General features: G+C 37.2%; 1 protein-coding gene across 1 annotated transcript; it reads right to left on the bottom strand.

Annotated features, from left to right (window-relative positions):
* Positions 1–23,079: 23,079 nt before the first annotated feature.
* On the bottom strand, positions 23,080–82,068 carry LAMC1 (laminin subunit gamma 1). Its single transcript, XM_044674900.1, has 28 exons — positions 82,065–82,068; positions 81,495–81,799; positions 79,178–79,308; positions 73,324–73,490; positions 64,946–65,134; positions 63,903–64,020; positions 61,926–62,024; positions 61,701–61,837; positions 61,274–61,396; positions 60,989–61,178; positions 59,664–59,776; positions 57,985–58,206; positions 57,682–57,870; positions 51,716–51,961; positions 50,507–50,660; positions 49,698–49,840; positions 48,636–48,814; positions 48,225–48,381; positions 42,900–43,105; positions 41,248–41,327; positions 39,254–39,391; positions 36,765–36,909; positions 35,151–35,300; positions 34,835–34,949; positions 34,108–34,307; positions 33,059–33,217; positions 28,232–28,331; positions 23,080–26,220 (listed from the first exon to the last, which is right to left on the bottom strand). Exons 1-28 carry the CDS (start codon positions 82,066–82,068, stop codon positions 25,964–25,966), a joined length of 4,416 nt encoding a protein of 1,471 aa, XP_044530835.1. The 3' UTR covers positions 23,080–25,963.
* Between the last annotated feature and the right edge of the window lie 54,045 nt (positions 82,069–136,113).

Here is a 136,113-nt window from a genome sequence, read left to right as displayed (position 1 = left end):
ATATTTATAAGTATATAAATATATATAAATATAATTTATTTATAATACTATATTTATAACATACTATTACTATATTACTATTTTACTATTATTACTACATTATATTATCATATATTACATTATTATTAGTGTTGCATATTATATTATCATTATATCATAAAACATATGTTTTCGAATTCTTCATGGAACCTCAGAGTTGGAAGAGATTTCAGAAGGTGTCTGACTTGAACTCATACCTGTCCCGGAATCTCTTTGAGAGAACCCCAAACAAGTGATCATAAAGGACATGACAAGTAGCCCTCTTATGAAAGGGGATAATTTGCTACTGAGGTGACCCATTTTCTTTTGGGATAACGAAAACCGTAATGGAATGTTTCTCTCTACAAAATCTAAATATTTCTTTCTGCAATAAGCACCCATTTCTTCTGGTTCTATCCTCCGGGGCCACAAAGAAGCTTCATTTAATTAAAGATTGCCATCCTATCTGAAGCAGGGTGAGGATGGGGAGGCACAGGGCTCAGAATCAAGAAAATTCATCCTCGTGAGTTCAAATCCAGCCTGCGATACTTATTACGTGACCCTACGCAAGTCATTGAACTCTGATTGCCTCCGTTCTTCATCTGCAAAAATCAGCTGGAGAAAGAAATGCAAACCACTCCAGTCCCTCTGCCAAGAAAACCCCAAATGGGGTCAAAAAGAGTCGGGCATGACCCAACAACAAAATCATGTCTCCACCGAGTCTTCTCTTCTCCAGGCTAAATAAGTCCCACCTCAGATGCTGATAAGCTCTGTGACCTTGGGCAAGCCCCTTGATTTCTTGGTTTCCATATCCACAAAATAAATGATAAAAACACCAGCTAGGGTTGTTGCAGAGAATCAAATAGAATAACCCATGTAAACCATTCTGCAAGCCTCAGACCGCTATTTAAACACGAGCTATTATTAACTTTATCCTCACATGATACCCAGTCCTCTCCCTATCATAATCACCCTTTTCTGGATACATCCCAGTTTGTCAGAGACTTTTTAAAAATGTGTTGTACAGAACTGAAAATAGCGTTCTCTGTGTGATCTGCTCAGGGCAGAGTACAGTGTGTCTAGCCTCCCCTTTTTCAGGCACAAAGCTTTTATTAATGCACCCAAGATAGCATCAGATATTTTGGCTGCTGTATCCCCACTGTTGACTCCTATTGCGATGACAGTACACCAAAGCCCCATATCTTTTTCCACAGGGACTTTTGTCTAGCTGTGCTATCTTAGACTTAAAAATCTGATTTTTTTTTAAACCTGAGTCAAAGTTTATATTTAAATTTCATCTAGGCTGGCCTCTCATTCTAGACATTTTTTTTTTCCTAAACCTCACTCTGTCATTCAACATTACTTATCCTCCCCAATTCCATCTACAAGGATCTTTTTCTATGTATTCATCCAAGTCGCTAATAAAAAGGCTGAGGAGCGCACAGGTCCCAAGAAGGAATGCTCTATTAGAATCTTCCTTCCAAAGTGGCATCAAATCATCAATGAAGACTCTTTGGATCCAGCCAACCAAGCACTTCTGCATCTATCTAACTTTACTATCAATTATTTAACCCATGTCTCTCGTCCTAGAGGATTTCATGAGATTCTAGAAAATGTTTTGGTGAATCCTAGGTGTGCCACGTCTACAGCACGTCCCTGCTTAAAAAGGAAATAGGTCATGCCTGGAGTTCTACAACATATCTAATTAAGGCTTCATTCCTATGATTGGGGGCGGAAAAAAAATCTCCTTTTAAATAGCTCTCTTTTAAGACACTCCAGAGTTTCTTTGGCTATGTGTTGATTGACTATATTCTTGATGAAGTCATGCTCACATTTCATGATCATTGCTTCCCTTTCTAAATAGCTCCAGGATCAAATATAAAATCCTCCATTTGGTATTCAAAGCCCTTCATAAACTGGCTCTCCCCTACCTTTCCAGCCTTCTTACACCTTTCCTCTACTTTATTATCCTCTATACACTATTTTCTATTTTATTATCCTCTATACACTATTTCCTATTTTATTATCCTTTATAAACTATTTCCTATTTTATTATCCTCTATACCCTATTTCCTATTTTATTATCTATACACTATTTCCCTCCATGTATTCTGCAATCCAGGTGACACTGACCTCCTTGAAACATGAAACCCTCCATCTCCCAATTCTGGGTATTTTCACTGACTGTTCCCCAAAGCTTCTTTCTTTCCTCATCTCCATCTCCTGTCTTCCCAGGCTTCCTTCAGATTCCACTTAAAATCCCACCTTCTGCCAGGGGTCTTTTCCAATCCCCTTCAGGTAGGACCATTGCTCTATTGATTATCTCCAATTTTTCCCATATATATTTGTTTTTCTGCAGTTGTTTGCATGTTATGTGCCCAAAATATGTATGCCTAACACAGAGAGGACACTTGAATGTTCATTGACTGACCACTCACAAACCATCTTTTTAATTATAATTTCACAAAGAACAGAAATCTAGTTCACTGGCCTAAACTTTAAAGACTCCACCTTTTTCCCTATTTTGAAAATTAAGATATTTGCCCTTCTTCACTCCCTGAAACCTCTACCTTTCTCCAAAAATCATTCATGGTGAGTCAGCAATCATATCTGCCAGCTTTTCTGTACCCCATAATCCAATTCATCAGAGTTTTCTGTCCCACAAGGGAACTAAATGTTCTTATAGTCTGTCCTTTGCCTCCCATCTTAGAATCAATATTGTGTATTATTTCTAAGACAGAAGAGTGGTAAGGACTAAGCAGTGGGAATTAAGCGAGTGACTTGCCCAAGATCACACAACTAGGAAGTATCTGAGGCCATATTTGAGCCAAGGAACCTCCAGTCTCCAGGACTGACTCATTTTCCCCTGAGGCACCTAGGTGTCCCTCTCCTTTAATCCTTCTTTTTTTTTAAACTTTACCTTATCTTAGAATCAATATGGTGTATTGGTTCCAAGGCAGAAGAGCAGTGAGGTCTTAGGTAATTGGATTTGCCCAGGGTCACACAGCTAACCTTCTCCTTTACTCCTTTTTCACCAGTTTGGTTCTTTTCTCTCCTGACCAAAAATCGTTCTCTTTAGAAAAGACAACAGTTAAACAGGCTGTTCTCGGATGAAGAAATCAAAGCTATAAAAATGTTCTAAATTCCTCTTAATTAAAGTAATGCAAATTAAAACAACTCTGAGGTAGCAACCCACAACTATCAGATTGGTCAATATGACAGTAAAGGAAAATGATTAATGTTGAAGGGGATGTGGCAAAATTGAGACATTAATGCATTGCTGGTGTTGTGAATTGATCCAACCATTCTGGAAGACAATTTGGAACTATGCCCAAAGGGCTATAAGAGAATGCCTACCCTTAGACCCAGTAATACCACTACTAGATCTATATCCCAAAGAGATTTTTTAAATGGGAAAGGACCTGCTTGAACAAAAATATTTATAGCTGCTCTCTTTGTGGTGGTAAAGAATTAGAAGCTAAAGGGATGTCCCTCAATTTGGGAATGGTTGAACAAATTGTGGAGCAGTGATGGGATACCATTGTGTCTTAATAATGATGAACATGATGATTTCAGAAAGAGCTAGAAAGATCCATGTGAACTGATGCAGAGTGAAATCAGCAGAACCAGAAGAACATTGTACATAGTAACTGCAATATTGTGGAACGATCAAATGTGATAGACTTTGCTACTAACAGCAATACAATGATCCAGACAATTCTGAGGGACTTATGAAAAAGAATGTTATCCACCTCCAGAGAAAGAACTGTAGGAGTAAGAATGCAGATGGAAGCATATGATCTATCACTTGTTTACTTGGGTTTATATTTTGAGGTTTTGGTTTTATAAGATTATTTACTTACAAAAATTAATACTATGGAAACACATTTTGCATGATAATATAAATATAACTCAGCTTAAATTGCTTGCCAGCTATGGGAGGGGGAAAGGAAGAAGGGAGGGAAACAATTTGGATATAAAACTTTGGAAAACATGTGGAAATTTGTTATGAAATCAAAACATTTTTTAAAAAGACAGAACGAAAATGACTATTCATCTTTCTCACAGTAATCTCTTATCATTACATTTCCCTCTAGCAAAGGTCCTCTTCTTCTGTGATATACGTGTTGCCTTAAACATAACTGAGCAAACTGTGGGGTGTCTCCTAAAGAGGGAAATTTAAAAGATTTTTCTCTATTCATAGAAGAGATGCCTTAATCAGATGTGTTGTAAAACTCCACTGAGGAAAGAAGCGTGAACTTATTTTTTTATTATATTTTTATTTTTATTTTGAATATTTTCCCATAGTTACATATTTCATGTTCTTTCCCTCTCTCCAAACCCCCCTAACCCTCCTTAGCCAACGGGCAATTCCACTGGGTTTTACATGTATCATTGATCAAGACCTAATTCCATATTTTTGATAGTTGAACTAGAATTATCGTTTAGTGTCTACATCCCCAATAATATCCCCATCAGCCCATGTGTTCAAGCAGTTGTTTTTCCTCTGTGTTTCTCCTCCCACAGAAAAACAGTGAACTTATTGCAATTAGAAGGGCCAGATTCTGGTCCTGCCTCCATTGTCAAATATGTGAACTTTTAAAATCCTAATTCATGTGGAACTTAGTTTCCTCATCTGTAAAAATTAAATTAGGATTAGAAGCAGTGTGATATAGTATGGTATGGGGTACACTGCCCCTGGAGTTGGGGATCTGGGTTCAGATCTCTACTCTGATACAATATTTGCATGATCATAGGGAAATCACTTAGTCTCCTGGGGTTTCAGTTTCCTCATCTGTAAAATGAGGGTATTGGACTTTAAGGTCCCTTTCAATTCTCATCCTATGATCTCACATTGTGAGAACAAGATGTCCTATAAATAAATGATTTCTAAGCTTCCTTCTAGATTGATATTTTTTTAATCTTATGTCGTCTCATACTAGACTTTGTTTTTGTGATTTTTTTTTTTTTATATTTAGCTAGGATGGTTTGGATAGAACATGATTTGACCTGCATGGTATCTGATTTCCAAGAGTCTGTAATGCTATAATGAGATTTGCCATGTTTGCCATAATGTTCCCAAATCCAAATGCCATGAAAATCCCAAGGAAGCAGTCTAATGGCCAGAGCATTGGAAAGAATCCTGATCTGGGAGTCGGGAAACTTGGGTCCAGCTCTGACATTCCCTAGCTGGGTGACTGGCCAGATTATTTAACCTCTCCAGGCTTCTGTTTCTTCCTCTACAAAATAGAAAGACTAAATATAAGATGATAAATGCCTTCTCTTCTTGAATGCGGAGCACACTGAATCATGGGAAACACGAGTGTCACATAAGCTATTAGCATGGTCCTCCGTGAATATTTACCCAGTTCTCATCTCCGGCATGGCACGCCACTAGATTGATTTCTCCTTCAGCTTTGCAAGCTCTCCACAACCTGGCCCCAACCTCTTTTTGTTCAGCCTCAGTGGATATTTATTACACTTTTCCCCACCCTCAACAATCCAGGGAAACTGGCTCCATGTCCCACCCGTGAGTCTTTGAATGCGTCGTTCCACATGATTGGAAAGCACTCCCTCTATGCCTCGTCTTTCCTTTAAGTCAAATTCAAACACCATCTTAAGCGTGAAGCTCTTTCCTGGTTCTCTTCCCAATCTCTAGTGTCCTTCCTCCCAAACGACCTTGTATTTAATTATTTTGAAAGTTGGTCTCTAATTGCTTTGTATTTATGAAGACCATCTTTACATGCAGATGTCGGAGATTCCCAAAAGTCTTGGTATAGTTTAAGCTATTATTATTCTATTTTATTTACATATATAATATATAATGAAATATTAAAGCTAGTAAAACTTAAACTGAAAGAACTAGGTGGCACAGTGGATAGAGTACCGGATCTGGAGGTAGGAGGATCAAATCTGACCTCGGATACTTCCTAGCAGCTGGGTGACCCTGGGGAAGTCACTTAAACCCCCTGGGACTCAGTTTCCCCAAATCCAAAATGATTTTTTTTCTCATCGGTATCCCCAGCATTCAGCGTAGTGCCTGGGACGAGGTAGGAACTTAATAGATGTTTATTGGCTTTTGATTGATGGTTCGCGGAGGTCCCTTCTGGCACTGGATCTAGTTATTTCCCCAGGATGTAAGTGGGAAGAGAGAGGAATCCGCCGCTCCAGGGCTCCCTCTCCAGACCCAGCTAAAGTCGGATTCCCCAAGCCTGGGGCTACATTCCTCGCAGCCACGCCCGCTGACGCCAGGCAGGTGAGCCAACCGAGCAGGTTTGCCCGGCTAGACTGGGGATGAGGTGTCGGAGGAAGGAAGGAGTCATGTCTGCCTTGCCTCAGCACATGCCCAGGGGACCAGCATCTGGCCGGCTGCTGCGCTCCTGCCTCCTTCCCAACAGCTGTGGGGACCAATGGAAGGGTCTCTTTCAGAGAGCCTTCAGCCTTCCGTGATGCTGCATGGGGTCTGGAAAGAATGCTTGCTGCCGGCGCTGGGCATCCCAAGGGCTCTGTGTGAAGGAACCCCCTCCTCTGCTTAGTTGTGTGACTTGGGGGTGAGTCACTTCATTTCTAAGCTTGTCTCCTCATCTGGAAAATGGGATAATCGCTCCCATAAGTCCTACTTCCTAGAGTTTTACATGAGTTTCAGATGAGCTTTAGGTAAAGCCAACTGGCCATCTTTGGAGTCCGGATCAGCTTCAAGGGAAAAGAATTTAAGGGACAACGTGGATAGGAGCTGGGAATGCCTGGGTTCCAATTCCATCCCTGATTTCTCCTCTAGGGACTGCCAAGGGCTGCGAGGTGGGGGGGGGGGAGGAGGACGGGACCCTGAGAAGTTGGCATTTGCTCTTCTCTACTTCCATCCATTCAAGATGCCACTGGCTGCACTTCGTCCCCCATCCTTGTTAGGGACTTCTAATAAAATCCCAATTTCCTCCAACCATTTAATATCAAGTAGCTTTTAAAAAGAGATATATAATAACAGTAGGTAGTATTTCTATAGTGCCCACTATGTGCCAGGCATTGTGCTAAATGCTTTGTAAATATTATCTCATAATATATGTATAACCCAATGGAATTGCTTGTCAAATCTAGGAGGGGGAAGGGAAGAGGAGAGGGAGACAACAAGAATCCTGTAAACATAGGGGGGAAATTTTTTAATGGAAAAAAAATTTTTTTCAAATAAATAAATGTTATCTTATTTGATCTCACAATATCCCTGAGAGGTAAGTGTTATTATTATCCTCATTTATCATTGAGGAAATGGAGACAAATGGAGGTTAAGCAATTTGCCCAGGATCATATAACTAAGAAGTGACTGAGGCTGATTTGAACTCAGATCTTCTTGACTCCAGGATCAGTGTTCTATCTACTGAGTCACCTAGCAGCCTCAAAGATAAAAGATGAAGGGGGGCAGCTAGGTGGCTCAAGAGATTAAGAACCAGGTCCAAAGGTGAGAGATTCCTGAATTCAAATCTGGCCTCAAGATGTGTGATCCTGGACCAGTCACAACCCTCATTGCCTAGACCTTACTGTTGTTCTGCCTTGGAACCATTATCAATTACATATTGATTATGTTTTGAACAGTATTAATTCTAAGATGAAAGGTAAGGGTTTAAAAAAAAAAGATGGAGCAAAAACGATGATAATAGACAAGTATAATACCTAAGGGGTAGCCCTACCTCAGACTGGGGTTAGGGCAAAGGAGACTCCAAATGAGTGAGTCCTTCCACTGGCCTGGAAGCCTAAAGGTCACACTCAAATATTGCTCCTGGCTCTGTAGGGCATTCATGGCCTGGATTTCCCAGGACAGAAGGAAAAGAGAGGAAAAGCAAAAAAAGCAAGGCAAGATGAGGCAGCTACCAGATGCCCTGAGTCACTGAGTTCCCCCAGATAGGAATGAAGCAAAGAGATGGCTAACGTTGACTCACTCAGGCCCTTTGGAAGAGGCCAACAGTTCTAGCCATGCAGCCAGTTGAAAGAGGGTCCTCTCAAGTCCCCCAGAACAGCTTACAGAATACCTGTGCTTACTCAGTATCCTCTCTAAGGTGCTTCCCTTCTATAGGGCATCCCCAGTCTTATTGCAGTGTTAATTTCTACTAGCTTGCCCATGATCGTGATTCTACTGCAAATCCAGCACCTTCGTGGGGAGACATTGTACCAGCCAAGCAAGATGCCCATGTGCCAGCCCCCCATCACACACACCAACAGTGTGCCCCCGGGCAAGTCATGCCTTCTCAATGAGCTGGGCAACTCTCTCTGAGGATATGTGGCTGAGAAGGTCATAACCTGCACCGTGGCTGGGTGATCGCTCCTTCACTCCCTGACTTCAAAGGGGTCATGGAGCTTGGAATGACTTCCATCATTCATTTGATGTTTGCCTTCTGGGGCCAGGCTAATAACCACTTTTTCTAGCTGACCCAAAAGGTGATCGTCCCCTCTCTTCCCATTTAACTCCCTTCCCACCAAATATTTATTGCCCAAAGACAATTGTGGAGAATGAGCCAATCTATTGGGTCTGGTGGGGTAAAAGTGTAGTAATAAAAAATGTTTTGGGGGGCAGCTAGGGAACACAGTTGATAGAGTGTCAGGCCTGAGTCAGAAGGACCTGGGTTCACATCTGGCCTCAGACACTTCCTACCTGTGTGACTCAGAGCGAGTCATTGAACCCCGTTGCCTAGCCCTTGCTGCTCTTCTGTCTTAGAATTGATATTAAGACAAAAGGTAATGGTTTAAAAGAAAATGTTTTGACAGCCATGTAAGGAACTTTTTCCGGTACCAAATGAGTGGGGCTGTGGAACAGACTTACCAAAGATCTAAAATGCTTTTGATTAGCCCAAAGGAGTTGACTGAGCAGCTGCAGAAAAGAAAAACGACACTCTCTTTAAGAAAGAAGCCCCAGAAAGAAATGGCATTGGCACCTTGGTAGAGAAAAAGCAAATGGCGGCTACAGGGAGAGAAAAGCGGAATGGAAGCTGGGGAGTTAGGGTGGGGAAGCCAAAAATAAAAGGCAGAGAAGCATCATCATTTGAAGGGATACTGAGCTAGGAATGATGGTCAGAGCAACATGGAACCCTGGAACCATAATTTATATAGTGGCAATTCCTACAATGGAAATTTGTGAGAATTTTACTCTTGTTCATCCGGGCAATCAAACCTTACTAATTTTGCTATTCTGTCCTCATTTTTAAAAGCTTTGATATTTGTTTCATGGTACAGAATATTCTATAGGGGGACTTGAACTATATTTCAATAACTCTAGTCACCCAAAACATTTCACATTGAACTTGAGGTGGCGAGGGCTTTGAGAGTTAAGTAGGATCCATCCTAAATTGGTTTTGCAAAACCTTATTAAAGAGCAGGACTTACATCTTCTCTTCTACCCTTCAAAGCACCAAATGCGATTATTAATTAATAAAGATTTATTAATAACTTACTATGTGTCAGGCACTGTATTAAGCACTGAGATATATAAGAAGGCAAAACACAATCCCTACCCTCAAGGAACTCACAATCCAATGGAATAGTACAATTATGGTATGCTCTCTACCAAGACTAAATAACTAATGATGACAATAAAATAAAACGAATGGAGTGACTCTCTTACAGCTCTTCTACCCATCTTTCCTAACCATAATGGACTATCTTGGGAACAGTCCTTAATCAAAAAGAGAAATGTTTCATCCTAGGAAGTTTAATTTAATTCTTATTGCTTAATATCAATGCTTGCTCTAAAACACTTCAGTTATTCTAGTATTTTGCACAATTCTGATAAGTTGATTAAACTTAGTAGTGTCTTTTCAACTAAATGTCCTCAGAGTTAAACATCTTTCTCCATGGTTGGGAAGTTCCTTGTTATTGCTGGATACTAACATCCCCATAAGAGGAAATGGGGAAAAAAGTATTATTTCCATTCAGGCACATCCGTCAAACAAACCTGGTTACAGGGTTAATAAAAGAGAACCCCTATCTTACTGACATCCAGAAGAAAAAAATATGGCTGGTTGCTTTGTCCTCTGTCACCTCCAGGAGCAACATAGGTCCCAAGGTGGGTGTCTCAGCCTTTTCTGAGGGAAAGGCTGAATGAATTACTCTCCAGAGGAGATCACAGGAGCCTGATATAGATCTAGGGCTTGAAAAGACTTTAGAAGCCATCAAGTTCCATACTGTTACTTTATATGCACACCCTGGAAGCTCTGAGGAAGCTGATCCAACTTCCCTTTCACTGATGAATCAGGACCCCAGATTGAGGCTGGCTACAACTCCCCATCAGGGTTTTAGGGGTGCCTCTGAAAGGCAATGTAGTGGTTTTCTCAAATTCTTTTTTTATTTTAATTTTTTTAACCAAGTACATGTGATAACAAATTTCTATACATGTTTTCCTAAGTTATATGATCAAACTTCTCTCTCCTTCCCTTCCCTTCTCTCCCCCTTCCAGTGTTGCCAGGCAATTCGATCTGGGTTATAGGTTTCTTCAAATTCCGTTGGCTCAACTTTATACTGTATATTGTTTTCCAAGATCATTAAGAATAATGTAATCAATCAGCCTTGAGGAGTTTTCAGAAAGGTACACTTAACTAAGGTTAGCCATTAAGAACAATTGATACAAGATCTCCCCCCAAAAATATGTGAAACTCTTTCCCACCAGTATATATAGAATATATAGAAGAAAAGTGGACTCAAGCTTAGAAAACACTGACATCAAAGGAACAACATTGCTCTTGACTACTAGAAGTTTTTTTCTCCCATTTGTGAGGTACTCAGGGAGTTCCCCTTAGGTTTAGTGTCCCTTTGTAGCTCCCAAAGCAGACATCTGTCATCTGCTGCTGTCCTGGAGAAATTAGCCAGGAGACTGATGAGAAGGAAAAGTCCAGAATCCTCTGGGTCCTTCAAAGCTGGGCCTTCTGGCTAAAGATTAGAATGGGGAGAAGAGAAAGAAACCTGGCCAAGTTCAAAGCTAATGCCTTTCCTCTCCCCTCGGGGGATTCTTTCTCAGAGGATTCAGCAAGAACTCCAGCTCACTCACTCCATGTTATGGAAATCAATCTCTTCTCAAGTTGATTGATAATTTAATCATTTATTGATGATCCCTGGAGTGTGTCCAAGTTTCCTCATAATTCTTTGGCATTTAGACTAAGGCCCATGAGTAATTTATTTAATCCCCCCCCCAAATGATTGGAAAAGTTTATTCATTTTTCTCATGTAATTCTAAATTAAAATCCAGAAAAGTTGCACCAGCAACTTAGAGATCCACCAACATTGCATCGACAATGTACTTGTACATTTATTATTCTTATGTTTGTTTTTTTTAATTCCCTTTTACAAGATACAAAAATCTCAGGGTTCTTATTCTTTTTTCTTTTTCTTTTTTTAAACTTTTGTCTTTATTTTATTCCAGTAACAAATCTACACAAAAGTTTTCCAAGGTTACATGATTCATATTGTCTCTGTTCCTTCTCCCATAGTTGACAAGCGATTCCACTGGGTTTTTATACGTATTATCCTATGAGTAATTTATTGAAAAAGTTCTTATCTGTTTATAGTAGTAAGGCTAAAATGAAAAGGTTTTTTTTATACTCACTCTTATATACAAGTGAGGAAACTGAGGCACAGAGATAGCAGGTGACTTGCCCAAAGTCACATAGCTAGTCAGTGTCTAATTGGCATCTTATCCAAGAAAAATATTAATACCATACTCTCTTCTAGATACCTTGGTTAGAAACAACTTAATTAACTTAACATAATACTAAACCCAAGAGTAGCAAGCCTAGAAAGAAATGTCCAGACTGGCATAGTCCTCCCATCCCATTAAACATCTCTCTAATCCAAGACAATTTGAGGTAACATTTATAGGAATCTTTTTATTTTTTAAAATTTTTTATTGATTTTTTTTATTTATTTGATTTATTGATTATTGATTTTTCCATGCTTCCATGATTCGTGTTCTTTCCCTTCCCTCCTCCAACCCCCTCCCATAGCCAACACGCAATTCCACTGGGTTTTACATGTGTCATTGATCAAGACCTATTTCCATATTATTGATATTTGCACTAGGGTGATCGTTTAGAGTCTCATTTGTAGGAATCTTGAGCAAGGAAAATGCCGTAACATGTTAAAAAAATTATTTTGGATTAACATACATAACAAGAATCACTAATAATTCCTTCTTTGACGACTGCCCTCAAGCGGGTTGCAAGGCTCTCCTCCCTTTGATCAATATCTCAGTCTTTTCATAATAACATTACCAGGCATTTCCTTCCAATTGGAAAAGAGGGCACTTCCTCCACTTGAGTGGGTCACAAGCCAATTGCTTCAGGGGCTGGATTATAAAGGATCTTAATAGATTTAAGGTTTGCTTTTTGCCTTGAAACCATTCCTCTAAAAAAAACCCTTCACTAACTCACCTCCAGGGACAAATCTGGAAAGGGGTTTTAAGTCAAAGAAAGACAGAGTTATTTCTTAACATTAATATTTCTTAATATTAAATGAGATTAGGTTTTTAATATGTGAACCCAGGTCTTCCCAGCCAGGATATTATGCTGCCTCTCAAGATAAGAGAAGGAGAGCAATATTAGCTCCTTAAATAAGTTTGTTATTTTTTAAAAAACCTTTACCTTCCATCTTAACATCAATAATGTGTATTGGTTCCAAGGCAAAAAAAAAAAAAGCATTAAGGGAGAAGCATTGGGGGTTAAGTGACTTGTCCAGGATCATATAGTTATGTTTAAGGTCAAATTTGAACCCAGAGGGGCAGCTGGGTGGCTCAGTGGATTGAAAGGCAGGCCTAGAGACAGGAGGTCCTAGGTTCAAATCTGGCCTCAGACACTTCCCAGCTGTGTGATCCTGGGCAAGTCACTTGACCCCCATTGCCTACCCTTACCACTCTTCTGCCTTGGAGCCAATACACAGTATTGACTCCAAGATGGAAGGTAAGGGTTTAAAAGAAATTGTTTTTTTTGAAACCAGGACCTCCCATCCCTAGACCTGGCTCTCTATCTACTAAGGGATCTAGCTTACCCCTCAAATAGGTATTCCTATTTTCTCACTCCCCTCACCCCAAAAAAAGCTAATGAAAAAGAAAGCCATATAGCTTTATTCATAGGTCACTGAGTTTTCTGCATGAAGGGCTCTAGAAGTAATCAATGGCACAAAAGGACTATGCCATTAACTACTACATGGGGGAGTTAGGGAGGCAACCACTTAGAAAATTAGGTTGACATTTTGGTGGGCTCCCACAGAAGTCTGAATGAAAGGCCACCGTTTTCCATCATTTCAAAAGGTCTTGGACTTGGGGAGATAGTCCTAAATGTGGTCACATCCAAATTTTGCTCCTAAAACTCTGAGGAGTCTGCCAGACCCTTGTTCTTTGCAGAGCAGAAGTTGGGCTTTCTAAGTTCGACCTAAGGAGAACCCTGAATTCCTCCTTTATCTGCCTCCCTAAAATTGGGATCCTAGAATAGCATTCCTGGAAAGCAACAGAAGCAAAAAACAGTATCAGGGAGGATGGAGTGTTCCCTATCGGAATGGCAAGGGGGAAAAGTGCTAAGAAAAAAAAGAGAAAGGAAATAGAGGGTGATCCCTATTAGGAACTTTTGAGTTTTCTGGCAAAAGACTGCAAGCTGGAAGACTCTGACCCAGAGGGAGAAGAGAAGGAAGATCTTTAAGTGTTTTAAAGATATGGGATAGGTACAAGGTTCTTCCCACAGAGGATGGACCTGGGCTTTCCAGAGAAGGAATAGATTCTCGTGCCCCACAGGAAAATAAGGGTGATTTTAAAGATGGTGGCTAGACTGGGACAGCTAAGTGGTATGGTGGATAGAGCACCAGGCTTGGAGCCCTGAAGATGTGGGTTCAAATGTAGCCTCAGAGACTTCCTAGCTGAGTGACACTGGACAAGTCACTTACCCCCAATTGCCTAGTCCTTACTTCATTTGCCTTGGAACCAATATTTAGTATTGATATTAAGAAAGAAGGTAAGGGTTTAAAATAAGAAAGAGAAACATTACAGAAGGACACAATTTCTCCACCTAGACACTGGGGTAGGGGACCCAATAGGTGACTATCAGTTAACATGCAGAGGATGGGGAAGGGTTGATAGTTTTCATGGATCACCTCCTTGTTGGTTATTCACCAGTCAGATATGTCTTGGGATGTCCAAGGGAGAGGATGAGTAATGAGCTTCCAAAATTGTATTTATAGATCTGCACAAGGGGACTTCCATGACTTTGATTAAAGGCCATTCATTTATTGGTTATTTCTAGCTTGATCAATAAATGGATTTTCTTACCCAGAAGCCAGTCTCTCAGAATTTTTAAATGTCAGAGTTCAAAGTTCAATTCAGTGACTTATACCTTGCAAAATCTGCCCTGTTCTATTTTGAGGGAGCTGGAGGAGAAAGAACCAAGATATTTGTCATTCTCTAAATTTTTGATATCTCTCTTGATGTCCAGTCTGTCTGTCTGCCTTTCTTTCTTTTTCTTAAATCCTCACCTTCCATCCTAGAATCAATACTGTGTATTGATTCCAAGGCAGAAGAATAGTAAGAGCTAGGCAACAATGACTTGCTCAGGGCTATACAGCTAGGAAATGTCTGAGGCCATATTTTTTTTTAATTTTAATTTTTTAGAAAAATTTTTTCCATGGTTACATGATTCATTTTCCTGCTCTCTTCCCCCCCCCCCCACACCTAACCCCCCAGTAGTCGACACACATTTCCACTGGTCTCTTCATGTGTCATCGATCAAGACCTATTTCCATATTATTGATAATTGTTCTAGGGTGGTCATTAAGAGTCTACATCCAAATCGTGTTGAGGCCATATTTGAACCCAGGTCCTCTCATCTCTAGTCCTAGCTCTCGATCCACCGAATCACCCAGCTGTCCCTTACAGCCGTTCGAAGATAACTGACAAATGAAAACGTAGATTTATCACTTGTTTACTTGGGTATATGATTTGAGGTTTTGGTTTTATAAGATCATTTTCTTATAAAAATGAATAATATGGAAAAATGTTTTGAGTGATAATACATGTATAACCCAGTGGAATAGCTTGTTGACTCCAAGAAGGGGGTGGGAAGAGGGGAGGGAGACTACAGGAATCTTTATATAACTTTGGGAAATTTATGTGTAAATTTGTTATTGGAATAAAATAAAGATAAAATCAAAGATAATTGACAATGATTCACTAATCTCATTAGTCAGTTCCTGGGCCAGGTGATTTGAATTCATCAAGGACTACTAGGTTCTGCCTTATCTTTATCAACTCCCTATTGGCCACTTTGTTCTGACCTTTCCAGTCTAAATATTCTCTGTGTAGCATAGAAAAGATAAAAATAAAAACTGAGCAGCCCTTCCATTCATAGTTACTGACATTCTATCCTCTCTGAGCAGTGGTCCTATCTCTTCTTTGATCCCCCTTTCTCCAAAAGGCTTTTAAAAAACTAAGCCAACTTGCCCCCAATTTAATACTTGGCTTTCCTCACTGATCTTATTTTATTTTCAGTTTTAGCACTCCTTTTAGGACCTGGCCTGTCTTTCTGACCAACTCCAGTTATCTTCTAATATCTCATACTCCTCATCAATAGATGGAGAAGATAAACCCTTCTTCACTGGAGTGCTGCAGGGATCAGATAAGGGACAAGACAGCAAAAGCACTTTAAAAAGTTATATATAAACTTAAGACATCTTTAGAGTGTTATATGCCCCCTTCCTGAAGTCTGTTAGAACAAGTAATCAAAGCAAGAAAAACTCATGGCTCAGCCATTTAGTGTACCACATTAAAAAAGAGATAGCCCTAAATTGGAGTCCCTACAGAGAAGCAGATTTGATCTCTGGGAAAGGTCTGATCCTCTGGAATCAGACTAGAGGAAAAATCCAGGGAACAGACTGTCTGGGGATCAAGTCTGAGCCATTCAAAATCTGCAAGTTGCAGCATAACCCTCTCTGATCACGTTAACATGTAATCACCAAAATCATAGACGTGGTCCCAATACTTTATCTTGTCCAGCTGGCTCAGCAAACCTGAAACTTGTAATCGGCACCAGAACAGCCCACCACCTCCACTCAAGTAAGGGTTAGTGATTACCCAAACATACCAACCTACAGACAACTGGAACCAGGACATAAAAAATTCAGAATACTCAGAACATTAAAAAAAAAATAGTAGCTGAGGACAGTTAGGTGACTCAATGGATTGAGAACCAGGACTAGAGACAAGAAATCTGGGTTCAAATCTAGCCCCAGATTTAAAAACTAAGCCAACTTACCCTATTTTAATGTTTGGCTTTCCTCACTAGTCTCAGTTTATTTTTAGCTTTAGCATTCCTTTTAAGACCTGGCCTGTCTTTCTAATCAACCCCTGTTATCTTCTAATATCTCATACTCCTTATCAGTAAATGGAGGCTAGAAACCCTTCTTCACTGGGTTGTTGCAGGAATCAGATAAGAGACAATAAGCAAACAGATCCCCCAAACCAATTCTGAAAGAAGCTACCAAGGAACCAGAAGCTTGGAACAATGATTCCTTCAACACAGCTATAGACTCCAACTTGAACAGTTTTTTTAAACAAACAAAAAAAGCCAAGAAAATAGGAATAAAAAAATAATCTCTACATAGAAAGTTATTTTAGTGACAGGGAATCTCAAACTCAGCAGAAGATAACAAAGTCAATGTTGTTGCATCCCAAAGTGCCTCCAAGAAAAATATTAATTGCTCTCAAGCTCAAAAAAGGATTTTTAAAATCATATGAAAGGTTAAAAAAATTGGGAAAAGAAATGAGAGTGATACAGAAAAATCATGGAAAAAAGAGTCAATAGCTTGGTAAAAGAAAGCCCAAAATATACTGAAGGAAATTAATACCTTAAAAAGCCAATTGGTAAAAGGAGGACAAAAATCCAATGAAGAGAACTCCTTAAAAAACAGAGTTGGCCAAATGGGAAAAGACATACAAAAATGCATTGAAGAGAAAAACTCCATAAAAGATAAAAATGGGTCTATGGCAAAAGAGATACAAAAATTCATTGAGGATAAGAACTCTACAAAGTAGAATTGGCCAGATGGAAAAGGAGATTCAAAAGCTCACTCAAGAAAATCATGTCTTAAAAATTAGAATTGGACAAGTGGAAATTAAGGGCTCCATGAGGTATTAAGAAACAAAGTAAAAAAAAAATGCAAAAATAGAAGAAAATGTGAAGAAAAACATCTGACCTGGAAAATAAATCCAAGAGAGATAATTTAAATATTATTGGACTACCGGAAAGCCATGATCAAGAAAAGATATTAGACATCACCTTTCACGAAATTATCAAAGAAAACTGCCCTGATATTCTAGAACCAGTGGACAAAATAGCAATTGAAAGAATCCACCAATCACCTCCTGAGAGAAATCCCAAAAGGATAACTCACAGAAATAGTATGGCTAAATTTTAGAACTCTCAGATCAAGGAGAAAATATTGCAAACAGCTAAAAAGAAACAATTCAAATATCATGGAGCCACAGTCAGGATAACACAAGATGGGCAGCTTCTACATTAAAGGATTAGAGGGCCTGGAATATGAAACTCAAGAGGGCAGAGGAGCTTGGACTTCAACCAAGAATTATTTCCCCAACAAAACGGGGGGGGGGGTGGGAAGTGAGGGAGGGGAATGGCTTTTGATGAAATAAAGGATTTTCACATATTTCTGATGAAAAGACCAAGAGCTGAATAGTAAATCTGATTCTCAAACACAAGACTCAAGAGAATCATAAAAAAGGTAAACAGGAAAGAGAAATCCAAAGACTTTCAATAAGGTTAAACTGTGTACATCCCTACAAGAATAGATAATTCCTGTAATGCCAAAGAACTTTGTCATTATTAGGGCAGTTAGAAGGAATATACACAGACAGAGGGCAAGGGTGTGAGTTGAACATGATGGGATGATATAAAAAATTAAATTAAGGCATGATAAAGAGGAATGAAGTAGGAGGAAGGAGAAGGAAAAAATAGAATAGGGCAAATTATGGCACATAAAAAAGTGTGAAAGAGCTTTTAGAATGGAAGGGAAGATGGGGGAAGCATGTGAACCTTACTCTCATCAGTATTGGCTCAACAAGGGAAGAACTTGCACAATAACTAGGTATAGGAAGCTAGCTTACCCTACAGGAAAATAGGAGGGGAAGAGGATGAGCAAATAGGGGAGGGGGGCTGATAGAGAAGAGGGCAAATTCAGGGAGATTAGAAACTAAGAGAGGTAAATAGGATGGAAAGTAACACATAGTAATTGTAATTGCAAAAAAATTTATATAGGTCTCTAATAAAGGACTCATTTCTCAAATACATAGAGGAATGAGTTGAATATATAAGAATACAAGTCATTCCCCAATTAATAAATGGTCAATGGATATGAATAGGCAATTCTCAAAATAATGAAAGCTCTCTTTAGTCAAGAAAAAAAAATTGCCCTAAATCACTATTATTTAGAGAAATGCAAATTAAAATAACTCTAAGGTACTTATCAAATGGTTATTATTATTATTTTTTTTAATTTTTTTTTAATTTTAAACCCTTAACTTCTGTGTATTGACTTATAGGTAGAAGAGTGGTAAGGGTAGGCAATGGGGGTCAAGTGACTTGCCCAGGGTCACACAGCTGGGAAGTGTCTGAGGCCAGATTTGAACCTAGGACCTCCTGTCTCTAGGCCTGGCTCTCAATCCACTGAGCTACCCAGCTGCCCCCTCAAATGGTTATTATGACCGAAAGGGAAAATGACAAAACTTGAGGGAATGTAGGAAATTTGAGACACAAACGCATTGTTGGGGGTTGTGAACTGAGTCACTTTTACCAAAGAGCAATTTGGACCTAGTCCAAAGGACTACAAAAGAGTATGCACTCTTTGACCCAGCAATACCATTTGTATCTCAAAGAGATTTTTAAAAAGGGGGAGGGGGGAGGGTCTATATGAACAAAAATATTTACACCAGCTCTTTTTTGGGGGTAGGGGGTGCCCTTCAATTAGGGAATGACTGAGAAATTAATAATATATGATTGTAATGGAATACTATTGTTCTATAAGAAATGACAAGCAGAAGGAGCTCAGAAAAACCTGGAACTAAAACACAGTGAAATAAGCAGAACCAGAACATTGTGCAAAGTGATAGGAATACTGTAAAATGAGCAAATGTAAGTTATTCTCAGCAATACAATGATCCAAAACTATTCCAAAGGACTCATGATAAAAATGCCATCTGCTTCCAGAGAAACAGCACTGCCTTAATCCAGATCAAAGCAAACTTTTTTTCACTTTCTTCCTTAATTTTTTTTCCATTTGAGTTCCTTGCTCCAAAAGGATTAATATGAGGAAATGCTTTACATGATTGCACATGTAAAATCTATAGGAGATTGCTTATCCTCTTCACAGGAGTGGGGATAGGAGGCAGGAAGAGAATTTAAGAATCAATTTTCTTTGAAAAATGCTGGAAACTGTTTTTACATGTAACTGGGGGCGGGGGGGGGGGATAAAATTAAAAACCTCAACAACAAAAAGAACTTGAGCACAGATTGAAATAGTGATTGGGAAATGTTTGACAAAATAAAAACACAATACCCTGGATCATGTTAATTTGGGTTTTCTAAGTCAAATGCAGCTCACAGGGATCTGTTTCTATTTGGATTTGACATCACTGGTATAGAGGATAGAGGGCTTGTCTTGGTCAGGAAGTCGTGGCAGAGGTCCCATCTCTAATATATAAAAGCTGGTAATTATGGGCATGTCACTTAACCAGTCATTGCTTCTAGGTAAATTCTAAGGCTTTGAGTTAAGAGATAAGGAGATATTCTCAATTGGTAGAGGGAATTTCTACCCCAGGAAGTCCTGTGATCACAGATGCATATTGCCACCCATTGTTCTCCTCCATTTTATGCCATTTGTCTGTCCTTTATAATGTGTCTGGGTGAATATCAATTAGTGAATGAGAATGCCTTTGGACAAATTCACTACAGTGGGGTTTTGCCCAATGTGCTGGCAGAACTCTTTGCTTTCTCTTGACATCATAAAGACGTCTAGAGTATCTGGGCTGTCCTAGAGTCCTCCTTAGGGTTATGCTTGTCTAGAGGTTACTAAATGGGCTATTCACATCCACCGAACACTTCTCCACTGCCTTCTGAGTGACACTCACTTTGAATCCTTTGAAGACTAGTGTTGCATGACTCATAGCCATACCCCACACACATTTCCCTTCTTGCTTGTTACCTAAACTTTGGGCATTTGTGTATGGATATTTGGATATTTGAGAGGTTCCTAATGGATGATGAGATTCTTGAGATGCTCCTGCGGGCAGATGATAGGGGGGTGGTCTTAGTTGGCACTCCTGCTTCCAGTTTCTTCCCTTTTCTAAATCATTCTTCATGAATTAAAAAAAAATGGGTTTTCCTAAGGTACAGATCTGGCCAAATTGCATCACTGCCCAAAAACCTTTGGTAGTTTCCTATTGCATGTAGGACTGGAGATGGTAATTGCCTGAAATAGGCTGATAGCCGTGTATCAGTAGACCGATGGATTTGAGAGGTTGCCGTGGAGGTAGGATTGACAAGACCTGGAAAATGCTTGCATATTTAGGGTGAGGGGAGAGGTATCCTGTGAAAGGATGCGACAGAAGAGAAAGACCAGACAGAAGAGAAAGAGCCCAGAACTGGAACCATGAAATGGAAGTTGTGAAGAGTCCAATTTAGGATTGTTTGAAAGCTTCCAATCAGACCTATCCCAAAGTTGAATTGTCTGCCTTAGGAGACAATGGGTTCCCCCTTCTCAAGTCTTTTACTACTTGGTTACTTGGGAGGCATTTGAATCCAGGATTCTTTTTTTGGGTATGGGTTGGACCAGATGGCCACTTTTCGGCTATAAAATGCTATAATTCTGTGAACCAGCTCTGCCGGAGTACTTGCTGCCCCTAAGTTCTTGCTGTTCATACCTACACCTGAGGATAAACTTTTGGGGCATGGCATTTAAGAGATGGCCAAAGACAGTAAGGACTTCAGCCTGCAGATCAGAGCTGTAAGGCCAGGAAGAGAGAAGACAGTTGTACACACACAGACTGAGACCTATGGAAAGAAGCCTGCACAGCCCCATCCATACTCCCTCAAGAGAGGCACGCCCATTAAGAAACCATGTGCATCATGGAAATAGGAAGACCAAGGGGTGATCTCTGTGCCCTTCTTGTATCGCACACAACTTTGTATTAAAATTCTCATCATATCATTTATTATGCTTATCTATTTGTGTCCAATCCCTTTACTTGACTATAAGTTAGGTACCATGTTTTTATATTTCCCCGAGCACGGAGCTCTGGACACAGGAGGTGCTTAAGAAATGTCTCCTGTGCAATTGAAAAAATTAACCTTTTATATGATACTGGAATAGAGAGATTATGATGCAGCCAACCTCAAAGAAACCCCTAATCCCTGAAAGAAGGCAATCAAAGTTTAAAAGTACTACTGTCACAACATAAAAACGGAAAACAAGTAAGGGCATTTAAATCACTTTTTGGAAACCAAAAGGTCAAAGTACATTTAGGAAGAACCTATGGAATACAGGTAATTAACTTATGTCCTTTAACACTCTGAAGAAAATTCCACTTTTTTGGTTTCTTCACCAGTTATCTCTGAACTTCTAGATCTTGCAAGTTTGGACAGACTGAAGTCACTCAGTTGGTCATTCAGATTTTTTTTTTAATATCCTATAAAGACTCCTATTACTTGGTCTCTTTGGGTTAAGATCAAGGGTTGAGACTTACTGCTTTTTATAGAAGCTACCAGTGAATCTGGAAGATCTGGAAACTTGAGTCTCAGATCCCACCACTACAAAGCCCCAAATCTGTGTGTTCTTTGGATCCACTCTGACCAACCATGACGTAACTATTGGAGACATGTAGGGACATATTGTGGGCATCTTCTCATGGAAATTTCCTCCACGAAAGCTTTAGAGGGCACTAGTCACCCATCTACTGACATATGCCCTTTCAGCTCAGGGTGTTAGAACTTGTTTCTTCCAAAAGAGAGATACACTAGCCAGTTATGCTATCCTAACGTGATAGCTGGGAATCCTATCCTTGCATACAGACAGAATTTGTGACAAATGGATTTCCCCATCGCCAAAATCTTCATCGTTGGAAGACGTACACTGCTTTATTATAGTGGATAGAGTACTCACCTCGGAATCAGGAGACTTGGGTTTGAAATCTACCTGTGACACTTCCTAGATGTGTCATCTATGGGCAAGGTAAATTCTTTGAGCCTCTGTTTTCTCTTCCATAAAATGGGGATAACTCCCATATTTACCTTAACATTTTGTGGTGAGAATCAAATGAGATATAACACAGTGATCCCTCACCTATCATAGGAGTTATGTCCGAGAGACCCCTGCAATAGGTGAAAATCTGCAAAGTAACGGCATTATATTTATTATTTATATATATATTTTAAGGCCCATTCTCCTATAAACCTTTTCCACACTCTTATTAACCTACAGTCACTAAGTCAATCAGCGCCCAAGATACAGAACACAGCACTATGATTGGTCACCTTTCATTCCAGCAGCATAAGTGTAATACTGTGATACAGAATCTTGTGTGTGTGTGTGTGTGTGTGTGTGTGTGTGTGTGTGTGTGTGTGATTAATGACTTGGCCAGGGTCATACACGAGGGCCATATTGGTGAACTTATGGCACATGTGCTGGAGGGGCTGCTCCCGTGCTCCTCTCCACACGTACCTGAGGGCATTTCTCACATCACTCACCCTTCTGCCCAGTAGCCCAATGGGAGAGCTTCTTCCCTCCCATCTGAGGTAAGGTAGGGGCTTCACATGCAGTGTGAGGGTTGCAGTTTGGGCACGTGGTCTCTAAAAGGTCTGCTATCATTGCACTAGGAAATGTCCAAGGTCAAATTTGAACTTAAGGCCTTCTGCTTTTTGACCTGGCTTTCAATCCATCTGGCTGCCCCCTCTCTACCACTTAAAAAAAAATTTCTACTCCTCCTATAAGAAAGTTTCTCCCTTCTTTCTGTAAAAGCATATTCAGATACCACCACCAAGTATATGAGGGGTTACAAATATTCAGACTTTATTATAAATAAAAATACTGTTTTATACATAAAAAAAACGCCAAGTGTTGCATTTTGTTCACCTCCCCAGACAGCAAGACTGCAGAGATTAAGGCAAGAAGCTATAGTGAAGGCACATAAAAAAGGCCACAGTCAAGATTAAAAAGGAGCAAATTCCAGGCAAAGAACAGCCGTGTTCATACATTCTCTGTGATAGCCACATTGTCAAAGTCGTTACACAAAGAACAGATAGCTCTACAATGTAATAATGGCTGTAATGCAGGAGTGTAATTGAAGAACTTTCTTATAAAGAATCTTTATTTAAAAAATAAAATTCTGCTTAAAATTTAAAAAAAAAAAAACACACCACCACAGAGTTGAGAGAAGGGAAAACAGAAAGGCAACAGTCTTTGACCTTGGCCCAAGACAAGCTGGTGTGCACCTGATATTGAGGGATGAGAGGAAATCTATGCTGGCAGATTCTTTTGTCTTTTCCTGCAGCCTTGACCAGGAGATGAGAGTTAGGATATGACCACCTTACTACACAAGCTGGTCAGGAAATACTGACGTGAAAACTTGGCGTAAAAAAGGAACTGGTTTTCTGGTAGCAAGAGAGGCCTGGGGAAATACAGAGGTGTCAAAGGGCAGAGGAATGCCAAGTCATAGAATTTTTGGTAAACTCTAGCATGCCCTAGGGGATAGCAAAGGGAGAGGCATATGCAAAGGCTAAGTATCCTCCCCCATGTACCCTCCTATAGCACTGTCCCTGATGCCTTATGGAAGTCTATAATGAAGCTCTCACATTTCACGTACATCCACTCAGGGATGACATCCAGGAAATACACTACTACCTGGACCCATAATGGTGCTGCAGACCCCTAGAGTAGCACCCCCTAATGCCACTACACACAAGTCAATCTAGCATTGCTATTATATAACAGACATGAGGGACTTTACAGTCTGTGGGAATAATTGTTCAGGATAACCTGGTGCTGGATCTGGGAGTGGGAGGGAAAGGATGTCTCAGGGGTTCTTTTCTCTATGGGAACTGCATGTTCAGATAAACAATTAACTACTACTTCTATAGACTACAAATACTGCAAACACAAGGCAATGGGTACAAAGGAGGGCAATGGAAGAGAAACCTAATCCAGAGGAATTATAAACAGAAGAAACAGTAAGAGGCTTGAGAAAAGTGTGATGCAAATTGTTGTGGTGGTTAAAAGGAAATATGGAGGGAAGAGGAGAACAGACACTGTCATTCTGGAAACAGGACCCAGTATATTTACATAAATTTCTTAATCTATAATCATGATAAACGAAACAAACAAAAACAAAAACATTCACACAAAAATATAAATTTGAAATAATTAATAGCACCAGTGTGTCAGATAATAGTTTCTTCCCCGCTACGCAAAGTACAAAGTTGCATAGTGTTAAAGGCTATATATGAATCTCAAAGGCAGGGAGTGGGGGTGTAAGAGGAGAGCCATTGTACTGTGATCTATGGAGAAAAACCACAGGGTTGAGGATAAAAAGTTGAAAAGCCTACTAGGAAACTCCATGTTAAAGGCTTTCCTTCAACACAAAAGAGTTTTCAATAGGTTAGAATTATGAGGTGGAGGTTTCTAGATGAAGTGGCAGCTGTGTGACATACTGAGTGCAACTGAGAAGCCACCAAACTTTAAACACAAACAGGGTATTTTGGTGTGATTTTAGACAGTGGGAACACTGGAAAAAGATGGGACTAAAGGGTTTAGCATTTTATCTCTCTCCAGGAGAGGGCAAGGGAACTTGACAATTTTATCCTTTTGTAAGAAGAAATGTGAACATTTTTTTTTAAAAAACCAAGCTCTTAATGACCAATTATTCTGCTTGATAATTCAACCCTAGCTCCAAAACTATTACATATTCCAAAAAATTAAGTACTAATTTAATTATTTTTCTTTCTTTAAAAAAAAAAAGACTTTAGTGGTTATGTCATTCTTACCTAAAATCTCTCTGTATTAACTCTACATACAGGGATCCAGGTCTTTTGGTGAATGCAAAACAGATCCTTTTTTTTGCAAGCTGCCAGCCCAATGAATTAGCTGACTGACAAAGATTTGTGAAATCTTTTGCTTTTCAGGCCATGAGTGATTTTTGACAAAAACTTTCAACCCACTTCTTCTGTCCTATGGCCTAGTATACAACATTATAAATAATAGCATCTTTTTTTATCAGCAGGTGGCTCAGTGTATTGCACTCAGAACAGATGGTAAAACATTTGGTAGACTGCTACCAAAATTCTAACTGGACACTACTTTTGGCACAGGGATGTTTATTTTCTTTACAATTCTGCTGAACAAGGGGGCAGGGCTCCAGAGAATCATTTCTTTCTCTAGAGATGAGGCTATTCCAGCCTTCCCATTGCTACTTTAGTAGCCACTCTATTTCCTTCATTAAAAAAAAAAAATGAAGAGATCTGACTAGGACCGAAGAGGTTCTTTTAGGTGGCAATAAGAGAAGCAAGAGTGGATGCTTTCTGTGCCTTGTTATATATACAATGATATATATACAGTTGCATTTATACCACTGTACTGTATTCCAGGACACTTTGTGTCCTTGTGCAAATCAAAAGGAAGAGTGTAGGTAAGGCAGGGTATTTTGGGTGGAAGAGAGAGACTTTATAAAAGAAAACCCATTGATGCCCAAAGATAGAAGTTTAATTTGCTTCTCTTTGAACTTTGCAACTTTTCCTGGTTCATAAAGAATAGTGACTGAGAGCAGCGGAGAGTTGGGGTCTGAAGAAAGTCATCTGTGTGTGAAGGTGCTCCACAGCCTCACCATCACTCCACCAGTCATTGCAGGAAGGCCAACTCCCACCCTGCTGACATGCCTTTAGGGTTTCTCAATGGAAGGGGTGTTGAAGCAACCAGATGGCAAACTCTTCTTAATGTCTTCAAGGTTGCGAATGTCTTTTAAAATTTCCTCAATATCTCTGTTGTAGTCCCCAATGGCAGCTTCTTGCTTCTTGGCTTCATTTTCTAGATCAGATACTTTCCTGTCTAGATCACTGACCTTCATCTCATCTTTGGCTCTGTTCAGGGTGCCCTCAATCTCATTCAGCTTGTTCAGGTCTACAGTGTCCAGCTGCCCTAAAGTAAGTAAGTACGGAGACAAAGAAGTCAGTTTGAGGAAAAGACTTAGATGATACAACAAACCTCCTGTAGCTTTTAGCAAATGGAGCGCAGCAGCTTTAACTAGGCAGAAGGAGCCCTACAGAATGTGACTTCTAGATTAGTGATACAGTACATGGGATATAAACAATGCATGCAAAGTATAAACACTTTTTTCCTCATTCCAGCTGGACTGATTCATAACACACAAACTAACAGTGGGGTTTTTATATGGTTTTGTTTGAGAAAACATATTCACTTCTGTTTTCTGTAAAATATTCTCTCAAAACAAATTAACAAGCATTTATGAAGTGCTTACCATATGCCAGATATACTAATAAGACAACAATAAGCAAAAAACGGCTCTAATTTGGGGATAAATGTTCTGGACTTCAAACTCTACTTGTGGATTTCCATGGTCATTTAATTTTCACAGTGGAAGGCCAGCTATATAATATGTAGTCTGTTGTGACTACCTTCAGTCTTCCCCATTCCCAAAAGATTTACTCAAGGCAAAGCAGACCAGTTCTTGGGATTATAGTGTTTTGGGAGAAATAGAAGTAAAAGGAGAAACTAAAGAGTTACCACCCTAAAAATGCTGGTACATTTAGGTTTAATTTTAAATCTAGGAGGGGAGACTTTTGACAGGTCAGTCTTCCATAATAAGCTTAGACAGAGAGTTTAAGAGATGTTCTTAATATTAGCGAAGCAGTGAAAACATACTATCATGGAACAGCTATCTTTCTTGCTGGCAAACTAATGACTGCAACAGTCTGAGACAGACTTGAAACACCCCCTAATTTAAGAAAATAGAAGATAAGAAATTAAGAGATGACAGAAGCTTATAAAACTCTCCTTGCTGTAGGGCTCTATGATTGGTACAACTGTTTTGTAATGACATAGTTTGGTAATTTAATCATTGAATGCACTTAGACAGAGTCAAAAAAAAAACTGCCTCAGAATGAAGCTTATTCTGTCTCAAACAAGTATTAAAAATATTTCAGGATATTTAAGTTTTCCTGAAAGCTCAACTTTCTTTTCCTTTCACCATCTATTTTATTTTCTTCATATAAATGTGTGTGTGAGCACAAAGAGGGATTGTGGACAAGGACGCAAGGTCTAGGACCTTTCTGAAGAGATCTTTTGATTGTAACCTTTCCTCTTAAACAGATCATTCTATCTATGGCACTGACATCATCCACCTGGTAGGATAATCTGAGAAAAATCTCTTTATTTTAATATAGACTTATTATTGACCAAACTTCTTCTTTTACAAATAAGAAAACCAAGACCTACAGAGATTAGGAGCATACAAATAATTTGTGGTCACTCTGAAACAAGAACCTGGTCTTCTGACTCTCATCCTAGGGCTCTTTTCACTATACCAGAATTGTTGCAATGGCTTGAATGAGGAGAAGAAAACACTAACAATGTGAACCATGTGCTCTTTAATATTAAGAGGTTTTAATATATTAATATTAAATGCCAAGTAAGCATTTAATAAAATGCTAGATTAATAAAGTAGCAATATGGCAAGACATTTCCTAAAGGAAACAAGTTCTCTTTACAATGATTGCTATGTACTCCTAACCTTCAAAGAAAGGGTCTTAGATGCCTAACACTCATGACAGGAGGCAGTTTAAAGAAAAAAAGTGAAAACATTGTATAAATAATTTAGTGAATTGTTTTAGGGTAACTGCTGATCAGATAGGACTAATCATAAAATCTGCCTTGTGAAGAAAAACACCCAGATTCACTACCCCAGTGTTGGCGATCCTTTAAGAGATGGCATGTCCAAAATGCACCTACAAGACGCCTGTGAGCTCCCCAAATTACCCCAGATAGCGGAGGGAAAGATGGAGGGAGGAAGGAAGTGCTCACACTGGGCTGCTAGACAGAGGGGCAGTGGAGAGGGGGAGGGGAGCAGCCCCAACATGGCCCTATCCTAGATGCTATACAGTGTTTGAAATGGTCACGCTTGTGTACATACCAAGTTGTTCCAAGAGGTCATTGATAATAGTGAGAAGGCTACTAACAGAGTTCTTCGCCTTTCTTGCATTAATCTCTGCTTCCTGAGCAGCCTGTGAAGCCTATAGGAAAAAAGTATATGAATTATATTGATATAATAACAACAACAGGCTTTAATCTCCTTCCTTTTTCTTTTCTCAATATGTAGAAAGATCTTTCTGATTTTTTTTAAATGAACAAGCATTTATTAAGCATTTAGTAAGTGTCAGTCATTGTGCTAAGTAATAAAGATATAAAGAGAAGCAAAGACAATCAATACCCTCAAGGAATTTACTTTCTAATGGTAGAGGATTCTGTAATCCTGGACCTGAAAAGTCCTTCCCTTATTACTTTCTGATTTGTTCTCTTTACCAACTAACAAAATTCAAATTTCTCCCTTCTAGGAGATGGCTTCTTTCTAAATCTTTCAGTAAAGAGGTTTGAATCATTAAAATCTATCCCACAGAATACTGCTAAATATGGAGACACCCTCTGAAGTTACCTTTTAAAGATTAAGTCTAGGCCTATCTGTCACCACTTTCAAGAAATCAAGGTATTTGTAGCTCATGGTGTGGGGGGCAGCAAAGAGAGTAAGAGAGCAGTGCTCCTTTATTCTAAAAACATGATAAGATCTATAAGGAACAAATTTTTTTCATCTTCTATGGGAAAACAACTTTTTAGACAAAGGATTATCACAGAAGTCATAGTTGCTAAAAAGCCATATTGTGCTAATCCTAAGTATTTTCATACCAAAATCTCTTCACTCCACCCTGCTAAAGAAAATAAAATCATTTGTAACAATATTGTTCAAATTCAGAATAAGCCCAAAGGTAAAATTAATAGGGAAAATTCCATGACACTTGAATAAATATAATGTATCTGAGTCACAGGAAACTGATCAAAACGGAAGCCATTAAATATTAGAAAACAGATGGTTTCACTGATCCAAATAAATCTAGCAAACACAGAAATAAGTGATTCTGAAATACCTGGCATGAGCTAATGTTTCAAACTACACTTTTTAGAGTTATGGTTGAAATTTTTATCCCCTATCACTTTTTCAGGGTTCCTAATGTTCATCAGAGAACATGGCAGATGGTTGTATAACAGAGTAAAATTCTATTATTTTCAATTTAGGATTGCTACAAGAAAATATCCAGAATAAGGGATTTACAAAGAAATAGTTTTACCCCTCTTTACACTTTCAGCAGCTGTCCTACATCAGCATGTTCTCTTCTCTTCATCAAACTGAAGAGAATTTTTTGAGGCTTTAAAAAAATTTATTTTACTATTGAATCTAAAGCTCTATTTATGTTTTCTGTCACCCTTATGATAAACCCTAAGCTCAAAGAGTCAATAATGTTTTTCAATGGTTCATTCATTTTTGGAATGTTTATGTCTGTTCCCAATCTCTTAATCTTGAAAACTACTAAGTTTAATTAAATGTGGGAAGGGAACTCTTTAACTTCTAATTGGTAAATGAAAACATAAAGAACTTGAAACAAAGCTAGTAAGATAGATGTCAAGATTGAAGACAGTAAAACTTCTGAAACCAAGAATGAGATTACAATGTAATTAGGAAATATTTAATAAAATAAATGAAAACACAACAGATAATATTATTTTGATTTTTTAAGTCAATAAGTAGCCTGCATGGATCCATTTCTATTTGAGTTTGACTCTACTGTTCTATACTGTCACTAATTCTAATCCTTTGAGGCGTAATATTTTAGGCTAAATTATTTTTCAGACTTTTCCAGTTCATTAAGTCCTTAATATTAACTGAAAAGACTATGTAAATTATTTAGCTACCCCTCTATTGAGTACTTTGCCACTGAAAAACCACTTTGCAAAATTACCATCAGATCAATGCTCCTGTATACCTGAATAAATATCTGAAGATATTGAGCACTCTAGCAGCAGACTTTTTCTAGAGGCAATCTTTTCTGCACTTTCATCATCCATGTGGGAAAAACTCCATGTCAGCTTTAATTTTCAAAATTCAAATTTTTAAGGTTTAGTTCCCTGTATGATATGTCTTGCGTATTATAAGTAAAATTTAGATATTTAAGAAACAACTATGTATTTAAAGAGGTATTTCTGAAAATCCTTTTGACTTTCAAAAGCACTGTTTGTTCACTAAGAGAGAAAGCACCTGACCTGCTGAGTTTATTCAATTATTCTCAATTTCTCATTACCAAAGCCCTTCAACATTCTTTGCCAACAAAAATCTTGGTGTTTTGTTCTGAGCTTTTATGTCTAAGGTAGATCTAATTCAAATACTCAAACGGATGTTGTCTTGTCAGTTTAAATGCTGACTCTAAAGTCCTTTATAATTTCTCAAGATCTTTTTAGACTCTCTGTCTGTTATCCAATATATGGGGCTATTCCTCCTCCCAGTTTTATATTACTTATGATTTTGATAAGTATACCATCTATAACTTTATTGAAGTAATTTGGCAGATTAGAAGAGAACCAGTGTATTTCACTAAAAAACCTCTCTCAGGGTTGGCAATCAATCAATATTTAAACATTTATTAAGCACCAGGAACGGAGGACACAAATACAAAGAAAGAAATAATTCCTAGCCACAAGGAGCTAACATTCTAAGAAAAAAACAAATCTAAAAGAATAAATATAAGGGTTTAGGGATAGAGAGCATAAGGAATTATTAAGAGAATAAGGAAAAAGCTTATGGAGAAGACGGTGATTTCTATGAAGTAAAAGTGGATAGCCAACACAGAGCAAGGGGATGGAGAATTGTGAGAAACAGAGAAAGGGTCATTTTAGCTGGATTGCACAACTGCAGAATAGGGTGGGCTTGTTCATAATAGATAAAAAAAAGGCAAGGATAGACTGGGAGCTAGGATGTGAAGGGCTTTCAAAACTAGACAAAGGAGCTTATATTTAATCATAGAGACAATAGGTCAGATCTACATAATTCAGGAAAATCATTTTGGCAGCTGTGTGGAGAAAAGATTTAGAGGGAGAAGAGACCCAAAACAGAGAAATAAATGAGGAGGCAGCTGCAGCAATGGAAGCAAGTTCTGTTGATGGCCTAAACTAAAATGTGAAGGAAAGTGAAGAAGGGGTCCAAAAAGATGGGAGATAGAAAAGGCAAGGCATGCTTGGCTATGTGCGGTGACAATGGGCCATTACTTGAGTACTTAATTCTGTGAAAAGTGGTTCACCTATCTATGAATGGGATTATGAAATGTGGATTTTCTACATAAGGATAAAAGGTAAGACTTTGTTCAAATGCCTCAAGGATGACCTAGATACACTAGGATCTCCATATTTTCTTAATCTAGTAATTGAGATATAACATTTTTAATGGGCTTACACACTGATTCCTAATGATCATGGTTTCCATAAGAACCCCAAACATCCCTTTAACAATCCAATCAAGACATCTGCCCAAGATTTAATACTCAAGCTCAATGGTCTAGTAAAGGTCCTCAGAAGCCCCTTTTCACAACCCTCTGATTTCACAGATGAAAAAACACTGCCTCAGAGGAGATAAGAAATACCCCCAAAGTCCCCAGGAACAGAGCCCGGATTCAGGGCATCTGCTTCAAACTCCCCTAGATGAACATGCTACTTCCTAGCACCTTCCTTACTCCTCTGAAAGAGACAAAGGAAAACAAATAAAACATAGGGAAAAATCCATAAGAAATATTTTCTTTGTGATTACATCCAAACCACTGGGTTTTTATCAGGCCCCTACAGGCTCCTTGGAGAACTGCTCTCTTGCTCTGGGCCAATACTCAGAATTGCAAACACCAACACCACCCACCACACAGGGTAATTATTTCTCAACAAACCCTGAATATATATACTTAAAGCAGCAGCCTAGGCAAACAGCAAGGTCTGTCCAACTTACTCTCTCTTCAGAAGGGCTAGAGAAATCTAGAGAATATTTCTAGATTTAAGGTCTTTTCTATGTCTGTACTCCTTAACACTCAAGTTTTTTAAAAAGCTATTTTCCTCATGTAATTTAAATGTTTTTCTCTACCATCGACCCAAACTTTATATATGTATATATATTTTTATGCAGTCTACACTTTAAGACACATATTGCAAAAAGAGAATCCAACAGAATTTCTCCTTGAGACAATACATCTTTCTATGGAAAATACCAGAACATAAGGAGAGCTGGTTTGTTTTAACTTTTCTAGTGTTTTCTTTAAATTTTATTAACAGGTACAATACTTTCTTATTCTAGCTAACTAATTCCCACACGAAAATGTCCTTCTTCTAAGTAGTAGGGAAGGTCTTTTGAGATTCCTCAAAGTGAGTATTTTAAAATATACATTTATATTTGGATTATTTTATTATCTAGGTTTACATATTTGCCTCTTTGATCTTGAATTACAATAAAGTCCTTCAAAATTATAAACCTTGGCTTTAAATTTCTTTTCTGTCCTTTCCCAAGCTTCATATATATGACTTTATTTACATCATATTATGAACTATTTTCCATAGTTGTGGGAAATAATATTTATGATGAAGTAGTTCATTTTCAAAAAATGTCAAATCTGTGGCAATTCTTCACCCTGGGAAGCAGCACTAGCTGGGGGAAGGGTAGAGGGGAGGTGGTTTGCACACGTTGGTATGGTATTAACTATTGGGCTATATAAAGCTATGCATCTTTGCACCACAAATATCTGCCAGAAAGTGTTGAGACTATCCTGTTCTTTGAGTCAGTGCTTGAAGAATGGAAGCCTGGGATGCACTTGGACTTTCCTGCTGAGCATTCTACTTCTCATGGGGTGATCAGGTACAAAGAAAGACACCAAAAATCACTCACCATTCCTGCCATCATCATATCTTGGTCGGCATCATCTTGCTTTTTCTTCAGTTCCTTTTCTGCTTCTTGTAACTGTTTCAACATTTCATCCACCTCTTTATCCAAACTTGTAACCTCTGCAAAAGTTCTTTCTGCCTCTGCTTTGGTACTGGTAGCATTCTAGGAGTAACACAGAAATATTACACTTTTTTTGGTTCTGTTCTAAGACATTTTCTTGCTTCTATTCTTCATGAAATAATTAAAATGTCTAATTCTCAAAAAAATTTTAAACTATAACCTACTATATTATCTTTCACTGATATTCTGGAAACTAGTAATGACCTTGGAAGCAGAACATAACCCTTATTTATGTTTTGATACCTGCGGCAATGCCAATAACCAAGTGTCAATCTCTGGATAATTTATCCTTATGATAAGTTTATCTTAACCCTATCATCTAGGTATTACAAAAACTAAGGACCTGAATATTCAAAGAGCCTAGAGTAACAATCAAATAATAAAGGCTATAGAACAGCAGAATAAGTCACAATCTTACCATTTCTATTTAACTAGATGAAGAAACAAACCCTCAAGTAAGAATTATATAAAAGCTAGAAAAACAAGCTTTTACAATGATTTTCAAGAGTGGAAATAAGTTCCAGGTCAAAGAAACGTCAATATAAAGAAACCTCTTCACAGTTATGCCCTCGACCCCTTCAGCCTAGACAACTGTATTTCCTAAAATAGTACCTTGTTAAATACAGTACTAACTCAATAGAAAAATGATAATAGCTGGCATTTATAGATTACTTTAAAAGGCTTTAAAAGCACTTTGTAAATATTATCTCATTTTATTCTCATAACAACCCTGGGAGGTAGGTGCTATTACTACAGATGAGCAAATTAAGGTAGTCAGAGATTAAGTGACTTGCTCTGGGTCTCACGGGTAAAGAAACTATTTTATTAGAACTAAAGATAAAAGGTCATGTGATTTTTTATTACTGAGGAAGCAAAAAGGAATTGAATAGAAGACTAAAAATCCCTTTGTTTGGACATGCCAAAATACACACCTTCTGGACAGACCCAGCAATCTTTTCTGCTTCATGGGCCTTGGTTTTAGCTTCAGTGGCATCTGCAGCCGCATTTCCCAGGGCCAGTTGTGCTTCTCGTGTCTTTTCATTGGCCTCAGCAATTGTCTGGTTGATGGCAGGGATCTTCTTTAGGGCCTCCTCTGCTGCTGTCTTGTTATCATTTACTCGTCTATCAAAATCTAAATGGCATTTATTAGTTACTGACAATCAGGAGACACTGTAGCAAGATTCCACAGAACTTTGCAAGACAAATTCCATAAAGCCAAGAAAATAAAGGATAAACAAGATAAACAAAGCCTGAATTGACAAGAAGCTTAGGAAAAGAGCAAAAGATGATGGGCATGTTGAAGAGTAGCTAACCACCTGACTGTATTTCTTCCTTCTGCAGTGAATATTTTTTAACTTTTGCATTTTCATATCTAAGAAAGGCAGTGAATGATACTGTAACCTAGAACTGCAAATAACTTTTAGCAAAGGGCACAAGGCCTCAGTAATTCCTCAGCACAGGAAATCAGTAATTTTGTTAGTTTTACAATCTTATGTCCTCAGGATTGAGGATGAGGGGAAAACTGATGTTTAGCAGAAGAAATTAAAAATGGCAGTTTTCATTTATCATTACATGTCCAACTTTAAGACACATGAAGACAAGTGTGATGCAACAAAGGAAGATGACAAATCTCTCTGTCCCAATGGTTTTCTCTGATACCTTTCAAGTTGTTGAGAATGTCATTGGCTTCTTGTAATGTATTCTTCCCCTTTTTAGCAGCTTCCTCAGCAAGAGCTTTGGCAGCATCAGCTCGGGCCAAGAGTTGGTCTGCAGTCTACAAACACATAATAGAGCAGTGACTGACTCTCAAACAAAACCTTCTATTCTCATCACTGAGGCCCATCACAAGTGTAGTACCTGTGGCCATTCAACAACAGCAATCTATCAATTAGCATTCCCACTCCCACATTTTTGTTGGCTCACATTACAGAGGTGGCCCAATTGTTCAGTCATGTAATTCATGCAATGGTCTCACCTGTTGCTCTGTCTTTCCTTTTTCCAGGAGGTCCTTCACTTCAAGCTCCTTGCCTTTCATGTCTTCCCGGAGGTCCTCATAGTCCCTCAGCTTCTTGTCCATCATTTGGTCCAGTGCCTCTGCTTCCTTCTTTATCTTATTAGCCTCGTTCTTCAAAAAACAAATAAAAATGATCAAGTAATTCTAAAAAAGCAATGAAATTTCTGAAGAATATAGTTCTGAAGTCTCTAAGGCTCACAGTGCAAACTCACAGATAATGAATGGGTCATGATCTGTAAGCCAGGATGTGATGAAGTCATTTTAGTGGCAAAATTGAGTGCCTTAAAAATGCCAAACAAATCTTTGTGAGGCAATAAGTTCCACCTTTGATAACACAAACATGTTCTGTGTATTTGTGTGCACATGCATTTGTGATGCCAGCAAAGTAATAGGCAGACTGAAGAAAACTCAGTCCTACAGACCTGGAGAACCTGTTGGGAATTAGGAGAGTACAGAGATGATATCAAGTACCATCTGGTTCCATCCTTTTAATCCAAGACATCTTAGTATGATTCTTTTATTCAAATTCTCCTTAGAAATAGCAGAGAGCGCCGATACTACTGTTGCTTATTTCAATTAAATCTAATATATTAAAATACAGATTTTCATTTATACTCTTCAACACAATAGTACTTCTAATACATGGCACTGGGCTAGAGAGCTAGAGATAAAAAGAAAAATGGCCTACTCTCACAAAACTTGTACTTTACTGGAGAGTGGTGGTGGGATATGACATGTACAAAGGGGTAAAATATGTGAAAAAGCAAAAAAGAGATAGACAAAGAGCCTTTTGAGGGAGGAAGAAAACAATTTTAGCCAAGGATAGTGTAGAGGGAGGGGGGTCCTGAGCTAAAGCCTTAAAGACAGATAAATACTATACACATCCCTAAATTTAGGAGAGAGAAGTAGGTCAGAGAGTTGTCAGAGCATCCAAGATGAGGAAGCAGGCTAGAAGAATTTAAGTGACTTTGTCCAGAGTCTACTAAATGTCTGAGAGGCTCTGAACTCAATTTTACCTGAATCTAAATCCTCTATATATGCCTAGCTTAGAGGATGCTAATGGCTCAAAAAGAAATAGGGGAAGTTTAGGGGGAAGACAGGCTTGGTTCTGGACATGTTGCAGTGAAGTACAGGCAGGATATCCTGGATGGGCACATCAAGCAAGAGGTTGGAGATTCAGAGGGGCCATTTGCTTGGATAAAGGCTTGTGCTTTTGTAAAAACTTGTGCTATAGTATTAAATGGCTTTTTATTGTTTAATAATTATTAAATTATTTTAAATATAACTGCTACATTTGAAAAACAATTTAGTTTTTTAAATGATTTCAATTCAGCAAACATTATTTTGTTCAACAAACAGTGTGCACCAAGGCATCGTAGGCATGAATAACTTTCCAAGATCAGAGAAAGTGCAGCAATGAGGCACACTTGCGAGAATAACTGGGCTGGGGCACTGTGAGTGTGATGAGGAAGAGCTGGAACAGGACAAGGAGATCTCTTCTCCAGGCACTCTGAGAGGGCCCTAGCACCAGATGGCCCATGTGTACACAGGGCAGGTCTGTGTGTGACTCCATACCTCAAGGGCCACAGAATCCACGGGAGTCAGCTGGGCCACACTGGCATAAATCTCAACGGCCTTGTCACCAGCTCGTTTTGCCTCTTCATGCACTCGGGTGGCCTGTTTCTCCAGATCTCGGGACAGGTTCTTGGCTTGTTCATATCTAAGGAACAGAAGATAAGACTGAACTAATAACAGATGTACACCCCATGAGCACTCATGAGCTATCATCTCCCCTGCCGTGAGGGTCAGAGCAAGAGGGGGGCTGGGGACTTCTTTAAAGAAGGGGAGGGGGAGCACGGGCTTGCCTTTTACTAGGAGTGGGGAGGGGGAAAGATAAACACCCGTGGGGATAGAGAATAGACACAGGATCCCCCTGGGAGAGGAAACTTTCAGGTGAGGGAATTTCCTCTTCCAAAGCCAAGAAGTAGCTTCTTTGCTTAGACACTGGATGGATGAGGGGGGTCAGGAAAGGCTGTGCACAGAGGAACAGGAAGCTGGGGGGTTCACACAGAACACAGGCTTGGAGAGGGGCTGAGGTGAAGTCAGAGTGGAAATGGCTTTCAGGGCCAGATGCAGGAGCTTGTATTTTGGCCCAGTTTGTATTTGGCCACTGAAGCTTCTTGAACAGGACAGGACTGTAAAGGATATGAGGAGAACAGACTGGAGAGATACAGGTTTCAGGGAGAGCAAGGATGAGACCACTGCAATAACCCAGGGGGAATGTCGGGGTGATGTTGGTTTCAGTGGGAAAAAAAAGCATGTAGGTGAAAGCTCCATGGAGCTGCCATCCACAAGGGCTGTGTAACGCTCAGAAATGGGGATGAGTGACAAAGAGTGGGTGATGATGCTTAGGTTTACACCTGGATGACTGTGAGGGATGGGGGGGGTTCAGGTTGGGTGACCTGAAAAGAAATAGGGAAGTTAGGAGGAAGAAGGGTTTGGGGGGAAAGATAGTAGTAGCTAGCATTTATTTACTGCTTTAAAATCTACAAAGCAATTTACATATCATCCCCTCAGATCCTTACAACCCAGGAGGTAGGTGCTACTATTACCCACTTTATAGATGAAACTGAACCTAACGCCTAGGGGCACAAGAATTACTAAGTGTCTAGAGCAGGAGTCCAATACACTGCCACGCCTAACTGTTTAGTAATAGGAAAGAGAACAAGTTTTATTTCAGACATGTCAAGTTTGAGAAACCTGTGGGATATACTGAAAGAAGAATTTAAAGCATGAATAAGAGACTAGGAAAAGAAGAGTAAAAATAATAAATTATAGGTAACATTTTAGCCCTATTTTCTTTTGTGTAACCATACAGTTAATATTAATGGAACTGAAACAAATTTCAATCTTTGTCAAAGCATTTCCACCATTTCTATTGTTCTCAAAAGGTTCCTACCACATGCAAAGCAATGTGACAGGAGTTGGGATACAAAGACAAAAGAAAATTTGGTCCCACCCCCCAAAATAGCTGCCATTCTACTGGCAGGATATAGCATAGCAAGATGCCAGTGAAATGCTAAAATTTGGTAACAATCAACTTCTTCTTTCAAGCATCAGTTTCTGCAGTCCATTAGCATGTTTTCTTCTTGCCTTCATACCTACCCACAGTTATCTCATGTTTTCTCCTCCTTATTTAACAGCTTAAATATTTTTATTATTCTTTTATCTATAATTCCTTTTCTTTTTTTTTTTTTTAAACCCTGACCTTCCATCTTAGAATCAATACTAAGTATTGTTTCCAAGGCAAAAAAAAAGTGGTAAGAGCTAGGCAATGGGGGTTAAGTGACTTGTCCAGGGTCACACAGCCAGAAAGTCTATGAGACCAAATTTGAACCCAAGACACCTCCACTTTCTAGGGCTAGTTCTCCTAGCTGCCCCCCTGCAATTCCAATAAGTCATCAAGTACACTCAAAAGCTTAACTTAACTTAACTCTGCTTCCCTGATCAAATTCCTATAGGACAGTGATGGCAAACCTTTTGGAATTTTTAGGGACCCTATGCCATGCCCCGCCCAACCACTCTCCCTCAGGCTGGGTGCTTGTGCNTAGGGACCCTATGCCATGCCCCGCCCAACCACTCTCCCTCAGGCTGGGTGCTTGTGCTCCAACTTCCCATTGTGAACCATGCCCTGTCCCACCCACCCTTGTGTTCGGGGCAGGGCCTGGGGCAGGTCCAGTGCCCCATACCCTCCCCTTGTGTTCAGTTCAGGGGGTGGGGCCAGGCTTCTGGCCCTGCAATGGTAAAAGGAGGCTGGAGTGCCCCAACCCCTGTGTTCAGAGGCAGGGTCAGACTCCCAGGCAGCCAAGTCAGGGGCCTACACATGCCCACAGAGAGATCTCTGGGTGCCTTTTTTGGCATGCATGTCATAAGTTCACCATTACTGCTATAGGGTATTTCAAATGAGTAAGTAAAAGCTTTTCTTGCACATACCCCCTAGTACACCAGAATGTCATTTTTTGTTGCACAGTCACCAAGAGCAAGCACTTTTTACATTGACTCACTTCCTATTAAGTTCTTCAATCTCATTTGCTGTTTGATTCTCTCCAGCCAAAGTCCTCAAGAGCAGATTATAGGCTTCAGTTGATGTATCGTTGGCTGTCTTGGCTACTCGCACAATGTCATCAGCCTCTTTTTTATGCCTAGGTTAGAAAAAGAACAAGTAATATGAACCAGAAGCTGCCATGAGAATTATTACATGAAAAATTATGCTTATCCCAGATATGTAAAACATTTCAATTAAACTACAGAGAAGTGTTGGGCAGAGTTCACAATGAAAAGAATCTATTGTATTAGATCAAAAATTTGGATTAATTATCATTCTATTTTAAAACTCTTCAAGACAGATGTTAATATTTGTCAAGCTAAGACAATCCTGCCTCCAATACTAGTATATTAATAAAAGATTCACAAATGAATAGCATAGACATTCTTCCCAATCATCAGCAACTTCAGATTAAAAGACAGCATGGGGGGCAGCTAGGTGGCTCAGTGGATTGAGATCCAGGCCCCAAAACGGGAGGTCCTGGGTTCAGATACGGCTTCAGACACTTCTTAGCTGTGTGACCCTGGGCAAGTCACTTGACCCCATTGTCTAGCCCTTACCACTCTTTTGCCTTAGAACTAATATACAGTATTGCTTCTAAGACAGAAGGTAAGGGTTTAAAAATAAAATAAAATAAATAAAAGACAGCATGATTGAAGTGCTTGTCAGTTATCTCTATTGCTGCCCCAGCAAATCAAGACAGACCAAATTCATGATCTAGATGGTCATGAAATAAGGAAATAAGAAAAGGTCAAAAATATTCTACTGTTTAGGGGGCAGGGGAGGATCACACACTGTGATATTAACTATATCTGTCAAAGTAAGACAAATTATTATAGGAAAGAGTCAAATTTTTTAAATTATTTATGCATTACATAATTTTGCACCATTCTTAGCAATAGAATCATCCTTAATGTTCAAAAATAGTCACTGAATTCAGCAAAACTCCAGAAATACTTTTAAAGATCTGTCTAATTTGGAATTTGTGATAACATGGGCATATTTAACTCCTTTGAGTACTTATGTTGGGTGAAATTATTTTCTTAGAAAATTATCAATATACATAGACATAGACAAAAGATTATATACAGGAGAGGGGAGCTAGGTGGCTCAGTGAATTGAGAACAAAGCCTAGAGATGGGAAGTCCTGCATTCAAATCTTGCCTCAGACACTGCCTAGCTTTGTGACCCTATGCAAGTCACTTAAACCTCACTACCTAACCTTTATTTACTACTCTTCTGCCTTGGCAATGCACAGTATTGAATCTAAGATGGAAGGTAAGGGTTTAAAAAAAAAAAAAAGAACATATAGGGGTAGGTGTTTAAATTACTTGAGATAAGCTATATTCAAATGTTCGAAATTAATTCAGAAGCACCAAATTATAATTAAAACAAATTATATTTCATTCTCATCTAGTCATAAAAGCAACTCTCCAAAACCCCAACTATATATTACTTTGTTAGCCATATTAAAAATTATGTTCCCCGTTTATATTTTTTTCAGAAAGCAACTCAGAATTATTTGAATGAGCAGGAGTTTTCCAATGTTAATCTTTTTATATCTTCAATAGATACATGAACAGAAATTCACTAAACATTACATGCCACATAGCCAAAAACAAACATACACCAAAACTTGAAGTTTCTAAGTTTAGCCATGTTTAAATCAATATAAAAAGATGGAATGATCTAAATGTCTCAAAAAAATTTTTTTTCTCTCGACTAGGCCTCAGAACACTCTGAACTCCAAGACAGAGATTTTACAATGATTTTAACAAAGAAAAGGTGAGAGCAATAAAAATTAACTGATGACAACAGAAAAAAAAAGTTAGAAAAAAAGTGTAACTCACTAAAAGTTGGTTATGAGGAGGAAAAAAAAGCACAAATATGGGGAGGGATACAGGAAAACATGCCCAATCATAAACCTTGATAATACTTGAATCTAGAAATTACCGTTCAGCAAGTTTACGAGCCTCTTCTGCCAATAGAGTCATGTTGTTAGGATCACCAGTAGAATCTGGTTGGGTAATTGACTGAACATGAAATAAAACAAAAACAGAGAGAACTGAAAAGTGTTTGTGAATGCCAATGGTAAGGTTATAGTATTATTTAGCAATAGCTTCACTTATAAAGATGTATATTATTATATATTACTTACATATTAAATATTACTAATAACTTCAAGAAGATGACAAAATTGTTAAAGAGCTGAAAGAAACCTCAGAGACTACCCAAGCATGATTCCTTCCCATTACAACTCATTTTCAAAAAGTATTTATCCAGTCTCTGCGTGAACATAGCAAGCATACAAATATATAAAGTTTTCCCTCAAATTAAGTTAAAATTGCATCCCCTTAACTTCTATCCACTACTAGGCCCAAGTTCTCCTCTCTGGGTTCAAAAATAGTCCTTCAAATATTTGATGTTAGTGACAGAAGCTCTATTAAGTCTCTTCTCTAGGCTAAATATCTTTAGTAACTTTAGCTGTTCATCAGATGAAATGGTTTCCAGGCCCTTCAGCATCCTAATCATACTTCTCTAAACATATTCAATGTTCAATGTTCCTCTCAAAATGTCACAGCCTAAATTTAATAATCCATTTGTGATCTGACCAACACAGAATACAGTGAGATTAACATCTCTCTAAATTTCAACATTCTTTCAATTATTTTCTCCCTCCAAGGACCCTAGATCCAATTCCACCTATCCAGGTCCCAACAGAATCTCTCCTTTTCAACCCAAATAATCCTTAGGATTTACAATTAGTACAACCATAAAACCCTAAGGACCAGCAGGCTTTTCCAACTGCTCTATATATGTGGTGTTTTCCCTAATTCAAATATATGTGGTGTTTTCCCTAATTAGCATATGAAATCTTTGAGGGCAAAGACTGTTTTACTTTGACTACTTGTATCTACAGTGGTTATAAAACTCAGTGCTCAGCAAAGGGTCAGTGTTTAATAAATACCTTTCTATTCTATTCCAACTAGAAAGCCCAAGATGGCATTAACTTTGTCACTTTTTGACTCACACTGAGCATGCAGTCAGTTTTAAGACTGAAGTCTTCTTCAAATAAACTATTGCCTAAACAAGGCTTTTCTATACTATACTTCTGTGGTGGATATTTTCAAAACCCAAGTATCACTTCTATTTTCATAAAAGATCAACAGAATGCTAGGTTTCCCAGTAGCATGGAAATAAAAGCTAGTAAAACAAATATGAGGCTTATTTCTTGACAACTCTATGGGCAATGCTACTAAAGTTCTATTATCATTAAGAAAATGGCATCAAGGGAAGGCTATGAAGTACTCTAAGGAAAAAAATAATGGACTGAGAATAAAAATCTCAGGTCCAATTCTAAAATAACTTGCTGTGTTCTCAGACAAGTTTTTCTACTGTCTGATTCTCAGTTTTTGTGCCTGTAAGATGAAGGAATTGGGTTACATTTTCTCCAGGATCCACTTCAGCTCTCAAAGTCTAAAGTAATTTATTATAGAGATCTATAGATAGAAAGAAGAGTAAAAATAGTTGATGACTTCCCTCCCAGTAACAAAATATACTGCAGGTCACCATGGTGCACACCCAGTTCCAACAGTAACACTTACCACATTGGCAATGGCCACTTTCGCTTTCTCCAGCTCTCTGGAAGCAATCTCAATGAGCCTTTCTGTGCTCTCGACTCGTGTGCGAGCTTGCTCAGCTAAATTTCCCGTCTCTTCCACAGTGGTGCGGATATTGTGTAAGCGACTGATTTGGCTGGACAGGGTATTATTCACCTTCTGAAGACGAACCATCAGGTTTTGGTCTACATCTACAAATGAATTTGGGAGAGGAAATCTATCATTTATTTGAGGCTGGTAGAAATCATTTAAATTAAAACATAGGGCTAGTGGTTTTATTTCAGGAGATACAACTTACTTAATTTTTCAAAGTGAACATGGTCTTCCTCTACCCTTTCTTATTTTCAAGTCTATTCTAAGCTACCACTGCTGCCATAAACATGAACATAATATATTAATTAAATGTATCATCAGTCCCTAAAATATATATTTCAAGATTACATAATTTTATCTTGGCAAATCACACATTTTAAAATCAAATATTAAAATTTTCTTTTTCACTTTTGATTACTGAAAATCTTTTCCTTTATGAAATGGCGCTTTAAGGGGAAAAATGGTTTTGTCCATTCACTTCTGACTTTATAATTGAACACTTCAACTGAACTCTATCCTCTATCCTTCAGTCTCTTTTCCAATTATCCCCACTCACCCTCCCCTTCTCATATTGCAACTGTCAATTACTACCCCACTATCCACCCAGTAATACTACTAGAGTAAGTTATATAACTTACTAAGTGGATCCACTACGAATTTATGCTACCTAATCTCCAATGCTACATGGCATTCTTTTTTTATTTTATTTTTCTATTTTTCTCCCTCTCCCTATCTCTCAGCATCCTACCACCACCCATTTGCATCTTTTACTTGACTAAGAAAATCAAGGTCATCTACTACCACCTACTTTAAATCAAATCCCCACTATTATCAAATTCCATTCTCTCCAGTTTTCAAGTCTTGTCAATTCTACCTCTCTAACAGCTTGCCTCATAACCTCTTACTAGGACTACTACTAGAGCTGCCTAACAGGTCTCCCTGTTTCCAGTCCTCCTCACTCTGATCCATTCTCCATAGAGCTCTCAAATTTATCTTTCTAAAGTACAGATCTGGGGGCAGCTGGGTAGCTCAGTAAATTGAGAGTCAGGCCTAGAGACGGGAGGTTGTAGGTTCAAATCCGGCCTCAGACACTTCCCAGCTGTGTGAACCTGGGCAAGTCACTTGACCCCCATTGCCCACCCTTACCACTCTTCCACTTAGGAGCCAATGCACAGAAGTTAAGGGTTTAAAAAAAAAAAAAGTACAGATCTAACCATATCTCTTTCCAAAAACTCTAGGGAGCTTCCTACCACTTGTAGGTTAATAACATCAATTCTTAAGTTTAGCCTTTAAAAGCTCTCCCCAATATGGCTAACACCAACCTTTCTAAATATTCCCTATTATTCATAACGCCTTCCTACAATCTATGTTCCAACTAAAGTGGCTTGCTAGTTTTCCCAACCTCTTGATACTCTCTTGTATTGTCTCTGTTCCTTGGCAGAAACCTCCCTACCCTCACCCCCAGTCTAAAATGCACTCACTTTTCGTTTCAGAATTCTCCACCTCTGACTCACTCCTCTCTCTTCTTATTCCTCCCTTTCCCCTATCCTTCTCTAAATCCCTTCAAATGAGAATTTGCATATTATATGTTCCTCAGTACATTTTGATTAAGGGCTGATTCATTTTTGTCTCATATCACTAGCACCTGGAACATAATAGCCATTTAATTAATTCAGTAGGTGGAAATCAATCAACCTGATATATATATTTTTAAATCTGGTGTCATAAAGATTCATACACTGAGTAAGACCCTATCAAATAGTGCAAATATTAACACATTCACATGAAATTTGGGTATACCAACAAATTAAGGCCAATAAAGTGAATTAAGTTACTGAGCTAACTGGTTACTTATAATAACTCTTTGCTCATTTCAGGTTTTCTACAATTTAGACACAGGCAAGAACAAAGATGAATAAAGATTTGGGAAACAAGACATCTGATAATTAAAAAACAACAAAATACCAAAATTTGGTCTTAAGGAAGAAAAAGCGATGGGTATTCACAACAGTTTGAGTACACGAATTTCTTAGCATTCTTCGAAACTGATGGAAAGGGAGTAAAGGTTTTGATTGAGATGCTCACTTTTGAAATTATTAGTTATGCCACCAGACATTAGTACGGATTAGCAAAAAGTTGGGATATTTCCTTATCCTGAAATAAACTTTAGGAAGCTTCCTACTGCTTGTAGAATAATACACAAAATGTTTGGTTTAGCATTTAGAGCCCTACACAATATGTAACATCTATCTTTCTAAATATTTCATATTATTCCCCTTCCCATAATCTATGTTCCAGCTTATATGACCTACTAGCTTTTCCCCTCAATTCAATATATTCTCTTGTATTGTAGCTATCCTATCATGCTGGGGCAGTTCTTCAAAGAAAGTAAAGTCTGGAAAGCAGGGTAGAAGAAATATTTCAAGTTTTTTTCAGGTCTTAACATTTTATTTCTGAGGCTTAATCACTCTATATAGTAGTGTCTGTTCATATTCTTAGGGTAGATGAAAGTATAAAATACACTTTCAATCTTAAAAGACAAAATAATTGCTTTAATTTTGTGATTTCCACTTGAGCCTAAGCAAAAAACAGTAAGGCAGGGCTTTACCCACTTAATATTGGGAAGCCTTACCATCAGCCACTCTGTGACCTAACTGCTGGTGGCAGTTTAGGATGTCCATTATCCCAGAGGTTTGATGGGAAGGAGGTGGAATGCTGCTGCTTCCAAGTACTGTCCCTCAAAAACCTCCCAGCTTCTCTACAATCGACAAAATGACTTAGACAAGAGTAAAATGTATAGATCCCTGTATTATAAACAGGTGAATATAGGTTATAGAGAAGTATAGGCTATTAAAGGAATGATAACATATTCTTCTTCCAAGACTCTTAAAAAGTGATGTTTGAATCAGGTTAATGATGGAAAGGTCTATACTGATACCACAAATGGGTACACCATTAGCTGTTAAGGGCAACCTGCTGTTAAGTAAAATATTTTTCTTAAATAAGAGAATCATAGATCTTTAAGTGAAATAGACAGTATTTGTTTAAAATTTCTTCTATATTTAAGTCATAAAATTAATAACAAACATACAACAAAATAAAAAAACTAGAGTTAAACTAGGCCACTATTAGTTTTTTCAAGTTTCTAAAAATGAATCTCACAAAACAGTTTCTGGGCATTTGTACAAAAAGCAAACAAACTGGCCAAAATCAATAATAAAATTCTCTTACCAGAAATGTTTTATCTACTCCTAACTTCCCTATGAATTCAGTCACTGGGCTCAGCTTAAAGTCCAGGAGAATAGCTGAGCTTTGTACTGGGTCCAATAGGTTTCTAAGAAATCTTTACAGCATACCACTATCTTCTACCTAGATATCCCTTGCTTGTCCCCAGTTTTTCTAACCAACATCCTTCCCCACCAATCTACAAAGAAATCCTAAATCTATGATTGCAAACGAATGGCATGAAAAGCAGGACTGGGGGTGGGGTGCCACTCCCTTCCCCCTCTCCACCACACTTGCCCACCCCTCTGCCCAGCAGCCCAATGGAAGCATTTACTCCCTCCCCTGAGCAGAGTGCTCAGCCCATTCTCTCCCTTTCTCCCTCCCTGTCTAGAGTGGAAGGGTTGGGAGGGGAAGGACAGACATGATAGGGCACAGCACACAGCCTCTAAAAGGTTCACCGTCATTGTCCTAGATGCTTTGCTTTCAGGGAAAAAGATAATCCCTCTAAGGAAAAAGTGGAACACCTCAAGGATGCAAATTATTCCTAATAATGACAATGATGAAAATCCCTTACGAGTGCTTCTTTACATTTTACAGAGTATTTTTACACCTGCCATCTCATTTGGCTCTCACTACAACCCTGTGAAATACGTAGGCAGATACCATAGTGCCTTGGATTTTTACCTTTAAATATAACTTTCATTTCAGTGCCTTTAACTCTTCAGATTTATCCTTCTAGAGATGTGCTAGAGATGTGCATGTCAAAATGGACGAGCATTGACAATTTATAGAATGTAAATGACTGGAAAACTGAAAAAAAAATCTGTTTTACCTCTGTTTCCTCCTTGCCAGTATAGGGCCTTGGAACAAAATAAACAGTGAATTCCTTTATCTCTTTATCCTATAAGTTTTCATGGGGAGGAATTACATCCAACTTCTGTTACAACACCCAAAGAACCTCATATCAGGTAGTGGGCACTTGTGAGTTGCCCCATAAGTTCCTTATTATTAGGAATCATTTTGCACATTTTGATATATAGGACTCTCCCCCACCAAATGAGAAGAGGCTCACTAACAACAGCTCCTCTCAGCAAAGAGGAGACCAGGGGAACAGATGACCCAGAAGATATTCCCAGGCTAAACATTCGCAAATGGAAAAGGAAAATAGAATGAGGAAACAGCTTTTAACCTCACTCATCAGGCTCTTTTGTTTTGTTCAAATGACAAGCTCAAGCCTCTAGCTGAGGCACCCCAGCAGGATGACAAAACTAGCTGACAAGCATTTGAGGCCCTCCCTGCAGGAAAGAAGCACAGTTACAGCATTGTGGCAGTGCTGGACAAGTGTTGGGTAAGCCCAAGGGGTGCTGGGAAGCTGAGAACCAGCCATGACAGACCCAGAATAGCCAACAAGGAGAGTGGAGACATCCCACAGAATTGGGGGGAGAAAGGATCAAACTGAATCCTTCCATTCTGACCTCGCTTTCTAGCTTTATTACGCCTTACTCCTCTTTCCCTCTCTCCATCCAGTCATACCAGGTTTCTCTCTATTCTTCACACAGGATTCCATCTCCTCTCCCTATGCCTTTGGTACAGTTGTCCCTTGGACTTAGAAAGCACTCCTTCCTTAAAGCCAACTCAAAGAATCTCTATTCCCTTTAAGGCACTCCTGCACCATTACCCTTCCAAATTCCCCCAATGGCCTCCCATTCTAACAACCTTCTATTTGAATTTATCTAAATATCTTTATAGATGCACATATTATCTCCAATAGTAGAATGAAAACTCTAAGTAAGATTATTTCATTCTTTGGGTTTATATCCCCAGTGTCTCTAGCACAGAGGAGATGCTTAATAAACATCTGCCAATGAACCCAAGTTAAAAATTTTTAAATTTACTACTGCACTTATGAAATTCATAATATATCATATTAGCCTTAAGCAATAAGTAAATTAATCAATTGGCCAGTCCAATGGAGCCACCAGTAACACCTACCTTTGATGTCCTGGGCCTCACTCAGTAGGTCCATAACATCTCTCTCTGCAGCCTTCAGTCTGTCTTCAAAGGCTTGATCCGTGACTGTTTCATCTCCAGTTCCGAGGTTTGCTATAAGGTTTTCTAACTCCTGGAGTTTCATGCGATGCTCAGCAACCTCAACAGATTGAAGGAAAAAAATGAGGGCACAAGTGAAATGCCTTCTCAGGCATCCTCCTAGAGATATTCCTTAAGACAGTCTCTCCCTAGTGCTTGCTGTCTCCTTGGCAGGTGTACGATGAAAAAAAAAATGACATGCAAACTATATACAGCTACTGGCCCATCTTGCAGAAAGCAGTATGCAAAGAGAGTTAAAATGTTTTTCTACCATTAAACAGTAAAAGTTGTAAGAAGGCACTGCTAAAGACTTACTTTATCTTTCACTAGTCTGTAGCATGCAGGACACTCCTGGCAGCCAGGCCAAGATCGATTATAGAAATAGTTTTCTTCACACTGGTCACAACGATTTCCCACAAAACCCTCCTTGCATTCACAGCGGCCATCATCTTTGCACTGGAGGGAAAGCGAACCCTCAGGGTGACAATCACATGCTGCAGAGCAAACGGAGAAAGACTCAATCAAAGCAGGAATAGGGCAGGAAGAAGAGAAGAGGCTCTCTCTGAACAGAACTCTGCTTATCAAAAAAAGCCTGCACCATCATTCTTAGTAGGCACTGCCTCTAAGAGACCTACTTATCAGATTTAGAGTGAGAACATCTGCCCGGCAGGTAGCACAGAAACTGAGAACAAAAACAATGTTTGAGTGCACTGGGCACCCCATAAGGTACAGTAAGCGGCGTATCAGCAGGAAGAAAGTCATTCCATTAAATGCTCTGGGGCATTTCACCTTGCAGAGACACCTCCATCCTCACAATTCCTGTTTTCAATGTTTCCTTACTAAGTAGTTGAGAAACTCAAATGAAGATGGAGTTATGGTATAATTTATGATATGTTTACTAATATTATTCCCTGTCTGGGTCAGTAAGAGATGTAACATTCCAGAAGAGAACTACAAGAATTTAGAAAGCATCTTGTAACATGGTTCCAAGGACTTGTTTATGTCAAGGGAAGAAAGATTATTATAATTAGACCTGCCCCACAAAAGCAACCGGAATGAGAAACTGCTGTAAATAAATCGACAGAGTCCTATAAATAGCCTGTCTAAAAAGAGGTGATCAATGAAAAGTTTAATTTATTAGATAAAAAGTAAAAGCAACCAACTGCAGATAATAATGCGGGAAATGGAAGAAAGAAAAAAAATCATTATATAGTAAATGTTTTTAACTCTCTTGACTTCTAAGAACAGGAAATATAATCATCTACCCAGGGAAGACTTTACAGGTAAAGTCTTGTGTTGGTAAGGCAATTAGCAACAAAGAATAACAAGATAGCAACAAGTAACAGGATAGTTAAAATTGGACTACTGATCCCTTACGTTTGCAGCCTTCAGGTCCAAAGCCAAAGTGGTTGGGTTCGCACTGTTCACAGCGTTGACCTGTGATGCCTGGCTGACATTCACACTGGCCAGTGCGGATATCACACTGGCCATTGGTGGAACCTAGGGCATGACAATTACATCTAAAAAAGAAAGATAAAATACATCATTTTGTTTTAGACAGAAGAAAAAGACTGAATAAAGTTTTCTAAGCATACAAAAGAATTGTCCTTTTCTACTAGGAGAGGACAAATACTACTGACTGGGAATCAAATTCTCTTGGGTAAAAAGGGTGACAAATATTAATGAGTTCTATGCAGAATTTCTTTTTAAACCCTAACATAAACTTTAACCTTTACCCCATCAAAATCACATGTGGATTTTCTTTTTCTTTCTTGATGTTAAGTATGGATCACTGAAAAAAGAAGGAATATTGCCAATCAATGATGCCTTGCACAAAGTGAAAGCTAAACAGACATTTATGGTTCCAATTCAATATAGTTTTAGTTCATTCACTTATAAACCATCACCTCCTAAACATAGGGGAAAATACTATAACTATGGGATAATGATAATAGTTAGCATTTGTAAAGCACTTTGCTTATGCCATATAATTTGACCCTCATAACAACCCTGTAAGGTAAGCACTATCCTTTATCCCCATTTTACAGCTGAAGAACCAAAGCTGAGAGATTAAATGATTTGTTCAAAGTCATGTAGCCAGTAAACTCAACTCTACTTGAATCCAAGTCCTGCACCTTAGTCACAGAACCTCCTGAGAATGCTAACAAGGTAAGGTTCACTATTACCTCTCACATCCTCGTCCACTTTGAAGATTATAGAATCCAGGATCACAGGCACTACAATCCCTCTCAGTGACATGAGGAAGGCACTCACACTGCCCAGTTACTTGATTACAGGTAGTCTGTTGACTCACAGTACCATAAGGATTACAATTACAAGCTAAGGGATAGAAAAATGAATGCAGATTAATTGAGGAAATGCTATTAGGAGGGGCTGTAGATAATCTCCTTTATATGAATGGAAAACTCATTCTCTGGTTATCCCCAAATAATCATTCTTCCCCCTGCCATTTTCTTGCCATATGACTTACTGCTATGAATATATCCACCACACCCCAAACCTAAATGCACCAAGATTTTGTTGGAACTATAATCAAATCATCATTGCCACTGTTACCAGAAAATGGGTGGACCAAATCCCTTAAAGTTCCACTCATCTCCTCTGTGGCTTCCCAAATGAAGACACTCCTTGCTCCCTGGGACACTACTCACTCCCTTTATATGTTGTCTTAAGAATGTGAGCTCCTTGAGGGTAAGGACACTACTGCTTTTTAAATTTGTACAAATTTGTATTTTGTATTTGTATGGATTATATAAATTATAAATTATGTATTATATAAAATATTAAATTTTATATGTGTATAAATTTCCTTCTTTCCTTCACAAATTTATCTTAAAGTCTACCAACACAGTCTGTGGACCAAGCAATCACAATACTTGAGAGACAGCAGGGGAGAAAGGAATAAGCATATATATATATACAGAGAGAGAAAGAGAGAGAGAGAGAGAGAGAGAGAGAGAGAGAGAGAGAGAGAGAGCGAGAGAGAGAGAGAGAGAGCGAGAGAGAGAGAGAGAGAGAGAGAGAGAGAGAGAGAGAGAGAGCGAGAGAGAGCGCTCATCCTATGTGCCAGGCACTCTGCCAAGCATTTTATAATTATTGTCTCATTTGATCACACAACAATCTTGGGAGATTAATTATTGTTATCACCCCCATTTTACAGCTGAAAAAACTGAAGCAGGGTTAAATGATGTGCCCAGAGTCACACAGCTAGTAAGTGTCTTAGGTGAAATCTGAATGCAGGTCTTTCTTGATTCTGGGCCTGAAGCTCTACCTACTGTATCACCCAACTCCAGAAAATGAATCAATTTAAAATGTATAATGATTTTATGTCCTTTCTTTATGAGGTCATCAGGCTCCAAATTGAAAACTATTACCTTTGCATTTGTCTACTGGGTTGGGGGCCAAGGGATTCCCAAAAAACCCATCTTTGCAGCGATCACAATAAAAGCCAGCAGTATTGTAGATGCACTTCAAGCATTCTCCAGTTAAGCGGTTGCAATTTCCAACTGCATTGGGATCAATGTTGTCACTGCACTGACAATGTCGACAAAGTCTTACAGGGCCATTTTCACCAAGGGGGTCTCCAAAATAGCCATCATCACAAAGTTCACATCTTTTACCTATAAAGGAAAGAAACCAATGTTGTGGGTTGGGGTGGGAGGTAAAAACAAGTTTGTCATTTTATAAAATTCTCAAGTTTCATGTGCCAAATGGCTATTAAATATTATGACCTAGTTATTAGGTGAAAGGAGCAAAGTCTGTACAAAGCTCACTAAATTCTATCGATTATGCTACTGATAATGAAAGAATTAACAACAATAGCCAGGGAGCATTTCTGCTTCTTCAGTAGGGATCACTTCTTCAGAGGAAAAAAAAGTATACTGTCTTAAGCTTTTATTCTAGAATGATGTTTTGGTTTTTTTTAAGACCATCTAGACCAGTGATGGCAAACCTATGGCATGGGTGCTAGATGGCATCGAGAGCACTCTCTCTGAGCATGCAGTCACCTGTGCCTCCCCGACCCCCGCCACACCTGATGACATTTTTTCATATCTGCCGTCCCTCTGCATAGCAGCCCAATGGGAGCTCATAGGGGGGAAGGTGGGCAGCTCACAGGTGGCAGAGCTTGGAGCAGAGCAGAGTGCTTGGGTCACTCCCCTCCCCCTCTCTATACTCACTGAGGACATTCCTCACTTTCCCCTACCCCTCCACCCAGCAGCCTAATGGGAATGTTTCCGCCCTCCCTTGTGTGGGGTAAGATGCACCCAGCACTTGATGTAGGGGAGGGGGCATGACACACCATGAGGGCGAGGGTCCTGTCACTCCATCTCTATAAGGTTCACCATCACTGATCTAAACCAGAGGTTTCCAAAGTAGAGCACACAAGATGTTTTACTATGATGAGGTAAAATAATAGAAATTGCATTTAAATTTTAAATTTAAAAAGTAATTAGATTTATTAAGCATTTACATCAAATAGAGGCAACACTTTCATTCCATTTGTCTGTCACCTAATCTTTAAGGTATGTGAAGTTATTAATAGCATCTTTACTCATTCATTCACTTTTAGCATATTGCAATGTATTACAGCTTGGGTATACCCAGCTAAGTGGAATTATAAGTCCTATTATCTAATGTTAAAGAGATTTTCTTAATCTCTCCCTCTGTCTCCTTAAGAGGCAGGAACAGACAGATTTCAAAGTAAGAGCAGTAGAGCTAAGAAGAGAACTTCAGGCTTCTGTGAGTTAGTTAGAGCTGAAGATTCTGTTACCTAGGAGACAAGATATATAAAGAAAGAGACAGTTGAGAGTTGGGGGACTTTTGCCTCTGGATCCCTAGAGAGCAGGAGGTCAGTCAGTCTGTCTTTGCCTCTGTGACTGATAGTTTTTTACTACTGCCAGTGGGAAAAACAAATTTAAAGAGTTCGTAGGTGGTAGATGTTTATTCATTAGCATAGGTAGGTAGATAGTTAATAAATTTCTAGGTAGGCAGTGTAGGTAGTTAGGCCTGGTATTTGCCAGGCAGAAGAACCTGTCCTCAAAGACAGTCAGAATGGAGTTTTTTAGAAATCTTAGTTAGGATTAGGAATTTAGGTATAGTCATAAGGTATTAATCTCTCTTTCCTCCTTTTTATTTTCTATATGTACTTCTTTTCAAATCAAACTAAGTCTTTTATCAAAGCACTCTCACTTTTGTCAAAATTCCTATCAAATTAACCCTTAACACTAATTTTAACTAAATTAACCTTCACAAATGGGGTGGGTGGTATAAAAAGATTCCTGCAAAGGAACCATGTATTACAAACAATATTAAAGATGGGCATGCAAGTGAATGAGAAAGTGGCAGAAGTCACAATACAAAAGACAATACTCTGTCTAGTCTCATTACAAGGCAAAAATAAATTTCTTTGGCTACTGTAATCAAGCATGATGTAATTAACTCACCATCAGTAAAGCTTGCCGGTCAAATGATCCACTTGGAAAATTACTGTTATTCTACCTTCATTTTAATTTTTTATTTTTATCAAGAAATTCTGTTATGACAAGGTAGTCTATTTCAGCCCTCAAATTCAAAGTAACCAGAATTTGAAATAGGGATTTATATCAGCTAGGATCAATAATGAACCTCTCAACTCTAGTATAAATTAGGCCTTCAGATATTAGGTAATGATAGTATGAAACCATCTTAATTAGTAAGGTATTTTAAAGTTAAACTTTTGTTGGTTGCCAAGAATATTGGTGCTACATAAAAATTCTCATATTTTCAAACTTCAATTTGAAAGTTGAATTTCCTGGTCTATTTCAATATATTCAAAAGAGTCTCACTGGGCAATGAAGCCATTTATTTAAAAAATGTAATACCTTCCATTTAATGGTACCTACAGAGAAGATGCAATTTTATTAGTGAAACTTAAACAAAAACTTCTGCCTAACTGGTGGATGGGAAAGAAAAATGAGTATCATGACTGAGGATAATTAATGATACATATTATTTTGGGATTTATGTATCTTTAAAATATCTTTTTTACAGTTATGACATCCATTTTAAAATGAAGCTAAATTTTTGAGTAGCTCAACCTATCAAAAAGTGTTAAACTAAGATTTTGCAAAATTAAGGAAGCATAACTTGATCATGTTGCCCTCACTAAAATTATTAATAATACTGAAAATGTTTTTTACCATTAATAAAAATGAAATTTATTTTAAATTATTCTTTACTATACCTTTTAAACTTTTCAAATATTATTTCTAAATAAATACACACATAATTTTTTTATTGATGGGGTTCATGTTTAAAAATTTAAAACTTTCAAGAAAACTGATTTAGACCAGTCAGCAAATATCAATAATGTCCTGCTGCCTATTTTTATATGGCCCTGTGAGCTAGTAGTATGTGTCTAAGGAAAGTGTCCAAGGCCAGTTTTTAACCCAGGACCTCTGGTCTTCAAACCTGGCTCTCTATCCACTGACCTGCCCACCTGCCCAGTTTTTTATATTTGAAGTGAAAAAAAGTCAAAGAAGAATTATACTTCATAACATAAAAATTATGTAAAATTCACATTCCTGTGTCTATAAATACAGTTTTAGTGGCACAAAGGTACACTTTTGTTTGAACTACAGCATATGTTGTATGTGTGATATCTTCACACTGATGCTCAGCCACCTACAAACAGCACTGTCGAAATCATAACTGGATGACATTTGAGTACCATTCATATCATTGTACCAGGACATTATTACCAGTTCATAACCATCACATCAAAACAAAAAGAAAAAGGTAGGCCTTGAATGTTGCATGTTTAAGACACTGCTGAGTATGGATTATTTTGTTTTCAAATTAAATGGCAAAGCATGTGTATATTATCATGCAAATTGCACAATAGCTATGTTAAAAGAATACAATCTATCTTACCTAAGCATTCATCATATTCCCAATTCATAGGAAAGCAAGTCAAAAGTATTAGAAATTTTGAAATAGACTACCTTTTCATAACAGAATTTCTTGATAAAAATAAAAAATTAAAATGAAGATAGAATAAAAGTAATTTTCCAAGTGGATCATTTGACGGGCAAGCTTTACTGATGGTGAGTTAATTACATCACGCTTGATTACAGTAGCCAAAGAAATTTATTCAAAGAAAATAAGTTTGTTTTTTGCGCTCAGTTAAATCATGTTTGTTGATTGATATCAATTTTTGGCAGTATCTAAGTAAAAAGATTTTTTCAAAGATGAAACAGTTAATTTCATTATAGATCAACATTAACAGAAGGATATTTGCAAATAATTTTGATAATCAGGAACACTAACCTTGAACCTCAAATTAAGGAAAATATTATTCCCACCAAAAAAAGAACTCCATTCTCCTCATTAGCAGATCTGTATTGCAAATCTTTTAAGTACTGAATTACTATAATATTTTTAATTTGGCAATAAAAAACTTGCAGAAATTTCTTTTTCTTCTTGTTTTATAAGTCCATCCTTGACTTTGTCTATCTATTGGCCCACAAACACTAAAATATTTATTTGGATCTTTACTTAAATAAATAAGTAAATAAATAAAGGTTTACCAGCCTCTGAACTGGAATCCCCTCATTTTCCAGAAAAGGACACAAATGTGGAAGCAGTGATATAGTTCACCCCACACGAGTCACAGAATGAAAGAGATATCAAGAGCCATCATGTCCTGGTTGCCAGGCCAATCAACTCTCTCTTTTACCACACTCTTGTTCACTTTTCTCTCCCTTACTAGCTCAGGCAGGGCTTAAAGTTCTCTTTGCACCTTCAGGGCAGAGATAAAACTGAAGTCTCCAAAAGGGAGCAGGTAAAAGTAGGAGATGCCCTCACACCAGGGGAAAGAAAGAAGTTAAAAGGTCTGTACCTTATAGTCACCTTAGAATAATTCATTCTCAGGTTCTTATTCTCTTGCTAAATTACATAGTTTAGATTATAATTTGAATTTAAAATAACAGATTATGTTATAAGTGAGAATATTTAATTCTATTTTTAAGCCTATAGGTATATCCCATGCAATACCACAACCAAAACACCATATTCTATACTGTGAAATATAAATAGGGCTGAGTACAACTTTGTTCCATTTGATTAAGTAATAATGTTAATGTTCCCAGAGCCTTCTCATGAAGAATTCTTTGCCCATTCTGCCATGTAGTTACAGCTCCACGCTCCACAGCTTTCTGTTGCTACTTTTACTGGTTCTATGCTTTCAATGTTAACAGTGGCCTTTCCTCCCTCTTTAGCATGCAAGGAACCTCAGAGCCTTTCTTCCAGGCCACAAATGTGAAGGTGAGGAAGAAGCCTGCTCCTGCTGATACCTGACAAAGCATTTTTATTTCCCAAAATTATGATCAGAAATATTGCTAATTAGTAAGTTTATTCATTTTCTTGGACCTCCTAAATATAATAGTTCTATTACTGATAATCAATGGTCAAGTATTTAACCACATTGAGCATTAAGAATGAGTAAGATATTGTTGTATATTCTAAAGAATCGGCATATATATGCGCATATATATATACACGCACATGTTATATTCCTTATAGATTATTTTCTTAGCTAGATGTTACTAGATTAGATGAGCCTTCTTTAGGCAAAAGGATTGAAATCAGTTACTTAGGATTCCATATAAAGCTCCATTTAAAAAATATCATCTATAAATGTACTTTGGGATCATAAATTTCTGATATCTGAGAATGAACTGACAGGTAAAAAAGTAATTCCGTATTTGTATTCCTGCTTTTTTTTTTCACTGACTTTCCACATACAGTGAATAAGATTGTGTCAGGCACAAAAACAGCTTAAAGAGGAAATCAAAAGTCACATGTCTAAAAAAATTACCAGACAACTAATTCAGAGTCCAAAATCACCTGAAGAAATAAAGCAGATAATCACTGAAGTTCCACATTCATTCTAGCAATTAGAAACCTTAGATAAGAAAGGCTTAATTTTATGATAAAATTGAAAGATTGCATATGTGATTAATACCCTGACTGATAACTGAAGGTGGCCTTTCTACCTTGATATACCCAACATGAAGCTTAATGCAATGAGTCCTGATGTATTTTCAAAGTAAACAATTCCAGAGAAAGTGTCAAATATTTTCAATGCTACCACCAAACCTCAGTATAACCACAGAAACAATAATTAGGCCTTACTCTCTTCAAATGATTTGGCATTTACCTAACAGATCTAAAAATTACTATAATAACCACATCAGTTCAACTAAGATATCTGAAACAAAAAAAAAATTTCCAGATAAAACCATAAACAATGTTGTGAAGAAACAATCTCAGTGAAGGCATTTAAGAGATGCAGAATTACCAGTGGTGCCAGTAGGACAGTTGGTGCATACCACCTCCTTTGTCTTGGGCACAACAGCACAACTTGAGCCTCCTGGGCATGGACAAGGTTGACAATCGGAGGAAGTACCAGCTGTTGAATCTCCATAGTAGCCATCAATACACTTTTCACAATGTGGACCAGCTGTGTTATCTCTGCAGTTACAAACACCTATTTCGAGGCAGGAATAATAGATCCACATAGTAAATACAACTTCCCTCCTTTTCTCCTCCCTTAAATAATAGAAAATTCATACTTTGTAACTGCACCAGATCACATCCTTACCTGTTTCAGGATCACAGGTCTCACTATGTCCATTACAGGTACAAAGCACACAAGGACTGTAAGGTCCAAGACTAGGTGTTTCCCTTTTGTATCCTGAGACACAGCGTTCACAAAACTGCCCTCCATATCCCATAGGACAGGTGCAGGACTCGACCCAAACTGCAGGGATCCCAGGTCCACGCTGAGCACTTGCCAAAGTGACATCATCCAAATATCCAGCACCTATGTATATGTGTAGGAGAATAAATCAATGAACAAAGAGTCACTTCTGTGCTATAAGAAATAATAAGCAGGATTTCAGAAAAAGCTAAAAAGATCTATAAGAACTGATGCAGAGCAAAAAAAGCAGAAATTGGAGAACACTGTACACAGTAACAGCAATATTGTATGATAATTATATGTGAAAATTTGTCTACTCTCAGCAGTGTAATGATCTGGGACAATTGTGAAAGACTTATGATAGGGAATGCTATCCACCTTCAGGGAAAGAACTCTTGGATGTGGATCAAAGCAGACTATCTTCACATCAATGTATTTATGGTTATTTGGAGTTTGGGTTTTGTATGAGTGTGTTTTTACAACAACCACCAATACGGAGGGTGTGTTTTGCATGATAAGAAAAATATATTTTTTTAAAGTTGCTTCCATATAGTCTGTTTGAATAAAGAAGTTGTAGAGAACTAACTTCTTTACTAACAGATTAATTCAGTCAGTTGTGTGAGCTAACTTAGATTTTCATAACCTTTGTTTTTTGTTGTTTTTAAAACATTGCAATCATATTTTCCTCCAAGGGTTTATTATCTTTACAGATGAAAAGATTTTCATTTTTTTTTAAACCCTTGTACTTCGGTGTATTGTCTCATAGGTGGAAGATTGGTAAGGGTGGGCAATGGGGGTCAAGTGACTTGCCCAGGGTCACACAGCTGGGAAGTGGCTGAGGCCGGGTTTGAACCTAGGACCTCCTGTCTCTAGGCCTGACTCTCACTCCACTGAGCTACCCAGCTGCCCAAGATTTTCATTTTTAAAAAATCCAAACAACAAAAATAAAATACTGTAGTTTAAAAGTGAGCTTGCTTTTTTTGTCTTTGAAGTAAAAGTTTTCTTTGAATGTGATCTCAAAAGCAAGATGAGAGTTTTAGCTCCTCATTAGAAGGTGAGACCGCAGGTGATAAATTATTCTTGTCAAATCAACCAATTTAAGTCACAATTTCTAAGATATGGAAAATCTATAATGTTTGTAAGTAGAAGAAGTTCCTATACAAATTGTAGCAGATCTCCTGATATGAAAGGATCAAGTGAAAATGGACTTTTTTTTTCCTTGTGCAATATATACTTTTCTTGAATTCTGGACTTCAGTATTAAAAATAAGAATCTGTAAAGTAGAAATTTTGTCAAGGACCAAGTTAATGTTTACTTTTATGTTATCAGTAGTTGAAAAAGATTTGCTGAGCAAATGAAAAGATGCAAATAAAGCATAAAGGGAAAGATTTAACTACCTGCAAATAAAATATAAAATATTTTAAATATTTAAAAGTATTTCTTTTGGAACAGTGTTATTATGCAATAATGTGATCACTCTGAAGCAATAAGATTTATATACTACTTTAACTTGAAAGTTGTTTTAGATTCTACAAGCTGATTAATTCCCCTCAGGCCTTCCAAATTGTTTTATAACTTACTTCTCTCACTGTATGTCCCACGAATCTTGATAGAAGTTAAATTGTTTAGTAGTTTTTGAAATTCAAAAGGAGTAAGAGTAGGTCTCCAGGGATAATCTGTTGCTTCATGAAGCCTACATGGAAAAGTTTCCTATTAGTTTCTGTAATCAGGTTCCAGAAACTCACAAAGCATTCCTGGTTCATTCCTTCCACTAGCAATGCAATATACAGAATGCATAAATGCAACCAAATCTTTGTCATAAAGCATGGGAAGCCATCCTTTCCCATCAGATATACAGACGTTACTCACTGAAGATTGTTATCTATAAAATCCTGCAACCATGTTTCATTAGGGTGCAAACTGGCAGTTGTCAATTTAGAACGTAGAACCTAGCAGAGGACCCAGGCCGGGTGCCAGTTGAAGTGAGGGTATAAAAAGGGGTACCCAAGCCCCTGACTTCACTTCTGGCTCTGAACTCCAGGTTTAGGGAGGAAAGGGTGGAAAAGTGGGCCCCTGAGTGGTCAGGGTGGTTTTGAGTAGATTTATTAGGCAGGTAGGAACAACTACCATTGCTAGCCAAATTCAACAGCCTCATTGGCATACCCAACAACCCTTATTATAAGCAAGATATAAATTCTACTATTAAGACATCACCATCTGACCCAAGGCTTTGCAGCCCTGGGTCAGCAACCAAGAATATCAGAGTTGAGATTGCCCTCAAGGTTTTCTCATACTGATGCACCTAAAGAAGATCATTCTGTATTTTCTAAAGTAGCTTAGCGATTAGTTTAACCAAGATCTTAGCTTACCTTTACCCACTTTCCAACTCCCTCTTACCTGAGTCAATTTAATTACAAATAAACCCATTTAACCTCAAGCTTAAAGATCTTTGAAGCCTTTGCCTTTACCTATCAAGGGCCAATTATCACCAGCAGTCAGATCAGATTATTAGCTCTAGTTGGCAAACCTTTATCAAACAGTTTAGTTTCAGGAAGTCCTAGCCTCCTTCCTGGAAACTATACCAACTGTCCAACAGAACTGATTCTAACTCCCAGAGGCAGAGGCAGAGAATTGTGATCTTAAAGGGGGCTTTGGTGGTGGAAGAGTTCATCTAACTCTCATTCAGCTTAGGTGAAGGACCCCTGACCCACATACCAACTTCTACATCTGCCTATGGGCCCCTTGGGCTGCCCTTATATCACCCTTATACCATCTACACCATCCCCCTGTATTACAGTTATAAGTCATAGTCAAAAGTCCCTTTTCTCCCAATTCTCTTCCATAACCCCCAACAGCAAAGACAGATTTCATGCCCTAGGTGTGGCAAACATTGCCACTGCCTTACCTAAATACGTATTTCACAGCATTCTCACTGGGATAGGAGTTGCCCTGCGCAATTAAGGGAACAGAGACTCGAAGACCAGCTCCCTCAAGGACCAGATCTTCTGCAGAGAGTCGCGTATCTCTCCTTTCCACTCCAAAGGAGAAAGTGAGATTCTGACCATAACTCAGCAGGTGGTTACCTAAAAACTTGTCTGAAATACAGAAACCACATACCAAAGACAGGCAATGAAGTAGAAATCTGGAATATGTAAAGGCACCAAATAAATGCCTTTCTAGTTTCACTTACCGGGGGCAATAAAATATATGGGAAAGTAACTGTCAGAGACCACAGACACCTCCTGATCCTCAGAAGACCACTGGAGTGAAGCCTCAGAGCCATCACGTTGCTCAGCACGCCATCCTTCCTCATCTGGAAGCGGAGAACAAAAATATAAGTACTTTTGTAATTGTGATACTATGTTAAATCTGTAACATTCCAAATGTCATACTTTTATCTATTCTGCATGAAATTTATATCTCCCATTAAACACCAAGAGCTTTCCAACCACAATATTTCCCATTAAATGAAAGAGCTAACCGAGGAGAAAACTATACATTCAGTGTAAAGGTGTTTGCACCACCAAAGGAAATCCATTTCTTACAGCCATTATGAGTGCTTCTTTTAATAGTCAAAGCACAGTCTTCAATGTACGGAAATGGAAAAACCCAATTACCAAACTGGAAAGTAGATGTGATGGAATGAACACTGTATCCTTCTGCATTGGTGCAGACAGAAGAATGACCAAAACAGAAGCAAGGGGTACAGCCTCGAGGATTGGATGACTCCAAGTGAAAAAATCCAGGTTTGCATCTGTTGAAAAATGAGAAAAGAATGAATTATTTATAGCTGGGGATGTCACATGGGAAAATGTAGTGTAGCTACAACAAGGGTTAGCTACCTCTCACAGTTGAATCCTTCTACATTGTCTTTACAAATACAACGTCCAGTCTCAATATTACATTCATCTGTACTTCCAGCAGGGTTGCAAGAACATGGTCTATTGAACAGAAAAAAAGATTAAAATTCATTAAGAAATCTAGAGATCTCAAGTATAATTGCAGAAAGAACTTTCACTCTGAAACAATGTCAGCTTTGCATAATCCATTGAATCCAGAAACCATCTATACCTTTGATTTTGAAATGAATTCTGAAATGGACTTAGGAGATATTCCATCTAAAAAACTGATATACCATTATGCTGTTTCCATCCTAACCATCTCCTGTCTTGGCACCATTTACTACCAAGAGGCCAGGACTTGCCCACAATTGGAAAAAGACGGCTCTCAATACACTGTAGTAAGTAATGGGTACAGTGGGTAGGGCACTAGGTCTTGAGTCAGAAAGATTTGAGTTTCAAATCCAGCCTCAGACATTTAGTAGCTATGTAAACCTAGGAAAGTCATTTCATCTCTATATGTCTCAGTTTCCTCATCTGTAAAATGGAAATAATAATAGTATCTCCTCTGAATTTTGTTGTAAGGAACAAAGGAAATAATTATAAAGAGCCTGCCACATAGGAAGCACTATATAAATATTTTTTAAAAAATTTTAATTACTATATTAGAAATGTATTCTCCCCAATGGAACATTATTGGGCCATAAGAAACATGAAGACTACAGAGAAGTATAAAGATAAGAGGTATATGACCTAAAGTACATAGAGCTAGAAGGAAAATGGAAAGAACTGCCAAAAAAATAAAAAGTAAATTGTGAAAAACTATAACAACAACAACAACAACCACCATCACCACCACCACCAAATGTGACCTCAAAGAAAAGGCAAGAAAATAAGCCTTCCCTCGTTGTCAAGAAGGGTAGGGGACTATAGGTGCATGACACTCATACATGGTCAGCTTTAGTTGATATGTTGCCTAGTTTTGCTTCACTGCCTTTTAAAAAATATATTTTTTATTTTTCCCCTACTATATTTAAAAACACACACACACACACACACACACACACACACACACACACACACACACACACACACACCTTTTTCTTTTTTTAAGTTTAGAGTTCTTAATTCTCTCCCTTCTTCTGGCTCTCCTCCCTGAGATGCTAAGCAACATAGATTTTACATGTGCAATCATATCAAAAAAGTTTCCATATTAACCACTTGTGAAAGAGATCTCAAATGAAAAATATAGGAAGAAAGAAAATGAAATATGGCATGTTTCAGTCTGTATTCAGATTCCATCAGTTTTTAATCTGAGAGCAGATGGCATTTCTCATCATGAGTGTTTGAGATTATCTTGGATCACTACAATGCTGAGAATTAACTAGGTCTTACACAATTGTTCAGTTCACAGATAACATTGTGTATAAAGTTCCAGTTCTGCTTACTTCACTTTGTATCAGTTCAAGTTAAGTCTTTACTGATTTTTCTGAAATCATCCTGCTTGTCATTTCTTATAGCATAATAGTATTCTATCACTATTGTATACCACAACTTATTCAGCCACTCCCTAAGTGCCGGACAACTCTCAATTTCCAATTCTTTGCTACCACAAAAAGAGCAGCAATAAATATTTTAGTACAAAGAGGTCCTTTTCCAGTATTAAAAAAAATCTCTTTATAAACCTAAATGTTATTGATGGATCAAAGGGTATGCAAAATTTTAAGAGTCCTTTGAACATAGTTCCTAACTTCTTTTCAGAATTGTTGGATTAGATTGTAACTCCACCAGCTGTGTATTAGTGTTTTAGCTACTTTTTTCTTATCTTTTAAAAAAATGTTTTGTTAAAAGGAATGGCATTCTGGCTCGGGAAAGAGGGCAAGCTATATTAAACAAAGGTGAAATAAAAACAAAAGATAATGATAAAGAAATACATCCCCTCCATATATATATATAAAATATTTATTTCCAATTTATTACCTGCATCCTGCCTCAGTAAGAGAGTGGAATCCAGGCTGGCATCGATCACATTTGTCACCCATCACACCTGGTTTACAGCTACATCGTCCATAGTTATCACATTGTGTACTAAGAGAGCCTATGTAGGAGAAGAGGTAAATTTTATAACTCTATTGTGTCCATCAGAGAACATATTGTAAGAGGCAACAGTAAAAAGTGGTGTCAGAAATTCCACAGAACTGGCTAAGCAAAAGCTATTTCTAAAAATTAGCTGTGTTTAACTCTCAGATGGCTATAGATATAGTAAATACCAATTTAAAAATCAGGACTAATCTCAAATCTTTTTTTTAAACTAAATTTGAGAAGCAATCTCATCTTTACCTTTCAGATATATATTTCATTTATCAAACAAATATATATTTCACTTACCAATTCATTTACCAAACAAATATATATTTCATTTACCAATTCATTTACCAATCTTGGAGAATATCCTGTCACAAGTGAAAATTTATACAATGAATACTGACTTAACTGTTAGGAGATCACAAAGGACCATGACTATTGTAGGCATTATGAGATGATTAAAGTGAAAGTCATAAACATGAAGAGCTAGAGCTTTGGGGGAAAAAAGGGCAAGAGAATTTCTTACATCTGAGACACACTAAGACACAGGATCACTCAAGTATTATAAGGTGATCTGCACAAATAAAATAACCAATAGAATAGAGATAACAAAAAAAACCCTCTTATTCAAAGTTCAAATAGTCTCTGGTAATTTTTATAATTATTTACAAATCCATTATTCAAGTCAATAGCTACATACTTTTTAAATATACCAGAAAAGTATATTAAAGTTCAACCAGAATAAGGACAGGAGGAACACCCCTTATCATTGAAATGGAGAAGTACATAATCTACACTTGTGCTAAGATGCCCTGGAAACCAAGGCTTTACACCTGTTAGATATGTACAGTGAACATAATTTTTAACTGACTTCAAATAGTATTAAGTGCAGCTAAGGGCAACTTTTATCTGGAAGAAGGCCCTGCCCTCTTACTTACCAACAGGACTACAGTGGCAGGCCAGGCATGCTTCCTCATTCCCAAGGCGATAGAAATTCTCCCGACATCTTTCACAATTGGCACCATCAGTATTACCCTGGCAGTTGGTGCAGTGGCCGCCATGGCCCGTAGAACGATATAGTTCAGGGTCAAAGTAACATTCTTGTGATCTTCCATTACAGTTACAAGCTGCAAAACAAACCATCTAAGTTAACTAACTATGTCCTTTTAAAAAAGGATAATCAAAGGAATGTGAAAACAGGCAATTCCATTTCTTCCAAAACTCCCTCTGATACATCTCTTCAGAGGCTGCACCTTATTCTAAGGTGTTAGAGTGAGAATAAGTAACTTATGATTTACTACATAAAAACACACTATTCAGATTATAAAGGCATTTTGATAGGAGGTTCCAAATCATTAAGTTGCCAAATAATCAAGGCCTAGAAATGCTCAAAAGCAATTATTAATACTGCCCTAAAATAATGAGCTTATGTATTGAAAAAGTTTTAAAATCTAACAGATATTCACATTCAAATTAAAAGCAAAAATCCATGCCTCTCCCTGACCCCAGAACAAGATACTGATATATATCAAGCTAAGCTTTTACCTTTTAAATATTTTAGACACCAAGAAATATGAATCAATGACAAAGAACATGAACGTTGACCTCAAATATTCCTATCAATATTATGTCCAATATGTGTGAGGACATAACTCTATATATAATACCAGGCGAAGTTAAATATCCCTATAGTTCAGAATAGGCAAAAAGGAAAAGTCCACATGAAGCTTCTTAAATCAAGAGAGGTTATCAATTCTGAGACTTCTTATTCTCACAAGTATTTACTATTTTGGGAAAGTCTGATTCTTACCAACAAATTTCAGGATTCAATATTATTCCTGAATAGTAAAAAAGAATAATAACACTAGAAATACACAGAAGCTGAAGGTCCACCCAAAGCAGAAGGGAATTTATTTTGTTCATTCTAGTTTCTTTTTTTAAAAAAGACAACATGCTCTGTCATACAAAAGAATTCTTCCTCCCTCCCCTGCAAAGACATGCAAAAACATATGCATTATTTTTTAGTTAAATCACTAAGCTGGTAATTTTTTCTTTCAAATAAGTTCTTCTATCCCCCTTCCAATTCACCTCTTTCCACATCTAATATTTTCAAGCTATTACTTGAGGACTTTCTTAGAAACTTAGATTAACACAGCAAAAACTATACATTAACATACTTTTTTTTTAATATATTTTTTTCCCTTTTAAACCCTTGTACTTCGGTGTATTGTCTCATAGGTGGAAGATTGGTAAGGGTGGGCAATGGGGGTCAAGTGACTTGCCCAGGGTCACACAGCTGGGAAGTGGCTGAGGCCGGGTTTGAACCTAGGACCTCCTGTCTCTAGGCCTGACTCTCACTCCACTGAGCTACCCAGCTGCCCCTACATTAACATACTTTTACAAACTCTCTTCCTCACTTTGTTACTTAGTCCAACTCCCATATTTCCTCCAATTTTTTCCACCCTCCCTACATCAGTTGTTCAATGGCCCAAGACAGACTAGTTCTCCACACTTTATTCCAGCCCATGTCACCTCAAGATCTGAAAAGGAGATGAAGACAATGGAGATCTGGTCAGATAGTCAGAAAAGTACTTAATACACCAAACTCTCCTTCCTCAACATCCTGACATTACCATAGAAGAATTCTGAACTGAGAGATGCAGAGAAAAGCACAAGACTTAATACCAAGACCAGAAGTCTTGCATTTGGCATATGCTACATTTCATAGTAAGAGCTACACTTTATGTGGAAGTGTAAAAGTGAAAATTGGGAAAAGCCATCTAGAAGTGTATATATTTCTATGGACATGGGAAATGTATCAAAACTACATTTCCCGTGATCCAGCTGTTTCCGTTTCCGGGTCTTTGGGGCATGGGGAGGTCTACGTCGACGCAGAGAGGGTTGAAAATCTCGTGGCTTAGGAGGGAGTGGTCTCTTTGCGAGTAGGCGCTTGGCTAGGAGGCAGTAATGGAGGCGGCAGTTTTGAATGCTTACAAGCGCGTGGTCTGATAACTTTATCTATCAACATGGCTTTAATTAAAATACTAATATATATATTTATACCAGCCTTTATCATTTTTAATATTTACAGAAGGAGACTACACAAAGCCTTAACTTCATTATTCTCTAGTTCACAAGTGATTATAAAGCTGCTAACCAAATGTTGAAGACTCTAGAGCAGTGGTTCCCAAACTTTTTTGGCCTATCGCCTCCTTTCAGAAAAAATTACTTAGCCCCCTGGAGATTAGTTTTTTTTTAAATTTTAATAGCAATTAATAGGAAAGATAAATGCACCTGTGGCCATTACCACTCTCCTGGATCACTGCAGCACCCACCAGGGGGTGGTGGTGCCCACTTTGGGAATCACTGCTCTAGAGCTAGTTTCCATTGAGAGCAGAATAATTTATTTCATAAACTTCATCATCTGTGAAGTATAAGGCTAGATTTCTGATCTTAGTTCATTCAAACTTAAAACAGCCTCTGATCAATATGGTGGTTACAGCCTGATGATATGTAGCATTTCTAAATGGTTGGAAGCTATCTTTTAAATGGAAAGTATATCATGATGGAGCTAGAGTAGACAGAAAGAATTTGGTGAAAGCAGAACTCCAGGATTGTAAAGAGAACCTTTTTCCTTTAAGAGTAACCTGTATATAAATTATTTGTAAATTATTTGCCAGACCAACTTCTCTGGCCCCTAAGTCACCTGTCAGTGACAACCCAGGAAATATATATACTTATTTCACTATAGTGTAAGTAGCAACCCCGCCCCAAAAAAAGACAGAAGATAATTCAAGAATATTTGCATAGTAGGATAAAATCTTTTTTCTATATTAGTCAATTGACTTATGAGTGGAATAGTCTTGTACGCTTTTTTTTTAAAACTGTGCTTATTTATGTATTTTATGACTTTCCTTTACTACCCAGTAATAAGAATTCCAAAGTTTGATTCAGTATGGCAACTATTTAAGGATGAGACAAAGATGAGTCAATTTCTAAATCTTTTGAACCTGTACCCCATGTCACTTAAGCAGTTGTGAGGAAAGGAAGGATATAAAAGAAAAGTAATTCTGCCCTAGAGTTCAATAGAAATAATAGAATAATAAAAATTTCAAAAAGTAAAAAGGGACTATACAGGTCATCTACCTAAAGTATATATGCCCTCTTTAATATCCCTAACATGTGCTCATACATGGTTCCCAACATGGTCCCTGCCTGAATACCTTTAGTGATGGTAAATTCACTACTTCACATTTAGAGCAGAGACTAATTATAAGGACCTTGAATTAGAATCTTTCAGAACTGAATGGGTTTTAAAAGAGACTGTATCTTACTGTATTTTGCTGATTAGTTTTGTGAATTAATCTTGCTTATTTCATTGATTTTTCTGTTGCACTGAATCATTTTAAGCTAATGAAGTTTCTGCTTATGATTTTATTATATTTCCTAATTTATTTAAAGTTTTACTGTATCAAAACAATGCTGTTATATGTACCATCTATGAACATCCTATAGGAGCACATGTCTTTTAAGTTTTATTCTGTCTTGGGAATTGTATAGAACCTTGGAAGTTTCCATGCCTTGAGATTTAAATTGTAATTTTATGAGAGGTCTTTTAACTTTTACTTTAGAATCCTAAAGAATTGTTGTCTTAAAGGATAAGCTTTTTTTTTTTTTAAATTTTAAACCCTTAACTTCTGTGTATTGACTTATAGGTGGAAGATTAGTAAGGGTAGGCAACGGGGGTCAAGTGACTTGCCCAGGGTCACACAGCTGGGAAGTGTCTGAGGCCAGATTTGAACCTAGGACCTAAGGATAAGCTTTTATATATTTTATTATAAGAAAAATTATTGCCTTAAATGGGTAGAAGCATGAAAATTTCCTACCCGGGATTTTTTTTAAAACAGGAAGCCAAGGAGCTCCTGTATACTTTTATCAGAAGGATCTAGAATTCCTAAGGATAATTTAGACCAGAAGGTTTTTTAAATATCAGATTTTGATATGGAAGCAGTAACAGAGGTTGTTGAGAAACTCTTAGCCAAGATTTAAAAGTTGTAACAAGTATATGATTTTAAACATTGTTTATTGTTTTAAAATGTGTTATTAGAAATTATGGTACTCTATTTGAATGTGCATTGTGAATCTGCTATTTTGTAAAACCCATTTACACTCACAGAAATTGAATCTCATTTTGGGGTAAAAAACTCTTCACTAGTTCTAAGCTATATATATATATATTTTTGATTTTTAAAACATTATTTTTTTTTAATTAGAGCAATTGATTTTTCCTTTTTCTCATCTTGTACTGGAAGTACATATATAATCTCATTTATCCTTTTTTTGATTTTACAGTGATATAAGCTTAATGCAAATATATGTTTACCTGAAGAGCCTGAGACTATGGGACTGTGACTTAATGCCTCTCTGATTCCAGGAGAAGTGGCGAGCCACATGGTCACAGAGATTTGACTGAGAATCTGCATAGATTGCAGGAGTTCTGTGCCAATACTTGAAGGACTTGAAACTGGGGTTTGAGTTTTGGAGTCAGCTTTTCTAACGCTTAGAGGCTCAGTCACCCTCAACTTAAATTCCTAGTGAATCACCTAAGATTGGCTATCATTTTACGGCTCATTCCCTGAGAAGGTGCAGGGAAAAATCAGATCAAAGAAAGGCATTTCCCTTATTCTTCTCTATATAGAGAGAAAATGGCAATTTCCTATAAGTCCTGGCCCTAAATGGGTAATTGCAAACTGTTTAAATCACTTTCATTGGGCTTTGATTCAAAGGACTGTTATAAGTTTATTTTCCCTACATTTTTTTTTGCACATTTTACATTTCATTCACAAATTAATTTTTTCTTCTTTTTTCTTGAATTTTATTCTTTTTATTTTGCCAATTGATTTCATACAAACCCTGTGATTCAGCCAAGCATCCTTAGCTGACCTGAGGTACCCTTTTCAAGGAAAAAGGTGTGTTTAGAATTTTCCTCAGGGGGATGTATGTTAAGTTTTTTAAAAAAAATTTGATAATGTGAAAATATATGTATATTTAACTCTTTTAGGAGTAATTTCAGGGGGAAATGTATAATTCTTAGAAGGAAATGTATGTTTTATAATCTATAATGTTAAGTTTAAATTCTTTTGAGAATAATTTCAGAATAAGGATCTTGCCATCTCCCCAGAATCCAGACAACGATGAACATGTTTGGTGGAGGCACCAAAAGATGCCCAAAGACCCTTCACTGGACCATGAAGATCAAAATTGAACTTTGGGTGCAGTTGATTTGAACTATGGGGAGTTAAATGCATTTGTTTTGAATGTACATTACTATGCCAATAGGGGACTGCCCCCAAATTGTTTTTTTGTCAATGTGGCTAGTTTTATCCATTTGTTTATCCATTTCTTTTATCCCCCAAATTCCTAAAATGTAGAAGTTGTCTATGTTTTACAGATCCAGCGAAGAAAAAGGGTCAACCTTTTTTTGCCGGATCTCAGGGGGAAATGTTTGTTTTGAATTCAGGGAAGTGCTATTTAGAAGTGTCTAGCAGACTCCCTATGGACATATGGGGGCTTTGAGACTACATTACCCATGATTCCAATGGGTTGTTCCGGTCTTTGGGCGTGGGGACGCCAAAGGTCCCCACGCATAGGGCAGCTTAAATTCAGAGGAGGGCCTAGAGAAAGTCTTTTGGTTTTCCTGAGTGGCTGGCTGTTGGACGGGAGAGAGAGGATGGGCTCCCCCGGTAAAATTAAAAGATAGTCAGGCGCAGTCATATATATTTTACCAACATGGCCATGGCTTTAATTAAACTACTAATTTCTCTTATTATATCAGTCTTTATCATTTTTAATCTTAACACAACACCCACTTCATTTTTTGAATACCTCTAATTGCTCTGAAATTCTTCCTTCTAGAAAGCTGAAATTTATCTCCCTTAAACTTTATCCTCTAGGCCAAGCAGATCTAGAGCTTTATAAGTTCTCTGTCAATTCCCTTAGCTGCTAATCAATCATATAATATTTTTTAAGTTGTAATTTATTGCCAAGAGAGAAAGATGAACATAACTAGAAGATGGACCACAAATACTTTTTAGGTTTTTTATAAAACTGTTTCATATTTCATTTCTTGACAAAATGTGCCTCTATGATTTCATACTTTTCCTCATACATTTCCTCCTCACATCCCCAGAGGTAGATAAAATAATTCTCTTCAGAAAGAATAATGGAAAATTACTAATGCTTTTTCCTTTTACTTCTTCCCAGATAAACTAAAATCTATTCCTACCCCCTTGGCCAACTTTCCACATCACCATGCTAAGAAGCCAGACATTCACAGAACTGTGCAAGGTTAGGTTATTGCTTGATCTACAAAATAATTCAAATAGCTGAATCCCTATTACTATATATAAATATATTTCCTCTTCCTCAAAATCAAAGTTAAAGTCAGAAAGTCTAAGATTTTGCTTAGTACCCATTTCTCCCTTATATAAACATGGGTAGTGCTCATTTTCCTTATTTCTAAAAGAAACACTGTGAGGATAACTGCAATATAAGAAGAAATAAAAGAACAAAAAGTTATAGACAGTGGAGTGTAAAAGGGGCTGGACTCACACTAACTGTGAAAACAGGGGCAACTTATTAAGATGACAGATTATGCTTTACTTTTCCCTGCAAAAATACATTTTGTTATCTTTATTTTAGCTAACACAAAGTACTTATTTATACAAAGCATTTTGCATTAAAGATAACATTAAAATGTATTTTATAGGAAATCAGAATGGGGTAAATAGATTTTTTAAACCATTTGCTGTCTTTCAGTACCCTGAATTCAGCCTTCTTTTAAAATTAAACTCAGAAATAATTTAACAAGTTAGCAAATGTCAATGTAGGTTACTTACTATATCACTACAATTTTGAATTTTCTTAAGATCAAGCATTTTGCCAAACAAGTTACTATAATGGGGAAAAATCTAAAAGGAAAAAAAGTTCTTTGCACTCTTGGAGGTCTGCTTAGCACCAATTCTATCTAGGTCCCCTCTAGCTCCATCATGAAAAAATTTTCATTTAAAAGATAGCTTCTAACTATTTAGAAATGCTATATTCCAAATCATCATTCCATATTGATCAGAGGCTGTTCTAAGTTTGAACGAACTAAGATCAGAAATCTAGCCTTATACTTCACAGATGATAAAGTTTATAAAATAAATTATTCTGCTTTCAATGGCAACTACCCCTAAAGTCTTCAACATTTGGTTAGTAGCCTGTAAGTTTACAATCACTTGTGAACTAGAGAATAATGAAGTTAAGGCCTTGTGTAATTTCCTTTCTCATAGTCATGATGGCAAAACTATGGCACAAGTGCCAAAAAAGGCACACAGAACCCACTTTGTGGGCACATCTGCAGTTGCCTGCCAGAGTTATTGGTTACTAGAAGCGGGGATAGGGTGTACATTTGGAATTGGGAAGATGCCATTTAAAAAAAGTATGTTATATATTTCCTATGGACATGTGAGAGATTTTGAAACTACATTTCCCATGATTCCTCATGGCAAACAGGAAGTATGATGTAAGAGAGGGGTTAAATCTCCTGGGTAAGGAGGAAGTAGCTCTCTTAGCTATGAGGCGCGGGAAGGGATGAGAGGTAAAAAAAATGGCTGAGGCGGCAGTTTGAATTCTTACAGGCTCGTGGTCTAATGATTTTATCCCTATCAGCATGGCTTTAATTAAAATACTAATTTCTATTATTATATCAGTCTTTATCATTTTTAATCGTAACAAGGGGTGGGGGGAAGAGGATGGCCAGCGCTGCTCCCCTCCCTCTCTCCATGCACCTGAGGACATTCCTCACTTTCCCCAGCCCTCCATGCAGGCCAATGGGAGTGCTTCCTCCTTCCCCCATCTGGGGTAGGGTGGGGAGGGGCATCCATCTCTAAAAAGTTCACCATCGCTGTCATGGAGTATATCTTTTAGTCTAGGCATGTCAAATTTTATGGGTTTTTTGGAATTCAGGATTTTTTTTAAGAGATGACATATAATAAAATCAATATCTTAAGACAATGATTTGAGGGGCACATTATCTCACTAGTTAGCTATAAATTAAGAATAATTCTTTGCATAAGAAGGAGGCTAGATAGTGCAAGGGATAGTGTGTCAGGCCTAGAATTAGGAAGACAAATTTCGAATGAAAAATTGTTTTTTTCTGAATTTCCCTCTTAATAAGGAAATTCATTAAGCAATTTAAATGCTCCTTTTTTCTCTACTGGGGATTTTGATGACAATTTTTAGACTCAGTAGGAGTCCAATCCAAGTTACTTACGCAGACATTCACTGGCGCTCTCTGCAGTTGCTCTCCTCCATGGCCGATCATTAAAGAAAGGAAGACACTTTTCACAGTCTACTCCATAGGTGTTGTGTTTGCAATTACAAACCAACTTATCAAAGTCCTTCTTCACACACTCACTTGCATGTCCATTGCATTTACATCTGCAGAAAGAAGTAAATTAGTTCAGAGCCTCAGAAAATGATGTTGAGGGGCAGTGAATATAGAACAAAATTGAACAGAATTTCTGAGCTTTCTAGATCAGGAATAAAGAAAAAGTTCTGAGCAGAGATAGCTTTAAAAATGATAGCAAAAAAAAATTGGAAAAATGAGGGGGCGTCCCTCAATTGGGGAATGGTTGAACAAATTGTGGCATATGGTGGTAATGGAATACTACTGTGCTATAAGGAATGATGATTTGCTTGATTTTATAAAAATTGGAAAGACCTCCATGAACTGATGCAGAGTGAAATAAGCAGAACCAGGAGAACACTGTACAAAGTAACTGAAACACTGTGGGATGAACAAATGTGATTGACTTTGTTACTAAAAGCAATGCAATGATTTAGGACAATCCCAAGGGACTTATGAGAAAGAATGCTATCCAAAATCAGAGAAAGAACTGTGGAAGTAGAAATGCAGAATAAAAATAATGATTTATCACTTGTTTTATAGGGGTATATAACTGGGAGTTTTGGTTTTAAAAGATTACTCTATTACAAAAATGAATAATATGGAAATGGGTTTTGAGTGATAATATATGTATAACCCAGTGTAATTGCTTATCAACTCTGGGAGGGGGGAGGGAAAAGGAGGAAGGAGACAAGAATAATCATGTAACTATGAGCAAACTTAAAAACAAACAAATCAACAAATAAATAAATAATGATAGTCAATAACACAGTTGATTACATTAATGGTCATTGTTAGTATTTTTTTCCAGTGTTTGCATCTTTATCAGATAAGATTATGAACAAAGTACTCATGTTGGTAGTTCATAGGTTGTAGCATTTATTTTAATCTATATTCAATTAATGTATCACTATCTTCCTATAAGCAGGAGTACTTATAAGTTTTAATAAACCAATTACCTTCACAATGAAAAAGAAAATCTGTCACAATTTCAATCTTAGAATTAGTCAGCCCTTTCACGAAGGGATGGGTAAAAAAAAAGAAAAAGAGGTCAGCGTGTGAAGCCTGTCAACAGACATGGATAAACATTTCAAACTAAACATCCAACTAGCATTCAGCCAGCAGAAACATCTTTACACACAAAGGGAATAAAGCAGAACTTTCTGTCCCTCTTCTGAGAGGATAAAAAGCCAAGTTAAATGATACTAATTTTACCAGATTTATAAGGATGGTCACACTAGACCTTGCCATTAGCTACAAATGTTACACTTCCTTAGTCAGAAATTGACATTGTCCTACCCGCCTATGACTTCCTACCTTCTCCCCCACCCCCACATTCTTATGCTTCACTCCTCCTCAATGAGAAATCCATTTTCTCTGGTCCTCAAACTTCCTCAAGCCCTTACCCTTGCTCTGACCTCTCTTTCCTCTCTCAAACTCCAACTGAACACCTGGCTATTTCAGTTCTTGCCCCTCGGCCCTCTTGGGGTTCTTCTCTAACTCAGCCCTGGATCACTGATACCATTCACTCAATTCATATTCACCACCAATTAAATTTCTAGGGGCTGCTCTCTCAAAATCTTCAGAAATACTCTCCTTTCCTCAACAAGTTCAGTGTAGGTTCACATCCTTCATAAGAGGGGACCTCAATGAACATTCCTTTAAGTACGCTGACCTCACAGCTCTTCATGACTCATTTCCCTTTTCCTCCACCTTATGTCAGCTATGGCCAGTCATGATTAGCATCCTCAATTTTGCCATCATCCACCAGTGTTCCACTTCTATGTTCATGGCCCCTGAAATTCCCTTACTATCTCAATCTATTATCATTTCACTACCACCTCTAGCAGTCACTCCACCCTTCAATTCTTTCCTAGGCTATCACCACTACATTGGTTACACTTTCCTCCCTTTTCTATCTTGACCCCAGTGTGAAACAGTTCTACTTTATACTAGCCCAGTGATGGCAAACTTTTTATATAGAGTGCCAGGCCCTGCCCCCTTTGCCCCACAATGGGCTCTCATTGTATCAAGGGAATCCTTTTCTTTTTCAGTTCAGTGATATTTTGTTTTTCTAACACTGAGTTTCAGATTTTCTCTGAATTATTTTTCTAACATTGAGTTTCAGATTTTCTCTCTCCCCTCCTTGAAGAGGGAGAGCAATTAGAGCAATCCTTTTCCACTGCTTTAATCAATATACTGTTTGCCCCAGCAGTTTTCTAAACCTTCTCACAACTCCTAAATCTCCCACATATCCCCTTCTCCCACTCTCTCAGCTAGGAATCTCACTTCATATTTCACTGAAAAAACCAAGGTCATTCATCATCAGCTCTGTCTTCTCCATCTCTCCATCTTCTCACAGACAAACTCTCAGGAATCTCTCAGATTCCTTCCCCATTATCACCTTCTTTATCCCGGTCTCACATAAGTGGTGGGTCTTCTTACCAAAAAAAACTCAACATGTACAAGTGTTCTTATTCTTCTCCAAAGGGTTGCCTCCTCTGTTATCCCCTCTCTCTTTCATCTTCAATATCGCCCTGTCAGCCAGCTGCTTCTCTACCCCCATAACAAACATGACCGTGTCAAAAAAAACCATCCATTCTCCACTGTTGTCTTTTATCTCTCCTCCCTCATGTGTCTCAACTTCTTAGATGTTCATCTCTAATAAGTGATTCTACTTCTTCTCCTCTTCTCTTCTCTACAGACCATCATTCCAAGATTGCTCTCTCCAAAGTTTCCTGTGATCTCTTAGCTGTCAAATCCAATGGCCTTTTCTCAATCCTCATTCTCTCTGTAGCCTTTGACACTGTCCATCATCCTCTTTTCCTTGACATTTCTTTTCTCTCTAGGTTTCTGGGACATTCCTCTTACCTACATGACCACTACTCTAAGTCTTCTTTGTTGGACCTTCCTCCAAGTCATGAATGCTAACCATGGGTGTCTCACAGACTTGTCCTGGGGCTTCTTCTCTTGTCCCTCTATACTCTTTCATTTGGTGATCTTGGCAACTCCTATGGATTTAATTTTCATTTCTGTGCAGACGTTTCTCAGATATATCTAGAAGGCACTAATCTCTCTTGACATCCAGTCTCACATTTCAACTGTCTACTGGCCATCTCAAATTGGCTGTCTCAAAGACTCCTTAAACTCAACATGTCTAAACCCTCCTCTCTTCCCAGCTGTGCTGTAATTTTCTAGCATACAACTCAGCTGTCATCTTAATGACTCTCTCTCTTCACTCTCTCTCCTCTCTCCATATCCCATCTAATGATACTTCCTAGCCATTCTATTTTCTTATATCTCTCAAACACATCCCCTTCTCTCCCTATACTGTCGCCATCCTGGCAGGGGCCTTCTTGCCTCATACCTAGGCTGTCGCAATAGCCTATCAGTTGGTCATCCTGCCTTGAGTCTCTCCTCACTCCAGTCTCATCCTCTCAAGTTGTCCTACACATCCTCCTAAGGTGCAGATTTGAGATTCCCAGTTACTTCCAAGATCAACTATAAAATCTTGTTTGGCTTTTAAAGCCCTCTTTAAAGGGGTCCCTTTAAAGCAGGTCCCTTCCCCTTTCCAATCTTTTTATAAATTACTCTTCCAGGGACTCTTGACTTCCCTGCTGTTCATCATACACAACACCTAAATTTTCAGAGTTTGACTCCCATGCCTACAATTCTCTCTATTCTCATCTCCATATCTCTGCTTCCCTGGCTTCCTTCAGGTCCAAGCTAAAATCCTATCTTCTACAAGAAGCCTTTTTCAATTCTCCCTTACTGACAGGGCCTTTTTTTTTTTTCCTCTCCAGTGTATATTGTTATAAATCTTGTTTGCATACAGCTATTTTCATGTTGTCTTCCTCACTAGATTCTAAGCTCCTTGAGATCAGGAACTTTTTTTTCTTCTCTGTGTCCTCAAAAGTGAGCACAGCACCTGGTATATAGAAAGTGTTATAAAGAAATGGGTGCCTATCCTACTAGGGGATAGAGAGATATTGGTGAGGAGCTGTATCTTTGTATTCTCCCTAGGTTGCTGGTGATGGGGGAACACCAACCCAATCACCCTTGCTGGATGTTATAATTTCCCCTTCTAAATAACAGTGCCCAGGAAGGACCCCAAATGGTCAGGTGGATGGGTAACCCTTTCCGGTCCCACCTGGGGTTGGATCAATTTTTAATATTGGGCTCTGATTAGCCTTGGATCACAATGTTCATCTGACTACATTTGCTCCCTCCCAAGGGTCATGATATAATGACCACTCAGGAAGGTACTTATTAAATACTTTATCTATGATATTAATTAGGGAAAGGATAATCAGGATACAGATTAGGGATTGGAGACCCTGTCAATCTAATATCTATGATCTATAATCACTCAGGACTGGAGGCTATTGATTCAGTAAAGCTGGAACTATTATTCTTCACAACCCCTCTGGTTCAACTTGGCCACTGCCAAACCAGAGAGAGCAGTCTGCTCTGTTGGTGCAGCTGTATTGATGATTTCTTCTCAGTTTTGTTCTTATCAATTTGTGATGTGTTAGTCTTGACAGCCTTCAGGAAGTATTCAAACTTTAACCACCCTTGTCTTCTCAGACCTCACTTCCTCCCTTTCACCACCCAGGGACCCAGAGACCTAAAGAGCTAGGATGATTCAGATACCTAAAGATCTAGGGAGATTCAGAGAGAACCAATGACCAATGGTCAGAGACCCAAAGATCAATGGTCAAAGACCCCTCCCAGATGGCTGTTAGGGGTATTTATACTCTCGGGCCAACTGACTTTTGCTCCTGGCTCATGGCATCTGGGAACATTCCAATGTCTCCAACTGTCTTCCCTGTCAATCAAGGTGAGACCAACATTTCCCAGAGTATAAATATAACAAAAGTGCTCAATAAAAACTAGATGGCTTGACTTGTTGAATGGAGGGGAATGACAATGTCCATTATTTTTGTATCCTTGGGCACAATTAGCATGGTGACTTATTCATAAAAAGTTAATATGCAGATTTAAGTTGATACGGTTTTTCAAAAACTTGGAAATTTGTCACCTTAAAAACTAAAACTCTCCTCATTGCCCACCCTTACCAATCTTCCACCTATGAGACAATACACCGAAGTACAAGGGTTAAAAAAAAAACAAACTAAAACTCTAAACCAAAGAATAGTTCTCAAGGCAACTTTGCTCCAAGCTCTAATGCTGCTATTATAGTATAATAAGAAGTAATTACAAAGTATTATATGCAAAGAGTCACATAAAGAACTAGAGCTTTTAAAAGATCAAATGCCTTTGTTCTAGAAAACTTTACATTTTACTAAAAGGATTAAAAATAAAAACAGATAGTCATATGAAAAATAATTTCAGTAGGGGAAAATGCTATTATATTTGGGATATATTAGGTAAGGGTGAGAGTAGGAACGAGCAGTTGAGTTAATCCTTGAAGAAGCAAAATTTCTAAGAGTGTAAGGTAAAGGGCCACATGAAAGGGACTAGACTGTGAAAAGCCAAAGATAAGTGATGGCACATCAAGTTCAAAAAACAGTTAAAAGGCTAAGTTGGCTGGAAAACATAATATATGATGAGGATTAGAAAGAAAGACACCACCTTTATTTCGAAAGAATAAAAAAAATCTGATGACAGATTCAATAAATACAGTTGTAAACAGGCATACTACTATAGCAGGGGAAAAAGCAATTTCTTTTTAATTATGATTTAATAATATACTTACCTGCCACCCACAGCAAAATCTGAAATTGCATAATAATAAGACTTCAACACCTTGGGGTCATTAAATACTTCATCTCCAAAAGTGTTCAGGCGATTGAGAGTCACTCTGATGTCTGTGGCAGTTACCCATTCCTAATAAAGCAAAAAAAAGGGAGAAATGTAGAGTTGAATTAATTTTTTTCAAGTCAAAATAAAGCTGTGGGTATAAAATCAGTTATTTTACCACAACACAGTCTCAAGTATCGATAATCTATATATAATTTTGCCAGGTGAAATTGCCCATCACTGATTTAGATGGTAGCAAATGCCTTCATTCCTAGAAATTGGAGATGCTAAAAGATATGTTCAGTTAGGACAGCCACTCAGAAATACTAGGTAAGTGATTATTTTTCCTATAAAAACTATATTGTTGTCTAACATGTTTAAGATGGCAAATACACACACACACATACACAGAGTCTCAATGGGTTTATAATTTCCTCAATTTTAAAGTTCCCTCCAATGATGCAAATTGCCACTTGTCTGCTGCTTCCTACACTGTTTGACTACTATTCGTGTCATCACATAAGGTAGCCACTGATGGTCCATCCAATGAAGACCTATATACCTATGTATGTATGTATACATACATTTTTTATGAAAGGCCCTTAAATATTTGCCTGGTGGACTAAAACATTTTATGTGGCATCTATTCCCTTTTTCATTCAGTTTTGTTTTTCTATTTACTGAAGCCATCTACTCCACTTTTCATGAATATTTTACTTCTTTCTATATCAAATGCATCCTATCTATCTTTGGGGAAAAAAACATAATCAGATCTAAGAATATTCACCTGGAATAAGAGTTCTGAGCAAAGTTGCTCACCATAAACTTTATGCTTTTTTAATTCTAAAATAAAAACAGACAAATTGCATTCATAAAGAAATACAAACAGAAGGGAGCTAGAGATATGAAGCCAATCATAGTTTTTGTCTTAATGCCATTCATCCATGAATCACACTGTTACAATGAGAAAGCAGAAATTCCAAAACTACACACCCACAAGTCAAGGTACGAAGGCACTTAAGAATAAAGACAGGAAAAGACAGAATGTCTATTTTAGAATACAAAATAACTTTTTAATAACTTTTTAAATATATTGACAAAACCATTTCCTTTTTCTCTTGTCTCTGCAGATGAATACATCCTACCCTGTTGTCACATTATCTCTGACAAAAATGAAGACAATCTCTCTCTAACCCTAACTTTGCTACCAAGATTCTTTCATCTCTAGTCAAAATTCAGTCACAGAAGTATCTATGTGGCCAGCCAATCAATGCGTAACAATCTATAAAATATGTATATTTTATAGTATATATACAAGTATATCTAAAAATATTATACACACACACACACACACACACATATACACATAAGTGCAGGTAGAAACTGAAACAAAATTAGTTTATACTTCATGGCAAGAGATCCCAAAAGGCACAAAACAGCAACCTTTTATTCCTTGTTCCTTGAAAAAAAATTTATATCAAAAATGTATATATTTATGTCATGACAACACTCCTTTCAGATGCTGGTATTGTATTTGTATGTTTATCAAACATAGATGCACAAATTACTTTAACTAGAAACCTCTTCTGGGAAAAGTAATTCAAAGAAAGGAAGGAACAATCCTCTTCTCCTATGCAACTGAGAATTAACTACTCTTTTTCTTCTCATTGTAGTAAAGTATACAAAAGGCCATCTATATTATATAGGGAAATCATTGTGGCTATTGAGCTTTCAATTTTACAGTGCTCTCAGGGAAGATTCAAAGCAGATTTATAAGTGAGTTAGTAACACCCACAGAAACTTACCCTGATTTTATCTGAATGACCTTCTTCATATTTAAAATAAGTTTGACTTTGTATGAAATGTTAAAGAGGAAAAAAGGTAAGACAGCTAATAAACTGAGTAAATCAAACACTAAATTCCCTTCAAAAGTCAGAAACAATTGTTTTCCTTCTTGACTATGCTGGTTAATGTTAAAATTACTCAGTTCAAGAAATAATTACTAGATTCATTTCTCAGAATGTATTTTTTCAAGTGGTTTTTAAATACAAGAATAAAGAAGTTTATAAAATTTAGCTAAACAGTAAAAATAAAATAATTTTGCTTTAACTTTGCAAAGCATACATCTGACTCTTCATTAGTCATTTAATCTACTGTCATCTCATAAAACTTTAAGTCCTTTACAAATAGTTCTCTCCTCAATTCTCTTTTTAGATTGACTACATGGCAGAATTCATCACCTCCAAAGCTGATCATACTTTTCAGACCCTTACCTGCAACACAGGGCTATTATCAAAGTTGTAGGCACTGGGCCTTCCTTCCAGTGTTGAAAAAGCCACATTGCCCCCAGTTAGAGGAGAAATGTCACTGAACTCATCTGTGCACAACGCTTGCTGTTCATCCCCGCCTGTCCTAATGAAACCACGGTTGGGTTTCAAGTAGGTGTTCTCACAGGAGCCACTATAGTACTGGTATGGAATCCATGGCCCATCTTCCTGGGTACGTTTGTAGATAGCAAAGCTCTCAGGGCGACTGGTGTGAAACTTCAAACGCACATATGTGATGTCAAAGGCTTTTCCTATAGAACAAACACATCAAAGTTAATAAAGGATAGCTATATAAAGGATAGAAAGTTTTGCTCTCCAAAGCAAACAAGACAGAAGTGTACCAATATACACATTTTTAACATATTGGTAACTTGACATACAGGTAATCTTCAAACTATAAACAGTCCTCATTTTAAAATTTTATTTCTTAAGTTAACTTTTTGGCACTAAACACATTTGCTTTTAAATTAAGAAATTATAAATTAGTTCCCAGACTGGCGCAAGAGTCTAATTTACCCATAATGCAACTGAAGCATAATATATATTTAGAACTGGAAGGGATCATGCTAACAATTAACCCCTTTCTGAACATGGACCTGTGTTGACAGTCTGATAAAAGGTATGGCTCTCTTAGAATAATGTTTTTAAATGCACAAAATAAAATATATATAATTACAAAGGGAACTAATTATATGGAAAAACAAGTTCAGGGACACCAGGATAAGAATTTCTGATCTAATCCAAACTCCTCATATTAAAGATAAGGAAAATGAGATCCAAAACAATAACATAATTAGTCCACCAGAAGTATCTAAGACAAGATTTAATATAAGTATTCTGAATCCAAATCTGATACTCCTTACAATGCTCCACATAAGTAATCTCTACAGAGCTAACATAGTGATGGTCCTAAAACATAGGGCTATTGATGCTTAAATTCTTAACTGGACACATTTTTCTATATAGAATTTTAAACCCTTTACAACCTAGCTCTAAACTACCTGTCTCTGCTTAAATTATACATTTCCCCATCATTCATTCTGGTTCAGCCAAACCATCATTTTTGCTATTCTTCATACATTACTCTCCATTCCATATTGTTACAAGTGGGGTGATTAGGAGGATTGAGGTATAGTTGGGAACCAGCAAGGGAGATGTGGAATGACCCCTCCTCCCTCGCAGCCACCCCTAGTTACTGGGAGACAAATGGGGTCCCCTGAGTGGAAACTAGAAACCCTTGGAAGGTCGTGCTGGGGTTGAGGGGTTGAAGAGATGTTGTCCCCTCAAGGAGAAAGTAGTGAAACCCCAATAGGATGTTGGTGTCAGTCAAGGTCCACAGAAACTTCCCCCTTACTCATACAGTAGGGGAGTCAGGCTTAAAATGGAGATCAACCTGACTCCCTTCACTATCACTTCTAGTAGCCTCCACCAATAGAATCATGCAGATCTGGCTGGATAATATTGGGTGTTTAATTCATGGAACAATTAGCAGAGGGGAATGGAATAGGGGTTCAACAGGAAAGAAGCAGGATAAACCCCAATCCCAAAAGGCCATCACTGTGCCAGGTAGCCACCCTGTATAAGACCCTATGGTCAGACAGGTGTTCCCCAAACACAGCTTCACTTTCCCGAGCCCACTAATTTATATTACTAAAGCTATAGTTGATATAAGTCAAGGAGGGATACTGCTGGGCAAAGCCCCAGGCAAGTGGGGTTCAGGGATCAGCTCCCAAAAGGAAGTCCAAAAACCCCCAGACTCTGTTGGCACTGATTACAAGTATAAGTGGATCACAGTAACAAACTGGCTCAGGAGAAAAACAGATCTTCTTTTGTGTATTAGGGAAAAGGCCCCCTCCCCCCCAGCTTACTTCTGAGGGTCACAGAGCCAGTTTCAACCACCTCCCACTTTGGCTTTCCCACAAAAGCCCTTCCTCAGGCTTCTCTTTCCCAGAAGTCTCTGCTCTCTTCCAACTGTCACTGGGTTCTTCTTCCTCAACACTGACAAATTTCAAAATGTCCAGGATTCCTTTTCATTCTTACACTATCTCTATGCCCTCACAAAGCCTATACCCAACGCTTTGTGCCATGAATGAATTTTCTTCTTAACTGTTCCTCTTAGAATCTAGTTTCTTTCAAAGCTCAAGTCAAATGGTTCCTCCTTAATTGGGACACTAATGCATTGCTAGTGGAGTTGTGAATTGATCCAACCATTCTGGAAGGCAATTTGGAACTATGCCCAAAGGGCTTTAAAAGATTGCCTTCCCTGCAATGATACAGGACAATCCTGAGGGACTTAGGAGAAAGAACATTATCCACAATCAGAGGAAGAACTGTAGGAATAGAAACACAAAAGAAAAACAACTGCTTGATCACATGGGTTGATGGGGATATGATTGGGGATATAGATTCTAAACGATTACCCTAGTGCAAATATCAATAATATGGAAATATATCTTGATTGATGACATGTAAAACCCAGTGGAATTGAGCGTCAGCTACAGGAGGGGGGGTGGGGGAAGAGCAGGGAAAGAACATGAATCTTGTAACCATGGGGAAAATACCCTAAATTAATTAATTAAATAAAGCAAGGCAACAAACAAATAAACAAATGGGCACAAATAAATATATAAGTGAGTAAATAAATAAATAAGTAAATGAGGAAGTCGCCTGCCTTGTGTGACCCAGCCATACCACTGCTGGGTTTGTACCCCAAAGAGATAAGGAAAAAGACTTGTACAAAAATATTTATAGCCACACTCTTTGTGGTGGCAAAAAATTGAAAAATGAGGAGATGCCCTTCAATTGGGGAATAGCTGAACAAATTGTGGTATCTGCTGATGATGGAATACTATTGTGCTAAAAGGAATAATGAACTGGAGGAATTCCATGTGAACTGGAACAACCTCCAGGAGTTGATGCAGAGTGAAAGGAGCAGAACCAGAAGAACATTGTACAGAGAGACTGATACATTGTGGTAAAATCGAATGTAATTGGACTTCTCTACTAGCAGCAATGCAACAATCCAGGACAATCCAGGGGGACTTAATGAGAAAGAACCCTATCCACATTCAGAGAAAGAACTGTGGAAGCAGAAACACAGAAGAAAAACATATGATCAATCACATGGTTCAATGGGGATATAATTGGAGATTCTAATTTTAAAGGATTGCTCTACTGCAAATATTAATAATATGGAAATAGGTTTTGAACACTGATATATGTAAAACCCAGAGGAATTGCTTGTTGGCTGGAGGAGGGGGGAAAGAAGAAGGAAACAACATGATTCATGGAACCATGGGAAAATATTCTAAATTAATAAAAAAATTTTTTTTAAATCAAATGGTTCTTCCTTCATAAGGTCTTTCTGAATTCCTCCCTGTTGCTAGTATTTACTCATATGTATTCATTTCATGGGGTTTTTACATATACTGATATGTATATATGTTATCTTCCCTATTAAAATATAAGCTATTTGAGGAGGAAAATTCTTTTTGTTTGTATCCTTTGTGCCTAGCAGTACCTTATACACATTAAGTGCTTATGGAAGCTTTGTTGCTGACTGACATTTCCACAACATTCCTCATATTCATCTCCTTTCTGCAGTCTCCATCCTAGTTTTGGCCTTCATTACCACACCTCTGGACAACTTCAATTGCCTTCTGATTAGTCTCCCTACCTTCCCACCCCACTATTCTCCAAAACCATGCCCTGAAATGGTTATCGACAAAATATAGATATAATTGTGTCATTCTCCAGCTCAAGAATTCAGTAACTACCTCTTATCCTTTGACTAAAAGAGGAACTCTTCAAGATTGCACTGAGAGCCCTTCAATATGGTACCCACCTACTTTATCAGTATCATTTCATTCATCTACCCTGAATGATCTTTCCATTCCAGTCAAACTGACCAAACTCAGAGGTCCCTGGCATTCTATCTTTTGCCTTTGGATCTCTACAGAAGAGGTACTCTGTCTATAATATGCCTTTCCCCAAATCCTTCAAAGTGCAGCTGGGGTGACAAGCAACTGCCTGATTCCCCCTACATAGGGCTGTTCTGTCATTAAATCTCTTTGAATTACTTTGTGGATACTTGAAGTTTGCTTGTATGCAATGTTCAGTTCCAAGCCCCCTTGCAGGAATGCCAGCCCCAAGAAAACCCCTGTACACAGTAAGCACTGAATACATCTTTGTTGAACTAGAATGTATTTAGTCCAGCATCACTGAACAGATAGGGTAACAAAGACCAAGAGGAAAGAATCACCCTTAAAAATATTCTATATAATTTGGGACAATAAAAAAGAATAATCCCTCTTAGCTTTGAATCTTTTCCCTAAAGCCAAAATTGGGCTTTGAGGAAGCCCAATATAATAGAAGGAGAATCATGTGGCTCCATAGTCAGAAGGTAGGTTCAAAACTTAGCTCTAACTCTTTATGTGGCCTTGGAAGAATCACTTCATCTCCCAGGATTTTGGCTTCCTCATCTGTAAATGAAGGGACTAAACTTTTAGATGGTTTCATAAATTCCTTACAGCTTTCCATCAAGGATACTATGAGCTGTCTGTCATATTTATTTAGTTGGTCAAGGATCATCATATGACACCTTAAATACTGTGGAACATTTCCTGATAGTTTGTTATACCTACAGATTCATATTTAAAAAAGCAACAACACCCCAACCTTCATTCCCTCTAATTTTGCTCAGATCTGAAGTAAAAGTTAGTACAGCACTGTAGTTAAAGCAACACAAGTACCATCTTGAGTTTTCTTTCCTTAATGCCCAAAGTAACAACAATCAATATCATTTTGACAGTCCATTCAAAAATGAAGCAACTCAACTTCTGGACTAAGATGGCAGCAGAGTAGAAGGAATGGGCTTCCTCTCCTCACAACCAATTGATATAAACCATCTCAAAAGGACAAAAATCAAGATCAGACCAGTGAAGGTGCTCTGCCATGGGGCGCAGCCTTAAAGGTAGTCAGGGTCTGGGCATTTCCATGCTATGAGGGGGTAAAATTACAACTACAAAAGTGCTAGATGATCACCCCTCCTCCAGAGTCAGAGTGAGGGCTGAAGCAATCTCTAAATTCTCAGAGGCTGGCTGAGGGCACCACAGATGTACCCCTGAGGGCAGTGCAAGTCCTTGGCAGTGAGACTTGGGACCCAAGGCTAAGGAGCCCATAGCCTGGGGACTGAGATAGGGCAGAGGGAGGCAGAGACTGGAAAAATAGCCTCAGGTCAAAACACTTTGTAGCTCACTACACACAGAGCTGCCTGCCCTCTTCACTCAGGCTTCTTGCTGGGAAGGGAAGATAATACTGAGAAAAAAAACTAAAATAGCAATGGCTACCAACACTCAGGGAATTACAATCCACAAGTGCCAAAAGAAATAAGACGCAACAGAAAAAGTCTTTCACACTGGATAACTTCTATGGACAAAAAAAAGCAGAGTACAGAAGTGACAGCAGAGAGTGACAAAAAAGCAAACACATCAAAACTTTCCCAAAAAAATGGAAATTGGTCACAAGCTCTGGAGGAACTCAAAAAGGAGTTCAAGTGCGAAGTAAGGAAGATAGAAAAAAATGGGGGAAAAAGTGGAAAATAGAAATGAAAGTAATTCAAAAAGAAAATAATAGTTTAAGAGAATCTCCCACTTGGAAAAAGAAGCACAGAAATCACATAAAAATAATAAGCAAATTGAAGACCAGAATTGACCTGCTGGAAGTCATGAAAAGCAGGACAGACCAAACCAAAAAGGAAAAATCAAAAAATCATAGCTTTTGAAAAACAGTCTTTAAAGACTAGATTTGGACAAATAGAAGCTAATGATCTCACAAGACAGCAAGAATTAATAAAGCAAAGTCAAAAGAATGACAAAATAGAAGGAAACATGAAATGTCTCATTGAAAAGACAACTAACCTAGAAAACAGATCTAGGAGAGACAATTTGAGAATCATCAGTCTACCTGAAAACCTGGAAAAAATAGAAGCCATGACATCATATTACAAGAAATTATCCAAGAAAACTGCTCTGATATTCTTGAACAAGAGGGCAAAATATACATTGAGAGTCTATAGATCACACTCTACATTAAATCCTCAAAAGACAACCCCCAGAAATGTAATTGCCAAATTCAAGAGCTTCCAAGCCAAGGAGAAGATATTGCAAGTAACCAGAAAGAGGGAATTCAGATACCAAGGAGTCTCAATCAAGATTACATAGGATCTGGCAGCCTCCACATAAAAGGCAGCAAGGATTGGAATATATTCAGAAAGGCAAGAGAATTGGGTCTACAATTTATGAATTTTATGATTTTTTAGTAAAACAAAATGAACAAATAAACAAAAATCCCAATACCAATTTTTGAGAAAAAGTGCTATATGCTCATGCAGAGATTTCAGGAGTACTTGCAGTCACACAAAGCAGAATGCCTGAGCTGATTGTTTTCTCATTTTAAAAATCCCTTTTTACCTTAAAGGATATAAAATTTCTGTCTGCTAGGTCACCATTAATATATCCATGATTTATTTGTCCAAAGAATGAAAAATTAACATGAAAGGCTAATAGGAGCAAACACACACTATTTTGAACATGAGCCATTTGAACTGGCAGAATCTCAAAAAACTAAGATTCTACTGATAGAGAGAATGCATAGGTAAGGAAACCTGCTCTGTGAAGGCAGGCTGGCATCTTCTTTATTACTTGTAGTTACCTAGAAAGACATTGGGAGGTGAGATAATTTGCTCAGGGTCACACGGTCAATATATGTCCAAGGTAGTACTTGAACCCAGATCTTTCTGATTTCTCAGACCAGCTCTATTCACTGAGCCATTCTGGAAGAACTGACTAAGGAATAGCAGTCATATTACTAGCTTTTAATTAACTGGGTTTCAAATTCCATTCTGATATAAATGAGTAAATTAGTACATTGGAACCTTCAACTAAGATAATGCTCATTACCTTACATTTATTCAGGTCATCTATTCCATCTACCATGCATGAATAAATATGAGCAAAACATATAATCAACAAACAAGTATTGCTATATGCAATCTTGACTTTTCTCTAGAATGGAAAAAGTTAAGTAATATGGAATACAGAAGTATGAGAAATGACTCCTCAGATTAAAACTCATGAAATAATAGTCAACAAAAGAAGATATCATTAAGCACTGAATTATGTTGGGTAAACTGTATATGTAATAGAAATGTACAGGAGAGGTCAGTGAAAGGCACAATCAAAAAGGAAAGCCTCAAAGAAAAGGTAAGGTACAAGCCACACCTTGGAGAATAAGCTGGATTCAGGCGGATAGAGATAAGAGAAATGTTCAGGTAACCAAAGGAAAAATATGAGGAAAAACAAGGGAGTAAAAAGAACATAGTATTAATTGGGAAGGTCTGCCTGACTAAACATAAAAAATGTGTCAAAGAATAGTAAGGACAGGGTGGTATAAGTAAGAAGAAACCTAATCAGAGATATGAGTGTGCATGTATACATACATACATACATACATACATACAATCTATCTATCTATCTATCTATAAAATGAGTATACATATGCACACATTTAGGTATGTGTATATATAGTATGTGTACACACACACACACTCTCTCTCTCTCTCTCTCTAAGAAGTTTGGACCTAATAGGCAATGGAGATACTGCTCCCTTGTATTGTTACTGCTAACCTTATTAAAGCCCAATCCTACATTATACTGTTGTGACCTGGTTGTCTCAGGTACCAAGTAGAGAAGATTTTGCTTGAAGCACTGTCCACCAGCTCTCAAACTTCTCCTCCCTTGGCTCTGTAGTTCTGTCCTTTTGCTAGATGCCACACTCAGGATCCCAGGGGAAAACAGGAAACAGGTTGTCCTTTGCTCTGAGGTCTCTCAGGCTGGCAACAGTTTTTACCCACCACTCATGGAGACCTCACTCAGGGCCAAATCCCTCTTCCTGCTCCTTCATTCCAACCTGGAATTTCCAGCTCCAGCTCCTTCCTGCTATGTACTTCCTAATCAATACCTAATCAATACCTAATCTAATCTTCCTCACAACAATACCAACCATCTGCCTCATTTAGTCATTCTAACATATGATCAATCAATAAACATTTATTAAGCTCTATGATAATTAAATTAAGTCTACACAAAGGAGAGAGCACCTTCCAATTTTGGGAGGTCCTAACCTACGTGTGCTAGAGTGAGTAACCAATCAGAATCAACACACTGCCCCCTATGTTTTCTATGAGAAAGCGTCTGGACATGCAGACTAAGGGAAAGCACTGGAAGTGATATATATGTGTCCCCTTTGAAAGAGGAGAGGGAGTGAGGCTGCGAATGGTGTGGTGAAGGAGACCTGAGGGAGCTTCGCTGGTGACCGGAGACTGTTCCACATGGTGAGTTTAAAGACTGAATCTTCCTGAACTTCTATTGTGAAACTTCCTTTTATAGATTCTGTGAGTGGAGTTTGCTCCATTCACCTCTGGGCCTTAGGCCCTTTAACTCTCTGCTGAGGGTTAAGATCTACCTGGACTAATCAGTGGGATAGATTCTTATCTCCATACTTCCCCTCTCTCTCTCATGTAAATAAATTTCCATAAAAGTCAATTTTAACTTGAGATTATTCATAATTGAGGATTGATAATAGTTCAATCCTCTGGCGACCACCTTTTAATATATTGAACCCATAAAACCCTTCCCCCCCCCCCTTACAGCTCCTAGTATGTGTTGGACACAGTGCTAAGTGCAGGGGGTATAAAATTGGGCAAAATACAGTCTCACCCAAAGGAGCCAAAACCATCTTGAGAGGGTCCACTATAAATATATGCTAGCTAATTTCAACTGGACCTTCACTGTAGCAATGCTATCCCTACTTTCCCCATCCCATTTGCTATATTAGCTGTTCTAAACATTGTCTTTTCTCCTCACCCAATGATGCTTCCTGTCTGCCTGATACTTCAATGAGCAGAAGTAATTTGCTGAATTTTCTTGCTCTTCATCTCCCATTCCTCTGACCTCATCCTCTACTGCATTCCTACATAACAGTCTCAGATGATGAAGTGGCTATATAGCTGGAAAATCTTGAACCCCTGGAACTGCATTGCCCAGGATTCCTTTCTCAATTCCTTTTCCTTTCTATTTACGTGCATCTTTTGCGTGATTGTATATAAGTTTTGGGTAACTCCTCTCCCCCCCACCCCCGTGAATTGATTGGGGAATGTCCCCTGTGTTCTCTAGCTCTCTAGTTAAATATTAATAAATCTCTATAAATATTATAATTTGGAGATATTTAATATTAATTTTAAAATCCACATGGCCTTTCTGTTTGTCAAGACCAATCCCTCTATATCAACAGTTGGCAACCTTTCTGGCAGTCAGAGCCATAAACGCCTGAGGAAGGAAGAGGATGGAGGCGGAAGGCACTGGAAGGCACTGGAATATGGGGTGGGGGCTGAAGGGCCCCCTGGGGCACATCCTGGGGCTCTGCCTGGACTGGTCCGTCAGGAGGTGGAGCCAGATATGGCTTGAGAGCCATATATTGCTGACCCCTGCTCTATGCATACAGTGGGTTTCATCCTCTCCTCCAAGAGGTTGCCTGACTCCTCCATCATCTTCCCTTTCTCTCTAATCTTCTATTTTTCTCTTATCTAATATTTCCTTCCCTATCTTCTCCCATCTTCATAATACCTAAGTATTTTCATATAATTCTCTTTACCAAGGCTGCTCTCTCCAAAATTTCTAATAATTTCTTAACAAGTCTACTTGCCTTTTCTCAATCTACATACTTCTTGATTTCTCTGCAACTTTGATATTGTTTATCATTTCCTCCCTACTGGATATTCTATTTTCTCTCAATTTTCACAAATCTCTTCTCCCTTAGTTCTCTTTCTACCCATCTGAATAATCCTCAGAGTCCTTTGCTGAACCTTAACCACAGTCATTTCCACTTAGTTCTAAACCACATCGATTTTACATTCTCCTCCCACTGGATGTTAACCTCTGCCTCTGATAGAGAGGTAAGCTTTTGCCAAATCTTGCCCAGCCAATTTCCAATCGGGTTGTTTCCCATTTCCCTTTCCCCAATTCTGTATAATGTCTTTTCTCATAAAAATATAAGCCCTTTGAGTGCCAGAACTGACTGGCATACAATAAGGACTTAATACATGCATTTTCACAAATCCATTCATTCATTCAATAACATGCCTACCAGTTAAGTATGTTCCTTAAGGCTCTAGGGTCCTTTTTTTTTTACATTCTAAATTAATTGTTACAACTTGAGACTACCTCTACAGGTACTAATTAAACTTATAGACTGTTAAGTAAAACTTTTTGAATCATATGAACAACTTCATTTCTTTTGTGCATGGCCTAGTCTCAGATAAAATGTTACCTAGCTTTCAAAGAGAGAGAAATTAAAAGTTAATATGAATACCAGGAAGCTATCATAATATCCTTTGAACTGTACTGAAAGAAAAAAAATTTGACCAGGGTCCCACTGCTAGTTAGTAGTGGAGCTCAGGAGTATAAAGCAGGTTTCCAATGCTTTTCCCACTATACCTCCCTGAGAGAACAAAATCTAAGGATAGACACTACCTGAGAAATTTGTTTGAAACAAAACATAAAATTTTAGTTTAAACAATGCTACCAAGTCATAAACCAAAGACAATACAAACCAAAAAACCTAACATGCTGCTTCTATCTTTAGGGGCAAGTTGTAAAGCAACCAGTCTAAGAAATTTAAGATAAACCAACAAGTAACTGCTCTTTACTGGGTTTCAATAACTAGAACATTTTTACTTCTCACTTCAAATTCACAAAATATGGAGTCACACCCTCAAGAAAATATTTAATTTTTCAACATTATAGTACTTTTTTTTTTACATTTTTATGTTTACATTTTTGCTTCAGGCTATGTAGTATTCCTCCCACAAACAAAAATTGAAGTGCAGATGTTTAGAAAAGAGCACAAAAAATTAAGCAATGCTTCCTTCTCTGAAGGACTAACAAGCTAGCTAGGGAAACAGAAGATTGGGGGTGGGGGTAGACAACAAGAAAGACTTAAAACTAACAATGAGAAATTCAGCCTTTGTTCATAGAGTGCCAAAGAATTTTTTTTAAACCTCCTACACACAATGAAGCATTTCTAATCTCCTTGAGTAGGGGAGAAAAGTTTCCTGTCTCAGAATTATATTCAAGTGTTGGCTGCTCTAGTATATAAATGCTTCTCTGTTGTTTCTAGTTCTGAGGAATTCCAAGAGTCTTATGAGACAACTACCACTATAATTCTGTATCAAATAAGTGTGTGTGTGTGTGTGTGTGTGTGTGTGTGTGTGTGGATGTGGGTGGGTGTGTATGTAACAAAATTTCAAACAAAGTGTTTGCCTTTGTCCAGGATTAAGAAAATTAGGATATTCTGATATAAGACAGTGTGGAACCCTCTCATTTACCACTGTTCTCACCTACTCTCCACAATGATATAGATACTTTTCCTATACTGAGATCCCTTGGATACAATAAACTCTAACACTACAAAATTATATCAGTGGGATGAGCTGTTTATACTACTATGTGATTTTCTAAATAGTTAATCATAATCCTGGAAAAGCACTCTCAGAAAGTTTCCAATCTTGTTGGTACAATTAGTTGGTTTACAAAAGAGTTCCCAGGATAATATTTATAGCTGCATACCAGCTGTTACTGTTTCAACTCAAGAAGGAGAGAGACAGATACCTAGCTTCAGACACTTACTAGCTGGGTGACCCTGAGCAAGTCACTTAACCTCCATTGCCTAGCCCTTGGAACCAATATACAGTATTGATTCTAAAACAGGTGAGGATTAAAAAAAATTTTTTTTAAATCATTGTCAGCTCTGTTCTCTCTCCTTTACGCTCACTGTAGCCAATCAGCTAAAGGCTGAACAGGGTGAGGGAAGAATCACAAAAAGCTCTTGCATGAGTATCTTTTATGGAGTAAGCAAAAATTCCACACTTTCCTTTGTAGTTAAAACAAAATAAAGGAGACAGAATTTTGAAAGAAGCAGTAGCAAAGGACTTCAACAGTTCATTTTCAAGTAGAAAGCACAATGCTTCCCGCTTCTTCATTTGTACAGTATGTCAATGATAGTTGATACATACCACATTAATTTTAACTCTGAAGGGGAAAAAGACAGGAGGTTCCAATACTGGATCGGCTGTTTTTATACTGTTTTTGAATATAATGTGACACTGAATAATAGCAATGATAATAGCTTATAGGAGCAGCTAGGAGGCTCAAATGATTGAAAGGCAGGCTCAGAGATGGAGGGTCCTGAGTTCAAATATGACCTCGGATGCTTTCTAGCTATGTGACCCTGGGCAAGTCACAACCCCCATAGCTTAGCTTTTACTGATCATCTGCCTTAAAACCAATATCGATTCTAAAATGGGGAAGGTAAGACTTTAATAATAATAACAACAACAACTAATATTTATATAGCATTTATTTATTATAAGCCAGATACTGTGCTAAGCATTTTATAATTATTATCTTATTTGATCCTTACAAAAGCCTCAGGAAGTAGGTGCCATTATTATCCTCATTTTACAAATGCAGAAACTGAAGCAGAGATTAAGTGACCCAAACAGCTAGTAAAAGCATCAAAGTCAAACTTAATTTAGGTCTTCCATGGCTCCAGGCTGGTCACTCTAACCAGTGAAACACCTAGCTAATGTTTTACATTTTCAAAAAGTCTTTATTAACAAGGTTTCACAACAATGGTCTTTTTTTCTTTTTTAGTCACCAGGTAAATGGGCATTATAGAGGCAAAAAAATAAAGGGTAGAGATAAGTGTTTTACAGAAATGACATAATTTGAGCTTCAAAATAGCTATATGAGTTAGGTACTAAAAGTATTATTAATTCCATTTTACAGATGGGTAAATTGAGTCTCTGTGGTAAATGACTTGCCCATGATCACACAACCATACAATGCAAGAATCTGAACCCAAGTCTTTCTGATCCCAAGTTCAACATTCTATCCACAACATTACACTGAGGGTACATACCATTTTAGGGGCAAATTTGTGCCTTTGTTTATATGGAAATCTGGGATAATGGGAATTGGAAACTCTCATGTTATTGAAAAGTAGAAAACCAGCATTACCTTCACAAATGAAAGATAATACATTTTCGATAAGATACGCTCTGAATCTATAAATACTTCAGAGGAATATGAAAAACCAATTTGTGATTTTGTGACTAGTCAGGTATATATGGGCTTAGCTCTTTGAAGGTTTTCTGGAAATTTGTCAATCTTAAAATTTCAACTCAACAAAAGAGGTAAAACTTATACTATCTACTTTATAGGGGTTGTTAAGATCAAATGAGGTAATGAATAAGAAGCATTTACATTTTTTCAACATTATATGTTAGTTATTACTATTAGTTGGGTAAACATAGGTATATAACTTAAGCACAAAGCCTCAGTTTCCTCACCTCTAAAATGGAAGCTTTTAATTGGATAATCAATATTATCTCTCAATCTGTCTCTAGTAAGTCTATATACCATATAAATTTCAAAAATGTGAAAGAGCTACTATAACACAGTTAACAAGTATTCTTTTAGCCTCTAATTAAAAATTTGAAAAAAAGGTAACTCATTATCACCTGATACAACTCTTTTTGTATTTGAACATGTCTAATTATAAAAAAGTTTTCCTGATATTGAGAGAAAACCTGATTTGCCTAATTTTTAAGATTTAAATAAGAATAATCACTTCCAAAACAAAACAAGCAAACAAGAATAGTCACTTTCTACAAATTATATTTTCATACACTCCACATGGACTACCTGACAATTCTATTGAAGGGTTCTTTTTTTAATTCAATTTCAAAACCACAGTATTTAATGTACTTTGCGAAAAAATTATCCAACATTTGTTAAGTTATTATAATGAGATAACTTAATTTTATGTGTATACTGAAAGAATCTGACAAAACGAGGAGTCCAAACAGGCATGCGTTAAAATTTGAAATTACAGTATATAAACAGTTGCTTTACTATCAGAACAGTTTTTCTAAGATTTTGCTATCTTGCCTAACACTGTCTGAAAGGAATTTTAAAGACAAAAACCTCCACAAATCAAATTTCAAGAAATACCCTTGGGGCATATATTTCTGCAGAAATGCATGCTTAAAACACTCTTGATTCCAGTACCCACAAAATCAGGCTAGTAGGTCAAGCATGTCTGAAATCTTGAGATACAGCTAAATAAATGAGGCCAAAATTCACTCCCACTCAGTCAAGCTCAAATAGAGGATCCAGAAGCAAACCCACTCACTCTGTAGAAACACTGACTTGTGGGACTTAAGACATTCATGAAGAAGAAAAAATAAGTCAAGCATCATAGAGTAAATATGAAATTTTAAAAATCAAAAGCAATGAAACTACAGTTATCCATGTAAAGCATTCATTTTTAGGAATATATTTCATTCTTAATGTAAAGAAATTAAAATTCTCTGAGAAAATACTTTCTGCTCTATAATGTCTGCTTAAGTAGAATATAATATTTACAATATTATGGGGGTTCCAAAAGTATAGAAATATTTTTGAAATAAGTAATAGTTGTTGGAAAGAAGGCTGGGCTTTGAACCAAGATTCTCTGAGACTAAATCTATCATCCCATTCAGCAAAATAACTATTTCAAACTTTTTCATTCTTCTCTAAGTCTTCCATGGCTCCCTCGCACCATCCTCTCAGCTGGTTTTCTTGTCTCATGCCTATCTAAAAAAGCTTAAGGTCTTTCACTGAGAGCTACCTCCTCTCCCCACCATTTCACCAAACATCATTTAGGTATTTTCCCCTACCATCTCTTTCAACCCTGTCTCACATGAAGAGGTGGCCTTTCCCCCTTGCCAAGGCAAACATATCTTCATGCACAATCGCATTCCACTCCATCTTCACCAAAAGTTTGCTCCCTCCCTCTATCATCTCCCTAATCTTAAAATTCTTCCTGAGATTTTCCTGCCACTAAAATATGTGTGTGTGTGTGTGTGTGTGTGTGTGTGTGTGTGTGTGTGTGTATCCATGTCTTCTCCATCATCCTCTATCTTATAAGCTAAACTCCCTGAAAAGGCTCTCTTTTCCTTCTCTTCTAAATCCTTCATGGTCTGGCTTCCAATGTCATCATTCAAATGAAATTATTTTGTCCAAAGTTACTAAAATCTCTTAATTAGCAAATCTACTGGTCTTTTCTCAATCTCTCTGGAGCCTTTCACTCCCTCTTTACTTCCTATGACCTAAACTCTCTTTTCTCTTCCTACCTGTCTTTTCTCTCTTTTTGGATCTTCATCCAAAACACCCAAATACCAGGTACCCATCAAGCCTCTGATCTGGGACCTATTCTCTTATTCCTCTTATTGCCTCAACTGGTAATTTCATCATTTCCCATGGATTTAATTATCATTTCTACACAGATCATTCTCAAATCTGTTTATCTAGCCATAATTTCCTTCATGACCTCGAGGCTAACATTATCAAATACCAATGAATTTTATGAAATGGATATCCCATAGCCATCTCTAACTCAATGTCCCAAACAGACTTTATTATCTTTCCCCACAAATCTTCTCATTCTCTGAAATTCCCTACAATTGTCTAGGATATCATCGTCTTCCCAATCACCCAGACTTAGAGCCTTGTTGTCAGTGCTTACATATCCTATATATCCAAGTCCCTTTCCAAATCTCAACATTTCTACCTCTTCAAATTTTTTCACTTTTGCCCTTTACTCTCCATTGACATAGCCCCTACTCTTGAGCAGGCCCTCACTGCCTCACACTTAACTATTACAATAACCTTCTGGTTGGCCCCTATGCTTCCCTTCTCTCCATTAGTTCTAAGGTATCTTTCATTCAACTGACAAAGTGATTATCTTCCTAAATACTAGTCTGACCACATCATGCCACTTCACTCAAAAGTCTCATGTGGCTCCATATTACTTCCAGATAAAATACAAAATCCTGCTTGGCTTTTAAAACTCTTCACCAACCTGTTCCTTCCTAATTTTCCAATACTCTTCTACCTTACTCTCGTAGACATATTCATTCTATGATCCAGTAACACTGGCCTTGGCCTTACTGTTCCTCTCATACAACACTCCACTTCAGAAATCCATGCCTTTTCACTGGCTGACCCTCATCCCTAGAATGCTCTCCTCTCTCCCTCCTGGCTTTCCTCAAGAGTCAACTCAAATTCTACATTCTGCTTGAGGACTTTCTCATGAGGACTGGTCTCTCCCTCAACTACTGCCTTCCTTTTGAGATTATCTCCCACTTCCACTGTATACCTTATGTGTATATTGTTGTTTGCATGTTGTTTTCCTTTTAGAATTTGAGTTCCTTGAGGTCAGGGACTGTTCTTACCTTTCTTTGTACTGCCACAGCTCTTTGCACAATGCTTTACAATAATAAAAATGTAATAAATATTTATTGATCAGTGGTACCCTTCCCACTATACTAATTGATTTAGAGGCACTTTGTGTTTTTAATTATTCATTAATTCATTTATTTAAAATATTTTTCCATGGTTCCATGATTCGTGTTCTTTACCTCTTCTCTTCTGTCCCCCCTCCCTGAGCTGATAGCCAATTCCACTGGGTTATACGTGTATCATTGTTCAAAACTTATTTCCATATCATTAATATTTGCAATAGAGTGATTTTTTAAAGTCAACATCCCCAATCATGTACCCATCAAACCACATGATCAATCATGTTTTTCTTCTACATTTCTGTTCCCACAGTTCTTTCTCATAAGTTCCTCTGGATTGTCCTGGTTCATTGCATTGCTGCTAGTAGAGAAGTCCATTATGTTCAATTGTGCCACAGTATATCAGTCTCTGTGTACAATATTCTCCTGGTTCTGTTCCTTTTACTCTGCATCAATTCCTGGAGGTTGCTATAGTTCACATGGAATTCCTCCAGTTCATTATTCTTCTTAGTACAAAAGTAAACTATCATCATCAGATACCACCCACAATTTGTTCAGCCATTCCCCAATCGATGGACACCTTGGGGGCATTTTTGAAAGGAAAGTGGCAATCACTTAAGAGCTACCATGTGGGATACATCAAGTGATACTGGACAAAGCTCATTTCCTTTTTTTATAATTATTACACACATACATTCAGGGAAAACTATAAACATAGTATTCACTGATTTTAGTAAACACGGGCTGAAGTTTCACAATATTCTTCAAAACAAAATGCTAAGCATGGGATAGATTAATACAAATAGATGGATTTGGAAATGGCCAAATGCCTACCCCAGGTCAACCTGGTTTTACTGGCATACACTCTTATATTAAACATTTTAATTCACGATCTAGATAAAGGCGTGTTTATCATCTTGCAGATGATACAAAGCTAGAAGAGATAGCTAATAAGAAAAATGCTAACCAATACCGAAAAATATGCAAAGGCAAGAATAGTGGGACAGGTCATGGTTATATTTATTCTTATTAAATTTCACTCAAATTTTTTAAAAAACCAATCTTACAAATATTAGGGAGAGTACATGGCAGGGGAGATATCTTTGCTGGATAACAGTTAATGTGAAAACGGTCTGTGCATTTCAGTGTACTGCAAACACATTATGAGTCAACAGTATGACTCAGCAAACAACAATCTAATGAAATCCTAGGCAGCATTAACAAGAACACAAGAATTTGGTTTTGGTCAATACTTCATCAGGAGTTCGAATCTAGGTATTACACTTTATGAAAGACACTGACAAGCTCAAGCTTATGTAGAAAAGAGCAACCAGGATAATGAGGTAATTAGCAAAATAAATTTAGTGAAAGCCATCACTAGCTGGGCTACCAATTAACTTTTTTCAGTCACACAACTCTCAAAGAACATATAATTAAATCATAAAAAAGTTATTTTTATTAAAAATATTAATATTGCATGTATTATATATTATATTATAATGTGACTATTATATATAATAATAAAGTATGAAATAATAATTATATTTTAAATTTAAAAAATTTTAAGTGCTAAGATTTTTTTTTAATAACCCATACCTTCTGTCTTAGAATCACTACTATGTATTGGTTCTAAGGCAGAAGAGTGGTATGGGCTAGGCAATGGCGGGGTTAAGTGACTTGCTTAGGGTCACACAGCAAGGAAGTTCTGAGGTCATATTTGAACATAGGACCTCCCATCTCTAGGCAAATATAAAGATTTTAACTTATTTATAATTCTAATTCCTAAAGTAAAATGGGTTGCTTCAAGAAGCTGGGAGTTCTACAAGGTCTTGGAGCATTAGCTGAATTGTTACAGAGAAGATTCCTGTTTTGGTATAGTTTAGTCTAGATGCCTTTTCACTTCCTTTCCAAGTTTATAATTTTGTAGGTTTTCTTATAGATGTATTCAACGATCACTAATTATTCTCTATAACATGTACTTCCTTTCTGCTCCTACCTCTTATCGCCAACAATTACTTTGAAATTGAAACCATTATATTTTCACAGCTAGGTAGTAAGAGTGGACAGAGAGCTGGACCTGAAGTCAGGAAGACTTGAGTTCAAATCCAGACTCATTGATTTACTGTTTGACCCTGAGCAAGTCACTTAACCTGTTTTCCCTCAGTTTCCATATGTATAAAATGAGGATAATAGAATCTACTTCCCAGGGTAGTTACAAGAATCAAGTTGATGCTTTTAAAGCACTTTACAGGGGCAGCTGGGTAGCTCAGTGGATTGAGAGTTAGGCCTAGAGACAGGAGGTCCTAGGTTCAAAGCCAGCCTCAGACACTTCCCAGGTGTGTGACCCTGGGCAAGTCACCTGACCCCCATTGCCCACCCTTACCACTCTTCCACCTAGGAGCCAATACACAGAAGTTAAGGGTTTAAAAAAAAATAAAATAAAATAAAAATAAAGCACTTTACAAACCTTAAAACATTATACATATCCTACCTATTTTATTATGTCTAATGAAATTGACAAGTGTGGAAGAAATAAACTCTGCTTCAATATATTCCAAAAGTAAAGAAGGTTATCTTTTCTCTTTTTAGAAGGCTCAATTTGTTTAATTTAATTTTGCTCTGTCAGATGCTTTCAGCCTTTACTGGGAGAATATTAGTTGCCATCTCTCGATTAGATGGCGACATAGAATATTTACTTTTCAGGACAGAAATTCCAGGTATTTATTTTTTAAATAATTTTTAAAAGAAGGAGGGGCTTAAGAGAAAAGTACCAGATATCTAAAATATGTATAACTAAAGAATTACAAGAACTCTTAGAAGTCTAGACATGAGATTCTGGAGTTCAAATTCTCTCACAATGAAGCTTGTACCTGACATATGTGGATTGGGTTATCTTTAGAGCTAGTAAACAGAGCCTAAATATTTTTCAGTTGAGTTTCAGACTCCTTGTCTGATTGAACCCATACTTTCTCTTCTCAAAATACCTTAGAGCACCATAAAACAAAACTTATTCAAAATATGTAGGAAATGGTTGTCCCACAACAACTTTTTACCTTCTTCCATAAGATATAGATATAGATACACACACACACACACACACACACACACACACACACACACACACACTTTATTTATTTATTTATTTGTTTGTTTGTTTGTTTGTTTGTTTATTTATTTAGGTGCTGTCTCCAGGTATCTTCCTTCTATTCCAAGAATTATTAGAAAAAAGATAAACATTTGGTACGTCCACTCAAAATTATCAATGACTAAAAAGCATTTGGTACTTGGAATGTTAACTTATTTCAAAGCTCCACTGGAGAAAACATTTTCCCTTTTTTTCCCCAATGCAAATAAACAAGGTAAAAGATTAGAGCTTAATAAAAGGGAGAGCAGAAATAAAAAAAGAATTTTATCCATTTCAGAAGTTTAATTTTTAAAAACCTTTTCGCTATACTTTTAATTAGGAGGATGAATTACTAAGAATGAAAGGCAGAAAAGTGGAAATAGTTTAGAAAGACTATTGAAAAAATTATTATTTCTCAATTTCCTCTTCCATTTCTCCTCATGTGAATACTTAATAAATTGTAATAGCAAGGAAAGAAGGAAGACTTATTAATCAAAACACTCAAATTGTGATAATAGCAGAGATATCAGGAAAAATGGCATGCTGAAAACTGTAAATGGAGTGGAAAATACAAGCAAATTTCAATTAAATCTCTGAAAAAACTCCCCTCTCTTATCCTTGGACTAAGAATTCATCCTCTCTACACAAGGGCTCCTTGTACTTTTGCTCTTCTGAGCAGGATGGACAATTTACATCATGAAACCCCTGCCAGCTGGCACTCTCTCTACAAGTGCCTGATTGTGAGCAGATGCCTTCATAAGATAAGTATAAGCTAATGCTTCCCTTTCTTCATTTTTCATCCCCTCAATTTCTGTGTTGTGCAATGGAAATGAACTCCCTTCAAACCAAGCTTCAGAAGTCAGTTTGCCCTTTCCACCTTCCCTCATCCAATACAGGTTAAGCCCAGACTTGTTACAACCCCCAGGTCCCTGATAAATCAAGCTATTCATCAGAATTTCTAAGTCTACATTAAAATAACTGGTATTTTTTAGAGAAGGCTTTTTGCTCACTTTATAAGACTTATTACAACAGGTATTTTTCTATGATAAGAGTCAGTTAAATACATTTGATAACTTCTACTAGAACAAAATACCCTTACAGGTGTCCTAAATAGGCAAGACTGAAATCATTATTCAACCAAACTATAACTCTGAACAGTTGAGCTCCTTGAATCCACTGATTCAGTTACCCAAATTAGGAAAAAAAACTTAAAAATTGGAAAATTTCAGAAAATTACAAAAAAGTTTCTAAGTTTCAAACTGCCTATCAAGAGAACTCAAGTAGTAACATGAGTAAGTCCTCCAGCCCAGACAGAACGTAAGATGGAGGAAAAATGGAAGAGTGCTTGAGAGGCATCCTGAAGGAAGAAAGGGATTCTAGGAGAAGCTATTGAGGAAATACATGTACATAAAATAAATATAAAGAGAATAAATGCAAATAGATATAAAGTGATGAAATTCAATAGGTTGAAGCCAGTGCAAAGGCTTTCATGAAATAGAGCACCATTTGTAAGGAACAGAGAAATGAACAAGTTAGCTGGCTTACAGATAAATTGAAGAGGGAGTATCATACAATAAGACTGGAAAAATAAGCAGCTGCCAGGTTGCAAAAAGCTTTAAAGTTAAAGGGGAGTTTATATTTTATCCTTGAGGAAATAGGAAGCAACTAGAGTTAAAAGAGTAGAGTAGTGGCATATTTTAAAAATCTGTGCTTAGGGAAAACCATTCTGACAGTTGTGTGCAGGACAAATTGGAATATCCAGAGTCTTGAGGTAAGAAGAACAATTAGTAGGCCACTGCAATAGCCTAGACCAGTGATGGGCAAACTTTTTAAAGAGGGGGACAAAGGAAAGGAAATACTCATCTGTCAGTCTGTTTCTAAGGCAACTCTTTCAAAGTTTCATTGTATTGTATCCTACTCATTGTACTGTAAGATTAGGAATAATGTCAGGGAGCCCTGATAGAACATTTCAGGGTCCCTCTCCCCTATCTAGCCAGCAGTCTGACCATCACTGGCCTAAACAACAGAGGGGGAACTGAATTGTGGTATACAAGTACCAAGAAGGGGCTTGGACAGGGAAGAGAGGAGGTAGAAGAAATAACAATGGTAACTAACAGGATATGTGAGGTGAGGGAGAGTGATGAGTAGAGGATAACAAACTTAGAAGAGAGATAAATGGTAATGTCTACAATAAAAATCAATTTTTTTGTAAGAGAGAAAGTTTTAGAAAAAACCTCCGAGCTTAGAAGATACAGATCTGAAAGTTATCTGCATATTCAAATTAAACCCATGGTAGATATAATTAGGTTATTGAGAGAGAGAAGAAGCATATGCCTAGGACAGAGTCCTGGAGTACACTCACAATTGTACTGTTTCTATCCTGTTTCTTAAACATGGTATAACTACTACATTAAGAATTATGAGGAAATTAAGGTGCAATTTGAGAGGGAGAAAGATGTGTTCCTGGGTAGGATGAGGTACCATGAAGAAAAGAGAACCTACTCTTCATGGATAATAATCCAGCAAAGGATATTGAGAAGGAGCAGGCAAGAAGGGTAGGAGAGAGAAATAAAAAGAAATCTAAAAAAGGAAAGCACATCCAGGAGGGAAAAGTGATTCAATAGAGCAGAGGTTAAGTGATTTGCACCAGGTCACACAATGTGTCTAAAACTGAATTTGAACTGAGGTCTGAAGATCTGAATCACTTAAACTTGTCTGAAGATCTGAAACACTTTTACAACTGTAAAATTATTATAATAATAATAACACCTCGCTTTCAGGGTTGTGAGGATAAAATGAGATATTAGTCAAGCGCTTAGCAGGATGTCTGGCACATAGTATTACAAATAACTATGATGATGTCCTCCTCTTCCTCTTCCTGACTCCAAGCCCAGCACTCTCATCAGCACCAGCTGGTTGCCTCTTTTTTTGTTAGAATGTAAGCTCCTTGAGGTCAGGGTCTGTTTTGTAGGGAGTGTTTGGCTTTGTATTTCAGCATCTATGATATTAATTAGCACATAGTAGTAGCTGCTTAATGAATGCTTCTTGAATTGAATTCATTCTATTTTACATTCAAAGGAAATACATTAAAAGAAGATTCACAATTTTTAGTAAAGGAGTGAATAATATAACAAAAAGAAGTATTTTATTTCACACCATGACTACAATGCAGAAAAAATAGCATGAAGAGTAGGTTCTCTTTTCTTCATGGTACCTCATCCTACCCAGGAACACATCTTTCTCCCTCTCAAATTGCACCTTAATTTCCTCATAATTCTTAATGTAGTAGTTATACCATGTTTAAGAAACAGGATAGAAAGAAAAATAATAGAGGAAAGAAAAATTAAGACACTGAAAATTATATCTTAACTAAAGATCTTATTCCTAAGGCATTCTCAAAGGTTAAAATCTAAAACATTTCCCCCATCTCACAAAGAGCATCTTATGCTCCACAGTCAAAGGACCAGTTAAGTAAAAGAATATTGGGAGCAATTGGGGGAGGGGTGGTCTGGATGGCTATAGGAATTTAAGGTCCGAAGAGAAAAGCCCTTGATATTTAGCTCTTAAGTTGGGGGGGGGGGGGGAATAAAACAAAGCAGCTGTTATTTGTGAGAAAAGACTCTGCTAAGATTAGAGGAAAAGGGAAAAGTGCATAAAACACTGAATATTGAGAAAAAATTGATATAATCTTGGGCTTTTTAAGAGACTCTAATTTAAAATTTACATTTACTGAAAGAAAAATTCAGTCTCCTATAGCCTCTCTAGAACACTGCCTCAAGATTTTTCATATCAACTTTAATGTAATTGATATTTTATCTCCTTTTTAACCCCAATTGTTCCCCTAATGTTTTTGTCTTATCTTGTATAAACTTTATAAGTACTTTGCATGCATACACACACACACACACACACACACACACACATATATCTTTTCCAGTAAGACAGGAATTATTTCATTTTGTCTTTATATCCTCAGTGCCTAACATGGGGCCTGGCCCATAATAATCATTAATAAATCCTTTCTGATCATACTACACTTGGATCAGGCTTCATTATTTCTCTATGTTCTCCACAAAAAAAAAATATAATAGCATCACTCCAGAAATCTGAAGGATAACACTTCTCTCCACTTCATCAAATAATCCTTTAACACATATTATTGAGTCTGGGGCTAGGCTGATATAGACATCTTTAATGCTGCCCAATCAGTGGCAAGTACAGTGGGAAGAGCATTTTAAGAAAATTAAAACACTTCTCAATCAAGGAAATAATGGATTCAGGAAAAAGGTTATCAAAGAAAGCAATGTGTCAAATAGGAAAGACATCTCCTTTTGCTGTTGGGGGGAGGGAATTCAACAATTTCATTCCCTTAGGAGCTAATCACAACCTTCATTTGCGCCTTAAAAAGAAATAAAGGAGGAAAATATGATTCATGGAATAAGCATGAATCAAGAGCAGAGCTCTCTCAGACTGGAGAAGAGGATAACTAGGGATAATGAGAACTTTAAGTACAGAGTGCATAAAATAAGGGAGCTCACAATAAAGTAGAATGCAAACTCCTCAAGGGCAGGGATTGTATCCTCAGGCCTATCATATTCTAGATATTTCTGGAATTGCATTACACACTCAATTTTCTCAGTTAAGTAGGAAGTAGGAATATCTACAGACCTAGATGATAAGAGGAATAGAATTAGGGCCTTAAGGAGAAAGCTTAAAACAACAGTGTATGATAAAATCAATCAAATTTAGATAAAACAGTTGCTTTGCCAGGAAGGTTCAGTTAAGATTAGAGATCATGAGTTTGTAGTTGCTGCAGTCTTAAAGGTTTTATGATTTTCTTCTACAGTGTTCAGCATACCAGGAGCAAAAGCAAATGAAGGCAGATAATGGGGGAACAAATGGGTAAAGATTTGCAGGATAGAAATAATGACATAATAAAACAAAACAATTCAAGAGTGGAGAATGAAGGAGGGAATGAAGTCAGAAAAGAAGTGACCAATCCATACTATGTGCTGAGGGACACCAAGCAAAAAAGGGAAGTTTACAACCTAGCCAGGGGATACAAAATATACATCTAGAGGTATAAGAAGTTGGGGGATAAGATCCTATGTCCTGGAGGTGTGGGGTGTGATAGGCTGTGCTGAGTGCACCCTTATTAACCATACCAACCTTTACTGGGAGGCTATTTCTAGAATGTTACTCTGACAGTTGGTAGCATTCTTGCCTCTGAACTAAATAGTCTCAAGTTTAAAATAGGATAGGATGGGTTAGGAGAGTGGCAGTCTTTTGATTAAAAACTGAAGTGCTAATTTTTGTCTGGTTTACAAGGTGGAGGGGGGGGGCGGGGAAGGAAAAAAATTTAAATATTCTCCCAACAAGACATAGTCTTATTAAGATTATGTTACTATAAATTTAAAAAATTTAAATTGTAATTTTAAAGTTTCATTAATAATTAAAACAAGACACTACAAAATCTAAGATCAACTCTCCCTCCCTTCTGAAAGCTCTGGGAAACGCATCTTAGAAAGTAATTTCTGGACAACGTTATCAGTATCCTTGCCAACATTCCCTATTGGGTCAAAAATGCCTCAAGTACCCAGATGTTTGTAAGCTGTGCTAAACACAGAACTGGTGGTAGAAAACGGTAAGGTAGTATTTAGTTCAATTTTAAATGATGAATAAATCCCAATGCCAGAGTACAAACTTCATATGTTATTTCTTCTGATTTTTGGATTCTAAGGGAACAAAGCTTGAGGAAGTCTTGTTTCCATTATACGTACAAATCATGAATCAACAACTATTTAAATATTCTTGTCCAGAACAAGGGCAAGTGGCACATGACATTTTCAGAATGGGTTCCAGGAGAAGAAGAAAGAATGGATTTTCTTGTTTCCACCACTTGATGAGTGGAATGTCTAGGACCTTTTCAGAATTACTCCATCTTATAAAAACCATGGAACTAAACTCCCACCATTCGATTAGCTCATACATTCTTCCACAACAGTTTAAAACAAAGACACCATTGACTTGCTCATGTAGGCGTGCAGAACAGCACTGAGCTGTGTAGCACATTACTGGATGGTGATTCAATTCTGATAACTCATTGATGCAGCTTGCTCTTTCTCCACCACTTCCCACTAAAATACTTCAAACTTCCTATAAAGGTGATATGCAACATAGCATAAAATATTATTTTTAAGAAGTTCAGAAGTAATCCATGAACTGAGTACAAAATGCCACATGGGATCATTGATCCAGAGCTGGAAGGGATCACAGAAAGTCTGCAGTCAATTCCCTGATTTGGTTATATTTCTTAAATGATTTTTTTTTTAAAGAAAGGAACTTTATTTTGCTATTCTTTAATGCACTTAACTTCATGGGAATTAGAAAAGATCTCATTTTACAAATGAGAAAAATAAGGCTCAGAACATTTAAATGACTAGTTTAAGGGCACAGAGACCATCCATTTTTGTTTTAATTTGTCTTGTTTCCTTATTAAATTTTAAGTTAAATGAGTTCAGAAAACCCATCTCATCAAAATTTCAGTTTTTCCAGCTCCTTGTTCTACATACAATACATACTGAACTAAAATCATATGTAGGGAGGATGCAGGGTAGATATCTAAGAGCTAGCTCCTCCCAGGCCCTCTATTAGAAGGAGGCAACCAGGGAGTTCCCTTTATTATTTCTAACTCTGGATTCCATGATCTCCAGAAACTCATTATTCTACAAGATGAAAGAACTCTGATCTTTCCCAGGCCTTATCTAAATGGACTCCTTCTATAAACCATAATATCTCTTCATTTCTGTTTGTTACTTCCAGGTTTCTCTACAGCTCCAGTTTTTTCATTAGGATTGCTTGAAAGTCCTCTATTTCATTAAAAATCAATTTTTTCCTGCTGTGCCATTATATTCAGTTTTATTGAGGAAGTTGTTCTTGCCAATAAGCCTTCTGAAATATTATATTCCAAGTTTTCTGCTCCTTTACAGTGGTGGCTGCTAAATCACGAGTGATCCTGATTATGGCCTCTTTGAACTTCCTAGCTACTTGGAAATTAAGGGGATGTCCATCAATTAGAAAACTGCTGAACAAGTTGTGATATATGATTATAACGGAATACTACTGTGCTCTAAGAAATGATGAATAGGATAGGGTGAGTTCAGAAAAACCCAGAAAGATTTAAAAGAAATGATGCAAAGTGAAATGAGCAGAACCAGAATATTTAATACATAACAGTAATACTAAACAATGAACAACTCCCAACTATAAATGACTTAGCTTTTTTCATTAATATAATGATCCAAGTCCATTACAAAGGATTCATGATGAAAAATGCTATCCCACACCAAAGGAAGAACTAATACAGTCTTTTTTTTTTTAATTTTTTAAACCTTAACTTCTGCGTATTGACTTATAGGTGGAAGATTGGTAAGGGTAGGCAATGGGGGTCAAGTGACTTGCCCAGGGTCACACAACTGGGAAGTGTCTGAGGCCAGATTTGAACCTAGGACCTCCTGTCTCTAGGCCTGGCTCTCAATCCACTGAGCTACCCAGCTGCCCCCCTAATACAGTCTTAATGCAGATTGAAGTATATCACTTTTTACTTTATTTTCTTTAAGTGACATGTGTCTTCTTCCATAACATGGAAGTTATGACAGCTTTAGAGATATATTACATATTAGCCCATGCATAACTTGTATCAAATTGCTTACTGTATCAGGGAGGAAAGGGAGAGAATTTGGAACTCGAAATGTGAGAAAAAGGACTGTTAAATATTGACCTACATGTAATTAGGAAAAAATAAAACATTAATTAAAACAAAAAATATATACATATATTTTTTCTTATTGCCTCAAAGAGCCATTGACTTCTCATTGTTGCATTCTAATATTCAGTGAGTTTGTTGCCTAAGGGTTTTGAACCTCTTTTACCAAGCTATTAGTTCCTTTTCCAATTTGTTCCTCTACAGCTCTCATTCATTTTCCAATTTTTTCCTCAAGCACTCAAGTTGCATTTGTAAAAACATTTTAAAGTTAAAAAAAAAAAAAAAAAAAAAGCTCTTGCATTATCTAAGAATTCTAGTTTGAGTTTGTGCCCAAGCTATGTTCTTCTCTGAGGAAATGTTTATAGATCTTTTGGGGTCATTCTTTTCTGCATTTGTGCCTTGAGAATCCCTGCCACTACATCTGCACATTATGGTGAGGAGTATTTGTTTGTCTATTCTTCCAGAGACTCTATGTTAGGTTGGGCTCTGCCACACTTCGGGGTTGGAGGTTGGAGGTCTGACCTGGTCCTTTTGTTGATTTATTAGGGTTCACAATGTTGTGTTATCCCAGAATCTCAATGTCAAGGTAGGAACTTGAAAGCTATCAATGCTCCCAAGATGGTCTGATCAATGGCAAAATCTGATTGCTGACCCCCTGGTCTGAGCTCTGCAAGTTCCTGACCTGGGCCTGAATCTGAGCAAAAATAAACTGCAGCTGGACTCTGCCCCTGTCAGTCAACTGGAAAGTTCTGTTGTTTCAAAGAGGCAGAATTGTAAGCTCTCCTTTGTTATATGATTTCTATCCTGGTTACTCCTCTGTAGACTGGGTTTGACATTGAAAGTGAGACCATGCTTTGCACCTGAGGTCTGAGCCACATCAAGGCTATTGCTGCTGCTGGCTTCTGAACTTCTCCTTCATTCAATGCGCACAGGTCCTCCTCACTGTACAATGACCCTGGCCTGGTTAGGCCCCTTCTCACTCCACCTTAGAGTGAATCTCTGAGCTCCTATTTGGCAACTGTCCCTGTCAAAGTACCAAAGTATGAGTCTGGGGGTGTCTCCTATAATTCTGAGACCTTTTCTTGCCCTTCTGTACCCTCCCTTGTGTTCTGGAGAGCTATTCACTCAATATGCAGCAAGATGCCATCTCTAGTGTCTAAAAATTCCCCTGTATGTCTCCCCATGCCAAGGACTCACTTTGAATTTTTCTGATTTCCCCCATTAGGATTAGGTCTGGTGCACTTTCTAGATTTGTTAGGAAGATCTCACTGCACTGCTTCCCACAACTCCACCATCTTGGTTTTAACCCAAAACTCTGTTCCTTAGCTTATATTCTTACAGGAACCCTTACATTTTATCTAAGATTCTCTGATCTTCATGAGCAGATAAAGAAATGTAGGCTAGAAGAAATGCTATAAGGACATTATAAATTTGGAGTATTATATTTATTTCTACGTGCCAAATTTAGAAAATATAAACCACCTCCCAAAAGCAGTGACTAGCAAGAAGAAAAAATCACACTTTGTAAGAATCTGAGGACATTAAACCCAAAGACAACTATTATCTTCAAGTATTTGCCAGGCTTGTTGTTTAAGAAAAAAATTAAAATTAAGAAATGTGTATTTTGTATGCAAATACAAAATTCTTGTGTTACAGAGAATAATCACAACTGAGCAAACTAATAAAATCCAGTACCTAAACCTGCAAAGGTCAGGATCAGACTCTGAACTGGAAATATAGTTGCTGCCTTGATACCTCTCCCTGAAATAACAACTCACTTTTACCATTTGAGCCTAGATTAACAAAAGAGAAAACAGAATACAATCCCGACTCAGAAAAAGAAATTGAACAAGCCTTCAAGGAAGTTCCTAAGAAAGCACCAGATGGATTCACAAATGAATTGTATCGAGCATTTAAAGAACAACTAATCCCAATACTATACAAATTATTTGACAAAATAAGCAAAGAAGGAATCTTACCAAATTCTTTTTATGACACAAATATGATGCTGATTCCAAAACCAGGCAGATCAAAAAGAGAGAAAGACATGAGGCAGGTGGACATACACAGGGTTAAGGTCAATGGCTAGAGCAAAATCTTTTGGGCTTCAACTGAGAAAAAGATGGCAGGGGTGGCAATCATGATTTCTGACAAAGCCAAAGTAAAAATAGATCTGATTAAAAGAGATAGGAAAGGTAATTACATCCTAATAAAAGGCCGTATAGACAATGAGGAAATAACAGTATTCAACATGTATGCACCAAATGGTATAGCATCCAAATTTCTAAAGGATAAACTGGCAGAGCTCAAAGAGGAAATAGATAATAAGACTATACTAGTGGGAGATCTAAATTTCCTCTATCAGATCTAGATAAATCAAACCAAAAACATAAGAGATAAGAGGTGAATGAAATCCTAGAAAAACTAGAGTTAATAGATATGTGGAGAAAAATAAATAGGGACAAAAAGGAATACACCTTCTTTTCAGCTGGACATGGTACATTCACAAAGATTGACTATGTACTAGAGCATAGAAACATGGCAAACAAATGCAAAAGAGCAGAAATAATAAATGTAATATTTTCAGATCATAATGCAATAAAAATAATAATCAGTAAGGGCACATGGACAGGCAAATCAAAAACTAATTGGAATTTATTCTCCAAAAATCAGTTAAAGCTGGAAAATGAGGGTATGCCCTTCAATTGGGGAATGGCTGAACAAATTGTGGTATATGCTGGTGATGGAATACTATTGTGCTCAAAGGAATAATAAACTGGAGGAATTCCATGTGAACTGGAAAGACCTCCAGGAATTGATGCAGAGTGAAAGGAGCAGAGCCAGAAGAACATTGTACACAGAGACCAATACACTGTGGTAAAATACAATGTAATGGACTTCTGTACTAGCAGCAATGCAATGATACATAACAATTCTGAGGGATTTATGGAAAAGAATGCTACCCAAATTCAGAGGAAGAACTGCAGGAGTGGAAACAGAAGAACAACAACTGCTTGAACACATGTGTTGAGGCGGACAAGATTGGGGATGTAGACTCAAAACTACCACACAAATGCAACTATCAACAATTTGGAAATAGGTCTTGATCAATGACATGTTAAAACCAGTGGAAATACACATCAGCCATGGGAGGGGGACGTGGGGGGGGGGTGAAGGGGAAAGTAAGAGCATGAATTATGTAACCATGTTAACTTTTCAAAAAAATAAATATTAATAAATGTTTTAAAAAATCAGTTAAAGAACAAATCATAGAAACAATTAATAATTTCATTGAAGAGAATGACAATGATGAGACATCCTACCAAAATCTGTGGGATGCAGCTAAAGCAGTACTCAAGGGGAAATTTATATCCTTGAATGCATATATTAACAAATTAGAGAGGACAAAGATCAATGAACTGGGCATGCAAATGAAAAAACTAGAAAGGGAACAAATTAAAAAACAGAGAAAGAAAACTACAGACCAATCTCTTTAATGAACATAAATGCAAAAGTCTTAAATAAAACTCTAGCAAAAAAAATTTAGCAAGTTATCACAAGGATTATTCATTATGACGAGGTGGAATTTATACTAGGAATGCAAGGATGAATTAAACATATTAAGAAAACCATCCACATAATTAACCATATCAATAATCAAACGAACAGAAATCACACGATTATCTCAATAGATGCAGAAAAAAACCTTTGACAAAATACAACACCCATTCCTATTGAAAAGAGTAGAAAGTATAGGAATAAAAGGGCCCTTCCTCAAAATAATAGAGTATATATATCTAAAACCATCAGCAAGTATCATCTGCAATTGTTCTCTATACATAGAATACCTTAAATCATTTTTACTTATTGGCATCCTACTTATCTTACAAGAATCACCTCAAATATAATAGAATTTGCAATAGGAAGAAACCCAGCACCCATCTCATCCAACAATACCTCAATCCCCACTCAACATGCCTAGCAAGTAGTGGGTAATCAAGTCTCTAATTGAAAACATTCAAAGTGAAGAGAACCACCACTAAGATGAAGGCCCCTTCCATTTACAGATAGCTCTATTTTTCTAATGAGCTTTTTTTCCCTTCTGATAATATATTACTTTGCTTCTTTGCATGTATGATTTAATGCACTCTCATTTACACTTGAGTTTGACACCACTGATCTAGTATAGTCAAGGTTTTTTTGGATCCTGATAATCATTTATCTCATCAGAACTTTTCTGCAAATCTGACATCATTTCATGAAATCTTCCCCAAATGTTACAACTACACGTGATTTCGCTCTCATCTGATGTCATAGCACTCTTTACTTCTTATATACTTGTCATATTCTAATTTGCATTCTATTTCTCTTTAGGAATATCTTATGAAAAAAAAAAAAACCACCAGCTTTTAAGCTCCTTTTGGCCAGGGACTGTCTGTTTTAACTACTAACATAGCTTTCAGTATCTTTCCCAAGGAAAAGTACATCCCATCCAGTCATCAATTGTGATACCTTATATTTCTTATTCTCTATCCTGCTTCCACTTCTCCTCACCTAGACATCCTGTGGAGCAGACCTTCACAGACCATTTCCCTTCCCCTGTAGGAGTCAATCTATTTATATTTTAACTCTCTGCCATGGGGTTGAGTAGTCCCGTTTGAGTACAAAGCCATACTATATGTAGCCACTCCAAACCATAGTTTACAACCCATCCACCCAGGACATTCTGCCATTTGTTCTGCTAGCTTGTGTGCATAATTCTATACATACACACACCTCTTGCTCTAGAGAGTTATACAGAATCAATGAATCAAAACCTTTTGAAAAGGGCTTGCCAATAAAATGCCCTATGGCTTACACTCATCATCCCCATGATCTCCTAAATCAAAATGTCCTTCCTTGTATTGTCCCCACAGAGGAATTCTTTTATTAAGAAAATTACCATGCAAATGATTAATCTAAGCCGAATCACTAAATATCTAACATCAGGAAAAGGAAAAACTGAAAATGTGTCAGGTGACAACTGGTCAAAAAAAGGAAGCCTATCCTTACAAATTGAAAAAAAAAAAGTTGCTAGGAATGAGGTATAGCATTTCAGCAGGCAAGCAACACTGTCTGGTATTATTAGTCTTTCCTGTTCAAAGTGACTCAATAGGATTATCTTTGACATCACACAGTTAAAAGAAAATGCTATAGAATTATACTGCCTAGTACTTCAAAGGAGTCCTTAGCCTTCAGCAACAAGTTTAGGTAGCCCGCCTTCCCCCAACCTTTTTTAGAACAAGGAAGAAATGGAAGATAAAATTAAGTTTGGGACTTTTTTAAATTTTAAGCTCTTTCTTCAATTTTCTCTAAATTAAAGACAGGAGCAATGTACATTATTTTCCAAAGCACCTCTAATTATACTGGTTTCAAAAAGAGCTCAAGAACCTTTCATGCTCTTTTCAAGAGATTTTATCAACCCTTATGAAGAGGGCTGTCTATAAATAGCAACAAACTAGATCTCTAGTTCCTGATGTATATGTAGAGCCACAAAATTTTCTAACTTTTAACAAGTGAATGAAAGTAGAAAGAAAGAGCTGATTTGTCATTTGGTTAGTGATTTCCTATTGCATACTACCTAAATATGTTAGTTTTGTAACAGATTCCTGAAAAGCAGCATACTACAACTAAACCTACCCAAAATAATTTGCCCTATCAAATGCATTTTACATATAGAAAAGCAACAACAGAGACAAGGGTATTCTAGATCTAGAGCTGGAAGGGATATTAAAAGTTATCTAGTCCAGTGATTGGCTAACTACAGCCTGAGGGACAGACTGGGGGGTGGGGGGTGCTGAAATGTTCTATCCTGTTAGCTGCAGGACATTATTCCTAATCTGATGAATACAATGAGTTGGATATAATACAATGAAACTTAAAAAGTTTGCCTTAGAAACAGTCTGACAGATGAGCATTTCCTTTCCTTTGGCCCCCCTCTTTAAAAAGTTTGCCCATCACAGATCACTTAGTCGAATTATTTATTTTTTATTTTACAAATGTAGATAAAGGGGAACCAGATAGGTTAGTGATTCACAACAAATCACACACAAAAAAAGTATTTTGCAGAAAGAGTCATTAACATGACACAAAATCAACATGCTTTAGTTGCCTTGTATTCTTCTTCCATTGAGGTTTCTTTTTTGTTTTTCTTTGTTTTGAGACTAGTGCTCCCTTCCCTACCTTACCAAGGACAGAAATGAAGCAGCTACTAAAGGGCCCAGTCCCAATAGTAATTGGCAAAAGAGCTTTGGCCTATTCATCCCTTCAACCCCCTTAAGCAAGCTCAATTCTCACCCCACATACTGCTAGAAGCTCACCATATTAATGATGAAATTAGTGTGGAAACTAAAATGGCTAAGTCCTACTGTAGTTCAGCACTGAGCACAAGTGATCCTCTGGCTTTGGCATCACCAAAAAAGGCATTGCAGGTTTTAGTTTTGAGGTTTAAGTTGACATTTGTCATTATTTTGTATTTGTATCTCCAGGGCTTAGTGTCAATAGTATATGCTTAATGATTGATTGTAAAAGATATTTTCTTAAATACTTCCTTCTATAAATTCAGTCCTAAGGAGTAAGTAGTTTGATATTTCAAACCCTGATCTGTGTCCAAGTAATGCTCACATAAACCATTTTAAGCCTTTTCTGTAATATTTAGCAGCTATTCAAAGAAAATTATTTCCCAAAATGTAATGATACTTTAGTGGCTTAAAATGAAGATTTAGTTTGCACCAGAATAAATGAAAAGAGGCATTCAGGGAAATATGGTTAAGACTTAAATGAATCAATGCAGTGATGGTAGCAGAAGCACTTATACAAGTTAGCAGATTTTTACGATGACCACAACACTATGAAGGAAAACAACAATGAAGGATGCTAATCAATGCAATGATCATAAGATTAATGATGAAGCACAGACAAGACCATTTATAACACATATCTACTTTTGCTAGAAAGAAAGACTTGGATGGTGGAAAGAATTGTTCTGAGGAAAAAGTATATGTGAAGCATTTAAAAGATACAGAAAGAAGCATCGAATAAAGTTCAGAAGGGCTTAAACACAAACAAGACAGCATTGATACTACCACAATAGATAGATGGATAGATGGATAGATGGATAGATGGATAGATGGATAGATAGATAGATAGATAGATAGATAGATAGATATAGATATAGATAAAAGCTGTATTATAGGTGTTGTAATAGGTATAAGTTTAAAAGTAGGTGTGTAAGCAGGCTAGGAAAAGCCTTAAAGTGGAGGTCATGGACATTCTGAATGGAATGCAGGAGAAGGAGGAAGTGGCTTGTGCCTGAGAGAGACTCTGTGGGTTGGGACAAAACTGTGGTTGACCCTGGGAGATCTCAGAGCTAGGGGAGTTACAGCCTGATTTCCTGGGATCCTGGAGAGTAGTGAAGGCTTACAGCAGAGGACATCAGACCTGCAGAGCAGCACCGAGTAGGGAGTGGTTTGTGATCTGGTGGACAGCATTGCAAACTTTCCCTCCCTACCTAGACACCTTGGATCATCTGTTCTGGTGGAGTTGACTCCTGGCATCCTGAAACCATCCCTACATTAGCCATGAGATCCCAAGTAAAGCCATCCTCAGGTCCTTAGCTAAGCTGACCAAACCTGGCTGGAACCAGGTTGGGAGGAACTTTCCCCTTGTGACTCCAGTACAGCTTTCTTTGGGCCCTGTCTTGCTTAGATCTTAGAAGAGTGTAGTTAAATCCCTTGCCCTTGACCCTGTGATTTACCCTTAGTCTGTTAGTGTAGAAAAACCCTATTCCCATCCTTTACCTTAGTTTGTCCCTGATTAAAATGTGTTATTAAACTCTTGCCTTTACTTAGCAGCTTCCATAGGTTCTGTCTTGTTGATGCTGGGTGGCAGTTGGAGGCCAACAGCCATTTCTGTTACAGCAGTTATAACCCAGTCTCCCTACTTGTTGGGCCCCTTCCTGTCATTCCTGTCTCCCACACACCCACCTGGACCCATATTTACTATTTAAGGCACCTTTCCCTGGTTTCTCCCTTAACAGTGTACATATTAAAGCTGTATATATTAAAGCTCTATTAAAGTTAGATTCATGGTTTCATTTACAATGCCTCATTTACTGTCTTTGTATCTGGAGATATTTGCTTTTCTAGTGTTTATATGCACTTGTATATTCCCGTCTTTTATCTCAATTAGATATGTCCTTCCTTTACTTAATAGAAGTTTCTTAAGAGCAGGATCTATTACAATTACCTTTTTATCTTTACCAAACCCAGCACGATGCCTTGCACATAATGGTGGCATAGTGTTTAAACTCAATTGATGAGAATGGTTATGAGTGTCTGTGTCAGTCTGGGATCAAAGAGCAAAAATCAATTCACAAGTGTTTGACAAGCAGTTCTAATTTGTAAGCCAAAAGAAAGCAGTACTAGTCCTCAAAGAGCTTATATTCTAATGGGGGAGACAACATACACTGAAGTAAGTACATACAAGATAAGTTCATAAGAGTAGGTGTTCTTAAGCTAGGATCTACTTTTTTAAATTGTAATTTTTTAATAACCGTGTTTCCAATATAATTTATTTCCTTGGTAATCCTACATATTTCACTTTACACATTCAAAAACATTATTCAGAGATGGGACACAAAGGCTTTATTAAACTGCCAAAAGGGTCCAGAGATTATAATGTCAATAATTATAACAATGATAATAACATTTATATAGTGCTTTGAGATTTGCAAAGTTCTTAACAAATATCTTATTTGATCATTTTACCCTCAAAACAACCCTTGGAGATGAGTAGTATAATTATCTCCATTTTGCATATGGGGAAACTAAGGCAGATAAAGGTTAAGTGACTTGTTCAAGATCACACAACCAGTATCTGAGGTCAGATTCAAACCAGATCTTTCTGCCTCCAAATCGAATGCTCTATCCATTATACCATCTAGCCACAACAAAAAAGGTTAAGAATTTTGACATAGTGAGGTAGAAAAGCTTCATGCATGAAGTTTTGCTTGAATCAAGTCTTAAAGAAAACTTGAGATTCTATGCATTATGAGAGGGTGCCTTCTAGACAGGAGAGACAATTAGTACAAAAGAAGAAATGGGAGATGGAGAATTTTGTGTGAGAACAGCAAGTAAGCTGATTGAGCTTGAACCTAGACAGTGACTGGAGGGAAGTGATATATATTAATGACAAAGTATAGTAGACAATTAAGAGTTTTAAATGTCAAACAGGAAACTAACATACCTCATAACTCAGAACTGAAGAGTAACTGATGAAGCTATCTATAGCCTACAACTAGCTGTCTAGCCAAACTATATTACTTTAGTTTACTCCTTAGAGAGAGAGCACACCTGGAAGGTATTGGCTATGATAAAATCCCAAAATATGCTTTGGGAATCCAAACTAGTCAAGAGCTCTCTGAAATTCCAATACCATAAAAATATTAATGCAACAAAAATCTCTATTAAAAAGGGGTTTCATGAAGCTGCAGACAATACCCTTTTTTCAAGTAATATTCCAAACATAAAAACTAACAAAGCCTAAGATTTTGACTAAACTTAGAATTTGTTGTAACAAGATCTGGCCTATGTTCGAAAGAACTAAGTATACTTAAACAAATCTTTCCATTACAAATGGGAACCCCAAACAACACTTCTCTAGTGATATTTACTTGTTCTTAGTACCAAAGTAGAACACTGATTTTTATTCTCAGACGTTTGACGGGTGTGGTTTTTTCACTCCTTTAAGAATACTATATTCTATCCTATATTCACTCAAATACCGAAGTGTGAGGTCTTCAAACTCCAGGCTCCAAAGGCACTCCAAACTGTCAAATATGCCATCATCAGAGATGCTGCACAGCTGGCTGCACGAGTTTTCCTGATGTCAGGATAAAGTAAAAAAGAATAAACTGTACCATAATTTGATGGTTTGTTGGTTTTGCCTTGACATTTTTTTAGATCACAAATGTATCTGGAAATAGTTCCAGTTCTTAATTTAGAAATTCCACAGGGTAACAAACAAGCTATAGAATATAATGTATAGTATAAGGTCTTTCTTCCACTCCCATGCAAAAAAAAACAACTATGGACACCAAGTTCAAAATTATTTATCATCTCCCTCACTCATCCCCAACAACATAACATGCATATATACATCCATCAACTTTCAAATTTAGCACTGAGATAAAGGTTTCCTGGATCTGTTTTACTATGTTCAAAATCAGCTTCCTGTCCCCCCAAAAAACTCATAATTTGTTAAACAGTGATCCTTATTGGAAGTGTTACTTTATATAGCCACATGGCAGGTGGCAGGTTATGACAGAACAGGAAATAAGGAGAACAAATGACTCCCACGCAAACCTGATCACAAGAAATATATAAACATAGAACCCCACAGCTTTTCCACTGGGCTAAATGTTTGTGAGATTTCTTGTCCCTTAATGAATTTTCATCCCCTACCACCACCTGTCCAGTAGCATTTTAGTCAACAGGATGAATGCAGCCTTTGCCAGGATAGGATTACTGTGTGGGAGTTGAAAACTTTCAGTGAAGGTCTTGAGATAGATACTTCTTAAACAAAACTTGGAAAAAAGAATCCCAAAGAGAAAAGTTTAACATACTTCCTTTCCCTCTCTCCTATACTAAAAACATAGTATCCTGAATCACAGCATAAACCCCATTTCTCTTCCACATAGTTTTCAATCTCAAGCCTAAAAGTGCTTTAGTCAGAAAATACTGGACTTACTTGCCAAGCAGAATGAGATGGATGTCAAAGGCAACACCAGCTAACAAAATAATCTAGTTTTTGAAATCTTACCAGGAAGGATACTTTAAATTATGGAGACTGCCCCCCAAAGCAGAGAGCAATAGAGTGTAAAATCAGCTTAAAGAGAGCTTGGTAAGAAATCTAAGAAAGCTAAGGACATTTAAGTAAGAAAAATGGAAAAACAACCAGTAGGAGAAAAATAAAAGTCTTTGTATGGATTTTTATAACTTTTCTTAATTAAAAAAATCTGCATAACTTTTCACTGTCAAGAACAGTAGCACCACTTTGTAAAAGGCCTTGATTTGCTTAAAGGAGGTAGAAATGTCAGTGAGAAAAAAGATGAAAAGCAGTCAAACTGGGCCCAGTGTATTCACATAATATCTACACTACAGGTACCACAACCATGAAGGGAACAATTCACAAGGTATCTGGAAAAAGAAAAGATACTAAAGGTCTAAAGAAATTTGGGGGTCTATTTTATACATTAAAAAGTCAATCACAAGAACATTAATTTCTGATCTACGTGCTTACTTTGCAAACCTTAAAGAAATATAAAACAAGTCTGAAAATTTTTAAGACATTATCACACAAAGAAAGTAATGGAAATACAGGGTATCTTGTGCACAGGCTGCAACATATAACAAATGAGGAATTTCAACAAATAATAAGAGCAAAAGAGGTCATTAGGGAAATACATGGTAGAAAAAGATAAATTGGTCATATGGCCAGGAATAAATGAGCAGCTACATGATATAACAGCATCCTCTCCAATGCTAGGAAAAATAGAGAAAGGTCTCTAGCACATGGGGCAACCTATGGTTAGCTTACACAAAGAAGAGTTAAAAAAAAAGGGCTACAATTTGCATCATTGCACACATCCAAACTGATGAAATCTGTTATGAGTAAGATGAGATTAGCTAGTTATTAGGAATTAAGATGTACCTAGCAGGAAGGAGCTGGAGCTGGGAATTCCAGGTTGGAATGAAGGAGGAGGAAGTCTGCCTGTGCCCTGTGTGTGGACTCCATTAGTGGTAGGCAAAAACTGTTGCCAGCCTGGGAGCCCTCAGAGCAAAGGACACCTTGCATCCTGATTTCCCCTGGGATCCTGTGTGGTGTGTCATCTAGAAAAAAGACAAGATCTACAAAGCCAAAAGAAGAGGTGTACTGGAGGAGTGCTTCAAGCAAAACCCTCACTACTTGGTTCCTGAGACCATCCTGACTCCTGGCATCCAGAGATCATCAGTGGATTGCAGTGAGAATCCCAAAGCCACAAAGCCTATCTGCACTCAAGCCTGGCAGGTTCCAGGTTTGAGGCAGTCACCCAGAGACTCCATTTATAGCTCCTTGGACCCTGTTAGTTTAGATTACTTAGATAAGAGTAGAATAAGTCCTCCCATTGCCCTGTGGTTTTATCCCTTAGATTTTAGTATAGAAATCCTTTCCCACCTTTTTAGTATAACATAATTAAAGCTGTTAAGTCCCTTTTACCTTGTTAGCCTGTTACTATACTCTGGACTATAACTGCGTGACAGTTAAAATCAACTGCCATTCCTGTGGAGATCCAGAAAAACTCTGGTCTCTTCACCCTGGTCCAGTCTCTCATATATCCTAAAGTGTGTTCCCACAAACCCCTTAGTTTATTGTAATATCCCTGGTGACCCCATTACCTTATATTTTCTTACAAATCACACACACACACATTTGAGAATGTTTTTCCACCTATATGGTAAATAGAATATGGATGTAACATTCTCTTCCTATTGTTAGGAGTTAATGATAAAATTATATCATACTAGCCTAGAGACAAAAAATATATATAAAATACTTCTTGATAAAACTGTTATATGCTTATGTTATCTTGCTCCCTATAACTCTCCATAAATATCCCACATTTCCCTGTGCATATTATGCTAAGCATCAATAAGTATCTTTAAAAAACAACCAAATGGCTGGGCAAATAAACTCAATCCAAGGCTTATAAGTATATTCGTTTTTTGGTACTCATAGAGCCAGAAAAAATAGATTAAATAATGTGGTCCCTACCTCCTGTAGATTTACAATCTAAAAGAGGATAAGATAAAAACTATAATGCAAACTAAGCACATTAATGAAATATAAAATAAAAATGCTCTGTGAGATCCTTCATGAGTCAATAGTATAAAATAGCTGCCAAAAGAGTCAATTTATCTAAGGTATTGTGTACATATCTAGGAACCACACTTTAGGAAGGTTATGGATAAGCTGAAAAGAATCCAAAGAAGGCAACAAGGATGAAAGGGTCTCAGTTTCAGGTCATATTAGGATTGGGTATTTAGGTAGAAAAGGGGGAAGAAAGGCAGCATGGGACAGGGCTTTCAAGATAGCTCTCTGATAAGTTTTTGAAAGGTTATTATAGGAAGAGGGTTTAATTTGTTTTTCCCCCCATGGGGCAGAACTAGGAGCAACAGATAGAAGGCCCAGAGAAACAAATTTAGACTTAATGTTAGGGCAAATTTCCTAACAATTAGAGCTAGCCAAAAGCGGAATGAGTAGACCTGGGACAAAACGGTTTCCCACACACAGGAGGTCTTCAAAAAACGGCTGAATAATCATTTTTCAGTAATTATGTAAAAGACATGGATGGAGAGCAATATTCAGACTGGAAAGGTAGACTGGACTGGACTTTTTTTTTTTTTTAAGGGAGGAAGGAAAAGGAATGAGCATTTACATAGAAACTACTATGTGCCAGGAATTGCACTTTTGGGTTGTTTTTTTTTTTTTTTTAACAAATATATTATCTCATTTGACTATTATAACAATCCTGCAAGTAGTTGTGATTATCCTCATTTTACAATTGAGGAAACTGAGGCAAACAGGTTAAATAAATTTTAAAAATTAAAAATTAAATAAATGACTTGCCCAGGTAGTGTCTGAGGTCAAATTTTAATTGAGAGCTTCCTGATTCCAGACCCAGCACTCTTTTTACTTTGGCCCCAGATAACCATGTAAAACTCAGTAAAACTAGAATGCTAGACAATAAATAATCCTGAAAGTGAATTGAAAGACGTACCATGAGCAGGGCACTGTGTTGTTACAGATAGGATATCAGAGCCAGAAGAGACCTTACAGCTCATCTGATCCAACCCCCTCAAAATCAAGTCCTTTCCATTTCCAGGCTGTGCTCTCTTTTTAGTCTACTGTAAGGGGGGAAAAAGGGGTTTTACGGGTTCAATATATTAAAGTTGGTCACCAGAGGATTGAACTATTATCAATCCTCAATTAAGAATAATCTCAAATCAACTGACTTTTATGTAAATTTATTTACATGAGAGAAGAGAGAGAAAAAGACACTAAGAATCTATCTCTCTTATTAGTCCAGGTAGATCTTAACCCTCAGCAGAGGGTTAAAAGGCCTAAGGCCCAGAGGTGAATGGAGCAAACTCCACTCACAGAGTCTATTAAAGGAACTTTCCCAATAGAAGTTCAGGAAGATTCAGTCTTTAAACTCACCGCGTGGAACAGTCTCTGTCACAAACCAGCGAAGCTCCCTCAGGTCTCCTTCACCATACCACTCAGTGCCTTCCCTTAGCCTGAGTATCCAATCACAATAGACGCTTTCTCATAGAAAGCATAGGGGTGGTGTTGTTGATTCTGATTGGTTACTCACTCTAGCACACATGGGTTAGGACCTCCCAGAAGGTGCTCTCTCCTTTGGTGATTAAATCTAAAGATGGGCAGGGTAGACCATCCAATTATCACAATACTATGGTTGAAGGGGGTGCAAACTTAGCTTAAATTTAAGATGGAGTCAAATTTTGCTCCTAATACATTCTAGAGAGCATAGTAAGGGGATGTTATTAGATGCTTTACAAGATGGAATAAAATAAGTAGCACAACTGGGAAAATATATTAGTGTTGCCTCTGGCACTGGGGAAAGAGTGCTAATGTTGGAGTTAGAAGACCTGTGTTCAAATTCTGCCTCTAACATTTTTCTACTTGTGTTAACTTGAACAAATATAACCTCCTAGGCCTCAGTTTCCCCCTCTGTAAACTATGGGGTTTAACTAGATACCCTCCAAAGATCCTTTACAGCTCTAAATCTATGACCCTAATTCCCAAAATCTTTTCATATTTTTGAATGGGAAAAGCTTTTTTTCTTCCTATTTTCTATTCTGCTGTCGTCCAGAGTTAGTAGTATATAAATTTAAAACTGATTTGCTCTCTGGCCTATTGTCTGCAGTTTAGCATCTATAGATAGGATTCATAGTAAGAATAAAGGAGTGTCTTCTGTTACCAGACAGAAATTAAATTTTGGCAAAAAGAAGCAAGATTAGAAATAGGCAAAGTAGATTTCTATGTAGGACACAAATGGGTACTTTTTAATAATTCCTTTCATAAGCACATTTTTAATGTCGAAAAAAACAAACTCTACTATTCATGGCATATGGATATTTAGCAGTGATGTACTTTACTTAAAATCATGTAATTTGAAAGAACACTAAATCTGGAGTCAGAAAAACTATTGGGTTCTTAACCCAACTCTGCCACTATATATGTGACCTTGGGGCAGATCATAACCTCTCTGTAGCTAGATCATCTTTTGCAAAACAGGCATAATGCCTGTTCTATGAATCTCACTGGATTACTATGAGATCAAATAAAATAAGCCCATGAAAGGCACTTTGTAAACCTTAACTAAATAAATGTCAAATGTCATATTAATAAGTAGTAGTAATAAAATAAAAACAAAAAATACAACATGGTAGCCAGACTAACATATTAAATCTCTATACTACAAATATAGATATAAAAATCTATATTTCTTTTCCTAAAAAAGAAAACAAATAAATTCTATCACCATCTCCAACAGAACTGCTGCTCTCAATTGCCTGCACCTAAGATGGATCTATGAAAAGTTAAGGACCATGTTTTAAAATCTATTGCTATGACGCAAACTCATTTTTAAAAGTCTCATCCACAATCATAGCTAGTTTGGTGCTTTCTATAATTAACCAAGAAAATTCTTAAGTTTTCATTCAAACCTTGAAAACGGATTAAATTTGAGTAACTATATTTGTTATTAAATACAAGAGGTTTTCAAAATGCAAAGATCTTAACAGAAAAAAATCCTTCCTATGGCTTATTTGTTCATGGTGATTTATAAGTTTTTTTCATAAGAAGCTTCCTATTCTAACAAAGAATGAAGAGAATTTTTTTTAATGTACTACCTTCTTTATAGAGTTAGAGGGCTATGGTACAGAATACTGTATATACCATCACAATTGGTCAAAGTAATTAATTTTGCTCAACTGATTTTGTCTTTTAAAAAAATTTATTGTTACAAGGGACAGAGGAGTGGAGACTCAAAAATAAAGTAAAACCAAAAAAATGAATAAAAATTTTAAAAATTTTTAAACTGCATCTGCCTCAAAACTCACTGCAAACAGCCATGCTTTCCAAGATAATTTAATAAAAATAAAGTTTTCTAATGATTAGCCATTAAAAAGTATGCAATCCCAAAGCAATTAACAGAGTTCAGAGAAAATTTCAAATGTTATTCTTTAAAGAAAGATAGAGTGGTTGGATGAGCAAGAAGAGCTAGTAGCATCTCTCAGTGAAATATGTAAGGAACGAAAAAATCAAGTAATACCATTTTCTGAGAAAAGGACTTTTTTTGAAATGAAAACTAAACTGACTAAAGTACAAAGCTATAGAGAGAAATTCTTGATCTCTCTGGTTGAGTTTCTAGACAAGCATTTTCCTCTCCCTGAAGAAAATGGAAATAAGAAGAGAAAAAGAGAGTGTCAGCAAACTGCACAACTAATGACACTGCATGAAATTTTAGAGGTTCTTATAAATAGCTTACTTCAGTCTCCACATGATCCATACATAAAAATTACTGATTCCTTTTGGCCACCTTATATTGAGCTGCTGCTGCGTAGTGGAATTGCACTTAGACATCAAGATGATCCAAACCAAATTCGATTAGAAGCGTTTCATCAGTAAAAATGATGTGTTTTCTGAGACTTGATACTTAGAAACCTTGATACTCAAGCATAATGGAAGCCTGAATATTCACTTGGATGAAGAACATTGTTTTATCACCAAAGTTTAACCTTCAATTTGTTGCTGATTTCCTAATTAGGTATTCCTTCTCATTTAGTCAGTGTTGATATATTGCAAACTGTTTTTTATGGCACCTTTTATTTAGCATTTTGTTTCATCTGTATCTCAATTTGGATGTAAGTCATCTAAGTCTTCCTAGATTTCTCAAGACATGGTAGTATTTCATTACATTCACATAACATAATTTGGTCATTTATTTCCCAGTAAATAATTGCCTTCTTTGTTTATCATTCTTGGATACTGTAGAAAGCTGCTTAAGTATTTTTGTACATGTGAATTCTTTTCCTCTGTGATCTCTTTGGGTTATAGATCTAGTATTTCCTTTAAGATTTTTAGTCTTTTGTTCCTCTAGATTAATTTCATTATTATTTTTTCTAGTTCAACAAAATAATTGTTCAATAATTATTATGCAAAACATTTCCATATTGTTCATTTTGTGAGTAATCTTATAAAACCAAACCCCCAAAACATAAACCCAAATAAACAAATGGAAAATCACATGCTCGTTTAAAAAAGATACTGCTTGCCATATTAAAATAGAAAAGATTTGTTTAAAAAAAAAAAAAGAAAGAAAGATAGATAAAGCCTGGGAAATATGTAAATTGCTTTTGCTAATTTTCAATCCATAATAAATAAGATTTTTCCCTATCTTTTTGTTAATAGGGTAAAGCTAGAGACAAAAATCTACTTTTCAAAGATGTATCAACAACCAGATATAAAAAATTGCTCCAAAGAAAGTAGCCTGCCATTGCCACATTAATCACATTTCCCCCCTAACTTCCTCAAGCCTGCCAGATTACTTCTCAGCCTCAAAAATCAGCCTTCAACACCAAAACAAGCAAAGTATTATTTCACACAGGAACAAGAGCACCTGCCAGTCAGATCTGTGCTCTTTTTATACTGTCTTTGTGCTCCTTCTCCCTTCCTACCACAAATCAGAAGGTCTTCCTCATTAAGGAAGGGGTTAGGAGCAGACTTAAGAGTACCAGACAAAACCTGATAGTGAATGTTGAAGACAAAAACAGAAACAAAAACAAAGCTTTCCTCTAGAAAGCAAAGCTAGATCCTTTAAAACACAAATGAAGCCACCTATAGACACCAAGTGTGTCTATAGAGAAACATTACTAATCCCCACTCCAACCCCAAAAAACCCTAAGGAAAAGGAGAAATCTAAAATTTTTTATAAATTTGTTGTTACTTAAAAGGTACCAGGGAAGAACCTTATGGTTTAGAGGAAACCTGACCTTCACATCTTATACTTAGTTCTTTGTATTCCTCACAGCATCTCTACTTATACCTATAGGAGGGATTCCACATTTAACTGATTATTTTAACCCTACTCAGCCCTTGTAGAGACGGCTCAAATCCTATCTCTCTGGGAAAATCCTTCTGGACTACTCCATAATGCTCTCCATTCTTCAAATTCTTAAAAATGGTCTTGTTAGTTTTCTATTGATGTTGTTCTCTTTGTATTAGATTGTGATCTCCTAAGAGGACAAAGACCATCTCACACTGCCAGATCAAGCCCAGTGCCTCCCACACACCTACAGATTCAATATTTGTAATTTATACTTTTTATACCTGAACTCCAATTATTTTGATGAGTGTAATATCTATTTTGAGTAAACTTAAATTATAATACAGCAATGAAAATCAAGGATTACTTCTAAATACTTCTACTGACAAAAATATGAGCTCGGTTTGAAAATATGGCATTAAGCGCAGAACAAAATTATCAATATCTGCCTATATATTCAAGGAGTCTATGGTCCAGGAAGTGAAATATAATTTGCCACTTTAGGCCTTCAGGAGTTACTATTATAATATGCTTAATGTGTTTCACAATTTATGTTAGGATAACATGTTTAAAGAAACATAATGGATTTGGTAGCATTGCATTTTTTTTATTTTTTAAACAAACATCTAAATACAAGGTTATCCACTGATTTTCAATAATAATTAAAGCATTCAATTATCCTTAACTTCTAAACAATCAACAGAAATCTCACTACTGTCTGTCAGGCAAGTAAACTTCATGTAGTATTAAATAGAGCTAGACTTGAACTCTAGAAGATTGTAGTTAGAAAATAGATGGATAACTTTAGGTAAGTCACCTAATTTCTTTGGGTCTCAGTTTCTTTTATCTGTAAAAGAACTGTAATGCCTATCAAATGAAATAACGTACATAAGGCTCTCTGCAATTCACAAAGTTACTCTTAAGATGTAGGTGATAATTATTGCTATCTTTAGACAAAAGTTACAAACCCACCTCTAAAAGGTATCACTCCAACACAGAAAAAGTACATACAAATTTTTTTAACATTTTGTACTTATTTGGAACAGGATTTCTCTTTCTGTTATTCCTTCTTACAATTTGTTACTATTACATAGATATGCGGCTGATTTTTGAGGGTTTCTTTTGTAGCCTGCAACTTTGCAAAAGCTATTGTCCCAATCAGTATCTTTGCTGATTTCCTAGGATTTTCCAAGTATTACCATCAATGCATCAGCAAAAAGGAATGGTTTCATCTCCTCTTTACCTATCATTATACCTTTGATTTCTTTCTTATCTTATTGCTGCTGCTAGCATTTCCAGAATGCTATCTTGTGATTATCTTGTGAATAGGACTAAAAAGGCAGTTTAATCAGATAAACTTGAAATAAAAAGAGGGAAAAAAATCAGCTTTAATTCATTTAGTTAGAAAAGTTCTGATACTTCAAAGAAACCCAAGATGAGTCTAACCTAAATATGATCAGAGGAGCTAGAGTGACTGCTACATAGAGTTCCTGAAGCAAATAGTTCAAAATGTTGGATGATAAATTGTCTTTACAAAATACTTGTCTAATTGGTCCAAAAGGAACTATAAAATAATTCTTTACTGTACTGACAGGTCTCTACCACCTACAGTATGGATCCTTAATAACATTTACAAAAACAATAGCACGGGATAAAAAGATACAGTAGAATTGTAATCTTTGTAATTTAGGGGGTGAAGGGGAAACAGAGACACACCAATGAAATCATAGATCCATTTAAAGCAATGACTTTCACTCAAAGCTTTATGGCCTTGGTGCAAAGAATTCTATATAAATTAATTCAATTGGGACAACTAGGTGGCTCAATGGATAGAGAACCAGGTTCTGGAGATGGAAGGAAGATCCTAGGTTTAAAGCTGGCCTCAGATACTTCCTAGCTATGTGACCTACCCTGGACAAGTCACTTGACCCCCATTGCCTAGCCCTTACCACTCTTCTGCCTTGGAACCAATATACAGTATTGATTCTAAGATGGAAGGTAAGGGTTAAAAAAAAAAAAAAGTAAAGATACAGGGTATAGTCTGAAAGCAAAAAAGTAAATTCCAAAGAATGAAATCAGAAAACATACATAAGAGGAAAAGAAAGAAAACAGAAGGGGGAAAAAAAAGTTTAAAGGTTACAAATGCTGACTAAAAAACCCAGTAAGAGAAAAGGTAAACTGGTTCTCAATGTAAACGTTCCCCTGACATCATTGTGTCATTCTGGCTCTTCTTATCACCTTGGTGGGGGGGAGGGGGGGCGTGCACCAAGATGGCAGCCTAGTAGTAGAGAAAGCTGAAAACACTCTGACAATCCTTCCAAACCAATCTTTTCAGAGTTTCAAAACAATGGAAGTCAAAAACCAACAGCAAGATAAAGCAAGGGTGCTCTCCTGCCAAATGCATCTTGAAAGGTAGGCCAAGAGAGCTGATTTTCAAAGGATAAGTGGGAACCAGAAGCAAAACTGCACAAAGAAGAGTGCTGGCCAACCACCCCATCCCCCCCACCCAATCTACTGCACCAGGTTCGGCAACTGGGCATAAGTTAACTTTAGGCATGGGCCACACCAACAAGAGCTACCCCTTGAAGTCCCAGGTCCTTACACCAGCCTTCCCAGCTCCCCCCCAGAAGTCCATAGTGCTGAGCCCTTTCAAGTCTGCACCTTTACAGTAAAGACCTAGCCCCAGGGCAAAATAGTTCACAATTAGAAGCCCTGTATGCCAGCAACAGAGGAGACAGAATCAGAAGCTTTCCAAATTACCAGTCCACAGACAAAAAAAGGCTAGGAAAGTGAGCAAATAGCAAAAGAAATTCCTAACCCTAGAAGATTACTCTGGCCACAAAAAGCACAGAATCAGCAGGGGGATAGTGAGATCCAAGCAACCACATATAAAACTTCAAAGAAAAATGGAAATTGGTCTCAAGTGTTGGAAAAACTCAAAAAGGAATTCAAAAATCAAATAAGATTAAAGAAAAATGGGAAGAAAAATGAGAAAAAAATTTAAAGTAATGCAAAAAGAAAATAACAGTTTAAAAAGAAAAACTGGTCACCTGGGAAAAGGGGCACAAAAATCCAATGAAGAAAAGTTTCCTAAAAAGACAGAACTAACCTCCTGGAAAAAGAGCACTCCCCCCCCCAAAAAAAATCTAACAGACACTAAGGAAATTGCTCTGCAGCACTGCATTTCTTCTATATATAAGTTGGTAATAAGTAATAAGTTGAATAATAGTCCTGAAAACACAACAATTTTTTGTGAAAAAAGGCTGGAAATAATGGAAGGGCAAAAACAAAAGTAAAAGTTTTATGGATAATATACATGTGAAAGAAAACTTCCTTAAATTTTTCTATAAGCCAAAGGAATGTTATGACCTAAGAATATCAAATGTGCTAATCTGTACCTAATGGGTTTAGCAAAGAATTCACATTAAAATGAATGAATAGAAATACAGTACATGGTTCAAATTCTATATCCCAAATTAATCTTCAATTTTATCCATATTAATGCATATCAAGTTAGAGAAAAGAAATCTGATAAAAAACAAAATACCAGATAATATTTAATATTCACTTAATTTGACTTTGTCATATATACATTCTCTTTCCCTCCCTCTCTCACCTTGAAATTCCATGAAGTAAAACGAAATGGCCTGTGAGGAATCTAAGCATTAGGTGAGAGATGACAAGAAGCCCAGTGTAAAATGAGCAAAATGTGTGTGCTTGCTCAAGTTCCAGAAATAACATTTCTTTCAGAAAGTCTTCCTGGGCTAAGTAAAACAAGGGAGAGAATCCCCTTATCCCAAAGAAATTTAAACACTGAGCTTTCAACTTCTTCTCTCCTAACAATCTCATAGGTACAAATATTTCTTTGCTTATATTCTATTATTATGTGGTATTTTAAATGTTTATCTTATAGTGTTAAGCTGTTAAATGTCACTGTTTCCAAATTCCTAAAAAGAAGTACCTTAAATATTAAACTCTGCTAAGTATCCCAAAGAGAAAACTAGGTAGCACGAGTTATTTTTTCCTGTTCTTCTCTTCAACTCACCTGAACCATGGTACATAATGGATGATCCATTGAAAATTATAACCTCAGGTAACAAGCAATGAGTGCTCACTCAAAAAGAAAGTTCATTGGAAGGTAGAAGCAAACTTAGTAGACAGCAAGGTCAGGCTGTTAACTTACTCCTTATATTTGGTTACTCTTTTTCCCCCTAAGAAATAGGCAACTCTAGGTAACCACTCTGATACAGAATACACTAGTTTAATGCAATCTAATCCTTCAATAAACAAAACAAATATAATTTAGTTAAGTGTTAAGAGAACACATGGGGCATGGCATGGGCAGCCGGGTAATTCAGTGGATTGAGAGCCAGGCCTAGAGACAGGAGGTCCTAGGTTTAAATCTGACCTCAGACACTTCCCAGATGTGTGACCCTGGGCAAGTCACTTAACCCCCATTGCCTAGCCCTTACCACTCTTCTGCCTTGGACCCAATACATAGAATTGATTCCAAGATGGAAGGTAAAGGTTTAAAAAAAAAAAAAAAGAACACACTGGCTATCAAAAAAGTAGCCAAAAAGAAACAATTCAATTATCATGGAGCCACAGTTAGAATAATATAAGATTTAGCAGTTTCTACATTAAAGTATCAGAGGGACTAGGATATGATATTCCAGAAGATAAAATAACTAAAAATTCAACCAAGCATCATTTCCCAGAAAAACTGAGCATGATCCTTCAGGGGAAAAAAATTGGTATTTAATGAAAGAAAGGACTTTCAAACAGTCCTGATGAAAAGACCAGAGCTGAATGGAAATTCTGACTCAAATACAAGATTCAAGAGAAGTATAAAAAGGTAAGCAGGAAAGAAAAATCAAAAGACATTGAATAAAGTTAAACTACATGGAGGGATGGTTATAATAACTCCAAAGAATCGTTATTCGGGAAATTAAAAGTAGTATACATAGAGAGCAAGGGTGTGAGTTGAATATGAAGGGAAGGAATCTTATTATAAAAAATAAGATTAAGACATGAGAAAGAGGACTACATAGAGAGGAGAGAAAAGGGAAAAATAGAATGGGGTAAATTATGGCACATAAGAGGGACATAAAAAAGCTTTTACAATGAAAGGAAAGATGGGAGAGGCAAAGGAGGGAAGCATGTGGACCTTAGTCTCATCATTATTGTGCTCAACAAGGGAAGAACATATACAATCAATTGGGTACAGAAATCTGTCTTACCTGACCAGGTAGTAGGAGGGGGAAGAGGATAAGCAAATGGTGGAGTAGGACTGATAGAAAAGAGGGCAAATTAGGGGAGGTGGTGGTCAGAATGAAATAAAAGGGAAATGGGATGGAGAGTAAATATACAGTAATCTTAATGGTGCAGGTCATTCCCCAATAGATAAATGATGAAAGGATATGAACAGGCAGCTCTCTGACAAAGTATAAATGCTCTCTCTAGTCATGCAAAATCTAAATCACTATTAATTAGAGAAATGAAAATTAAAACAACTCTTTAGGTACCAACCCAAACCTATAAGATTGGCTATTATGACAAAAAAGGAAAATGACAAAAGTTGGAGGGAATGTGGGAAAGTTGAGGCACTAATACACTGTTAGGGGAGTTGTGAACTGATTCAATCTTCCTGGAGAGCAATTTGGACCTACATCCAAAGAGTTACAAAATAGTACATACCCTTTTATCCAGCAATACTACTAGATTTGTATACCAAAGAGATTTTTTTAAAAAGGAGGAAGGGACTATATGTACAAAAATATTTTAAACAGCTCTTTTTGTGGGAGCAAAGAATTGGAAAGGAAAGTAATTGGGGAATGGATGAGTAAGTTATAGTATATGATTGTAATGGAATACTATTGTGCTGTAAGAAATAACAAGCAGGAGTCAGAAAAACCTGGTGAGACTTACATAACTGAAGTAGAATGAAATAAACAAAACCAGAACATTGTACACAGTAACAGGAATACTGTACAATAAACAACTATAAATAACTTAGCTATTCTCAACAATACAATGGTTCAAAACTATCCCAAAGGACTCATGATAAAAAATGACACCTGCTTCTAGAGAAAAAGAACTGATGGTCTGAATCCATGCCAAAACAAACTTTTTTACTTACTTAATTTTTTTTATTTGAATTTCCTTCTATAAAAGGATTAATATGGGAAAATGTTTTATGTGATTGTGCATGCAAAATCTACATGAGAATGCTTATCATCTCAACATGGATAAGAAGGAGAATTTGCGATTTGATATTCGTTGGAAAATGTTTTTACATGTAATAGCGGAAAATAAAATACAATTTACAATTTTTTAAAGATATAGAAGGGACTTCATATTTAGGAATAGATCATCTAAAAAATGCAGGAGATTATATTGATAGACATATCTGAGTGCTCCTTAAATTATAAGGATCATGCAATTTAACATTTAATTATATACTTTCCTGTACTGTTCTCTAAATATTCCCTGTGTGTCATCAACTCCCAACTGGATTCTAGGTTCCTTAATCAATCAGTCAATAAATTGTGTAACTGGCATAATGCTAACTGCTGAGGATACAAATACAAAAAGGAAAGGCAGTGGTTGCCCTCAAGTAGTTTATAAACCAATGGGAGAAGATACCCAATAAGAAGCTGAAAAGGTTATGGAGTAGGATGTACTCAAAGGGGTACAATAAGAGTCCAATCCAAAGGAATACAGCCGATGGGAAATGAAGAGATGACTGGCCTGGGAGCCCTATTTAGATGGAAGCTCTTCCCTAAAGTTCACCAGCTAGAGGGGACAGAGGGTACTGATAAAGTCCTTAAGTGCTTTAAGAGTAGTACTTATCAAAAGAGCAATGGCAATCTGGTTCTAGACATAGAACACAACATAGTCACCAATTATTTTGTGGTCTTGAACAAATTAAAACTTTTCTATATCTGTTTCTCATTGGAAAGATGAAAGAGTTTGGAATAGGCTCTCTCTAACAACCCTGAAATGCACCGATATTCTAAATTAGAGGTGTCAAACCCAAGGCTCCATGGCCCACAACACTTTAGAATATAGTCTAAAAAGATAAAAATGTAATTGGGAAATTTTTAACAGAATAAAATAGTTAATATAAAATATGTGGCTTTCTACAAGGCCTGCAAAGATCCTTTTGTATGGTTTAGTGGACCCCATTTCTCTTTAAGTTTGGATTTTTTTAAATTCTTACCTCTTTCTTAGAATCAATTCAAGTATCAGTCCCAAGGCAGAAGAGCAATTGGGGTTAATGACATGCCTGGGGGGGGGGGAGAGTCACACAGCTAGGAGATATCAAAAGCCATATTTGAGCCCAGGTGTTCCCAATTCCAGGACTGTCACTCACTCTATCCACTGAGCCACCTCAGCCTCAGTACCCCTTCTATTTAAATTTGACTCTACTGTTCTACATAACTCCCTGACATAATTCTTTTTTATAATTAACAGATTAACACAGTGCTAAATATAAATGAGGTGCTCAATTAATACATGAATTCCACTTTTAAATCTTTTTGTGTCCCAAAGAGATTTTTTTAAAAAGGAAAAAAGATATACTTATACAAAAATATTTATAGCTGTTCTTTTTGTGGTGGCAAAGAATTGGAAATTGAAGGGATGTTCATCAATAGGGGAATGGATAAAAAACTGTGGTATATGATGGTGATGGAATACTATTGTACTATAACAGATGATGAACAAGATAATTTCAGAAAGAACTAGAAAGACCTACATGAACTGATACAGAATGAGTAGAACACTGTACACAGTAAAAGCAATATCATGGAATGATAGGCCAAGATATACTTAATTTAAGCTACTCTTAGTAATACAATGATCCAGGACAATTCTGAGGGAATTAAGACAAAGAATGCTATTCTCCTTCAGAGAAAGAACTGTTGGAGTCAGAATGCAGATCAAAGGATATGATTTTTCTCTTTAGTTTATCTGGGTTCTTATTTGGGGATTTTGGTTTTATATGATTATTCTCTTACAAAAATGAACAATATGGAAATATGTTTTGCAAAATAATACTTGTTTAACCCAAATCAAATTGCTAAGGAAGGAAGGAAGTGGAGGGAGATAATTTGGATCATATAACTTTGGAAAACTTAAATGGAAATTTGTTATTGCATGTAATTGATAAAATATCCCTATAATAAAAAAATAATAAATGTTTTGAGGGCTGTCTTACTTTTCTTTTGTTTTAATCAGCATGTAGAATCACTTTCTGAGATGCCTTGGCCCTCTAAAATGGAATTTATTATCCCCTGAAAAACATAAACCCTAAGCCTTCCTTCAGCATTTCTGAACAGATCATTTATTCTATCACAACCTTCTCTAGACAAGAGATGAGCTGCTTGTGAAGACTTGTATTCACACCAAGAGAGCTCATTTTAGTAATGTAACACTAAGAAAATACATAAGATAAGCAATATGCTATATATGCAGCATGAAAGAAAGCAAATGCCTCCTCTATCCCTTGGTGATAAGGTGGCTACAACTCTTAACAGTTTCTGAGTTAACTTGAATGAAAAGATTTTGTGATTCTTATCATGTTTTTTTCAATGGTCTTTTTCTTTCTTTCATTCTTTCTTTCTTTAACCCTTACCATCCATCTTAGAATCAATATTGGGTATTGGTTCTAAGGCAGAAGAGTGGTAAGGGCTAGGCAATGGGAGTTAAGTGTCTGAGGTCATATTTGAACTCAGGACCTCAGGTCTCTAAGCCTGACTCTCAATCCACTGAGCCACCCAGCTGCCCCCTTCAATGGTCATTTTCTAAAGAGCCCTTGACCAGTATTTTCACACTTCGTTATAGCTATACAAGCACACAAGTTTTGTTTGTGTGTTGTACGTTTAGTTGTTTAAAAAAATTCCCACACACCCTCCAGGGAAGACCTGGTAGGTGGGCAGAAATTCCTGAAAGTTTTCTGGGAGGTACTTGGAACACCCACGCTTGGAGGATTAAGAATTA

This window comes from Gracilinanus agilis, chromosome 4, assembly GCF_016433145.1.
Source record: "Gracilinanus agilis isolate LMUSP501 chromosome 4, AgileGrace, whole genome shotgun sequence".
Lineage (NCBI taxonomy): Eukaryota > Metazoa > Chordata > Mammalia > Didelphimorphia > Didelphidae > Gracilinanus > Gracilinanus agilis.
Note: the sequence above shows the minus strand (reverse complement) of the source record. Positions and strands in the feature narration are given on the sequence as shown.

Coding starts and splice junctions, on each gene's coding strand:
- LAMC1 (XM_044674900.1), bottom strand. Junction 50,661..51,715: donor CCCAGTAGACAAATGCAAAG/GTAATAGTTTTC, acceptor TCTATCCCTTAG/CTTGTAATTGTAATCCTTAT. Junction 35,301..36,764: donor TGGATTCTGTGGCCCTTGAG/GTATGGAGTCAC, acceptor TGTTTTTTGAAG/AACGAGGCTAATAAGATAAA.